The sequence below is a fragment of the Crotalus tigris genome, unplaced genomic scaffold (assembly GCF_016545835.1).
Source record: "Crotalus tigris isolate CLP2741 ecotype Arizona unplaced genomic scaffold, ASM1654583v1 scf7180000020579.960993, whole genome shotgun sequence".
Lineage (NCBI taxonomy): Eukaryota > Metazoa > Chordata > Lepidosauria > Squamata > Viperidae > Crotalus > Crotalus tigris.
In genome coordinates, this window is record NW_024098088.1 from 616,591 (window position 1) to 760,769 (window position 144,179).

The 144,179-nt window shown below is 38.7% G+C and overlaps 1 protein-coding gene across 6 annotated transcripts; it reads left to right on the forward strand.

Moving 5' to 3' along the window:
* The first annotated feature begins 21,618 nt into the window (after nucleotides 1-21,618).
* BDNF (brain derived neurotrophic factor) lies at nucleotides 21,619-101,840 on the forward strand. 6 transcript variants are annotated; one of them, XM_039367117.1, is made up of 3 exons: nucleotides 54,056-54,089; nucleotides 54,502-54,637; nucleotides 96,863-101,840. In XM_039367117.1, the coding sequence occupies exon 3, from the start codon at nucleotides 96,884-96,886 to the stop codon at nucleotides 97,622-97,624; it is 741 nt and encodes a 246-aa protein (XP_039223051.1). In that variant the 5' UTR covers nucleotides 54,056-54,089; nucleotides 54,502-54,637; nucleotides 96,863-96,883; the 3' UTR covers nucleotides 97,625-101,840. The 6 variants fall into 6 exon arrangements, with proteins under 6 accessions (XP_039223047.1, XP_039223046.1, XP_039223051.1 ...); XM_039367113.1 differs by lacking the exons at nucleotides 54,056-54,089; nucleotides 54,502-54,637 and adding an exon at nucleotides 21,619-21,888; XM_039367112.1 differs by lacking the exons at nucleotides 54,056-54,089; nucleotides 54,502-54,637 and adding an exon at nucleotides 52,775-53,356.
* The last annotated feature ends 42,339 nt before the right edge of the window (nucleotides 101,841-144,179 follow it).

Below are 144,179 nucleotides of genomic sequence, written 5' to 3' on the forward strand. Positions count from 1 at the left end.
GTTATATCTGGAGGAAACCAGGCACTGCTCATCACCTGTCCAATATCATCCCAGCCAGTGGTGGGATTCAAATATGTGAACAACTGGTTCTCTGTGTGGATGTTGCTTCTGGAAGTCCATTCTGGGCCTGGGCAACAAAAAATTAGCTACCAGTTCTGCGGAAGTGGTGCAAACTGGCTGAATCCCACCACTGATCCCAACAGTGAAGCATGGTGATGGCAGCATCATACTATGGGGTTGTTTTTTAGCAGCAAGGACTGAGAGACTAGTCAGGATTGAGGGAATGCTGAATGGAGCAAAATATAGGGATATCCTCAATGAAAACCTGTTCCATAATGCTCAGGACTTCAGACTGGGCTGAAGGTTCACTTTCCAACATGACAATGATCTTAAGTACACAACCAAGGCAACACATTAATGGCTTAGGGACAACTCTGTGAATGTCCTAGAGTGACCCAGACAGAGCCCTCACTTGAACCCTATTGAACATCTCTGGAGGGACCTGAAAATGGCTGTCCACCAATAGTCGCCATCCAATCTGACTGAGCTTGAGAAGATTTGCAAGGAAGAATGGCAGAAAAATCCCCCAGTCCAGGTGTGCAAAACTTGTCACGTCAAACTCCAAAAGACTCAAGGTTGTAGTTGTTGCCAAAGATGCTTCAACAAAGTACTGAGTGAAGGGTCTGAATATTTATACCATTTATATTTATATAGTATTCAGGGTCTTCACCTTGTCATTATGGCATACCAAGTGTAGATTAATGTGAAAAAAATGAATTTCAACAACTGTAGAATCAGGATGCAGCATAACAATGTTGACAAAAATGAAGGGGGTCTGAATACATTCTGAGTGCACTGTACATATGCAGTGGCAACTAGCCATGGCATTTGGAGGCCCAAACCCCCAATATAATCATAAACAATTTACCACTTCCTATCCTGATAGCCTCCTCCTCTGAAGGCTAACCACCTCCCCATCGTGCTTCCCTTACCTCAGCTTTCCTTAGTAGAATGTTAATACCTCTGCTCAGGAACAATATTAAAAGGATGTAAGGTAAACTTCAGGCTAGTTTCTGCCAGCATATTGCAGTAGCCCATTAGCTAATGTAGTTGAAAGTTAGGACTGATTTCCTTTAATGAGAGAAGCAAAAGGGTCTCTACACAGCTCTTCAGTAGATAGGTGAAAGGTCATAGAGACAGAGCCGGACACATGCCAAATTCTACATCTTCATTCAGATGCTGGACTCCTTCCAGTGCCAAGGCCAGCCCCCTTTAATTTGAATGAGTGTCACCTGAGAAATACAAAGGCAGGCACCAAACTTGTATCAGTCATCAAATCTGTCGGCAAAATCTGCACACTAAAAACTGCAGGGAAGTAGTGTCTCTGTGTGATAAGAAGTGATACAAGACAGGCCACCTTTCCTTCTTACTATCATTTAAAGGTAGTTCTGGAAAAAAAGGTGTTTCCTCTCTGTGCCCTCAAGGTATCAATGTAACAAGAGCAGTGCCTGAGGCTCATTTAAGACAGACTATTTCCTGATAGCTAAAGGAACAGCCTAAAAGGAAAGAGGAGAAGGGGAGGAGAATGCTGTATAAATGCACTAGTGGGAGGGATGTTTATTATCTGAATGGCATTGTGACTCAGTGGTTTTCATCTGCATGCTACAGGATGGAAGGAATATACATAATTAGAATGGCTTTTTAGCACAGAAAGCTGATCAGGAAGAGAAATGGCATCATGGAGCAAAAAAAAGAAGGAAGGAAGGAAGGAAGGAAGGAAGGAAGGAAGGAAGGAAGGAAGGAAGGAAGGAAGGAAGGAAGGAAGGAAGGAAGGAAGGAAGGAAGAGCTCAGATTGCAAACTGAGCTCTTTATAAGGCAGTCGGTGGAAAGATGAACATGATGGGGACATAAAGGTTACGCAGAAAAGATCTAGCACTTCAGCTGATGGTCCAATCAAAGTTAATGTGTTTTTTTTTTTGTAAGCTTGTTATTGTAAAAATGATAAAAGAGGGCACAGATTTTCATTACATTTACATATTCCAATTTATATGCAGAGGTGCCTTTAATTAATTAATCAGCATACTGTAGAAATGCAATTCCACTCACACTAATGGGAAGATGGCAAGTGGGTGATATGAGTGCCTGCTTAATCTGCTCTTCAGGGGCTGTTTTGATGGGCATCTTACAGCTACTATATCATTTCATCTGTTTTTTCTTTAAATGATTAAATCATTTTTCAAATAAAGAAATAAGGACTCTCCTTACTGAGCTTCCAATGAGAGAGAGAGAGAGAGAGAGATCCATTTGCCATCCTGGAGCCCAGCTGGCAGTGATAAACAGATTGTTGCATTTTTCCACAATCACAAATGGACAACAGAAAAATATTCCTGTCAGAAATATAAAAGATATATTACGCCTTTTTGCCCTCTTGCATTCCTTCCTATACACATATTAAGTAATGAAGATTCAAAAAGATGATGTTTTGTGTAAACATCTCAATCTAAAATGTCCCTATGATTCTGTATATGTGAATATATAAATGCATGAAGCTGAGGAGACTGCAAGCCGCATGAAAGAAGGAATAGTGATGATCATTTAGATAAAAATAAGTTTTAATACAATCATGAAATTATCACTTAGAACAGGCATGTCAAACTTGCGACGTCACATGATGTCGTGCGATGTATCGGAGCTTTTTCGCCATTGCTGGCAATGGGGTGGGCATAGCTCCAGTATGATGAAACCGGCCCATGGGTCGGCAGTTTGACACCCCTAACTTAGAAGGAAGAGTTAGAAAAAAAATTAAAAAATTGCTTTTCAGTAGGAAGACGAGGACAATGTCAAAAAAGCAGGGTCTTGAGAATGAAGTTAAATTTAATCATATAACATCTTTAATCATATAACATCATATAACATTAATCATAAACAATTCTTCAGTACATAAGGAGAAAGAGATCATTTATAATTGCAAAATTTATCAACTGACTTAGGACAAACTACTTAAGTAAGTGAAGGATAAATCCCCAAGTTGCAAGTCCTGGACATTAAATTCTCTACCACAAGAAAGGCCGCTGGCTTATATTAGCAAAACAGAAGCATGTTGTTGCTTTTCAAGTTAGCACACAGATATCTGCTAGAATGTGTATCTTATATGATAAAGAGGTAGCTCCCTTCTAAAAATTTACTCTACCAAAAGTAAAACAGCCGCCAGAGTTTCCCAACTTATCTTGACATCTCCTAGTTTCAACAAGATAACCTTGGAGATCAGTTTTAACATCTCCATTGCTATATCATTCTGTTATGTTTGCATTGTTGGGGCATAAAACTCATGTTATAATAAAGTTGTACTGAGGCACAAACATAAGCTGACTTTAAAAATGATTCCTCTCAGTTATCGCTACCCATTTCACTCAGTGTATCACCCCCCACACACACACACACACACTCCAATAAAAAATAAAAATATTTATAAGGATATTTTTCTGGGAAGTGAAAATCCTAGAGTTTTCTAAATACAGAAAATAAAAACCAGCGCATTCTGCAGAAGGTTTAATCAGTGGTAAATTATAATAAAAAAGAGAAAAATTCAAAACTAAAATGTGGGAATTCCAGGATAAAAATAATTTATTTTTAATATTTGAGCTCTAATTTAACAGTGAATAGGAAATCTGAGACACAAAATTCTTTGTATTTTCAAAAATAAAGCAAAAAAGGCATTCTATGAAGCAACATAAAACAATCTATTACATACAACCTGACCATGTTCTGAAGTTAAGATTAAGTACAGTCGAGTGACTTTGGGCCAATTATTCTCTCTCAACCCTAACAAGCAGGCAAAGGCAAACAACTATTGAAAAACGTTGCCAAGAAAACTGTAGGCCTAGTTCAGGCAGTCACCAGGAGTCAACACAAACTTGAAGGCCGATTTTTTTAAAAAAACTTCTTATATATTTCCCAACCATTTCTTGTATGTCCTCGGCCTCTTGTTTCCTTATGTACGACTGTCAATTGCTTATCCCTTGCAATCCACTTTATTGGTTGCCCATCAGACTTTTTTTTTTCCTCCAGCCCCCAGGAAGAGTGAAATGAGAAGAAATAGCAAGTGGAAGGATTTCTTCTTAATGCTAGTTGTTTATCTGATCCTAGCGGGCATTAATGGTGTCAAAATACCATGTGATTCTAAGCAATGTAATAACCACCTCCAATAGCACCTGTACTATATTTGTATAATAAGCAAGCAATGTGAAAAGGACAGAGAGTTATATTCTATAGAACAAACTAATTCATTCTCATCCATGTGAAAGACTGCCAGAGATATTGAAGTCAAGCTCTCAGAATGCAGGCTGGGAATAATGGGAGTTGATATCTGAACACATCTGAGGTCAGGTCACTAAAACTGTAGACAGCTGGAGTAATTTAATCTACTTTGCAATGGTGCTTCAGAATATCACTCAGAGACTGCATCTTCTTCTACTTTATCCCTTTCACTGGGTTGCCAAGAACTGAACCTCACATAGAGCTTCTAGCTGAAAATATTAGAAAGGATATTTCTAATATCCTTTCTAACAGCCCACACCCAAGTGGACAAAACAGGCAGGGAAAAGTTGTACAGATATTTGGTACTTTGCAGTAATGCTGCATCCTAAATTCATTCACTTCTTGGGGAGAACGGATGGCTCATGGATGGTGCAATTGATTAAAAATGGAACACCTATTTGATTCAGAATATTGGAGATATGTAGAACTTTTCAGCTCAGTCTGATGAGTTTTGGGAGCACATGACTGTTCGGAAATGGATTTGATGTAAATTTGGTCTGTTATTCCATTCCTTCACTTCCATTGGCTCCTTACCAACTTACAGTATTTTGTCCAGTATATCAGTTTTGTTGATAGACTATTGACAGATCTTTTAGAATCAGCAAGCAAAAATAAATGTCCATCAACTGAAAACACATCTCTTCATAGTGGTGGCTTGAGTACCACCCTAATCTCTTTCATCAAAGTATCTTTTGAATTCTGCTGTAATTACAAAAAAAGCATGGTTTGATGTATGATTTATAGGTTCCTAATGAAAAATAATTTGCATTTTACAAGTAATTAAATTATGTAGCCAGTTGGAATATAATACTTAGACCTCCCAAGTAAAGGCAAGGAAAGCAAATGATAGCATGTGAAATCTTACATAGTTATATATCATACATCATGTCATTTTTATATTATTGTGGCTTATGACAGATACCATGGCTATAAATGAGACAAAAGATGGAAGTTATGAGAATTGCAAGAAAGATACTCTTTAATATAAACTAAGTGATGAGATAGGATTATTTAATACTTTGGATTGGTTTGTATTTTTAATGGCTTGACTTGGAGGAGCTAAATTATATCAAAGATATCAATTGATGAAAGGTGTTCAAGATTAATTAATGTAATCTTCTTCAGATTAGTAGGGCTGATACTTTATTTTTTTTAAGGTACTATTTTTTTTATCATAATTAATATCCCTATCAAAAAAACTTGCTTCTTGACTAAAACATTTCTTAATTTTATACAGCTCAGATTTAGAAACACCAGAACAGCCTTAAAATAGTACTAAAGCCTCTGCTTCGTATCAGGTTACAATATTATAAAATATGATATCATAAAATTGAAGAGGTCCTAATATGAACCATCATTCACCATTCTGATTTATAGCATCTGTTCAAATTTAAAAAAAAATACAAAAAGCCGCTTTCAAATCATCTTGTCCATTTAAAAAAGGAAGGAATAAAAGTAAGGAGATATTCTGGGTGATCCTGTATAAAGAAATCACAGGCTGTCATAGGGAGACTTAAAACATTCCAGCTTGGGCTTGCTTGCTTGTGGGAAGAAACATCTGAGATCAAACCCTTAGGTCTATGACTGCCATTTCCCAAGAGAAGGCAGACAGTTTGGCAAGGTTCTTGTAAACTGGTGATTAACAATAAAGAAATCTCATTGTTACTTGTCCCTGATATATCTTTTATACAAGCAGTTGTAGCAACGTGAAGCCCATGTTCTAAACATGTTTTGTGAATCAGTCTTCAGGCCCACTGAGTACTCTTTTGCTACCATGAAACAAAACCTAGTGTCATGGTTTCCAACCATTTTAAGGGAGAAAACATACAAACCTATAGTTTGGGTGCTACCGTAGACTTAATATAGTTATAAATTTAGAGACATAATCAAGACAGCTCCAACATTTAAAAGGAAAGCAGATCATTCTGTCCCTTGTTACATGCAGTAAGTGACGTGGACCTTACTACTTCTTTCTTTTTTTATTCATTACGGAATTTATTTCCAGCCCTATTCAAGTATCTCAGGAGGTGCATAATCATGGCAACATACAACATACAATGAAACACCCTAAAGAAGCATACAGCTATTGAAATTTAAAATTGAAGTAGAATTAAAATGGAAAGTAGAAAAATAAATAATAAACAACAACCAAACTTTAACTTCCTCATGAATTCAAAATTACCCAACAACAAGGATGTGTGGGAGGATAGATGTTATCAAAGCTCCACCCTTCTTAACTTTTATCACATGCATATTAAAAGGAGGCAAAGCTTCAACTATGTGATTTCACCTATCATCTTAAAGATCCGCGATGGCTCACTGGCTTAATGATGCTTAATGTCTTTGCTCCAGCGGTTCGAGCCCTAGCACAGCATGATGGAGTGAGCTCCTGTCACTTTCCCCAGCTTCTGCTAACCTAGCAGTTCTAATACATGCTACATACAAGTAGAAAAAATGGCGCTTTAAGCAGCAGTATGACTTCAACTGGTGCTAGACCTGCCCAAATGTGACGCCCAAATGTAGGGTGACATTGGTGGTGTGAAAAGCCCTGGATGATGCTGCAGAACACCATCAAGCCTTGTGGAGTGTGGAGCTAGTTCGTCCTCTGGATAAGGGTGCAAGCATGAAATGAACAAACTAGAAATCATCGGTAGCCAAACAGCTACTTTGTATTAATGCTGTAGTTTCCTGGCTAACGTAACACGGCCATATGCTAAATAAATAAATAACCTATCATTTTGACTACTCCCTACTTCACAGATGCCACTACCATATAAACAAACAACTGAAATTTCCAAAGCCTGGAGAAACAACGAGGAGACTATTTTATAGAGATAGAAAAGTTCCTGGGAAAACCTATCTTGTGGTTCTCATCCTTCCCATTTCTTCTTCTGGGTTAAATAGCCAAGATGAAAAATGGAAACAGTTCCATTCAAAGGAAATGGTCCTGAAGACAATAGTAAACAAAATGATGTATGAAGTTTGTAACAGCCACTTGCAACCAAGAAAGCTAAATTCTATCAGAGTCTATTAATCAGATATACTGAAAGGAAAAGAAGAGACCTAGATTATAGATATTTTGGCCCTGGATGCATTTACTCTCAACATTCATTAGGGTAGATTCCTTGATCCTCTGGCTAATTACTGTTAATAGAGTGGGGAAGTGGCTACCTATTTTCCTGATAATCAAGGAATCTGCAAATATTCCAGTGGTGTAGTGTTCTGTGAACTGACATCTTCTTTCCCAGACATTGAGAAATCTATTACCCTTTGAAGGGCTTTAGAGGACAAACCCAGCCTTTGAATGTCCTCTGGAACCTAATAAAACCCAATAGAGCAAACACAAAATCAGTATCCTGCTACTAAAATGGTTTCTGTTTATCAGCAAGCAGCCTGTTCTGTTCTGCATCAATTCCATATTCTGGGCAATTTTCAAAGGCAACTTAAGTAAAGCACGTTGCACTGTTCCATTTTACATAATATCTAACCACCTATGATCCTTGTGTAACCAGAACTGTTAAGGGTGGCATCTAAGCACCCAAATTATCACCAACATTTATATAAGTGTGTGTGTGTTTGTGTATATACATACACATACATCTGTCTATTTCTGTCTATAACAGTCTAGGATTATATCTCTGTTTATTTCTACGTCTATCTATCCAAAATATATATGGAAAGATATTCTAACCACGTCTTTTAATTTATTTGATTCATTATTATATTACTGGTAAAGTAATATAAGTTTATATAACTGGTTAAGTAATATAGTAGTTAAGACACTGGACTAGAAAGCAAGATATTGTGAGTTCAAGTAATACCTTTGCCATGAAAGCCAGCTGGGTGACCATGGGCCAGTTACACTCTCTCTGTCCAATCCACCTCACAGGGTGAGTAAAATATGAGTTTACTCACAGGGTGAGTAAAATTGTTGTGGGTAAAATATGAGGACGATGATATGTTGGATATAGAATAGAATAGAGCTGGAAGGGACCTTGGAGGCTTTCTAGTCCAGCCCCTTGCTCAAGCAGGAGAATCTATACCATCTCAGACAAGTATCTGTCTAGCCTGTTTTTAAAAATCTCCAGTGATGGAGCACCCACTGTCAGGAAGTTTCTCCTTAATTCCAGGTTGCTTCTCTCTTTGATCAGTTTCCAACCATTGTTTCTTGTCCTGCCCTCTGGTGCTTTGGAGAATAACATGATCCCCTTGTCTTTGTGGCAGCCCCTCAAAAACTGGAATACTGCTATAATGTCACCCCTATTTCTTCTTTTCTTTAGACTAGTCAAACCCAAGTCCTGCAGCCATTCTTTGTATCTTTTAGTCTCCAGGCCTTTAATCATCTTACTTGCTCTTCTCTGAATTTTTTCCAAACTCTCAACATCTTTTTTTCTGATATGGTGACCAAATTTGTATTCCAGGTGTGGTTTTACTAGGATTTTATAAAGCAGTACTAATATTTCATGTGATCTTGATTCTATGCCTCTGTTTATACAACCCATGTATTAGTTTTTTGACTGCTGCTGCCCACTGCTGGCTCATGGTTAAGTGATTGTCCACTAGGACTCCAAGGTCCCTCTCACAGTTACTGTTTTTAAGCCAGGTCTCACCCAATCTGTACTTGTACCTTTAATTTTTCCCACCTAAATGTAACACTTTGCTTTTCTCCACACTGACACTCATTTTGTTTGATAGGGCCCATTGTTCAAGTTTGTTAAGATCTTTTTAGATCCTGAGTTCGTCTTCTGGGGTGTTGGCTACTCCTGCCAGTTTGTTGTCATCTGCAAATTTGATGAATTTCCCTTCAATTCTCCCATCTAAGTCACTGATGAAGATATTGAAGAATACTGGGCGTAAGACGAAACTTTGTGATATCCCACTGCTTACTTTTCTCCATGTGGATATAATGCCATTGAGGACTACTCTTTGAGTACAGTTTGCCAGCCAGCTACAGATCCATCCGGTGGTGATGTTGTCTGTTATGTCCTGGGCCTGCTGAGTGACTCAGCAGGTGCAGGAAGCTGCAGAGAGGCCTGGGCAGACCATGTGGATGTCCAGGACCAGCCAGGCTGTCTCCAGCCTATTGCGCATGCGCAAGGCAGGAGAATCCGTTGCATTGATTGGTTGACACTGTCCCTACAAAGGGGTATAAAAGGAATCTGCACCATTTTTGTGTTATGTTCTGTTGGAGAGTAAATAAAGAGAAGACTGTTGTTACTCCTGCCTCGTTTCAATGCCTTTACATCAGAAACAGAACATTGTCTATTCCACCTTTTTCTAGCTTACCAAGGAGTAGATTGTGGTCTACTTTATCAAATGCCTTACTGAAGTCTAAGTATGCTACATCTACAGTATTTAGCTGATCTATTAGTTTAGTCATTTTGTCGAAGAATGAAATAAGATTGGTTTGGCATGATCTGTTTTTAACAAACCCGTGCTGACTACTGGTTATAAATTTGTTTACTTCTAGTTGTTTGCAGATCTGTTTTTTTATTATCTTTTCTAGGATCTTCCCAGGTATTGATATTAGACTGATTGGTCTGTAGTTTTGTGAGTCTCTTTTTTTTTTTTTCCTTTCTTGAAGATGGGAACCATATCAGCCCTTTTTCAATCCTCAGGTACTTCCCCAGTGCTCCAGGATTTTTTAAAGATGTGGTGCAATGGTTTTAAGATAACATCTGCCAGCTACTTCAGAACTCTGGGATGTAATCTGTCAGGCCCCGGTGATTTATATTCGTCAAGGTCGGATAGGTATTCTCTTACCATTTTCTTGCTAATTTAAATTTTTGTTTATAATTTGTCTTTTGTAGTGGGTTGTTTTTTTTTTTTTTTTGGTATGTTGAGCTATAGTTTCTTTTTGTGTGAAGACTGTTGCAAAGAATGAGTTAAGCAGCTCTGCTTTCTCCCTATTGCCTGTTATTTCCTTGCCATCTTCTCTGTTTAGTGGACTTACAGTTTCCTTGACTTTTTTTTTGTTGTTAATATGTTGGAAGAAACTTTTTTTATTATCCTTGATTTCTGTTGCAAGTCTTTGTTCGTTCTGAGCCTTGCTTTCCTGACTTCATCTTTGCATGTAAAGCTGTCTGCTGATAATTGGCCTTAGTTATGTGCCCCTCTTTCCATTTTTTGTATTTGTCCTTTTTGTCTATCAGTTTGTCAGAGAGATCTTTGTGCAGCCATGTTGGTTTCTTCTTGAATTTCTTGTTTTTAGTTTTAAATACCAGAAAAACCAAAGAGATCACTGTCGATTTCAGAAAAGGCAGGCACAGCCACACTTCTCTATGCATTAATGATTCACCTGTGGAAATGGTTACCAGCATCAAATTCCTGGATGTGCAGTTAACAAGTAGGCTGGCTTGGTTGCTCAACAGCAAGACACTGGTGAAGCAGGCACAACAGCACCTGCATTTTCTGCATCTCATGAAAAAAGCACATCTCCCTTCCCCTATCCTTACCACTTTCTACAGGGGGACAATCGAGAGTACAGCATCACAGTCTGGTTTGGCAGCATCACTGCTTTAGACAGGAAGGTTGGTGCAGGGAGTGGTGAGGATGGCTGAAAAGATCATTGGCAGTTCTCTCCCTCCCATCCAGGACATAGCACAGAAGCATTGCTTGAGCAGGGTCCGTAAAATTGTCTGGGACACTACCCATCCTCTTCACAACCTGTTTTCCTTGTTACCTTCTTGAAGGAAGCTAGTGGTATCCAAAGCAGAACATCCAGATTCAGCTACAGTTTCGTTCCATACAGTATAAACCTTGTGAACTCTCAAGCTTCCTCCTTCAATTATATATTTAAGATGGACAGTGTTTAATATTCATAGGTTATGTATATGTAGGGGTCTAGGTCTATATATATGTTGTATATAGTATGTATATGTTGTAAATAGTATGTTTAGGTGTGTGTCATGTATGTGTTCACTTTGAGAGTGGACAATTAAATTTCATTTTTGATGTGTGTCGTTGTGCGCACCGTAAAAAAAATGACAATAAAGGTTATCTTATCTATTTTATCTTTTTCTTTTTCAGTGGTATTATACTAGTCTGGGCTTTTATGATCACATTTTTCATAGTTTCCCACACTTCTTGGGTTGTTTTCCCCTTTAGGATTTTCATCCATAGTATTTTTCCTAGGTTCTCTCTGAGTTTGTTACAATCAGCTCTTTTGAAGTTCAGACACTGGTTGGATTGTTTTCTGTTGCTAGTGTTTGTGTTATATTAAATTCCAGTATGACATGGTCACTTTCGCCCAAGGTTTCGGCAACTTTAATTCCCTCTATCACTTCTTCTTTATTAGTTAGAATTAAGTCCAGTATGGCTTTATGTCTAGTTCCCTCCTCCACCTTTTGGATAACAAAGTTGTTGGCTAGGTTGGGTAGGAAACTATTTGATCTCCTGCTCGCTGCAGAGTTTGTTTCCGAATTGATATTTGGGTAGTTGAAGTCTCCCATTACTACTGTGGTATGCTTCCTACATACATTTGTTAACTGGCTGGCAAAGAGTTCAGCTATTTCTTCTGATTGGTAGGGTGACCTATGGTAATGTCACTTTTTTTCTCTTTTATATTGACCCATATACATTCTGGAGACATTTTATCTTGGATCATGTGCATTTCTGTAGATGTATAGTGTTCTCTTACATATAGTGCAACTTCCCCTTCTCTTTTTGTAAGCCTGTTTCTTTTGAACAATTTGTATCCATCCATCAGTCCATTCCATTCATGGATTTCATCCCACCAGGTTTCTGTAATGCCAACAATGTCATACCCTCCCTCGTGTACTATAGCTTCTAGTTCGCCCTGTTTGTTCCGTAAGCTTTGAACATTTGTATATAAGCATTTAAGACTTGTATGCCTGTTTGTGGGTCTGTTCCCCGTATCTCCAGATTGCTGTTTGGGTTTTTCTTTTTTCTCATCTCTCATCTCTTGTTTGATATGTTTTCTTGGGATTTATGATTGGTTATGGGTTCTAGAGATTCTAATGATTGGTCACCCTCCCCCCTCAATTTTAGTTTGAAGCCCTCCTGATGAGTTGGGTCAGTCTTTCTCCAAGTACATTTTTCCCCATTTTCGTGAGATGTAGCCCATCCTTTACCAAAAGTCCTTCACATACGAAATGCAGTCCATGATCCAGGAAACCACAGTTTTCTTGGCGATACCAACTCTTCAGCCAATGGTTTATTTCTAGAATTCTTTTTCCCCTCAATGGGTGTTGGCCTTTCATTAGGAGTATGGATGACAACACTAGTTGTGCTCCTATTAACTTTATTGCCTAGTTGTTTGTAATCTCTCACTATTGTACTCAGGTTTTTGCTGTGTCATTTGTCCCAATGTGGAGGAGGAGGAAAGGGTAGCAATCAGTAGGCCTAATTATTTTGGTTAGGTTCTCAGACACATCTTTGATTTTGCTCCAGGGAGACAACATACTTCCCTGGATTGTATGTCTGGTCTGCAGATGGATGATTCTATTCCTTTAACAATAGAATCTCCTATTGCCAACACTCACCTTCCTTTTTTGAAGGCTGCAGTCTGAAGTGCTTTTCTGTTTATCTCTGGTGTGTTTGTTGATATGACTTTTTAAGGGATATTTGAAGTTGTTTCTTTGCTAAGTGTCTGCATGTTTTCTTTGAGGGGGAGGTTGTGGGTCTGCATGTTTTCATCCAAGGGGAGAAATCGATTGCTCAGTTTTAATGGGGCTGTTTCTGGTTGGGTTGGATTGGGCAGAAGAGGTTTGTTAGTTGTATGCTGCTTCTTTCTTTGAGTATTGTGTTTCCTTCTATGTGTGACATACCTCCATATGTCTTCCTCCAAGAGTTTATCAGTAGGGTAAAATCCTCTGGGAATTATTTGTTCATTAATTGGTTTGGTTTGTGTATAACTTTCTTTTGTAGATTGGGGTTTGGCTAGAGTTGCCTCTAAGTTCCTTACTTTTTCTTTTACTATTCTTTTCTTTTTCTTTTACTTTTACTATGTTTGCTGCCTTGAGTTAAAATACTAATAAAAATAAAGGGGGGATATAAATAATACAGTATAATAAGGCTTAGCCTTAGAATGCAACATATTGGGAGGTGTGTTCCAGTCTGGATAGCAGAACTTGTAAGGTGATGAACTTTACTAAGGGTTACTTTTCCTCTCTTAAAGCTTGATTTAGAGTTGCCCACAACTGCACAAAGGTGTTGTCAGATACCTACATTGCAAAGTGGTTGATTGGTAAACATAAGGTACAGATGGCTGCAGATGGGCCAATTAACACCTCTCCCAAATCCTAACTGTGCATTCTGTGACAGTGCACATCTTGTGTGTTGATTGGTAGATACAACTTCCTGTTCTGTGCTTTGCTGTTTGAGTGCCCCTAGCCGGAACTAACATTCCCAGAAGTATAAATGCAACAGCTATGCAACTGTCTCCGAACAAAAGATGCATATTTTCCATAAGGTGCAATGACAGAGGATCTAATCCAGGCTTAAGCTTTGACATCAGAAGATATGGGTCTTTACTAAATCTGACAGGGGCAAAAAAAAAAAAAAGTTTGAACTCACACTTATGAGATCTGTTATTAGAAGACTGACATTTCAAAATGTATTGTCAGAAAGTGAAAGATTACAAATAACTGTCAAAGTTAAATGAAAGTTAAAATTAACAGCCCGGGTGGGGGGGGGGGCAAGTTCATTCTGTGTTGTTCTGAAAAAGTGTTTTCCAACCTTGACAAGTTTCAGAGGTATGGCCTTCGGATCCCAAAGTTCTTAGCCATGGCCTTGTTGGCTGGGATAATCTGAATACTGAAGGCCATGCGTCAGGAAGTTGCCATAGTTGAGAAACAACAATCTAAAATAAGTATCATGTATGTTAAAAGTCTATACAGGTAGTTCTCAACTTACGACTACAATTGAGCCCAAAATTTATGCTGTGAAGCAAGAAATTTGTTAAGTGAGTTTTGCCCCATTTTACAACTTTTCTTGCCACATTTGTTAAGTAAATCACTACAGTTGTTAAATTAGTAACAACTAATTGTGTATCTGGTTTCCTCACTGACTTTGCTTGACAGAAGTTTGCAAAAGGGATCACGTGATCGCAGGATACTGCAACCATTGTAAATGTGAGTCAATTGTCAAGCATCCAAACGTAAATCCCATGACCATGGGGATGCTGCAACAGTCATAAGTGTGAAAAACAGTCATGTCACTTTTTCAGTACCATTGTAATTTCGAATGGTCACTAAGTGAGGTGTTGTAAGTTGAGGACTACCTGAATCATGAGCTCATTATATGTGTATAACATTATTATGCCCTTAGAACCAGATTTTTAGAAACAAATCAAAAGAGATTTGATCAAAATAATTTTTAAAAAGAATTAGGATTTTCTATACTTATATGGAAGTATATGCCTGTGTATTATACAAAGATTATTAATTTTAATGTTCTTATTTATTAACATTCAATATAACAAATTGGCATTGCTAAAAATGGGGACGAACCAGTCTGGTTTAAGTAGTTAAAGCACCAGGCTAGAAACTAGGAGATCCGGAATTCAAGTCCTACCAAGAAAGCTGGATGGATGGCTTTGGGTGAGTCACTCCTTTCAGCTCAACCCACCTCATGGAGTGTTGTTGTGGGGAAAATAGAGGAAGAAGGAGCATTAGGTATGTCCACCACCTTGAGTTATTTATAACAATAATAAAGATGGGATGTTAATAGCAAAATAAACATAATTATATGACAATAAATAATTATTTCTGTAGCACAATAATTCAAGTAGAAATAGCACAATTATTAACAGTTAATGAGATAATTACATTAGGAAATAAAATAAAATACAATACAATAAAATACATGTATTTTACATGTAAAATAGGAGGAAGGGAGGAAAGGATGAAATTATATTAAAGGCTGAAGGAAAGGCTGAAGTTGTATTAAATTACTTTATTTTCCATGCTCTTAACAATTTATATTCTGAATGTAATTGACTGCTAATACTGATCACTAATACTGCATATGTTATTGTCTTATATTCTTGTTATTCTGCTGATTTTTTATATTCTGTTTACAGATGATTCAGGAATCTATTTGAGCAGTAGAATAGGGTACAAACAGATGAAACCAGTAGAGGGTAAGTCTGGTAAAACCTCTACCTTTTTGACACCATAAATAAAGAGTGCAAAGTCTGACGAACTGTTTAAAACTTTTGCTGATTTTCTAAATCAATTTTGTTGATTTTCTAGTGAAAAAACAGGCACCTCTCTTTTAAAGGAAAAAGTGGGCTTCTATAAGGAATGAGGGCGGTGGGATGGCTCAGTGGTTAAGATGCTGGGCTTGTCAGCTGGAAAGCTGGCAGCGCAGGTTCTAGACCAGTGGTTCTCAACCTGTGGGTCGGGACCCCATTTGGGGTCGAACGACCATTTCACGGGGGTTGCCAAACCACGCTGTCTGTCCGCCATTTTTTTCCCTTTTCCCTAGCTGTCCTACTCCCTCTTATTGGTGGCCACACCCACTTGGGGGTCACCACAACATAGGGAACTGTATTATGGGGTCACGGCATTAGAAAGGTTGAGAACCACTGTTCTAGACCCAAGCTTCACACGACAGAGTAAGCTCCCATCCTCACCCCAGGTCCTGACATCCTGGCAGCTCAAAATCTTACAATGCAAGAAGAAAATAGGTACCACTTCATGGCAAGGTGACATTGTTGGCCACATGACTGCAGAAATGTCTTTGGACAGTGCTGTCTCAATAGCCTGGAAACAGAAATGGCCACCGCCCCCTATAGTTGGGAATGACTGGTGGAGTAAAATCTGCAGGGATTCCTTTACTTTTTTTTTATAAGGAATGCAGATGAGATAGAAACATATTGGCAGAAAGTCTGTAGAGAGACTTCTACTGTATTCCCAAGACTGGAGACGTGCCCACTTGCACATATTCAATAAAAAAAAAAAGTACGGTACAATAATGTAAAACCTTTTCTAACTGTATATTTTGGCAGAAAACCTTTTTATTTGCTTGCCTAGACAAAATTCAGACTCTAAGTATGATTTTAGACATAGAATTCAGACATGCTTTCACAAATACTTTTTTTTCTTTTCAGAAAGAGATGCAGGCAAATCTCTTTGATTCAAATACAATAAACAGGTTGGGAAGAAGAGAAGCATGAAGACCTTTGGTTCCCTGAAATCAGCAGATATCCTTTGCCCTTTCTCTTTGAATGAGACACATAAATGCCCATTATTCCTGACTGTAAATGTATCGTATTGATATCTTGGGAAAGATATTAATTTATAAAAAGATTGAAATTAATTTCCTTTAACTCATGCTAAAAAATACAGTATGGAAAGAATACGATCTCTTGTCCTATCCTTCTCCCCATTTTTTGCAGGACCATACATCTTCTCATATAACATGAGCTAGACATTAACTAAAGACTTTTTGTTATTTGTAAATTGAGAACCTGAAATAGTTAATAGACCTTTCAGATAGCCTTGCATTCTTTTCAGGCCAGTTGGCTAAAATATGTACTGTTTTAGGAGGAAAGTGATAAAGTTATCCCAGAAGTCTAGATGAACGAAACATCAGCTTTCATCATTTAAATAACATGTATAGATAGGACAGAGCCACTGATTCATTATACACTAATTACGATGATGTTACCCATTCAGTTGAGTCTGACTCTTGGCAATTCTATGGGCCGGGCCTCTCCACATCTTCTGATCTTGCACTATTTCTTTTGAGTTTTTACATTAATTATACTTTGGTATATAAATTGTTGCTGTGGACTGACTTTCCAAAGGACTGTGGGTAAGTCCAACTTGGTATTGTGGTATAGAGCAATTATGGAAACCCATATAACATATAAACAGCCTAGGATATAGTTAAAATATTAATGAGATGAATTTCATTTGACTTAAGGGTTCTCATATTGGTTTATAACATATTCTAGTTTCATTTGCACATTTTACTCCTTATAAGTACCTTTGTGCAGCTCACATTATGGCAAGTCAAAATTCAGTTATAGATCACAATCTTCTAGTTGATATTTTGGAGAGAGAGAAAAGGAAAAATATTAAAACCTACTTTTTGGACTCATTAACTCTTTCCATCCTCCCCAACTCAGAAGAACATTTAGGGACTGCTCAAACTATAAAGTATTTATGTGGTATATGAAAAAGATGTGTGCTGTTAAAATATTAACTATTTCTGTCTTAGGTGCTTTGTAGAAGAGCAACTTGTCTTAGAATGACAATATTAACCTAATCCACTAAGAAAGAGATCTGGGGAAACAAAGAAATGGCACACTATAAATACCATTATATTAAAAAAGTACAACTAATGGAATATTCTTATATTATTGTTTCTAGTGAAAGAGGATTGAAGAATGTCCAATTGTAAGATGTCACTATTGTAAGAATCATTTTAGAGGCTTGAATGGGGATGACGTCTTCCACAAACCTCCATGTTCTTGCACATAAAAGTGCAAAAAATATTTTTCTGGAAATAATTTTTAACTTATGGTACCTGTATACTTTTATAAATCTATGCATTTAACCTATAAAATGTAAGAGAGCATCTTCAAAAATAGCACCAAAGGTTTTCAGTCATAACTTTTTAGAAAGCAGTAGTCATATGCAATAAACAGAGTTTGACTGATAGTTTTGTTGCTTGACTGATGAAATTTCATATTCTACATTTTACTACACTCAATTCTCTGCCCTTCACATGAGCCCTCTGATAGTGTTGCACATTTTTGAAGAAAGCTTTTATTTCAAGAAATTATTTTTGTTTCTCATCATTTTTTTTAGTTTAAAAGAGAATTTCATAACAAATAATGAAATGAGTGCTACTGAAATAAGACTTTAAAACTAAAGAGTATCTCTTATAAATTATATTTGGGCTTCCTAATATTCTCTCTCTCTCTTCATTTCTATCTTTTTCTCTCTCTTCCCTTCCTCTCTGTTCTTAGTAAGAAATGGCAGTCTCTCAAGCTGTTAGAGAGAATGAATCATAGTTGGATACTTGATTATCTATAGATAGCAAATTTCTGTTTCAAATGTAAATAAATATTTGTTTTATTTGCATGTAGAAAGGGGAATCAAACTATATCATGTATTAATGAACTACTTGACAGCCAAATAGAAAGCAACTACTGTGGTTTATATCTCATTTTTTAAAAAAAAAATCATAGCATGCCCAATGAGTAGACAACTGAAATAGGATATACCAAGGCCTTTTCAACAAATGCTGTAACTGTAGAAATTAAAATGATCTATTACAGGAAGTAATTTGAACGTCAAAGATGTTCCATGATGTATTAATAAAATAAGCTGTAGATTAGCCTAGAATGTGGATATAGAAGATGTTTTCTTTATGGTGCCATTAATATAAAGGCAGATTTCTGGCCCCATTTTTTTTAGAATGAGTAAAATATGACTAAATAAAGCTGGCTTGAAGGGAAAAAAATTAATGTATATAATTCTCTAAAGATCAGCCTTTCACTAAAGCAATCAATCAACAAAGATAGGAGAGATAAGAGCAATAAACCCAACATCTAAAATAATCTACATGCCTTGGAAGATACTAGATTATCTAAGTATGTCTTCAGTCATTTCTCCATGGTTAGCTAAATTATGCCAAATAGGCAATTGTCCAGAAGAGTATCCTTTCTGCCATGAAAAGAAGAATGTCTCCACAGAGAGTGCTTCCTAGCACTCCTAGTCAGCAGAGCTTAGAGATGTTTGTTTTCCTACTAGCCTTACAGCAAAGTGATACTGGAACAATAATAAGGGGACATTTTCTATTACTGAAAATGTCCACTGAATGAAGTCCAGTGACCAAGGGTTCCTACCACTGAAGTTTTCCTTGGTCTCCCTAAAATCCATACCTGGGTCCTTTTCTTCTACTTTCTTTATGTCCAGCTGGGAAGAAGTTCTGTTCAAGTTGTTCAGTAAGGCTAAAGAAGGAAGACCATAAGAAGCCCCCTCCAAAGAGCAGGAGTCCATTTATATTGGAAAACTCAAGTCTGAAATCCTTCTATACTCAAATGGAAAGGTCTCACCAGAAACATGTCTCCATAAAGTTCACATTGAAAGAGCCTCCCACCACCACCTCAGATCCAAAATCTCCCATTACAAGTACAAAGATGAATTATCTCCATTATTGCTGATTAATTGATGGGAAGAGAAGAGCCTGGAAGTGATGGAAAAACATTCCTCTGGAGAACTGAGCACAGCATGCACAAACTTCCCTTCCCATAGCCCCAGATGTAACCCCAGAAGCCAGTTTGATTGAGCAAGTGCAGCCATTAAAGCATCCTGCAGACATCTTCATATAAACTTTAAACAGAGCCTCTGAACAGAATCTTCCTTCCTTCCTTTCTTCCTTCTCTTCCTCCCTCCCTCCCTTCCTCTCTCCCTCCCTCCCTCTCTCCCTCCTTTCTTTCTTTTTTCTTTCTCTGTCTTTTCTTTTGCTCTTTCTCTCTTTTTTCTTTCTCTTTCTCTCATTTATTTATTTATTTATTTCTCTCTGCCTTCCAACTGGGGCATTTCCTTTGTGAAATTATATCAAATTCTTTGGGTTGTAAGAAAGGCAATTCAACTTGTTTCTTTGCTGGGGCCGCAAAACATAATAAGGGACAGACAAACAGGCATACAAACATACCAAGTGTTCAAAAAGAGTTGAAAGTAGCTTTATAGTGTTTTCTTAGTGGAAAACCTGTCATCCAAACACCTTTCCTCAAACTGCTGCCCTCCAAATGTTTGCAGGTGACAATTTCCACCAGTCACAGCCAATAGCTCTGGGTGAGAATGATGGCAATTGCAGTTTCTTTCCCCTCTAGAACTTACAGTAACTTAAGAGAGGCTAGTAAATGATGATAGATCATGTGGGAAGTTGCTACAGAAAAAAATAGGGGACTGCATTACCAAAGTGTGCTAACTGTGCATGTACCATTTCAAGATGCAAAATGCTGTAAGTTCACCCTCTCTTTATCTCAGAGATAGGCATTTGTCAAGCTTTGATGATGTTAGGGAGGGAGGACTGCAGCATAGGGTTGCCATCTCCATACCTGGTGAAATCACAGGAATAAATCCTGTTTAAACATCAACTGATAGGTTGTAGAACCAAGGGGTTCTACACAAGGGGTCCTCAACCTTGGCAAATTTAAGACTTGTGGATTTCAATTCCCAGAATTCCTCAGCTTTGCTGGCTGAGGAATTCTGGGAGTTGAAGTCCACAAGTCTTAAAGTTGCCAAGGTTGGAGACCCCTGCCTGGATTAACAGGCTACAGCTTTTGTCCTTTGCATATTTATTTACGTAGCAGGAAATTCCCTTGAATGCCTTTGGACTCACATTTTGGCAGATGTGTTTGCAACGTGGCCGCCAGGCTTGGCTCTCACGCCTTCTTACTTGAATGGAAGTCTCCCTCGGATTCTTTCCAAGGAAATTACACTTCAGACTGGGCTACAAAGCTGCCGTTCTAAGAACATCTACTTGGAACTAAGTTCCACCGAAGTCAATACTCCTGCCTGCACCCCTTCCCTCAGTAACTAAACTTAAGACCCAGGTGATGAGTCCGCACTAAAAAAAAAATCGCTTTGCTCGTATTACATACACAGGCATATCCGTATTTACATATCCGAGCATGTGCACCTGTCTGGTTCCTTAATCAAAGTCGCTAAAGAACCACATGCGTATTACCCAGAGCTCTGATTTATTTGCATTTATTTAATACACAAGCAGGCGCACGCCGCTCTCCTTCCATGAATGAACCAGCCTTCCGCATGGAGATCAGGCAAAGACAACGTATGTGCCTCACTGTATACAACAAGCCACCTGTTTCTATCCCCCGTCTGTCTGCCTCCCGTTCTTCTGCCGCCAAGTCACCTGCATAGTCCCGCCTGTGAGTTCCGCTCTACTCGGATGCAACAAGTCCCCAGAGAAGGGAGAAAGGGAGGGGGGAGGCGGCTACTTCCTTACCTGCCAGCCCAAATTCAAAGCTCCAGGTGGGTCGGCTGTTCGCTTAGAGGCACCAGAAGGATTAGAGAGAAGGGTGGGGGGGTGGGGCAGAAAGTGAAGGGGACTTTTTGCCACGCCGTCCTCAACAAGAGGTCCTGAGCAAGACTTAAGCGGAAAAGTTTCCAGCCCTCTCCCCGCGCATCAGAAAAGAGACGGTCTGAGAGAGAGAGAGAGATAACTCCCCACCCCACCCCCGCCCGCCCCGCTTGTTCTAGTTGGGTCTGGTTGCCAACCTCTTCTCGTTCATTAAGATCACGTAAGAAGAAGAACCCAAAGGGGAAACGTGTCTGTGAGCTCAGGCGTTTGCGTAAATCTAGATAGGTTTTTAAAGAACTCCCTAGCAGCCCTTTGCTTTCTGTCTTCCCATAGTCACCAAGGTGGTGGAGAGTTGAGGCTTGCGGATATTGCAAAGGGCTGTTATTAGATTCATAAGTCACACCAAGTGGTGGGCGATCCACTGAGCAAAGCAGAACTTCTCACATGATGACTTCAAACGAGACACATTACCTCCCAGCATCTGTTGGAGAGACTGGATTTTAAGGCGCTTGTGTCTCCAGGACAGCCAAGAAACAATGGTGAGTACCCAGAACAGGTATTTTGGGTTTACCTAGTGATGCTTGAAGAGGAGATTTACTTTTGAAAAAAACAAAAACAAAAATTTTAAAAAATCAACCAAATGCAAAAGGTTTGGGGAGAGCTTGATAACATAGTTCTCAGCGCGGCCGTTCCCCCCCCCCCAACATCCCCAGTGTCTCCCCCCCCCAACCAGCCCGAGTGCTACTTTAATTTCATAGGGCATCAGGTGAATCTCAGCCCAGACGAACTGCGTGCCTGCGAGGCGTGCGTGCATTTCTAAAATACTCTTAACTTTATATAGCCAAGCTCTGCCTTTTTTTCTTTCCAATTTTAAGGCTGCTGCGTATGAGAAACTTAGAGCAGGGGGTTTCTCTTCCAGGAATTGCTCTGAGTGCGCTATCGCTTTCTTCATTCACTCTTTTGTGTTGATGGAGCTCGCGAGGTGATGGTGTCGGTGGTCGTGATGGATGATGGGTGCTGTGGTTGTGGCTGCTGTTAACTGGGATCTTCGCCTGGCCCTCGGAACGGGCGTACCAGTCGGGAATGCGGGATGCTTCGGGATGAGGGAAGGGGGACGGAGTGCTAAGAGGAGGAGGAGGAGGAGGAGGAAGAGGAAGCGGAGGAGGGGAAGAAGAAGAACACAGAAAGGGGTGATCCCCCGCTGAAGCCGAGGGGTCTACTCAACATGTGATCTTCTATTTACAGCCCAGCTCTTTTGACAAACGCAGTTTCACGTGACAGAGCCAAGGAAAGGGAAAGGATGGGCTTAAAACTGAATCAAGCGACACAGTTCATATAAGTGTAAATTCTCGGACCCCCGCTACATCCCCACCCTTCCTGGAGGTTCTTGGGAAACGCGAGGAAGGGGAATGGGTAGGTGGGCGCGTGAAAATGGAGGGGCTCGATCAGGACCTTGGAGAGAGGCAAAAGCTTGGACGGCTTGGGTCTCTCCTCCCCTCCGCCAGCAGAGCTCTTCCGAGGCGTCTAACCCAGACCGCGCGTCACACTGATAAGATCTGGTTGGAAAAAGAGAGAAGAAAAGCAAGCAAGAACCAAAAAAAAAAAAAACAAAACCCGCTGTCCCTTCGAGTTGTTGGGTATGCAAGGTCCTAGCAGCGGGGCCTGGGAGTGGGATGGAAAGAGACCCGCAGAAAGCTTCGGTGCGGGGTACGTTTTGTTAGCAATGGGTCGGGCAACTTTGGGGGAAAACCGAGTGTTTCTCGACTAGATCTAGCCACTGATATGGGTTAGCTGACGACTGAGGTAAGCCAAAGGCTGGCACAGATCGACTCCCCCCCCCACTGTACGCGTCTGTGTACGCGTCCCACCCCCCCCCCGTCTCTTGTTATGGGGGGACTGGTTAGCTGCTCTTTGCCGAGTTTATATTATCTTGCTTGCTGATCTGGGTGCGCCGAAGAAGAAAAGCAAGGTAGGGGAGAGAGGCTGCAGGCGCGATTTCACTCCGCGGAGTTGAGGCGACTCGTCGTGGGGGTGCCTTCGGGTTTGCCCTTTGCATGTTCTTGGGCGCCTGCAGATGCCTCTTGGGGCCGGGACGGGTGAATCTCTTCTGGAAGCGCAGAGGCAGGGAACGCCCGAGGCGACCCTTAAGTGACAAACGGCGACCGACTCCCGGAACTGGAGCTTGGAAACGACGCCGGCTCCCAAACTCGGCTCTGACCAGGAGCTTTCCCTTGCCTTTTGGGTGCTTGCCTTCACGTGACGTACGTTCTCCCAAAGAGCCTCCCGTGCGACGAAGTTGCCAGTTATTTTCTAAAAAAGCAAGGGAGTCGCTAAACCCTCCGCTTGCCTCAGAACCAACCCTTGGAAACTCCATTCCCTTCCAGGCTTCCTGCTCCCTTTCTCGCGCTCTCCCTCCGCCCCTTTCGATTCTTCCTACGTAGAAATGTAGCTAAGAATATTTTAGTCCCCGGGCTAAAAATAAGCTCTGGAAAGTCAGCAGTTTGGAGCCGCGCGAGCAGCTGCTGCCGCTGCCGCCGCTCGCAGGTAGAGCTGCTTTGTGTATGCGCGCGCTGTGGTGATGGGGCGTCCCCCTCTGGTTCATCCCGATTTTAATCTACCCGGCAGTTTTGTTTTTGTTTTTTCCCGCCCGAAGAAGCGTTTTGACTCATTGCAGGGATCCCGGTGGGGAGCTGAGGTTGGCTCCTCTCCGAGTCCGATAGCCGCCCGCAAACCCGGGGGCTGCTGAGGGGGCCGGAGGGGCGGGAATCCGCAGCGGCGAGGAAGCAGCTTGACAAGTCAGGGAACCATTTGCCTTGGTCTCGCAGCCGCGCGCTCTTTTCACCCCGACTCGCGAGCCCGTCCGGAGATGCAATTGGCCAGGCGAGACTGACGAGCGAGAGCGACTCCAACGATAGGATCAGCCCCTTCCCCTCAGTTCCCGACCACGCGCGGCGTCCAGGAAAGAAGGTGTTTCCGCCTCGCAGGCCTCCTCCTTTGTTCCTGGTCCAACTCCGCTGGCCTGGCTCGCTGCGTGAGGCCAGAGCTCCCTCCCTCCGGCCTCCCACCTCCTCCTCCTCCATCTCCCACCCTGTTCCTGCCGCAGCTTCTCTGTCGCCGGCGCGTTTGCGAACACGTAGCTAAGGGGAGAAGGGAGAATCCCGAGCAGCCAGGCTTGTGGCGCGAAGGGAGGGGGGGAAACGGCGATTCGCCACAGGGCGTGGCTGGCGGAGGTGGAAGGCTGCCCACGCACTCTCCGCCCCAGGGGACCTAGGGGAGGGTTCCTCTCCCCGCCGAAGGTGCGGGCCCCAGGCCGGCTTCTCGGGCGGCCTGGACAATAGCAGAAGAGGGGAAAGCGTCCGGGGGGGGGGGTTGGGGTAGGATTTCGGTTCTAGCTGATGCAATCTTAAACGTGCTGCGAAGGAACTCCGAAGCAGGAGCGTTATCAGCACCTCCCACCTGCCCAGATGGCGCTCCTTTAAATACGGATCTGCGGGGCTGAGGAAGCTTTCAAGAGAAGATTCGCGGCCCGCAGTTAAAGGCGCCGCACGGAATTCTCCGCCCCTCTCCCCCCCCTCCCCGTTTTTCTCCCGCCTTTCTCCGACGTCTACTTTGCGCTTGTATGAAAGAAAAGTAAATATTGTGACATTCGTCACTGGAATGATTGATGGGGGTTAGAGGGGGGGGTTAGGGGAACGGAGAGTCTCAATAACAAGAGTTCACTTTACAACTGCGTGTGTGCGTGCGCGCCCCCGTTCGCATGTGTGTTGCAAAAACCTGCCTTTAGTTATTCAGGTGCCAGCTTGAGAGTGGTGGTCCTTTCCGACTGCCATGCGGTTTACACGTTGACCTGGGAATAAGTCCGACTGAAGTTACCGGGAACGTAGGCGCCCTGGTAGTGCTGTCGATGGAGTTAGCAAGTTAAGTGACAGCTGGAGTATTGAGGAAATGGTGGGACAGGGAGAAACGGTGGCCTTCAGCTGTTTAGACTAACCCTAGTCATTTCCAGCTTTTCTAGCCCAGCTGTCACATCTCCTTTGCTAAGAAATAAGTGGACTTTATAAATGAAGCAATCAATAAATGGGATTGATTATGTAGTCAAGATGAAACTGGACCATGAGCTGGTGGTTCAACTTTTGAATGCATTAATTCTCATGAATCACAAACCTGGCTCATAATCCTCATAAAAATACCTTGGGAGAAGTCATCAATCCAAACAACTAGGAATGGGAAGGCATGATATACTAAGACTTAAACAAACCTGGCAGACTGGCCCACATAATCTTATATTTCAGATGTATGAGAATGCATTGTGAGAGACGACAGAAATACAGCATGCTTATCCCCAGAGGTATGCAGCTATTACTAGTTCATAATTAGCCTGCAGAGTCTAATATTGAACCCCGGTTTTACAGCTAAGCAATGATGAATCCCTTGTTCCAATTGACTCCCAAAGGTGGGCTGGGATTGCTATTGATGTTACTCATATCTACTTTGTTAAGCAAATGATGATAAGCTGTCTTGTTAGAGCAAGTCCAGTATCTGGTGTCAAGCAATAGAATAACTTTGACAAGTATATGGATAACATAACAGTGATTCTCTTGGATGAACAACTTCCCAACTCCTGCTATAGCCATGAATATTTGAGATGCTGGCTATGATAAATTGTTCAGCTTTGGAAGCCCCTTCCCTCTGAAAAAGGGGAAATAATTTGTATGTATCTATTGTAGTCTGGATTCTGCCCAACTCACAGCACTAAACTTTTTTGTTTCTTTACATGATATTAACTTTGAAATCAGTTTTGGTTGAAATAAGGCCAGCATGAATAAGGATGCAACTTAAAGGAGCGATGGCAATAGCACTTAAATTTACATACTGCTTTAAAAGTGCTTTACAGCACTGTTTAGAGCAGTGTTTCTCAACTTTGACAATTTTAAGGCATGTGGACTTCAACTCCCAGAATTCCACAGCCAGCAATGCTGGCTGTGGAATTCTGGAAGTTGAAGTCCACATGCCTTAAAATTGTCAAGGTTGAGAAACACTGGTTTAGAGATTGTTGCCCCCAACAATCTTGGTCCTCATTTTACCAACCTCGGATAGGAGCCTATTCAACTCTGAGCCAGTGAGGATCAAACTTCTGGCAATAAACTGAATCAGCCTGCAATACTGCATTCTAACCACTGCATGGGCATGGTTCCTACTAAGCCACCATGGCCATTTAGTATCTAGTCTTTCAGAAACCACTTTAGTAGTAGTAGTCTAGTACTGGAAGAGGAACGGCATTAGTCTTCTCTATTTTATTAATTGTAGCATTCCTTAGTTCCACTCACTTAAAGCTTCTCTTCCAATATTCAACTTATAAGTCCATTAGTAGAATGTCCTCCTATTGGACATCCTACCCAATGGGTTCTTGGGTCTAGGACAATTCGTGGCCAACTCGCCATGGCCAACTCACCGCCAGGCAGGACAACTCACTGCAGGACAAGAGTTGCATTAATATCGAAGAAATGGTGGAATAGAATCATTAAAGAAAAGATGCCAAAGGAAGGACAAAATGAAATGTGAATGACAAAAATTGACTGTGGCAAGTTGTCCCCTTCTGTTCTGTATAGAGGCAACATATCTCTGAATGCTAGATATTGAAGTTGAAAGACACAAAATACAGTTCAATGTCATGCTATGTTATGTTATTACGAATGTAGGTATGAAGCTCGGTGTAGGCAGTATGCATACATATATGCAAGAGCAGAATAATACCCCATTAATTCAGATCAACAGTCCTTTCAGTACTGTATAGTTCTTTACCTAGAAACAAGTACCATAGAATACATCAGTGCTTAGTCCTGCAAAAGTTCAACTTGTAAAATCTTGAGGATTTTTTTTAAGTATATCCAGGCATTCTTCCAAAGAAATTTCATCATTTAAACAGAGTGAAATAGAAACACCATCTAAGAAAAAGAAAGCACCCAGGCTGTATCCCAAACAACACAGCATTTAATTATATATTATATAACATTATTTCTATCCCTGACTAGAATCTGTAGGATTGGGCAGTCTGCAAATATTGTATTATAAACAAATATTTATTAAATAAATAAATGATGAGATTCACTGCTGCAAAATATAGCACTGGCTATCATAGCACATGACCATTCAAAGAATTAATGGCTAAAAGACCTATAGATAACTATGATAATTATGGATAAAAGCCAATATTCAGAAATAGTATATCTCTAAATTTCAACACTTTAAAAATTTGTAAAGCAACTTGTCCACTGTTGAAACTGGCTGTTGGATAAGACAAATTTGGGATTGGTCCAGTAGGATTATTATGTTTAAATGGACAATTGGGCTTCTGTTGTTTTCTAGTTCCCATCAATCCTGAGTAAAATAGAGGATTGTGAAACCAGGAACCAGCATCTGGAGGTCCATCACTCCCTCATACTTGATCTAATACAACAACACAACCTCAAATTACCCCTTCAGTACTCCATATATAATGAAAATGTTTAGATTCACATAAAGTTAGAAATGATCATTTAGCTCATCAACCACTCATTCAATGCATACATTCAGATTGAAATATTCTAGATACATGTTCATCCTCTGCATACACAACCAATAAAAGGGAGTAGCCACTTGCTTTCTTCCCAGCGACATCACACTATTTGTGTGAATGAGAGAAAAGCCTTTCTGTATCCCTGCCCATTCTCTATTAGCAATCATTCAAAACCATTCTTGGCATGCTGGAATTATCCATGGGGCTAATAATAAAATAAATTGGTTGGTTCTGGACTGTATACTTATAGCAGGTTATCAGTGTTGGAATCATTAGTATGGACAAGACCGTTTACCTGAGCTGTGCACATTTACATAAAATCTATACTCTACCAAGACATAAACAATGCATCTGATTAGGAAATTTTTTAGGATATAAGGAGTGACTGTGCAATAATGGTTATTACACTTTTTAATTAAAAGTTTTTACAAGTAATTATTTGCAGACCTCAGTTATGTGTGCTTTTTCCCTTGAGATTACAACCGGTATAGTGCATTAGTTCATCTGTTTCTTTCTAAAAGCACAGGAAAGAGAATGCTATCTAGCTCAAAAATAAATGATGTGATTTGAACAGTTTATTATCTTTGTGATTGCTTTAAGTATTACTTAGATCTACAATCACTCGATCCCAATTAATTCCCAACCTAGATATATTTGTATTGTCAAATGTTACACACTTTCCTTTATTTTCTTTCTGTATTTTGGTAGGATTTTCAGATGGGCAAAATTAAAATCCATGCAATGTGCTGAAAGAAATTGAATCATTTCAAACTTGAAAGGGGTTGAATTGAGTTGTAAGTTCAACATTGTTAACTTTATTCAATTCCTCTTACAAATAATATGGCTGAGGCACAGATTGGCCACAGATTGAAACAAATATGTAACTATATTTTCCATGCTGAATTTACAACTAGACTATATTATAATGGAATCATTGTAAAATATACTTGTCTCATATGCTGAGAACAGAGACAACCAAGTTTTGTGTCTTAAGTCTTATTCTCTAATCAGTGTTTTTCAAACTTCGTATTTAGAGCAAAACCAATTCAGAAGAATATGTATTGAGGAACTACAGTTGGTCTATCATGGCATCTCTATAAAGGTGTAAATTAATTGCACAGGGAACAAATACTAGGCTTGTTGGACTTCATTATTGTCTCATATATCCTGATAGCATATATAATAGTATTTTCTGTATATTGTAGAGCTTTGATGGTTGGGGGCCATCTGATTTTCAGAAGAGTTAATCCATAAATACTAAACCAGTAGTTTGAGGTTAATATACTTTCCCACACAAGCATATTTATTGGTAGCCATAATAAAATGTAAATACTGCATTCTACATCTTTTCACAGACAGTTATTATGAAATGTATTATAGTTATCACAATGTAATAAGGGCAATATTGAATCAAAGGGGAAAATATATCTTATCCATGCTTCTACAATGGTCAGTGGTTGCTATAAGATGCCTCCAAGGAAAAACTCAGTACAGTATCAGCTGATACCCACCGACCGGCATTCACTGACATACTGCTCTAAAAGTGGAGGAGATATATAGTCATCACAAATAGTAGCTATTCATATTCATGTGAATTTGCCCTTTTCAAATCTTCCAAATTGATGGCTATGAGTACATCCTGCGATTGGCTAATTCTGTGCTGTGTGCGGATGTATTTCCTTCTTCTCACCTTTTAAATTCATTGGATAACCTAGGTTGTAATATACTCTCTTTGATCCATTTTTAACTTATGCATAATTTAGAACACCTCTCAATCATTTTTAAAGCTGAAAGATTGTAATAATTCTGATAGAGGAGTTATTCCATTTCCTGATAGTGGAGTTGTTTCATTAAATGTTTCAATCAAAATGAAAACTCAGTAAAAACTCATGGCACCTTAGTAATAGTAGTAAAGTTGGAAAGGACCTTGGAGGTCATCTAGTCCAACCCCCTGCTCAGGCAGGAAACCCTACACTATTTCGGACAAATGGCTGTCCAGTCTCTTCTTTAAAACTTCCAGTGTTGGAGCATTCACTGCTTCTGGAGGCAGGCTGTTCCACTGATTAATTGTTCTCACTGTCAGGAAGTTTCTCCATAGTTCTAGGTTGCTTCTCTCCTTGATTAGTTTCCACCCATTGCTTCTTGTCCTGCCTTCAAGTGCTTTGGAGAATAGCTTGATTCCCTCTTCTTTGTGGCAGCCCCTGAGATATTGGAATACTGCTATCATGTCCCCCCTTGTCCTTCTCTTCGTTAAACTAGACATACCCAATTCTAGCAACCTCGGGGCATCACTCTCTCACATGTCCACATACTATCCTGCTGGGCTCTAGCCATATCCTAACCCAAAGAGCCTTCTCTTCAAGGCTTTCTGGAAAGCAAAGAGGGTGACAGCTCTCCTCTATCTCTGCAGGAAGGGTGTTTCATTAAATACCTTTCTGTTTATATCTCATGACTGCGTTTATATCTCATGACTACTAAGGTGTTTGATAAACAGAAGAATTGTCCTGACCTGTCTTCTTCTTTTGCTAATCCCTTCACTTTCTATGACATTTTCTCACATGTGATGTAGTTAGGACTTGATCTCAGGCTGTCATCCCCAAACAAGTTACATTCATGTCATCCTACTGGCATCAGCATGCATCAACAAACAGTTTCCAGTGTAATAACTTCAAAATATGCCTTCATGATAACAGATTGCAAATGTGCCTTGAACTATTTTAAGTCTATCTTAAAATAAATGGTTTCTAATGACAAGCCAAAATTTTTTTTTAACATGAAGATAACTGGAGTTGCAATTCCAATGTCATGTCAAAACCCACACAGGATCACAATGTGGTAGGGATGTTACTACAGTGCTATAGAAATGATGGCAGCGAGGTTGGATCTGTGACATATGATGTACAGATGCTCTTGTGACATAGCAATAAACAATAGAAGAAAACCAGCTTTGCAATGCGCTACAAAATGAGGAGAATTGCACTGCGGAAGATCTGCAAAAACTAAGAGGAATTGCAAACTTCTTTTATGTGTCTATAAGGGGTTCCCCTGCTTTATCAAATAGTTAAATGAATATTTTTAGAAGCCACCCCTCAGAAAAAGCTGATCCCTATTTTTTTCACATACTGCATTTAAAAGCAGATTTGCTTATGTGCTACTTTTGGTGCTACCTAGAAAGAAAGCAGAAGTAACTTGCTTTCTTATAGGTTTTCTGGAGAAAAAGAAGCGCCTTCCAAATAAAATCTGTGATGAGTCCATTTCCAGAACAGGCCCTTTATTCATGTTTCTTCTCCCCCATCAACCTCATATTGGAGATCCTATGGCTTTGTTTTTACTGGCATATAACTGTGGCCCAGATGACTTTACCACATTTTTCCTGCCATATCCCTGTGATGTATCCTTCCTCTTGTCACCAGTTCATGAATGAGACATGCTTAAAGTATTCTTAACCATATGCAAGTTTAGGTAACATTATTTGTTCCCTTATTCCAGCTGAATCCAAGGGTAGCCTTGAGGGATATAAAATAAGTTAAGCTTTGTCCCCCAGGAACATGGAAGCAACTCAGATGATTGGCAGTGAATGGGACAAAGCTAATAGAAGCAGAACAGGTATTTTCAATTGAGACAGCACATTTCATATTGGTGTAATTTTCTACGACCTCAAGGATAGAATGATGGATATTATTTTAATCAATAATAAGGAAAGGACCAATATAGTCCTTTTTTCTGAAAGGCTATTCTCCTTTCACCCTTGATATATTTTTTTCTTTTGTCTTTGTTCCTGTTCACTCAAAACCACTCTGAAAACAACAATAATAATAAAGTTTACTGAGTACAGGAGAGAGCACATTGAAAGACCAAATGAAGAATAGAAAAGCGGTATGGTAAGGCAAAGTATTACAGGGCCAGGACATGAAAAAGACAGCAGGCAAAGAAGATAACAAGATCTAGCAATGGCTAAGAGCAAGAAAATTGAAGAAAGAGGCAGAGCGGCTAATTCTGGCTGCACAAGACCAAGCCTTAATAACAAATTCATACAAAATTCATTTGCTGAACTGACATACAGCAAATGTTGGCTCTGCAAAGAAGCTGAAGAAACAGTTAGATAGCTGCTGCAAGAAGATTGCGCAGATTGACTATAAGCAACAGCATGACAAAGTAGTAACAATGTTACATTGGAAGATCTGCAAAAAAAAAAAAACCACCCCCAATTGCCTACAAGCAAGAATTGGTGGGCCAATAAAATAGACAAAGTTATAGAAAATGAAGAAGCTAAGCTTAGCTAAAGTGCTCGGGGACTTTAGAATTCAAACAAGCAAGCATCTGACACGTAATAAATAACAATTGTTGATAAACAAAAAACAAAACAAAAATCCCAAAACAGGCACCTCTTATATCTCCTCAGAAAGAACAAAGCCCTTTGACTAAAAAGGAAGAAACAAAGAATAACTAGAACAAGAAAAAACAGCAAAATAAGACTTGTTCCAAAGAAATAAGTAGCACATGTATTAAAAGATGCTAGCACTGTAATATAAAATATATACACCAACTCACTGCAAGAAACTAACTAAAATACACTACAGCTGCAGTTATAACTGAATACTTTGGATGCAATCAATAAACAAGATAAAAAGCCAATCAGTGCATCACCAAAATGGAAGATCAGGCTGGGAATAAGATCAGCAACTTAAGATCAGATTTAAGCAAGTTAGAAAAGATGAAAGAAAAGAAGCTGAAGGACAGGAATATCTGATCAAAAAATATCCCCCAAAATATGAAAGATTAAGGAAATATTGGAAATAACAAAGCAGCAAATAACAACTATAAGCAAGATCATTGGCAGATATAAAGCACATTATAGGTCGAATCTCCAATTTCAGTCAAATCAGAAAGTTTCTACCAATCCATCAATGGAGAGACTGCAGTGAATTAGTCAACACCTGACAAAGAAGAAACAACGTAGTTCTGGGTTCAGCTATGGGACGATTGGAAGAAATAAAAGAATGCAACTTGGATAAAGGTGGTGGATAAGAATGAAAAAGAAGCTGAAATGAAAGAACTTTCAATAACAGCATAAATGGTGGAGAAAGGGGCAAGGAAAATCAATTATTAGTCAGCACCAGATGAAGATGAACTGTATGGTTTCTGATTCTACACACACACGTTGCCAAGCAATTTAACAACATTCTGCAAGGAGGTGAAGTTGAAGATTTGTTAACATCTCACAAAATCTACTTGGTAATGAAAATCCAACAAAAGAGCTAATGACCTGCCAACCAACAAATTTCTAATTGCTAACTGATGTAGTAACTGATGCAGTCCAACACCATCTAGTTCAGGGATGTCAAACTGCCAGCCCATGGGCCAGATGCATCACATCAAAACTGCACCCACCCCATTGCTGGTAATGGGGGAAAAGTCATGATATGTTGCAACACATCATGTGATGTTGCGAGTTTGACACCCGTGATCTAGTTGAAGACAAGTTCTTTCCACCTGAGCACAAAGGAAACTGATCAAACACCAGAGGAATAAAAGATCAGTTGACAATATGATTTTGGAAAACTTTAAGAAAAGAAAGACCAATATAAATGTAGCATGGATTGTTTACAAGAAGGCACTTGATTCCCTGCTATGTGATTGCGTAGAAATAACGGGTCAGTATAAACATCAGACGCGTTGTGCAAAAATCAATGGCAGAAAAAAAGACACAGTTGCTGGTCAATGCTGAGAGACTGGGAGAGGTTAATATCAAGAGAGAAAGCTTTCAAGGAGACTCACTATCACCACTGCTGTTTGTCATTGCATTGATTCCTCTGTCAACAATACTGAACAAGTCAGGCCATGGCTATCAAACTTCAAAAACATATCTGCCAGGCTATCCCTTCTCTTTTACATTGACAATCTGAAGTTGTATGGAAAAACACCACCTGAAATAGAATTGCTAATAAACACTGTCCATATATACAGCCAAGATATTGCAGTGGAATTTAGACTGCACAAATGTGTCCCCTTCCTCCTCAACTGGAGAAAAATAGTGAAAACTGAAGGAATCAAGATGCCCTGTAGAAATAACATCAAGAGCCCGGATGAAGACAATCACTACAAATACCTGGGCATCCTTCACGCTGATAACATAAGATACACTAGTCAAGAAGGCTAGAAGTGAATACATAGAGTGAAGAAAATATCAAAGTCTACATTCAGTGGAAGAAATACCATCAAGGCAATTAACATCTGGGCAATTTCAGTCCTTAATACACAGCTGGAATACTGGACTGGACTCAAGCAGAATTAAAAGCCCTGGCTAGGAAGACCAGAAAAATAATGACAATGAATTGTGCCCTTCAACTACACAGCAATGTTGATGGACCCTACTTACCAAAGAAAATAGGGGTGTGTGGGATTTTGCAAGTACACCATACAGTCAAAGAAGAAAAAAGAGCATTGGAAGAATATTTGAAGGGCAATGAATAAGATGCACTGAAGCTAGTATATCATGAAGGCTTGCTCAGTACTGGAGAGATCAAACTGGCCTACAGGAAAGACTAATGAAAAACAAAAAACAGACATGACAAGGCAAAGCATTACATAGCCAGTACTTAAAAAAAAATAGCAGGCAAAGCAAATAACAAGAAGACCTGGCAATGGCTAAGAGCAAGAAAATTGAAGAAAGAGATAGAGGGGCTAATTCTGGATACATAAGACCAAGCCTTAAGAACAAATGCACCCAAAGGGAGAACTGAGAAGGCAGCAACAGAAGCAAATACCACTTCTGCAAAGAAGCTGACCACCTAATGGAGTTAGATGCTGCAAGATAGTCACTCAAACTGACTACAAACTATGGCATGACAAAGTGTGGCAACACCAGTTTATTTGAATATGTTCAAGAAATATAAATGGCCTGCAACAAAAACTGATGAGACCACAAAAGTAGTAGAAAATTAAATGTGCTCTGGGAACTTTGAACATTTGAATACCATCAGCATTTACAAAATCACCATTAGTCAATTAAAAGGCAGCTTTACTTGGAACAACTTACATCCTGAGATGATACCTTTAACCCCATCAAACCATAAGAATCCAGTTTTGGTCACCGCGATGTAAAAAAGATGTTGAGATTCTAGAAAGAGTACAGAGAAGAGCAACAAAGATGATTAGGGGACTGGAGGCTAAAGCATATAAGGAACGGTTGCTGGAATTGGGTATGTCTAGTTTAATGAAGAGAAGGACGAGGGGGGACATGATAGCAGTGTTCCAATATCTCAGAGGCTGCCACAAAGAAGAGGGAGTCAAGCTATTTTCCAAAGCACCTGAGGGCAGGACGAGAAGCAACGGATAGAAACTAATCAAGGAGAAAAGCAACCTAGAACTAAGGAGAAACTTCCTGACAGTTAAACAATTAACCAGTGGAACAACCTGCCTACAGAAGCAGTGAATGCTCCAACACTGTAGGTTTTTAAGAAGAGACTGGAAAACCATTTGTCTGAAATGGTATAGGGTTTCCTACCTGAGCAGGGGGTTGGACTAAATGACCTCCAAGGTCCTTTCCAACTTTATTATTATTATTATCTGCCTATTTCAAGTCCTTGGGAAGGATTCAATAGGTGGATAAAAATGTCAGATCCAATCTCAACGTCTAGCTGACTGCAAGCAACCATAATAATAATACCAATTCTCTGTGTCCTGTAAGTTTATTGTTTAAAAGATATTTATTATTATAAAACCATAATGTTCCAAGAAAGGGAAGCGTCCTCATTATTGTAACTAATCAAAATGGTGCTTACCAGAGAGAAAGCAAGAGTAATTACTTTCACCATTCTCCCTCTGGAGAAAAAGAAGTACTTTCCAAAAAAAATACCCCTGATGAATCTTTTTCCAGAACAGTCATTTCATTCATATTTCTCTCCCTCCGCCCCCCCCCCATCAAACCCCACTGATACAAAGACACATATTTGTTTATCTAAGCCTTCTTCAGACATTCTTCTCCTGAGTGGACTGGGCATATGGGTAGAATGAAAAAGTTTTCTCATTATCTGAGCTTACCTATTTTCTCGCACAAGTTATCCTTACATAGATATACATGAATGAAGCCTGATAAACACGTACAAAATATATTTCTAGCAAAGATTTCTATAAAGCTGTTAAAACTTAAATAAATAGAGACTCTGTGATATTTTCCCTTCTGGGACTGCAGCGTTTATATAGAAACACTATTGCTAATGTCAGCACTGAAGTCCATGGATTTAGGAAAAAAAAAACTTCACTATTTTTGTGGTGGGGGTTACCAGCAACTCCATCCTAATTCCCTAAGAGAGGCTCTAACAATAATACAATGTATATGGTATGTGTCTATACATGCATACATATACAAACACCATACATATCTAAATATATATCTATATCTATATATCTATCTAGATAAATAGATATAGATATAGATATATTTGTGTGTGCATATATAATCACATGGACATGTGTCTTCCATGCATGAGCATCAGGTAACCTACTTTGGCTGTTCATCTATCCAGCTGAAAATGTTTCTAAGATAAAAGCAAGATTTAAGGGTGCAAAAAGCATAACTGGCAGTTTGCATTAATGGACACCATTTGGGTGAAAGACAGATCCTACTGATTCCAGGAGCGACTCTCAAAGGATTAGGCATGGAGTATTGTATTGTGCATTGTCTGCTGTGACTTTAAAGGCCTCGTGATGCTTCTGAAAGAGAAATTGGAATGGGTATTAAGAATGGACTTGCACGACTTAGAGTTGTATTGTTAAAGTTAAAATCATCCTAAACGTTTTCAGCGCATGAATGAGAAACTGCATGAAATTACCCTGAGCTTCCTGAAACAAGAATATATGAGGATCACTGCATTCCACTGCAATAAACCTGAATTTGTCCATTGTAGTTAATTCCACATTTCTGAGAAGCATACCAATTTTCAGGTTCCTGCTTCTCTCCCTCAGCTAAGAAACGGACATAAGTATTGTTCCTAGAATTAGACACAACTCGGCAGGGGAATCCTTTACCCTTTTGCTTCTCACTAGCAAAATCCTGGGGGATAGTGGCAAAGAGCAGAATAACAACAGCATCATTTCAGAGTTGTGATATAAGTTCCACCCCTTTTAGATATGCTTTGTGACATCACTTCTACAGACATCTATGTTTCTCAAATGTACACATTAGCTTGCCAGATGTGTACAGTAAAAATCTGAATTAATACAGCAAAGGAAGGTAATTGGCCCTAAGCATTACTAACAAGTACATACAATATGTATATTTAGAAGGCACAGGATAAGGAAATTTTCTACATTTCATAACTATACATATTACTTACTTCTACCTTTGGAGAAGTAACCACATTTGTCTACTTACAACCCTGTGAAGTTGCAAAAGGGAAGTAAGTGCCAAAAGAAATAACTTATAAAATGTTGGCAGCATCAGATGACATATAAAAGAGACACCGTGCCAAATATCTGAAATGAGGTGAAACTTTGCCAATGCTAGGACTGAATAAAGATTTCAGAGGCTGTCAGAAAGTTGCCAGTTCTACTCACTCAGTACAAGGATACAAGTCATTCATGTGTTTTTCTGCCTTATAAAATGGAATAATATTATATATCTACTATTCTGAATACTTTCTAGAATATCTTTAGCTATTACTTATAGGACCACCTATATTATGCAAGATAAGGCAACTCACACTTAATAATAATAATAGTAGTAGTAGTAAAGTTGGGAGGGACCTTGGAGGTCATCTAGTCCAACCCCCTGCTTAGGCAGGAAACCCGACACCATTTCGGACAATTGGCTGTCCAGTCTCTTCTTAAAAACTTCCAGTGTTGGAGCATTTACTGCTTCTGGAGGCAGGCTGTTCCACTGATTAATTGTTAACATTAAACAAAAAATAAACAGAATAAATAAAATAGTCCAAATTGCACAAGAACATCTAATACCCTTATCACAAGGCTACAACATCATATAAATTCTGTAGATTCTTCCAGTTGCTGGGTTCACTTAGATCAGTGGTTCTCAACCTTTCTAATGCTGTGACCCCATAATACAGTTCCCCATGTTGTGGTGACCCCCAGGGGCATGGCCAACTGGGTGTGGCCACCAATAAGAGGGAGTAGGACAGCTAGGGAAAAGGGAAAAAAATGGCAGACAGCGTGGTTTGGCGACCCCCGTGAAATGGTCATTCGACCCCAAATGGGGTCCCGACCCACAGGTTGAGAACCACTGACTTAGATCGTAGTCCAAAGTCTGGGCAAAGAGCCAGATCTTAACAATCCTCCAGAAGTCGAAGAATTTGCCTAAAGATGATCCATAAGGCAGTGCTTCATGCATGGTGTATGGATGAACAAACTTTACAATACCTCGTAGAGTAAAACAATACAGTGGTAATCACACAAGGATGCATCCTTTTGTACCTGCAGAGTATGCAGTAATTTCAATCTGTTGTCAGAAGAATATTTGCTCAACACTTTTTTACTGTTTCTACTCTTCTTCTGTATTATTTCTATTGTACAATCTCTTCAACTTTATATTATGGGATAGTCTAGACTTTTTTGGGGGGAGGAGCTTTTTTAAAAAAAAAATCATTTAAAAGTTTTATATCATGCCTGTCTCTGATATGTTTCCAAAGACTTGAAATTGATCATTTAAGTTCTGCTTGCATTTCTAAACTTACATTGTTGACAAAGACAGCCAAATATCTGCCTTATCACAAGATGGGCTATGCTGGCTTTCTAGAATAGATCATCAGTCCTTCTCAGTTTTCATTCCCAAACCACCATATATGACACTTCTAGGTGCTAATATGTGGTTTGGCTTTTCTCCCACTAGCTCAGTGGTTCTCAACCTGTGGGTTGGGACCCCATTTGGGGTCGAACGACCATTTCACGGGAGTCGCCAAACAATGCAGTCCACCATTTTTTCCCCTTTTCCTTAGCTGTGCTACTCCCTTTTATTCTATTGGCTTTTGAAAGCCAATAGAATAGACTCTCTTGAATAGAGTCTAATTCTATTGGCTTTCAAAAGCCAATAGGAATTGTCCAGGCTGTCTCTGCCCTGCTGAGCCCGCCAAAAGTCCCATTCTGCAAACGGTGCTGCACCAGTTGTGTAATCCTCGACTTACGACCGGTTGGGGGTCGCGGCATTAAAAAGGTTGAGAACCACTGCACTAGCTGCTAGGTGAAGAGTTTGATCACCTGACTGAGCAATTATTTTGCAATTATCTGCCCCTCCCATTGCAAACCCTTGGCAGGGATAACAAGGTCTACAAATCATGATGGGGATTATGGCACTTCTCTTTGAAGCACCACCTTTTGGGGGCATACACCAATGTGATCTGCACACACAAAAGGGTGGGTCTTTAATCATGCTGCCATCTTGACCTTTTTAAGCCACACCAAGGATACCATTGGGCAGTTCCACAATCAAATGCAATTGGAAAAACAGAGAAAGATGGATAGTAGACAATTTATTAGTCCTGATGATGTGTTGAAGGCACAATTCATGTATAGAGTTATACCTGAAGAAAAACATATGGGCAATGTGATGTATGGCAGGAAGAAAAGAAAGACTACATATACACAAACCATCATAAAGCTGCACAAAAATATAGTCAAGGGTTAATTCAAACAATTATATAAATTAAATGATTTTATGCCAGTGGAATACAATTAAGCAATAAACCTCTCAGGAAAAGAAAAGTGAGACTCTCATTCAGGACAGTGCATCTCTAGATTCTACTAAATCATTTCTGCTTCTTCTTTTTCTTTCTTTACATACAAACATGGGAGAGAAACACTGTGTTGTTTTCAGTGCTGCACTAGGACACAATTTCTCCAGCTGGGTGCTTAACCTATATCCTATGGTGTCCAATTTATTCTGACATTCAAGTCAGATGATTAAGTAACCTAGTTCATTAGGCCTCAATCTTTTTCATATGCATGCCATTTTAGATCTTTCCCTGACCGTGTAAGTTGTGGAAAAGAAGAACATAGGTTTTGCCCAGTCCTTGGAATAGTGGGAGACAATTTTATGCCACTAGTATGTGTGGATTGGTTTAGAATTCAGAGCACTTTTTAAAAAAACAACAACAACACACAATTGTTCATTTATCAATAATCAGTCCAAAGGCTGATGAACTTTATTTATCTGTTATCATTATTTATTTATTTGCAACTGGAAAGGAGAGAAATTTATGCAGTGGTAATTAGACACATCTTGCCTTTTAAAGCAGAAGCTATTTACACCTTGAAATTAATGAATAATGCATGATTTACAGGGCTGATAACAGATAATTAGATGGACCAGGAAAAAAGAAATCTGAAAAGGGGCTGAGAACCCAAAGAACACATAGAGTGTGTGGGCATCTAAGAAATGCTTATAAAGTTGACATTGACTATTTCTGGGTCATGAAGATGATTAAGAAAAATGTGGGTGTCATATAGAATACACACATAGAAACAAGTCTAAGCAAGGAACTGTTTCCCTAGATTGGCTAGTTTATTATAGAAGTTCAAAACACAATTAGAAGACGCCCACAGTGGACGTGATTGCCCTTTCATGCATCTGCTATTGATTTTGTTAAGATGCCAGAATTAAAATGGTGTCTTAAGCTCATTGGTTGACAAGTTCCTGTCTGGAAATCTGTCATGACAATGAATGCCAACCTACCTACTGAAGGTCTAAGAATTTGCTGTGGACATGGATAGTCAAAAAAGTACACCAATCCATGGACAGAGGAGTTTTTAGCCAAACTGGGTGGGGATTGAGATTTTATCAAACTGGCCAGACTCAGGCTTTCCAACAGACGGAGTTTGAGAAGAAGTGCAACCATCAACATTCCCAAAGTGTTGTATGACTCAGCCTTTCATCCTTCCAAGGTCAGTAAAATGAGGACCCAGATAGTTGGGGCCAATATGCTGACTCTGTGAACCACTTAGAGACAGCTGTAAAGCACTGCGAAGTGGTATATAAGTCTAAGTTCTATTGCTATTAGCACAAAAGCACAATAGTTCACCTACAGAGTTTCATTAGCACTAGGCATATTTCAAAGAGCTACGGAAAAATATTTAAAGGGAAGTCCATGAGATAGTGGCAAGGATTGCCCATTCTCATCATGGGCAAAAGATTATGAGGAATAACTTTTCACACTAAAGAAAGTGCTTTGAAGACTAGAACAGAAGTGTTTTTTTTAAAAAACAGGATAGATGTACAGTTCTTAGGAAACAAAACTGATAAAGAGAGATATGTTGAGTGACAAAATTGCACTTAACCAAAAAGTTCATTGACACAGAATCCCATGGTTCATATTTAGAGTTGTTAAATTGTTGTCATATGGGGAAAATCTTTCAATCTTTTGAGAACTTTTGCACTGGATGCTAAAAAAAAGCTAGCATGGCAATGAAATGCCACACAAGAAAAGGCTTTCTAGGATTATAAAAGATTCCTCAGATTCTCAAAATCCCTGCTTCATTTTGACTTTAGCAAAGAGTTAACCACATTTCTGCATTCAAACCCTACAGAAAGCACCTCCAGAAAGAAGTTGTACTGTTGGAGTGGAAAACAATCTTACAAAGAAATCAGGATAGGAAGCCAGAGTCTATTCTGACCAAGGATTTGTATAGAATCTTACATGGGTGCTCATAAAAGAATTATGAAGCTGTATACCACATTTTTTTTGTATACAATTTACTGAATCACATGAAGAGGATTTTATATTGTAGGGCATGTGAATGGTGGTCCCTTCTCAAGAGATCAGAAATTCCCACAGCAATTATAGGAAGAATATACTGGAATTTAGAGCAGTCGTATGTAGCAAAACCATGTCTGGAAGGAGACCTGGGCTGGATGGTCAAGTATTCCCCATTGACATGGGGGATGATGATTTAGCTTTTGTTTGACTTACCAGAATATCTAGATGGTTATACATTTAGATAATAGATGCGTTATGCATCAGATAAAATTTCATATTCTTCTCAGCAGGTAGCTAGCACTTTTCTAACTGTTTGTATATAAGAGCTCTAGTGACAATAATATGAGAAAACTGTACAATATTTTAGGAAGACTGTAATAAAGACCAGGGCTTTTTTTCTCATAGAACACCCAGAACGGAGTTCCGGCACCTTTTTTGGATGGAACCTTGTAGGGTAGGCAAGGCGGGTTGTATGACGTGTGTGAGTTCCGGCACCTTTTTTTTTTTTTTTTTAAGAAAAAAAGCACTGATAAAGACTGATAGACTAATCAACCCAAATGTTGAGGCTTGAGGGAACAGAGTATGACTGTTGTTCAAGTTGTACAATCCAGGTTAAGATATTTAGTATTGAGCTACTAAATGGTACAAGCTCTCTGATACCTTTTGATTTGCCGAAAGTCCATTGCTATTTGGCAAGATACCTTGAATCTATAGGCCATGGGGTTTAACTGGGAACAAGGAATGAATTATCTAAAAGTAATAGAGTCAAATGCAGATATTTTCTGCAGTAAGCTTTTCTATATAGGACAGAAATAACCTAAATGTCCAAATCACGAACACCATTCTAATGTTGGAACACACAAAAGCCAGATGAGTTATTTCTACTTTATTGTAAAGCTACATTGAGAGAATCTTTAAAAAAATTACATTTTTCCCACTCCCGTAATAATAGGGCACGTCATAATATATTGTCTGAAGTGAATTAGGCCAACCTGGTGAATGATCTACCTTCATGATGGCTTTTAATTCTGGTTTTAATGTTTCTTCAAATTTAAAAAAAAAATCATTTTGCTATTATAAAAAGATTGCCAATGTTACTTGTTTCATTGATTCTATTGGCATTACTTGGCCAGGATGAACAGGCATGGCTGTACATTTTTTTTCCATTGGGTGCCAAAATTATTTGGTTTATCTTGGATACCATCTCACCATGAGATTACATTAGCTGCTCTAGTTCTCATCCTGTCATTAAGTAAGGCTTGCTGGTGTACTTGATAGGAACAGGATAATGGTTTAGATAACACTTGATTGTGTTCCTGTGTAGACTATTATAAGCCTTACCCCTAATTTAATTGCTGGGAAAATAAAAGGCTACTAATTTAGAAAGAGCAGGAAGGGAAAACATCTTTCACTGATCTGTGGAAGACAGCATTTTTGGCAATCCAATCTCTGGTGATTTATGAGTCTTCAAGGCTTCTGAATATCAAATCATCTGCATTTTTATGAGTCAGAGCCTTTTGCTGGTTTGCAATAAATAACAACAGTTATCCAGCAGCCCATTGGCTCATTTCAAGTAGCAGTGCAGCTGCTGAAACTGAGGTTTTTACTCATATTCTCACACACTTACTTTAAAACACACACACACACACAATCACACCTGTTAAATATTTTCCTTTGCTATCTAATTTCAGAATGTAATAATACAATTATTAAATGCATAATGCAAGAAGTCTAGTAAAATGCAAATTAGGCACTCTTGAACACCGGCTTCAACATTCTGATACAAATGTGGGCTGGTAAATGATAAAGCTCCCACCCCAGAATTCAATGTGTTAAAATTACAAATGCTAATAGAAAAGCATTTTAGAAAACTGAATGCTTCCGGCATCATTCTTCATTGTCTGGCTAGTTTGGAACTGCTGGATGTTATAGTTTGGCAAGTATGTGGAAGTCAAATGTTCCCCTTCCTATCTTAGGCTGTTGGATCCAAGTCTTGTTTTGTCAAGAGATGCGTCTCTTCTGCAATATATGTGGGTATGGTTGAAGCAAAATATAAGGATCCTAAGTAAGCTACTTCTTACGTCTTTCATCCTTCCCCACCTATATTCTGTTTTAAAGCATTCTGTTTGAGCATATGTTCAAACAAATGGTAGTTTAGGAGCTGGTCAGGAATGACACAATAATCTTTGAGGGGCTCCTATGGGTTAGGAGCAGTGGCCATGCAGCCATACTTCAGAGTAGAGATGCACAACATCCATGAGTTTGGGGGACGCCCCAACACAGAGTCCATTTTAGGGTGGTGCTTCAGATGTTTTCAGAGATAATTAGGTGTTTCTAGTAACTGCTTAAGACACCCTTTTGGTGCATATTCCCCAGCAATTAAAATAACTTTCATTGAGCAAATTAACTGCACATGTGCGGTTGACTACTGCTTGCATGGAACCATCCCCTCCCCCGCCCGTCACTCTGCAAAGCCATGGAAACTCTGCCTTGGACCACTGAAAAATTCTGATGACAACATGTTGTATTGCTTGCCATGTAATTTTCTTGTTATGACAATTGTGAGGAGATTTGTGACATAGGGGACACCTAGAAACCTAGAATATATTTACAGGGAAAGGTTAGAGAATTTTTGAGGAAATTGTATGTTTGGACCTATCGTATAGTTCCGTAAAGTTCAGGATTCTTTTTGAAGATACAAAGGAAGTGGGTTGCCTTATAAAATATTCAAGTAATGTTTGTTACATTATTTTCATACTTTTAACTTCATCCAGTGATATTTTGCCTTTAATAAGTGAGGTCCACAGAGGGGCAGAAAGACACCTGAAAGCACCATCAGATAGCCCTAACTGTGTTTCAGAAGGCTGTGAAGAGATAGTTCTTTCCCAGGCACTGGGGCCCAGATGTTCATGGAGCTCTGTGTGCCTTTGTTTGATATTACAGTTGTTTAGCAACTGCCTTGTTTAATGACCACAGTTATGACAATAAATGAAAAAGTAACTTTACAACTATCTTTATATTTACAACCTTTGCAGGCTTGTTAAGCAAACGAAAACTGAAGTATGATCATAAACACAACTGCAGTTCCCTTAGCAATTGCTTCACTTCATTACTGAGTTCCCAGTCCCAATTGTGGACACCAAATGAGGACTACCTGTATTGTTGTTGTAGTAGTAGTTTTATTTTATTTAGGTCAACTTAAGGTAGCAAAAATATCTCAAAACTTTGCCTCCTATTTTGGCCACATCAGACTCTGTGAGTTGAGTTGGACTGAGAGAAAATGATTGCCAAAGGTACCCAGCTGGCTTTCAGTCCTAAGGGAGGCCTACAACTCACAGTTTAAGCCAAGCTAAACTGTTGATAATGTAATTTTTTTAGGGGCTTCAGCCTAGTTCCTTTTGAATTGGATATGATTGTTTGGTCGGGTTTTTATTTCTACTCACCGCCCAGAGCAACCTGGCTAGGGAAGCAGTTGTACAAATTTGTGAAATACAGTAAATGCATGGCACCATGATGACACAAGCTCCACCATGTTTTCACACATATCATAAGGCTGAACACATGCCCCAAAAGAGCACAACTTGTGAAATAATGCCACACTTCCCTTTAACAAAGCTAAAAACAGTTTACATATCAACTAGTGGAATTGTTGGTATGCTATAAAAATGAAATTGGAACTGGGAGTGGTAACAAGATATAATTAAACATATTTGGCAATTATTATTTTTTTTAAAAAAGTTCTTTTTGAGAGCTTGTGTTTTTATTTTGACTGAAAAGGTATTTTATCCCTGATGAATAGAAAATAGACATTTGAAGAGCAAGAAGAATAATCACTGTGGGGAAAAAAATATTCTCCAAAATATGAATTGGCTCAAAAAAGAAATGTGGTTTGGATTAGTTTCCATTTGGGTATTTAATTTTTAGCAGTGCCCTGATACTCATATTCTAAAAACCCAAATATAGTCTCATTGTTCTTCCAACACCCAGAACTACTGAATGAGGGGAATGCAAGGAGAAACTCTAGTCGCAGGGGTTCTCAACCTTGGCAACTTTAAGACTTGTGGACTTCAACTCCCAGAATTCCTCAGCCAGGCATGCCTGGCTGAGGAATTCTGGGAGTTGAAGTCCACAAGTCATAAAAGGGCCAAGTTTGAAAACCCCTGCTCTAGTGTATCTTTCTACTTGCCTATTTGTCTCAAGGCTCTGCAATCCCAATTGAAATGGTCAGGGAGGGAAGTAGTTGCAAACTGGGGAGGATCCACCTGGACCCTCCTAGAGTTATAAACCATTTTGTCCCCAGTTCAGAATGAGATGTTCAGGACTCCAGGCAAAGTTTGTGGAAAATTGACCTGATGTTGGGGGAGAATGGAAATGGAGGTACAGATGGAGCGTTCCACCAGAGGGATGGAAGGAAACTGGCATATGAAAATATTAGGAAGTCAAAACAAATTCATTCCTTGCTCTTTTCATCTCTCAAAGCAGGAACAGTTCTTGATTCAATCAGAGAAGCCCAGGGGAAGATTCACTCTATAACTATATATAATATATTCACTCAATAATTCTATATACTCCTCCAACAACTTTTCCACCAAGCAAATTTTAGATTCAAATTTAGAAAGTGTCTAAAAAGAAAAGGTGGGTTTTTTTCCCTTTGTCAGGCAGCATCTTTAGCTGCATTCGGCTCTTTTCTCCTGATAGTATACTTACTTTCTGCTCCAACTATAATCTATTATTAGAACTGCCCCTTCTACTTGATTGGGAGTATGCAAAAGTGAGAGGATGCAGTCCTGTCAAAGGTTCTGGACACCAAATACTGTGTTGTCTTACTTGCTTTTTAATGTCACCCAAAGCACCTGTAAGTAACCTAGTAACACCAGTGAAATTAATTCCAATTCCTGTGAGGTATGAGTGCAAGAGTGCAAAGGCAGGAGGTGTAACTCTGCCACACATGGATGAAGCTGAGAGGATCCTTAATGTTATGGGAGTCACTATTGCCTGGAGCAAATTAATCTTGTATAAACTTTCCTCTTGGTTCTCGCAGTTGAGAATCTGTATCTATTGCAGCTCTATTTCCTTTAATAGGCCTTTTTAATACCACCCCACATGGTTTAGGAAATCAGAAATTGATAGTATAATTTATTAATTAACTGGCTTTCCCAGAAGCTCTTTTGTTACAATAACAGCTCTGGAGAGAAAAAAATATAAGCGTCAATCTGTTTGCTAATATATTACATTTCAGGAAAGCAAAGCTACATCTCAGGAAAGCAAAGCCTTATAGATTCAAATACATATTTGAAAATGGGTACTCGATGCCAAGAAAAATCTCAAAAATTTGGTTTCACATCTCCTACCAAATCTCAGGAAATCCCAGAATAAACAATTGTGAAATGAAACAAATTGATACATATATGCTAGTTTGCAAAACACGTACATGTGCTGCAGTTATTATTTGGTAGAGGTAACAAAATGCCTGAATGGAAAATTTTAATGATTTTTGTCAGAGACAGCATGCATTTAAATAGCAAAGACTTTACCTTACTGCTTAACTTCTGACCACTAATAAAAAGTTGCTATTAGGTTTTATGCAGAAAAACTATTGATGCAATATATACAGTATAAGATCCATCTCAACCAGTAAAACAGGGCTTTCAATATTTCAGTAATGTTACCACTTTATCCTACTGAGGTTTGCTTAGAAATCCCACTGAGCTAAAAATATTTTAATTAATATAACAAATTGTGTGCAATCTGCTAAAATCTATCCAGTTCTAATTTAATTTTATACATTCTAGCAATGCAACCAAGTAACTTTCTGCAAGGAAGACATACCTGACTAAGTAAGCATTGTTATTTTGGTAACATCTTGAATATCAATTGTTGGAAATAACTGATGATACCAAGGACTGTGGTGTTTAACCGTTTTAACTTTCAGCTTTCTGGATTTTACCAGTATGAAGCATTTCATGAATTGCTTTGATATACATCCAGATTTTAATTCACTAATGAACTCCCAAAGTATTTAGAAAAGGAGATTGAGTCAGGATCTTGGGCATTAGATTTGGCCTTATGTCATGTATTTCGTAAGGACAAAATCTCAAATGCCAAAGTTAGAACAGGTACAAGTTTATGTAAATGATGAGTCAAGTTTATTAACCTAGCATTAAACTTGAGCAATTACCACTGCTTGCTTAACAACTACAAAGTAAAAAGGTTTACTTTGGGTATAGGGCAATGGTGGCAAAACTATGGCATGTGTGCCAGAGGGGGCACTCAGAGCCCGCTCTGTGGGCATGTGCGCCATCACCCCAGCCCCATCTCCCCCCATGGCGACCTTAGCAGCAGCCCCCTGAAGGAGAGTCGCCCTGGGCGCGGCCTGTGTAGAGCAGTGCAGCCAAGGACATGGCAGTCGGGCAGTGGGGACAAGACTCCACCCTCGTGCCCCATCGCAATGATGCTGTGGGGTACAGGCGGAGGGTGTGGCCCTGCTGGGCCACCTGGGCGATCTGCGGTGGGCCGTGGAGGCAGTGGATGGCCATGGAGGAAACTTGGTCTCTAAAAGGTTCGCCATCACTGGTATAGGATATCAAAAATTATAGAGATAGTTTTCATTTAGTGACTACTTTGTTTACCGACTGTTCGCTATTATGAAAAAGTGACTTTACAACCAATCCATTTACAATCTTCATAGGCCTGTAAAGCAAAGGAAAACTGAAGAAAGCTCATAAGCACAGTTTCAGTTTCATTTGTGACCGCTTTGCTTAACAACCAAGTTGCTGGTTTGAAATATCATTGCTAAATGAGAATTGCCTATATGTTTTGTTTTTATCCACTTTGTAAACCAGTGGCACATTAATTCCATGAGGAAAGTATGAATCATAATTTTGGTTGATGTGAAAGTCTTTGCAGGTAATCCTGTTAATATTTGCTGAAAGGTAAAGTCCAGTTCAGTAGGATTTATCCTGAAGTAAGCAAATATGATAGAAAGTCTAGCAGAAGCTGGGAACAAAGAGGCAAAAACACTCCAGCCCAGGGCAGAGGAGAAGCAGCAGAAAGAGGCTTAGAGTAACTCTGTTTAATTACTCTAGATATAAACTGACCTGGAGAATTGGTTTAGCATCCTTTAGAATCCCACTGGCAATAAAATTCCAGAAATCCAAGAGGTTTTTCTATCCTGAATTGCCTACCTTGCAGGACTTGACAATGTGTAGAGCTCCAGTTTCATGTTTTGAGGTGGAAGTGAGTGACTCTAAAATGAAAGTCATTACACATTATCTAGAGAGGGATGATGCCATTGTGACAGATGAGAATGCAGTAGCTCACATTGTTAGGACACTGGGTTGGAGGTTAGAAGCTTGCGTTTGAGACCTGAGTGCTGCTGCAGAGCAGGGTGAGCTCCTGTCATTCACTCCAGCTCCTTGATGGGGACATGAAAGGAGTCCCTGTGGGAATCCCCTGGACAACAATGTCATCAGCTAATCCTTTCAGCCCAGAAGCAGCTTAAACAGTGCCTCCAACATAAATGGGACAGGATTGTGACAGAAGCTTTCCTCCTTTTTATAAGTGCATGCAATGTCATGTAGTATGTACAAAAAGGGTGGAGCTTGTATTATAATATATGTGATATTAAATTTTGCCATTTCTCACCCCCTTGTGGACACCTCTGATTCTAAATGAGATAAAATTCTTGTCATGAGTCAAAGGTATTATAATTAAGAACTGATGAATATAACAAACTCATATATAATCCTGTATAAATGTATAGTTTTTCCCCATTCAAACGTTTGTTAATAAGAGTAAATATGGTTTTTTTGAAAGTTTAGGGTAGAGAAAGTTTGAAGAAGCATTATCATGTTGAGATTTACCTACAGTTGTCAAAAGCTTGAGAGACTTTGAAAGTCGGAAAATAAAATAACCAACATTTGTTACGTTCGCACATAAACCTATGGGACATTCATAAATGAATATTGTGTACACTTCTGTTTGCCTCATTTGAAAAAGAATACAATTAGAGCTGGAAAAAGCATACAAAAAGGCAACCAAACTATTCAGGAGAAATTATATAGAAATGAATGTTATTATCATCTCCTGCTTGTGTTTACCCTTAAAACATCTGTAAGAAAGATGCTGGAGTAAGTTAAGTCTTGACTTGATCCAAGTAGCCCATTATTAAGATCTAATGACAATTTTTGAAATATCTTCACTCATATTTTTTCCATTTTGGTTGACTGATTAGAGTTTAATTACATCTCTACTGAATCTAATTATTCTTGTATTATTCCTTGTTCTGTGACCTTTTCCACTTTGTTCTTACTAGGAATAAGCTCAGTTATTCAAACTGGAGGCAGTTTCTGTTGTATTCCTCAGAAAATAAGACTTATTATAACTCATGGAATTTATCTTAATGAAAAACAGGGTAGAAGCTGAATTAATCAGTATCTTCTTTCTGTAGGACAAATAACAGCTTGAAAACAAGGCAGATATGGATTTCAAACAGCACAGAGGAGTGAGTTAAAACACAACTATTGCTTAAATTCCTTTCCCCAAGATTTAGGACCATACAATGCTTTCTTTTAATTATGGTTCATGGAAAAAAATCCCTGTGACTGAGTTCACAAAATCACACTACTCAGAAACCATGGTTTACACAAGTTTCAAAGAATTTATTATCCCAGAATCAAAGGAATTGACTTTGACATTAGATTCCAAATGGTAGCCTAATACAAACCAAAGTTATTTGTTCTTCTATTCACATTAAACCCAATGGGCATCACACTTCTATACTTTTCCAGCTGTATTGTTTTACTGAATTGTAATGGCAAGTGAACTGATTTGGCTGTACACAACCCAACAGTAAATGAGAGGATTGGTTTACTCTATTATAAAATTATATTGCATATTTTCAAAAGTGTGGATTGCACCCAGAACATATGCACTATATTTTCACTATTAGCCAATTGTCATTTAAAAAGGCAGAATAGATTTTTGTTTTTTAAAAAATGTGCTATTTGTTTTTGCACTTGACTGAATTAGTAATTTCCTATAGCTTTTATTGGGGATGGGGGGATGACAGGAAAAACATTAGCTGAATGCATGTAACTAGGAAACATATACATGTGCAATTACATGTAAAATGTGGCAAATAATATTAGAATTGACCTCAGCCAATTAAAAATATTAATAGCATAAAATATTCTTGCAAAAAATCCAAGTTCATTGACATCATTCCCATTTGTATAATCAAGATTAATTTAGATTTCCTGACAATAAGAAGAAATGGAAATACAGCCTTTTTTTTTTTTCCTTGACCTTTTCTTCTCAGAAAATCAGGCTGGGATCAAATCACATTAACCAAACAAATGGTTAGAAAGCTAGTGAGAAAAAGTTTATCATTCTGTCTTTTCTTTTTTCTAAAAAAAATAATAATTCCAGATAGCATTCTCTATGTACATAAAAAGTTAATGGTGGGTGGGGGGTTAATTTCAATTCATAGTAGCTTTTTCTTGAAATCTCCCTTTAAAATTACTGCAAGTAGACAAAAACTAAAAAAGGGAACATTTACAGTGATGGACTGTGCAAGAGAAGATTATCACTCAAAGTATAATACATTTAACATGTATCAAATAACCCCATATCTGTTCCCTCTGCTTTCCAATTAAAATGAGTACTGAAAGAAGAATTCTGGTATAAAGACTCTAGAATTCTCTGTCCAGATTCTTGGCTGGCCTGGAAGAAAAATATAGCTCCATCAATCTAGAAGCAGTCAAGGTGGAGAAGGATGTGAATTAAGCTGGATGGACTACAGTCATACACACGGAAAGCAAATAGATGATATTTTAATATACCATTTCATCTCAAAGGAAAAGTCATATGACTCCTTGTGTCAATCTATACACATACACACACACAGAGGGAGATTTTGATATAAGTGCGTAGCAGACTTTCATTTTTTATTTAGCCAGGGAGCTTCGAGCATCAGGAAGGATCAGCTGCAATGTCTGATGGTTGACTCTCTTTAACTCCTATCAAGATGTCTAAGCTTGAAGTCAATCTGTTCAGTCAATAGTTGGTAATGACATACTCATCATTAACATACTAGCTAATCCAGTATTATCGGTTTGGCACAATGCTGATCGATTTTGTTTGCTCCCTCATCTCATTTTCTGTTTCTGCAGAACTCATTAGCTTAGGAACAAACCTCTGTAGGAACAAACCCCTGCACTTGGGTATGCTAAGCTAATAAACTAGCTAGCTTGTAATTCAACATGCCGTGCAAATATTAGCCATGTACTAATGAGCTGGCCAATAGTTCCTGACTTTCCTTATGGTGGAAAAGAATTAAGAAAAGTCAAGTCATGTGGTGCTTGCTTGTTCAGACCTTCCCACATAAATCAATCCAGGTCCCATTCTATTTTCTAGGGGAGCCTTCTCTTGTTGTTCCAGATACCCTGTGATTTCAGCTGTGAATCTGCTACTCAGCCTCCAACCACCTTTTCATTTTCCCAGACATTGCCACAAAAAGTGTGAGGAAGTGAAGGGGAGAAACCTGTCAGGCGCTGATAGTTGTCTTTCATTCTCCTTAAATCTAAGACACCCTTTTGTCCTCATTTCTAGGAAGGTTTGAGGAATTGCTGGACCAAAGGATCTTAAAGGAGTTAAGGAAGAGCCTATATCCAGCACCTTCTTAGCCCGAACTAATTAACATCTTTCAGTACAACAGGCAAAAGGGGCTGGAAGCTCTGTCCAAGGCAGCGTTTCCCAATCTTGACAGCTTGAAAAAAATGTGTGGACCAACCCCCAGAATTCTCTAGCCAGCATGCAGGTTGGGAAATTCTGGGAATTGAAGCCGATGATCCGATTCCCCCCCCCCCACACACCATCCAAATTTAAAGTTTTCACAGTCTAAAATAAATCTTTTAGCAACTTTTTTTTAAAAAATCAAGCAAAAGCCTCTCAAATCAAATTCAGGCCTGGAAGTTCTTTGAAAAATGAAAACTTCTGCGAGAAAGGGAAACCCTCTTCAATCCCGGCGTTTTGGGGGAAGCCCAAACAAGCGAAGCGGGAACCGCGGTAGAAAAACACGTGCAAGGGCGGACACCCACGCTGCTGCTACTGCTGCTGCTGCCGCCGCCTCGGTTTTTTTGCTACGCGAGGAAGAGATCAGTGGCGGGGGGGGGGAAATCTGATTGCTCGTGAGTACGCAGAGGTGTCTCGTTTATAGGCAGGCGGGGGAATCATCTGACATCCACGTCAAAGCCGAGCACTCGTGTGTGGATTCCCATACAGCCTCCATTCACGGCTGGAGAGGGGTTGATCTAAGCGTAGCTCACTCTAGCGAGCGAGCCTGAAACCTCTCCCACCTCGAGCGTGTGATCAAATGGAGCTACTCAATCGGGGGATGCCACTATTGACTTCCACCACCGCCGCGCAGTTTCCACTATCAATAATTTAATCGGCATTTGCGGCAGAAACGGAACGGGGGGGGGGGCGGAGAGGAAAAGGGATGAGGACGCCTCGCGAAAGAGGTTTGGGCAAGAAGGTGGGGAGTTTTGATTTTAAAGCCGCCCTTCGGTGTTTTAAATGCTATTTTTCTTTTCCGACCAACTCCACCGTCAGAGCCGGAGGTTGCCATCCAGGCATCTCCCATGCCAGCTCTCAGCGCCGTCTTTCGCGGCTAGGCGCCTAAAAGAGAGAGAGAGAAAGAGAGAGAGAGAGAAAAGGGCGAGCGAGCGAGCGAGCGAGCGCAAGGTGAGTTTGGGGTTGATTCTCCGACTGTTTTGTTGTCTGCGAGAAAATCCGCCGAGTGGCGGGACTGGGCACGTTTGCCCGCTGCGTGTTCTCTTCGAAAGTGGCTCGTAACGTTATCCGGATCCTTCATCAATAAACCATGCTTGTTATTATCTTGATTGCATTCTTAATAGGTAGACTATGAAGAGGTCAGTCAGGGAACTATATTTAAATGGATCTGGTTTGTTTAACGTACTAACAAGTAGAAAACTAATCTGCTCCGGTTTTAACAGATTGGTAGCGGTTCAAGTCGCCACCAAGTCTTCTCTCTCCCCCCCCTTCCCCCCCGTTCCGGATCCAGAGTCCGCAACTTAGGAAGACAGGAGCGCGCAAAAACAAAACAAAACAAAACAAAAACTTTCTTTCGGGCTTCCTTGTTTTTTCCCTGCTCCGATTTATACGCCGGCACCCAACCTGTTCCGCGAAAACGACGCGTTTGTCAGCTCGGCAGGACCTGCACTAACTCTCGCTGCCTTCTTACCATGCTGAAATCTGGGGGGAAGGGGGGGGGGCGAGAACGCAAACAGAACTTAGTGCGGGTGTCTTGCTGCTTACCCACCCACCCGGGTCCCCGCGGCCAATTTAATTTCCTGCTTCCTGACCGTCGGTTAAGGCGCACCGAGGATGGAGGAAAGTGGATCTGGACACAGTCCAAGCTGTTTGCCGGCGTCTTGGGAGGCCTCCCTTGGGAGAGGTTGGGCCGATCTAGAGAGAGAGAGAGCTAAGCGAAAAACCAAGTTTCCAAGAAGCGAAAGGGGTTGCTGCAAACGCCGGAGTTTTCCGTGCAGTTGCGGCGGACTGGGGAGGGGACGGGGGGGGGGGCGGACGGAGCAGGCAGCGTGCGGTTCCTTTAAACCGGGCGACCGGGTGCTGGTGCCCGTTTGGAAGCCGCTTGACCAATAGTAACCCAAATGGAGATCTAAATAATTCCTGAGTGAAGCCAAACACACAGAGGGAGGGAGGGAGGGAGGGAGGGGGCGGTGGTGTGGGGGCACAGCCAGGCTCCTACGACAGCCGGCGGGGGTGGGGGGGGCAGAGAGAAAGGAAGGGAGAGAAAGAGATCAGAGGCTCCCAACAACTCTGTTGCCTTCCCACCCTTCATAAAGCTTTGATGAGACATTTGAGCCGCTTGCCTCCTCCGGTGTTCCTGGAGCTGCAGGAGGCGGCGGGAGGGGACTGGACGGCTGGGAGACGATGTGACTCTCCGGAGGGGACCCCAGCAGGCTTTGTGTGGACGGCAAGGTAAGGGGCGAACGAGAGGCGAGACGCGGCCGCGGAGAAGTTGACTCCAACAAGCAGCCCTGCCCGGAGCCTCCCGGGGGAAGCCAGCCCAACAGCCTTGGGAGGGCTGGGACGGCGCGCTGCCCCAGCCAGAGAGGCCCCAGGAGCGGGGGGGGGGGCGGGAAGGAGGAGAAAGGCAGGTCGGCCTACCGCCGCCCAGCCGGGAAGAAAGAACTTCTCGGTCGGTTGCAGGCGAGCCCCAGCACGGGGGTTGGCACAGGCTGCCCAGGCGCGGCGGGGCGATTTCCTCCCGGCAGCTGGATCGGGCCCCGGCCCGGAGGAAGCCTTCCTCGCAAGGAAGGCTCGTTGGGTTTAGGGAGCTCTACTTCCAGGTAAGGGCACTCGAGCGGACAGAAAAGGAAGCCCCCAGCCCGCTCCCCGGAGACGGACAGCGGGCTGGGTGGGCGACTCGATCGCCGCCTTTTCTTTTTTTTCCTAACCCGCCGGACACTCGTGTCTGGGCACCAGGCACCTGCTCGGCTCGTGCCTTGGCGGGCGCCCCTGCACTTGGCCGCCTTTGCCCAGCCTGTTGTGCTCTCCCCCTCTGGCTCCGCTCGTCCTCTGCAACTTTCTCAGCCAGAGAGCTCTCGCTTCCTTCCCGCGCTTCCCCCCCCCACCTCTCCCGGCGCCCAGAGGCGGGCTCCCCTGAAACCTCGGTGCCGGGCAAAGGAAAGGGAGGGGGGCACCTTTGCGAGGAATGCTCCCTGGCGAGGAGAAAAGCGCAGCGTGGGAAGAGCTTTCGGGGAAGCGGGTTCGTGGGTGGCTGGCGACTACCTGGCTGGGCTTTCCTGCTCTTGACTGGGAGTTGCCGCAAGCGGGAGGCTTCGGGGCGCGACGGTCCCTGGTGCTGTTTGGGGCGGCCCAGCAGAGGCTGCGAGCCCCCAACGTACGAATCCCGCCGCCGGCCAAGACCGTACGCGCCGGATCCGTAGCCAGAGTTTTGTGATGCGACTTTTGTTTTCGGTGGGAAAGGAGGCCCTCTGCTGGCCCAGAGTGGAGGCGCAAGGAAGTCCCTTCTGCCCCTTATTTCGTTTAACTCCCTTGTGCCCTGACGCCTTTGCTTTCGGCCATTAAGGATCCCGAATAGAAACCCTTGCTTCATCTTTGTGTGATCTGCTGGATTTTACGTTCGATGAAAAGAAAAAGAAAAAAGGATTTCCGGGCTGTGAAATATCAGCCTGGACCCCAGTTCACACTTTATGGTGACCCCAAAAACAAAACTCCAGACACATCAGCACCAGGTGAAACAAAGCAGGGGGCCTCTTATAAGAGACTATTTTTTCAGAAAGGAATTAGACAATCGCTTTGCATTAATAGAAGACACTTCCATTTATCTGAACAACGGATGCAGATTCAAACTTCTCTGATGCTGAAATGCATGTTTTTACACATTACACAGATAGAATAGAAATTGGGCTTAAAGTGAGCAAGAAATGAATTTCAGATGTTTAGGGCATTCAATCTTCACCCAATGATAAATTAGGGTGGGAAGATGTGCTGATGAAGCCTTAGATGTACTGTGGTCCTGAACCCCAAGCCATCCCTACCCTGGAGCCTTTGGTATGTTTGGGTAGGAAATCCTGCCATTCCCAATTAACAAGATCAATTGGAGAGCATTGTGGAGAAAGTGAGTTGAAGGAGTCTGCCTGTACACTTTCACATGGTGATAGATTTTCCTTAACGATATTTGGGGAAGAAGAGTAGACTTACACTGCTAAACTTTTTTAAAGTATAGGTTATATTCCGTTTATGATAACTACTTAAGGAAGCCTCCGTGCTTAGAAGCACTTTATTCTTGAGCACCAGCTGTTTGCAAAGATCCCTGGGAAGTTTGCAGCCAATTATGGCTTGCTTCTGAATTTCCAAAGGCTTTGGGTAAATTGGGCACTTTTGGATAGCACAGAACTGTATAGATTTTAATCAACTACAGTAAGATACTTTGTGTATTTAAATCCAATGGGAGTTGGTGAACTTTGTTTGAAAACAAAGCCATTTCCAGAGATGATTTATCTTTTCTTCAGAGCTGGCTATGAGACTTCAGATGCCTTCCAATAGGGATTCAGAACCTGAAATACGGACATAAAGTACAAACACAGAAACCGTGAAAAAGTTTCCTTCATTTTTCTCTGTGCTTTTTTTTTTTTTTAAGGACTTGGACAATGTGAAATCCTTAGAGCTGTATGGAGTGAGAAGAGGGCTGTTTAGTAGCAGCAATAGGCATGGCTAACCACATAGGTATGATACACTGCCAAAGGTTATAAATGGAATGCAATAGGAAACAACTTTTTGGCTACAGCGTAGAATTATGCATCTACTCTACGCAGTGAGGCTCAGTAAGTAAATGGAAAGATACACTTGTTGAAACGTAAGCTTTCCTGGAATTTCAGGCACGCCAGTTACCATAGCTGAAATTCCAGGGCCATAAAGTTATTTGTCATTTTTGTCCACTTTGCTAGATGGAAGAGTATGTGAAAATGCTTTTAGCAAATTATTAAGTGCTTATGGAGGGTGTGATAATAAAAAAATCCACCGCCTTATTTTTGACATTTTTTAGCTGTTTACTGCTTACATTCAAAATAAGAGGGAATATTCACTGTGTTTTGTTAGATAATCCTCTTTGTGTACAGGGTCTTCATCATCAACAGTCCCCTTCTCTTCAGGAACTGTGAATGAAAAAAAAAGAGGCTGACCATAGATAACTCTCTGTTTGTTATGGGAAAGCAAACTTCAAAGCCCTCAGTGTGGACATAGTCCTTTCAATCCTTTTTTGGATGCGTGCATATGATTCATTCCATTTGTGGGCTCTTACTAATCGGTACTTACTGTCACAAGTTAGTTCTGCCTTCCTTTTTCCCATAAGTATAATTTTAATCCCATTGGAGGATTGTGCCATTCTAGCTACTTAAGAATCAGATTGCTCAACCAGGCTATCCTGAAAACATAATATACAAACATCCATTGGCTGAAGTCAAGCTTTATCATATAGAGTAAATTGCTTGTTGCGTAACCAATTTCTTAATCACAGCCCTGTGCTTCTTGAACCTTGATACTAAAACTCTCTATGTAAAAGTGAATCTCAACATTTGTAAATGCAGCTTAGATTCATGTTTGTTTGATTAAGGGCTGGTAGCAGTGAATTTTCAGAATCTGATTACTTATTGCTCTATAACTAAGGAAGCATAAGCAAGATGCTAGAGAAAAAAACATTGAACTGTGGTCTCAGTAAGACTTTCAAAATACAATTATGTGGTGTCAATTCAGAATATTTGGGAGGAGGGCAATGGGGCAGAACATGTGTGACCCTCAGTGCCCTTACTGTAGGTGAACGTCCAAGCAAATGTACTAAAGATAGTTCTCAACTTACAACAGTTTGTTTAGCAACCATTCAAAGTTACAGTGGCACTGAAAAAAAAGTTATGCCCGCTTTTCACACTTACGGTTGTTGCGGTGTCATGTGATCACCTTACATGACCTTCTGATAAGCAAAGTCAATGGGGAAGCCCGATTAATTTAACAACCGTATTTCTAACTTAATAACTGCAGTGATTCACTTAACAACTGTGGCAAGAAAGCTTGTAAATTGGGGCAACTGAACAACTGTCTTGCTTAGCAACAGAAATTTTGGGCTCCATTGTGATCATAAGTTGAGGACTACCTGTACTTTATGTATGCCCAAAATAAATAAATAAAAGATTAGAGATTGTGCATTGTTTTAAGCTGATAGTTTTCCTTGCTTTATAAATATGGTGTGTTTTTTTCTAATTGTGGTGTCACAAGCCATAGGACAATCATATATTGGCCATATCTCAGGAATGTTTACAACTGCAGTGTAAGATCCCTTGGCATTGTTTTCCTCATTTGCCAGTGTTTCAGTAGAGGCTTCTAACTGTGGTTTGTTTAGCTTTTGTTAAATTAATGGTTGACATTAATTTAACAAGGTTAAAGGTTGACACCTTTAACAAGGTGGTGATACTAATGCTAAGGACTTTTATTCAGAAGTAAATCTCATCTTACATGGAGATTACTTCTCCAGTAACAAAATGTCTTAGGACTATCATTGTACATATTGTTCATAATTGGTCTATTTGAATTTTGATCTAAGTCGTTGGATCTTACCTCCAAGTAGATTTATTTTGGAATCTTGTATAAATAACCTAGATGCAGAGCTTTTGAAAACATTACTTAGTGATTGTTTCTGGATGTCCAAATTACGAATGAAATGTTTGGCAGCTTTGTTGTACACTATTGATTGCTCTATTTCTTCAATTTTTTATAAGATTAAAAGAGCAATGTGTTACAACCATGTATATTCTTTTTTCCCAGAATTGCCATTAGCATCTTGCCTTGAACATTAACAGGTTTTTTTCCGAAAGTCTTTTTAAAAATTTGTTTGATATACATTTTTTTGAGGTTATTGCCATTTTGGGATCAATAACTATTACTTATTTATACTTCTAGTAACTGAGTTTTAATGTATGCAAAGAAACTATCCTGATAGATAGCAAGTAGCAAGCACCTGTATTATCTTTAATTTATGGGTTGATAAAAAAATTTTTAGAAATTGAACTAGTGTGATATTTATAAATCCATGCACACATCAAGGCAGTAGCTCAGCTATATGGCCTAAAAACAGAGAAGAAGATGAAGCACCCAGATGAAGTGAAGCTAAGTGAAGCTCATGGAGTTACTGTATGGGAACTAAATGAAGCTCATTGAAGTTACTGTATGGTAGCATTACTGAGAACCTTTTAATGCATCCTCTCTGTAAATTCATGGGAGCAAACGTTTGCCTTAAGCTCTTTCACTATGGTAATTATGTCAAAGTCTTTTTAAAAAGCCCAATTGACGAATCTGAAATGTTATTTATTTTTAATGTGATGTTTGTTTTTAAATGTAGCTCATTTCCTGAAAAAAAAATGATTATCTTTCCAGACTTCAGATACTAAGGGTGCTAATATATTTACTGTATCTTAGATTTAATGTTGATTTCCACTTTTTTTTTTAGACTAAGATGTTTGATTGGCAGTTTTACCAATTCAAATTTAAATTTCGGCTGCTATCAAGTTTGCATTTGAATAATTCTGCTTAGCCTTGACAACAAGAGACCATTAACCACCCTTGGTTTATTCCATTTAGGACATATATCTACATAGAGATGTATATATACATATATATGTGTATGTATATGTATATACAGTATATACTTGCCATACGCTAACTAAATAAATAAATTATATATACTGTATATTGTGTGTGTGTGTGTGTGTGTGTGTGTGTGTGTTTATCTCCAGAATCACTTTTTCATGGGATGGACAATTATATAAAATGGATGGATGGATGGATGAATGGATGGATGGATGGATGGATGGGTACACACACACATACCTAAACTCAAGTCTATCCCAAATCCCATATGTATGCATTATGGTAAAAGGAATGATAGGGGGATAATTGAACAGATACTAGATTATACTAGCAAGGATTGCACTAGCAATCCTTACCATGTTATGGTATCTAATGCAATGTAATATAAATATTTTATTTGCCTTAGCTGCTTTATACCTCCTTTACCTATCACTCAGTTTTAACCACAAATCATCACTGATCTTGTTTAGTCTTCTAAAAGCCCTCACCACTCCTGCAAAATTGGGGAGGAGGTCTTCCACAGGTGAAATCTGATTCCAGAGGTCTGCCCTGTAGTTGTTCCCTCCTTGGGGAGACTGCCTGACACACCATAACTTCCAAATCAGTTTCAATTACTTCTCTAACTCAAGGAAAAGCCTTAAGATGTACTTCTCATCTTGTGCTATGAAAAGAAAGCTTTGTAGGCTTCTCATTGTATAGGCATTTGTTAATTTAAAAAAAAATCAGTCTTTTTGCATACATTCAATTCTGATTCATGAGAAGGAATGTTTTACAAGCCATCAAGCAATGCACACAAACACTTGTGGTGCACACATAAGTCTGTGAAGAATTGAGAAGAGAGAAAGTTGATTTCTATTTCTGTGAAGCAAATCTTCTAATTCATAAAATACTGGGAATTCTTGAAAGTACATTAAACTCACAGATTTGCAAGTCTGAAGCAAAAATGATACGCTTTGACAGGCTGGCTTAGGTTAAACAATGTTTGTCTTAAGGTGCCTTCTGTGTGTTCCAGCGTTTACAGAGCATATGGATGAAAATATGGTGGGGAAAACATGTGATGCCTTTAAACCATTCTGGGAATAATTTACAGATGGAGTGACTTGTGGTGTGGTAGAGTTCATCATCTGGATCATCTACAACAACCAAGGAAAGAACTTATATTCTGGAGAAAATTGTAGAAGCATCTGGCACTTGTTCACTCATTGTTTCAATTATGAAGTGTTCTTTGATTCGTTGTTGCACTCCAGCAACAACATATTGATGGCCAGGGGACCACTTTTCATCCATTCCCTTATCCCAGAGGTTTCCAACCTTTCTCAGTTGGCAGACCAGGGAGAAAGGGAAGGGGAAGCATTTAAGCATGTGTGTGCACGTGCACACAAACAGGGCTGCAACCCACATGTGATGCAGACAGGGTGATGCTAGTGCCCACATGACACTTGCTAACACCGCCCTGTTTTTGCTACATGGGTGTTAGCACTGGCCCATTTTTGCCGTGCAGTGCCCCATTTTTGCCATGCGGTGCCCCGTTTTTGTAGCAGTACTAGCATGAGTGAGGGTGAGTGCGCACACACATGCATGCACTGGCCAGCCTGTTCTGTGGCCCAGTGGCCAGTAGTTTGGGGACCCCTGCCTTATCTAACAAATGAAGTCTGTCAGTATGGTTGTCATAATTTGTTTTGTTTTTCCTCTTACATGTGTGTGTTTGTTTGTGTGTGTGTATATATTCAGTACATGGAGAATAGAAAATATTGATATGTTAGGATGTCATGCCTTAGAAAAAGCATTAAAGATACTTTAAGCTTGAGATGATAAAATTAATATATAAGAAATGTGCATTTAGGATTTTCACCATTTGTTTCCATTTACAAAACACTGGTCACAGGCACTGGAGTATATTAGCTACCTACTATAGTAGCGCTTAGAAAACTATTCTACTTCAGAGCAGAGCACAATCATGTGACAGTAACTGAGTGCATTTACTATTGTACCTGTAATGTGTCTCTATCCGTGTATGACATAAAAAGAGAGGGAATTACATGAGAAGCAGCTGCATTATGAATCTCTTCACATTATCCATATATTCTGATTTAAATGATCAAGGATGAAGTCAAAGGGAGAGGAGCAAACACCTAAATCTGTGACATGAATAATCCTGAATTACTCTTTACTTATCTTACCCTACTTTGTGTTTCAGGAATTGTGTTTCAGGAATTTTTGTAAATTCAGTGCAGTTTCCAGAAGGGAAGTAACTGCTTGTATCCTTTCTCCATATATGGAGAACCAATTATGAAAATTGATATCGATCAGTCATAAAACAAGCATATTGACCCCTAAAGGAAACCTTGAAAAGTGTATAGAAGATTGGTCCACTCTCATCTATTCCTACTGACTGTTGCTGAGACAACTGTTGTCTGTATGTTGAAGGATGTCTAGTCACTTACTCCTCCTCATGTGTATGAAGAATGGAATTTCAGTGCTTGGAATGTAATAACAGCTTTATCTACATAAACATAATTCTCTCACTTTTCATCACGCACAGAGGCATTTTCTGTTTCAATGAGAATAACTTCCAAGGTAGATTTGGGCAGAGGAAGATGAATAGAGCATTACTCAGTGAATTTTGTAGTGGAGTGGGAATTTTAAGGACTGTAGTGATTCCATATGAAATATAGTTTTGTTATGTATGTCTAATATATGGCCAGTCTAATGCTGGCTGTGGAATTCTGGGAGTTGAAGTCCACATGCCTTAAAATTGTCAAGGTTGAGAAACACTGATATATATATATATATATATATATATATATATATATATATATATATATATATATATATATATATATATTTGTTTAAGAGTCCCCTCCCATTTTCCAAAAAATAGCAAAATGTACAGAACACTTATTCTGTTTTTATTTGCCCGTTTTCTTTGCCTTAAACCTACCTGCCTCTTACATTATAGCTGTTCCTGATAAGAAAGATTAGAGGCCTAATCCAGAAAACAGGAGAAAATACAAGCATTCTGTTTTACTCAGGATTGCAGATAAAACCTACTACTTAACTTCCAATTTGAGGCAATTGAAAAAGAGCTGTTCGCTATTGTTTATTTAATGAAACAAGATAAAAAGAAAGACCTTTCTTTGAAACTCAACAACATGGAACAATTTTCCCTCTGTAGTACTGCCACTTAGTGTTCAACTTCACTGAATCACAGCTGGAAAGCCCATTTAAAAAAATTGCAGTCGCTGTTAGAGCCCTATTTTTCTTGTTAACTAGGAGGATGTCATCATTCAGAAGCTGTAAATTGTGGATGGCATAACAAGTCAAAAGGCTTAAACGTTTTATTCTACGCCGGATTACGGGATAGAAGACAAAAGGCGGGTGGAATGGGACAAGTCCAGTTGTTATATATTTAACGTTGTATATGTTAAATATATGTTTAATGGTAGTTTGATATGATGGTTTTTTTAAAAAAAAGTCTGAAAATGAGATCGCTTTACTAGTCGTATATGAAAGGAAGACTCAGAAAACAGTAGTGTTTAGTGTTTGCCTAGAGGTTGGAATATTAGGATCATGTTGTGGATCTTTATTGTTCTGCTCATTTGTGTTTGCTATCAAAACCAGTATCTTACAAAGAAAAAAGTAAAACAGTAGTTGAAAAGTAGTTGAAAAGGGACAATTTGCTGATGATTGTTTCCCATAACTACACATACAATTAGCTCCATGACTAGAAGAAACCTTTTTGTTTCAGTTCCAGGAACTAAAATTGGAGCAAGGAAACCAGTGGTGGGATTCAGCCAGTTTGCACCAGTTCGGCAGAACCAGTAGCTAATTTTTTGTTGCCCAGGCCCAGAATGGACTACCAGAAATGGCATCAACACAGAGAACTGGTTGTTCGCATATTTGAATCCCACCACTGAAGAAAACTATACCTTAGAACAATTATCATTATTCAGTCAAGCTCCTTTCCTGGAACCGGGGCTGAACCAGATATTACTAGAACAGAAAGTAAAAAACTATTTTTAGTAATTGTAAAGCCAATTGTTGTTTAAAGTGAATGCTTCTTTAATATCTACAGATGTTGTTTCTATCCTTTGATTTATGGTTGAATTGAAAATGTGCTTTGTGTACCATGCAGTATGATGATTGCTATTCAAGCGGATATATCCTTTTTAATAGGTTAATTTACTAACCTGCATTGACTTGTTTTCATATAACTGTTACGAGTACTCAACCTCATTCCCCACTGCAGAGCTAAAGTTTAATGGAACAACTTTCATTGCTAAGAGAGGTTTATATGCTGGCATGCTCTGCCTTTCTCAAGACTGAACTCTTTCTTGGATTGTTTTGTTCTGAATAGCTGAGCTCTGGCTTAGGAAGAACAAATTCTCTTTGTATATGGCTGAGACAAGGGGTACTGAAATAATATGCCCTTTGCGTTTTGCCCTTGGGATAAACTATACAATACTCACTAATGCAATAAGGCAAAGTAGTATGCCAGTTTTAGCATTATTTTTTATGAAAGGTAGCTTTTGAACGGTGGAACAACATGTAATGTGTAGTTTGCCCTTTATTAATAAGTCTTTGAAAATCTTTTTAAAATGCTTCCAAAAGAGAGGTTTTTTTATGCTAAAGAGTCTGAATGATAAAACAGTTAAGTTTTAACTCCTGGTGTTAAAGCCAGTTCACCCAAGGTGAAGGCTGAGAGTCTTTGTCAATTCACACTAGTGGACATGGCCTTCTGCTTCTTTTGCTGATGAATTGTGGTACAGTACAGACACTCCTCGACTTAAAACCATTTGTTTGTGAACATTTGAAGTTACAACGGCACTGGAAAAAGTGACTTGGGACCGTTTTTCACACTTATGACCATTGCAGCATCCATGATCACATGATCAAAATTCCGATGCTTGGCAACATGTTACTAACAACAGCTGCTGAGATTCACTTAACAATTGTGGCATAAAATGAAGCAAAATTCATGTAACTCTTGCTTAGCAATAGAAATTTCAGGCTCAGTTGTGGTCGTAAGTTGAGGACTACATATATAGTGATATGTTGTTGTGACAAGTGAGACACACCAAAACAATTTAGTACTCATCTGTCTTCTATAAATTTTTTTTGGTCAAGATTCACAGCAAAGATGTTGGAAAAATTAAGTCAGCATTAAGGCCTTTGCAATATTAGCTGCTTATCCTGTATCTTGGCACATTGATAATATGCAACCTTGATCTAGTAGAGAGCATCTGACATTTATGGTTGCCCTGTTGTGAGGAGTGAATCAAATTAGCAGGAAGAAAAGGGTGTATCTAATTGCAACGAAGGGACTTTGAAAAATCCCATCGTTCGAAAAATGAACTGCAGCTTTTCCCCCTACGGAACTATGCTCAGATTCTCAATGGCCAATCGACCATGCTTTTGATATTATATATAACAAGCACCTTACTTTATCATAACTATTAACAATGACTGTTTCATGTCACCAAAGGAGTTGGTGGATTCTCTAATGGAATACTATGCACTAAATCAGGAGCATTCCTACGCAAGCATATAAAGTTTATGATCTAGTTTGAGTGTTGCCAAGATGTATCTTTGGCCATATAAAGAACTAACAAAAAGAAAGCAAGAAAAATCATTATAATGGCTATGATTTCTTATAAAAACAGTAGTGACAACAATGAAGTACTGTTATTGCTAAAACAGCCTTGTTTTTCCATTGTTTACATATTTAATACAGGACTATATGGCAGAAAAGGATGATCTCTTGTTTAGAAGCAGAGCTAGTTGTTGTCATCAAGAGGAGCTTAATTCAGCTATGAATTAAGTACCAACAGTTATCTAACTGATAATTTATATATTTCTTTTTAAAAAAGTGTAGAAGCTAAGTCACAAATCATTTAAAGTTTAAATTTTAAACTTTAATGTTGCGTGTTCTCCTAAGCAGCTAAAACAACATATATAAGTTGTTAAACAGTACTATAAAAGCAGTCTTTGGAACTATTTGATTTTCTTAAATTCAATGCTTCAGTAAACTTTAATTACTGAAAATTACTCAGTTGGGATCAGAGGAAGTTAGTCATAGTTTTGTCACTTTTAATATTAGTCATGGCTAATTTGACTACTAATTTCAGTAGAACTAAAGAGGTTTATTATGATCAGTAGGACTGTACCCAAGATTTATTACATTGGGTTTTATATTTAATCCTATAAGGAACTGGAGAAAGCATTAGATACAGATAGTACATAACTAATTTCCACTAAAATAGTTATAAAAATGGGATTTCCAAACCTACTTTAGCAAAAAGTAATATTTGCCTCATTTAAAGCTGAAGCTTTTTTCTGATCATTTGTTTATCCCAAAAGTGCTTTTACAGAGGCAACTGGATTTTCTTTGTTTTTCATTGAGGACATTTTGCTTCTTATCCAAGAAGCTTCAGCAGTTCTTCTTGGATGAGAAGCAAAATATCTTCAAGGAAAAACAGAAAATCCAGTTGCCTCTTGAAAAAAGCACCTTTGGGACAACCATAACTTAGATGTCTGAGAACCTCCATAGATCATTTGTTTAGTTTTGTTAGGCAGTATACTGCAGTGTTTCCCAAACTTGACAATTTTAAGGCATGAGGACTTCAACTCCCAGAATTCCACAGCCAGCAATGCTGGCTGTGGAATTCTGGGAGTTGAAGTCCACATGCCTTAAAATTGTCAAGTTTGGGAAACACTGGTATACCGTAATACTCAATGCCTTATTGGTTTAGTATTTAATTACCATAATGTAAAGATCCAAGTGGTTTGTAGTTTGTTTATTTGTTTATTTTTTATCAAGCCTGTGTTTTTGTGATGCTGAATGTAATAATTTATTGTAAACCATCTGTTATAAGAAAATAACAAGAAAATGTAAGAACCCACAGTCAAAGAAAAAATAATATCCAAAACAAAAACTACCAGTCAGGTTTCACCTGAAGCTAAGCCAAATATGTCTGTTTTTGAATTATTTCCCCCAAATAGTAAAGAGTGCCAGAGCAAAAAATTCCATATCTTTATCCTTCCTATCTTTTAATGTTGGGGAAAGGAGATCTTTTTATGTATGTAAAGTTATATTGGACTAAATGTCCTATTCAAAGCCAATTTGTAGGCCAAATCTGATATATCTAGTAAAGTATATTTTGTTGACTCTGGGTGAGTCAAAGAGATAAATATGATTGCAAACTAGTTTTATCTATCAGAATTGTGTTTGAAAATGGAATAATAGATAGCCCAAATCTTTAAGACATAAAGCATCCATGCTAAAAAAAAAATCAATTACAATACATTATATGTCCATGCTAAGAGACAAGATTACAAATTCAACATAATGACCCATAACAATGCCTCAACAGTTCATGCATTCATTCAGACTAGATACTGCAAATCAGTCTACAGATGCTATGTGGAAGAGCACCATTCTGAGTATTTGTCTAAAGGAAATAAAGATGGCTATCAGCCTGATCTCCACCAGAAGGCTATTTTAAAGAGCAGTCATTGCTAATGAAAAGCAGTGTCTTGCAAATCCATGAAGATGGATTACATGTACTGGAGTACCTTAGTACCAGTAATACAGAAGAAGGTGGATCTGCTAATATTCAGTTGCTAAGCCATGTAGTGTTGTGGAGGTCAAATGCAGTACATTGAATTACACCCAGAAGCTTATTGGAACCCAATGCATTGCTCGAAGCAGAGGTGTAACATATTATCAGTGCCAAGTTTCAGTTCATAGGTGGCTTGTTGCATTTAGTATCAGCTTCCACAAGGTCTTCCTTGTGTAGCGTATATTGCACTAGTCCAAGGTAATAGTGATAAAAGTTATGAGTTACTGTTGCAAGGTCTGCTCATCTAGATAATGCTGCAACTGGTACACTAGCTAAAGTTAGGCAAATGGTTTCCTCACCTAGCAGTTCAGCTAGAAGTAGTTTTGAGTCTAGGAATCAGGTCATAGATTTGTTCCTTCGTGGGTAGTGTTTTCCCATCAAGAGAAAGAATGGCTCTGACAGAGAACATTGATACACAAACAGCAAATCCGTCTTTGATTCAGCTTCAGCCTGTTTTCCCCCATTTGACTGAACAGTTTTCATGCACTGGATCAAGACATTAACAGCATGCTCTGTGTGGTTTAGATTTAGAATACAACTGTACAATTGGTACCACCAGGGTACTGATCATACAGTATCTAACTAATAGTTGACCTTTCCCAAAAACTCCATGGAGACATTTCTTAAAAAATATCTGGGAAAGCCCTGAAGGAACTAGGGCAATTATTTTCATCTATGACTATTAACAGCCCCTTAGGAAGGAGTGGAATCAACGGCAATCCAGTGCTCCCAACCCTCAACTCATAAGCAGAAATACCTCAACTGTCCACATTGAAGGACAAAAAGTGTACTCCCCCACACTTGGGTCCCACAAAACATCTAGAACATGGGTGTCCAACCTTTTGGCTTGCTTGGGCCATACTGAATGAAGAGAAATAGTCTTGAGCTGCAAATAAAATATATAATATAGTTTTATAATATAAAATCCCATTAATAATGTTAATAATTTATGATATTGTGGGGCCATGTTACTACCTGTCCATGGCAGCATGTGACCCTGGGCCACAAGTTGAACATGCCTTATATAGAGCAACCAATGCTGCTTCCATCTCAGGCCCAAGTCTTCTATTTTGTTAGCCACTAACTACAGAAATTAGCACTTTTATATTGTTTTGTGTTATCTTCTACATACGATTTCTTAACACATCTCTAGACAATTTGCCATTAGTGTTACATTGGGATTTGCTTGTGATACTACTTTAGTAGCGCATCTTTTCCCTCCAGGTTTATCTTCATGCTTGCTACTAGTAATACATTTAGAACTAGCATCTGTTCTAATCTTTCAAGCTGCCTCATAAAGAAGCGCTTTAGACAAGCCCATCAAAAATAATATGTCAGAGTAATTATATCACAAAGCACAACATGGCTATGTTTTTCTATTGTTGCTTGGTAATACAAGGATCTTTCTACATTTTCAGTGGAAGCTAACATTCAAACTTCAAAGACTAATATTGCTCATGAGGCACTTATTTACATTTTTTTTTTACTTTCATCAAAGGGGATAGCATTTATAAATCAAATTTTCTGGGTTTCAAAGACCTAGATTTCATCGTGAAAGCACTAGCTGCACAAAAGCTTTTAAAGACTTTGCTTCTTATTCAAACAATTAAAAAGAAGTATGTGAAAGGAAGCTCAGGAGGATGTTAAAGCAGAATTGCTCCTGCTGTATTTATGGTTTTTTTTCAGTATGGTTTTTACTTCTAGGCACCACACCTCGTTCTCTCTCATATTTTACATTCTCCAGAACTTCTGCTCAGTAGAAAATACAGAGTTTGCATTCTAAGTCTTCTCAAATGCTTGATTTGTCATTCTGCTTTTTGTTCTGTACTCTCTACACCAAATTTTATTGCCCCAAAATTCATTTTCTCACTTACATAAAAAACATAAAAAGTAAGCTTAGTAAGTTAATCAACAAGGTGAGAAAAGAGCTAAGGTTCATGTGCCTTCATAAATCAATTCCCAGAGCCTTTCTTCATGGTTACAACAGGGCATTTCAAGACCAATAATACCAAACCCATTTTTTCCTATTTTTATTACTACAATTTAGTCTATAAATATGTTTACTAGGGTTTTTTTTTTCAAACTCCTGGGGGTATGACAAGAGAAGGATGGGGGTGTAGTGCCCATTTTTCATGAAGCATCTTAAGTATGGCTCCCCCTCTGCCTGGCCCCAAGTGGAAATCTTTTATTTTGGAAACATATTTTCTCCAAATGGACAAATGCTTATTATGTGGAACAGCAGTATAAAGACCTTTTACAGTCACAAAGTCTAAGCAACCCCAAACAAATATAGTTGTGCTCATCCCATCCCCTTTGATATTCCCAGGCTCTGCCATTGCTAAGTCTAAGCCTTGTCAGTGAAACAATCCCATATTGTTTCTTTATTTACTCTGTTTCTGCTTCTTCTCTCTTTTCTTGTTGTTTCCACTGAATGCTGCTGGCACATCAATATGAGTTCCAGATTTAGTTTGTATCTTCTTGGGTTAGTCTTGAATTTTCTATCATGAAAAATAAAGGTCTAACATAATAGAAAGAAAGAAAGAAAAATCTTCACAATGAGGTCCGAAATTTTTGTGATATGTTTAGAGCCTAGTAAATAAGGTTAATATTCCAGTTGATGGTGATAGTCTTGATACACAAAGATGTATTATACATCCTACCCTCAACTATACATTGTAATCCCATTGAATAGATAAACAACATATGTCAACATACCAATTATTGATTTTTTAAAAAATCATGGTTTGTTAGTAAACCACAGGTTTTTGGTGCAAAGCTTTTAAAAGTAAACCTCTTGCCTAAAACAGCTAAAGCTAAGAATATAACTACTACCCTTACAGAAAAGAAAAAGCTTGTAATATAAATTGATGGATAACCTTACTACAATTTCTGAAAGAATTTTTCAGGTTGTGCAGTGCACCTAAGCAACCTCTTCTCTAGCTGTCAGGGGTCTTTGAAATTGCATGGTTAGAATACAGTCTGAACTACCAATGAATAGAGGCATAATTTTCCACCAATTTTGAGCTAAGACAAATAAGAAAGAAGCTTAGTTACAGGAGAGGCTTATTTACAATTTTTGAAAACAGATTCAACTTCCCATTCAACCCTGGAGTTCTGTGGGTGAGTTTAGGCATCTCACTGTTTAAATCATAAGTTTAACAAACAATTTCATATTTTCAACTCAACCTTCTCAATCGGTTGTTGTTATGAGGATTATATGAGAGATGATCCTCATGTACTGTAGGTTGTTTGGCGTTCACAAATAAAAAGGTGGACCAGAAATGTGGTATTTAGTAAACATCTCTCCAAACTGAAGCCCCTTTATGTCATTGCCCATGGCTGCTGAAAAGATTCTGTATTACTAAAATAGAAAGACTGCCTAAATCACAGAAGCTTCTTTATTATCTCTGTCTCTTACAAATGGAATAATTATTATGGGTCTCTTGAAGACTGTGTATATTATGCAATGTATAATGCACAAATAACACTTCTCTCAGGAGCAGCATCAAGTGATAATTTGGAAATAGCTTTAAAAGTCTGTTTACAATCTGGAATCAGAAATATGTAGAGTCCTTATCTTTCCAAGAATTCTCTACTCCACACCCACTATCTCCTCTCCTGCATCAGCTGTTTGCCTATTTAGTTACAAAAGAAATTGAGTGAAACTATCACTATTATATATATGATCTCCATAAGGGAAACCAAGGGTATAAATATCCTACCTCCTGGAATGATATAAGTAGCATTAACAGGAGAAATATGGCCACACAAAGAGCTTGAGTTTATTGCCAAATCAAAGTTTGATTTTGGACTCTGGTCATTGATGTGATGCAGCAACTACCTGTTAAATGGATACAAGTTTAGATGTTTAGGATTATGTGCCCACCTATTTCCTAATACACACTTGCCATAACTTGTCCTCATTCTCATTCCAACAGAATGACTGGAAATAAGATAATATCTTTCAGACCTTGCTAACACCAGGGAATAATCTGGTTCACTAGAATTGATTCTCAGGTGTATTCAAGTTATGGGATCTTTTGCTAAATTACTATCCTACTTCACTCTACCTGACTAGCTTTGCTTGCAGGATGCTTGCAAATAATATCGACAGAAGACCTAAAGAACTAAACCTGAAGTGCAGAAATTTGGGGGGGGGATTGCTTTTGGGGTGCACAAGTTTATAGGATTCAAAGGAAAGCAAAAGCAAATTCTGTGTCTTAGAGGTAGCTTAGCATATCCTCAGTCCAAGTGTTGAACTCTACGTCTATCTTTTTTAGGCAGAACATTTTTTTTCCTTTCTCAAATCTCCTTTTTTTCTAGTATAATAGTACATGTACTATGTGGTGTGTTACATCCTATTAAAATTCCCAGGTTTCCTGGGTTTTTTCCCCCTTGTTATCATTATTAGATTTGTCTTTCATCTATCTTAATCCTGAAAAAAAATTCATTCCACAGGATCATAATTCTAGAAAATTGAATTAATGCATGCTCTTCTGAAGGCAACAGCTGGATTCTTGAACTACCTTTTTAACTCTTTCAATATATCACTCATAAACAGAAGTTTACATGCTGAGTGTTGCACTAGACTAAAAAATATAATCACCAGAATTTTAGAGGGGAGATATCTAATATTTCTAATACTATGCTTTTTGTAATAGTGAAGAGTGTCATATAATGAAAGAATGTCTCTTACTACTACCTTTTTAAGTTTAAAGAAAGAATGCCATCTTCTACATTCTATATAAGGTATCTCCATTTCCTTGTTCTCCATCAGTAATTTTATGCATTCTTCTTTTTTCTTTTGTTTGTTTGATTTTATTTTTGTTTTTGACCATTCCTCTCTGTCACCTATCTCTTTTCTGTTCATTTAGTTTATGCCCTGTCTCTTGCTTTCTGTTACAAAAAGTTCTAGGTGGACACTGTAGTATGTTGGAGTTTTATGCAATAGGGGAAAAAAAAATTAATACATCTTTAATAAATAGTAGACGATATCCAAGAAAAATGAAAGAGGGGCAGACACAAGATTATCTAATGACTATTTAATTATTATTGAAGTAATTGGTTCTAAGAAATTGGAACAGCTGAATCAGTACTTTCTGGATCAAAAATGGAACATTCTGGAGAATATCAGAATATTATTTTACCAGAACATACTGCAGTAAGAATCATGTTACAGAGGGTGTAATGTGGTTTGTTATCCAGTTCCTGTGGGTTCCAAATTGTATGAGAATTCATTCACTTTAGAGTTCTGGAATTGATTGTGCCACCTACCAGTGGATACAGGTGGGAAAGAATCAGTGAATGTTTTTTTCTGTTCCTGTGGGACTTTAGCTTGGTAAATTGATTGAAAAGAGAATCCTAATTGTTACTTGATTCAACTTGCCATAATTTATTTCAAAAACAAGATAAACAGAACTGCTCTGAAACAAATTCCAGAGGTTTGAACCCAATTATTAAACAGTACTGTAAAATGTAACAGAAGTTGTTACCATAACTGTCCTATCCCATTCTTGTGTTCATTTGCAAATTATTTCTGCCTACATTTCTGACTTTATTGGGGGGAAAAATATAATTGTCTTTTTATCAACCTGTAGTTATGTATTTTGTGATAGTGCAATTTTGCTCTTTAAATAGGCAATTAGATTTAATTACAATGATTTGTATTATTTCAGTTACATAAAGTTACATAAATGTGCATAATCTAACTTTCAAAGACCAAATATGTCATTCTTGGCATTCTTAGTCAAGCCTTTTTGTTAATGTCCTAATGTTGATCATGCTTCATATCACTATCAGAAGAAAAAAAATGAAGTAAGGATGTAAGAGTGGACTTTGAAGCTTTGAAGTTTTGAAGCTAAGGTCCATTTCCTGCCACAAAATTCTACCAGAAGGTCAAGCCAGAACAAATTCAATAAGGGATTTCTGTATAAATTAAACGCCCATTGTGAAGGATGCTACAATCTTTGCAAAGGAGTTGAAATTTGCTTTTATTAATCTAGAAAGCAAAGCCTATGTATCTAACAAGAATCAAATCCATTTGTGGTGAAGAATAAGGCTTAAAATGTGCAAATCAACTTTTTTCAAAAATATATGCATTGCCTTATATCAGAATGACATAGTGTACAGTAAAGCAAAAATACATGCTGGATTTCATAGCCAAGCAATATAAACTGTTTGCATATATTCATTCCAAAGTGCCAGTAAGTTGCTTAGACTTTTTTTCCCCCTTATGAGTAACTTAGGCTTGCAATGTAAAACTTTTTAAAATACAGTGTTGGAACTCATTTTATATAATAGTTCATATTATATCAAAAAATATTTAAGCAAATCTAACCCCCTGTTTCTTTCCTGTAAATTGACTTTAATGTGGAATGAGAAATCACAGGGGATTTGTTAAATTGTTTCCTGGCCCACCATATGATGGCATTAAATACCCAATCATCTGTCTTATATGTAAAACATATTCAGTTATAGAATTGGTAGAAGACAAACCTACCATTTCTCGCATAAGGATTTGAAGTTGTTTGGAATGACCAATACTCCGTATATTTCTCCATAACACAATTATTGTTTTGTGGGCATTATCACAAGCACAGACACCTCTTCATTTTAAGCTGAGTGTGACCCTCGAACTCTTGTCAAGCTGCTGGCGCAATTATCAGAAAAATGTTTTATGTCCTCTAGAAACGTTTATGTGTACAATAGTTTGTCCTTATGCACATAGTAATTTCCTGTCCTTAATAATGATTTTGCAGTGTATGATGTAACTAGGAGAAAAGCAAGGAGTGGGGAAGGGAAATCCGCATCTTAAATCAAGTGTGTGTGTGTGTGTGTGTGTGTGTGTGTGTGTGTAGCAGGAAACCTGCATCTAGAAAGACTATGTATCCCTTTAGCAGTGAAAATGAAACTGAACAAACATCCCTCCTTCTGTTCCAAAGCTAACATAGTGGTTTTGCTTGCCTGCCTATAAATTATAAACTTGAATAAGAAGGGAAGAGTTAAAAATGGGCCATATTGCAATAGCAGGAGGTCTGGCCAGTCCACCTTAGGCTCCTGACAACATGTCCTACATTTAACCTACAGTCAGGAACTAATTAACAGCACAGATGGGAATGAGCTAGCATATGTATAAAGAAAAACAATACCTCTAAGGTGTTAAATCAGCAGCCTTGCCTACTTCTAGGTTAGAAGCCCAAGTACAACCATTAAAGAAAAGCTGATGTGCAAAATATCAATATGATACCTGTGGGAAATCAATGCCTTGTAATGGTTAAAGCATAAGGCTCTTTTTCAGGAGTGTGGCTGGTGTGTTGCTGCACGGTTATAGGTAAGTCACAAAAATCCATCTATGTTTCACTTGGCTACAGGGAAAAATGGGATGTCTAAAGAAACCAGCTATTGCTTCCAATACCCGCTATGGGTCTGAAAGTTTATAAAAGGAGATTATGCACTACACATCTAGTCGGCCACTACAGTGCAAAGGATTGTAATCATCTTTTTAATTTGAATTTTTGAATAGATGGCTGCATAGGTTATTTATATATCACTAGCTGCTTTTTTTTTGTTATCTGCTTTTTCCTGCATGGCTGAATAACAAGTAAGTCTTAACCTTGAAGATGTAACATTTACCTGGTGTTTCATGCCTTACTTGATCTTTTGGGTTCAGCTTTCTTACAGGTGCCCTTTTTTGTTAATATGTTTTCTGAAATTAACACTACTACTACTTTGAAACTGCTGCAGTAATAAAACTTTTCTTCTTTTGAAGTCTCAGCTGAATGATCTATTAAAAAGATCAGGTCCTTCCCTTCCTCCCTGTTGGACATAACAGTTTTTTTTAAAAAAATATTTGTTTCATGCATATATACTTATATGTTTTGCTGAATAACGAGATATATTTAGGACAGACATGACAGTATGTCAGCCTTGAAACTGCAAGTGAAGAAGTCTGCTGGATTAGAGGATTGCATGTGCCTCAACACATACTCCCACTCCCCCAAAAATAAGCATAAGACAAATTTAGTAACTTTGTGAGGAAGACAATGTTATATGTTAGGTCAAACATTTGCTAAAGAAGAAGAAAACCAATAGCATTGCTTGTATGAAAATAGAAAGCCAGAAGAGCTTTGCCTGTTTGCCCACTGGGTGCAACCTATGAGCTTATGCCTGGATATAGTGAACTCCTGACTCTCAGAGAGAAAGTCTGGTCTCTTGAAAGCAAGGTGATGTAGTTAGAGATATTCCCAGATGGGAGAATATTATTTGAAAGATGGGGAAGATTATGATGTACGAGGAATCCATTCCGTAGAAGTTAAGAGGGGATAAGGAAGAAGACTTTGGATTGTGAGCAATTAAAAGATTAGAAACACAAAGAGATGTGGCTGATATGTAGACTTCATAATGATTTGCCTGTATGGTGGAAAGGTTGCAGACATAGTAGGGCTATAGAGATAAACTGAAATATTGTGCTGGAGATGAAACAATCATTGTGCTACATCTTGGAGCCAACAACAGTGGAAATGTAGCTGGCTACATCTGAAAGCCAATGTAGGCTGCTACTTAATAAACTGAAATCCAGAACCACCATGGTAGCATTCTGGAAAAGGCTACCTGCCTGCTCTATGTTCATGACCAGCTAGACAGACATAGTTCAATAGTCTCAATGTGTGGATAAGACAATAGTGTCAGAAGAAGTGAAGTCAGACTTGGGATCTGTCTAAATCTCTGCCCAAGAAATAAACTCCAATTGAACCAAAATAAAGTAGCAAATTGATTCTTGGGGACGCCTGGGGGGTGGGAGACTGAACAGTATCCAATTTGGAATTCAGAAAATATTGTCAAGATTAGGGCCAGTATTAGAAGTGGATTAATAAGAAGGTGTGAGGTTTTTTTAAATGCCAAGCAAAATGGTTCAGGCAAACAACATGAAATAAGACAGAGCACATCAATTCTTCTGTGGTAACAAACTGTGGGAAGGTATTGTATGATATATCAAAGAGGTATAAGTTTATACACTAGAAAACATTAGAAGACTATATCCCTTCACAACAGGCAATCGACATCTGATCACAAATATAAATTAAGTCAAAGAATATAACCTACCCGATTTAAAAAAAATATGGTGATTTTGAGGTACAGAAAGGAGGGGGGAACTGTAATAAGGGAAGGGATAGAACAGTTCAGTTATCCTCAAAGGATTCAGTTTTTGAGATACATAATGACAATATCTTAGAACACTTGGTCTTGGAATGACCAGGAGACAGGTGCCCCAAGATTTAATCCTAGGTAGTCACTGTGATCTAGTGCAAGATGTTAAAAATTGTGACTACAAAAGGAAAACTCAAAAATGGGGATTTCAGTGGAAAAAAAGACTGAAAAGAAAAGGCAATAAAGAGGTATCTCTCCATGATGCTTCAGAGCATAATAATCGAGGCTTAGGCAAAATGTATATTTCACAATATAAGAAAGAAATAACCAAGCCTAAGAAAAGACCAGCATGACTTTCTAGCAATGTCAAGGCAATTGTGAAAGTGAAGAAGGTTCCAGTGATGACAACAAAGCAGCACAAATTTTGACAGAAAAAAATAAGAAATTATCATCCTGCCCTCAGGTTAATAAAAGGGAGACAATAAGAAATTATTTAAGTACTTATATTTGAAGCAGAAAACAGCCAGGAAAGAGTAAAAGTGATTGTCAAGGAGGATATGAAGATTGCTCAGGAGCTGACTGAATTATTTACATCTGTCTTTCTTAGAGAAGATATAGCTGAGAGATTTTCTTAGAGAGACAGATAATAACAACAATACCCTAGGACACGGGTATCAAACTTGATCGTGTCACATATCATGACATTTTTGCCTTTGTGGAACTGGGGTGGGTGTGGCCTGCCCATGATGTATCTGGCCCACGGGCCGCCAGTTTGACACCCCTGCTCTAGAACATCTTGACAGGATATATCAATAGTTCCTGATGTCGGAGTAGGAAGGGAGGAGAGAAAGAGGAGGGAAGTGGGAGAGGGGAAGAGAGTAGGAAGGGAGGAGAGAAAGGAGGGAAGTAGGGAAGGTTTTAAGAAAGGGTGGACGCAGCCTGGGGAGAATGGGTAGGCGGTACCAATGGTTATGAATTTATTTTATTCTAAAATTGTATTTTTTATGATGTATAAATGGAAAAAATAAAAAACTTTTAATTAAAAAAAAATAGTTCCTGATGTCACCACTCAGCTCAAGACTTCAGATGTAAAACTAGTAACTTGCTCTTTATATCAGATTCAGTGCCAAAGGGGTGGAAGGTAACCAACATGATACCATTTTTTTAAAAAGTGAATTTAGGGGAAATCTAGGAAAGTATAGGGTGCTCAGTTTAACATTTGCTTGGGGGGAAATTGTACATTCAATTGTAAAAAAAATACTAAGCATATAGAGGAATATATGTGTGGATTTCACAATGATAAATCCTGCCTTACCAATCTTCTGGAGTTTTTCTTTAACAATATAAGCAAGCACATGGATAGAGATGACCCTGTCAACACTGTATACTTGGACTTTGAAAGTACTTAGACAACAAAGGTTCTTGAGATTATGGGATAAGAGGATCAGGTTTTTTTATGGATTGCTGACTAGTTTTGAAAAAGCAGAAAGCAAAGAATTGGAATAAAGAATATCAACGAGGGTCTTTCAAGGATATTTCTAAAAATTGATGCTTTTTAATTTGTTCATAAATTATCTTGATTTACGAGTAAGTATTCAGCTGTCTAAATCTGCAGATTACACCAAACTACTCAAAAGTGGTGAAAACTAGAAGGGGGAGGGGGGACATTAAATTGGAAGAATGATCAACCAAATGCAAATAAAGTTCACTTTAAGTACATCTAAAGTGACATGCATCAGGGCAAAAAACATATACAATAGTGAGTAAAAATAACACTTTCTGTAACTAGCCAGGACAAAAATATATTGGGCTCATTATGGATAGCTGAATGATAGTTATGAAAAAGGGATATTCCATCCTAGGTACCATTGAGAAAGAGATTGAAAACAAACCTGCCAACATTGAAATGTTGTCATTAAAAAATCCATGATATGTCCAAACCTAATATTGTGTACTTGTGAAAATATAATAGTACTGGAAAAAATACAATGAAAATTGTCAGGGATCTTGAAAACCTCCTTTATAAGAAAAGAGGGACAAAACTGAGATCTATAAATTCAAGTATGGCATGAATAAAATAGTAAGGAACTTTCACTGGCCTCACAATACAATAGGGCCAGAAGTCATCCAATGGAATTGAAAGGAGATTTAAGAGAAATGAAATGTCCTTCATATATATACACTGCTCAAAAAAATAAAGGGAACACAAACGTATAGGATCCTATACATTTGTGTTCCCTTTATTTTTTTGAGTTGATCACCAAGTTGATGATAGCATGCCTCCCATACCAGCTGCAAAAAACAAGTGTATGTTTCTATTTCTTGCTTGCAAGTATGTCCAAGACATCTGGTGGGTCCTTCAAGTAACAAATACTGGACTACGATCACCTTGATTACCTACCTTTTGCCTAGGACTTCTAGTGCTATGTTACGTGGTTGTAAAAATTCAGACCATATCAAAGAGCTGTTTGCATGTATTTGTTGCTATCTAAAGGTCATCCAGATTTTGGTAGGACAGACAGGGTAGCCCCAATGACTTCTTGTCTATTGAAGAGTTGCAGAGAAGGGAGCATTTCATTCCAAGGCTTACCACATCAGACAGCAATCACTGCAATTTACACATTTCTTCTCTGTCAACTAATTCCAGTGCTGTGTTGTCCCCGGTTGCCTTAATGGTAGCAGACACCTTCCAGAGGAAACTGTCAAATTGTACTTTGATAGGAAGTCCTGGGAATGTTTAAATTCATCTTTGAAGTTTCCAGATGAGATTGACAATCCAGAAAGAATATGAATGTCTATTTTCTTACTATGAGTAATATATTTGGTTTAACTTAAATAATGCTTCAGGAAAACTGGCTGATCCAAACACTTGAATTTTGCAGTGAAAAATAAAGTATCTATGTGGTACCCTTTCAATATTATCCTAGCCAGGTAAAAGCTGCTTTGATGTATCTCTTTCCTGTCATTTAGTGCTAATTTGGATTTTTGCAGCCCAGATTAGGTATACTTAAGGTGGATTACAATCAGAAAAGTTTTCAGCATTTCCTATGGTCCTACAGAAAATGCCAATCAAGTTAGAGAAAACTAAAATAAATTGGACTTTGCCAACCTGAATGGATTGTCGCAGAAGTGATTTAGTGAATAATAAAGGGTTCCAGTATTTACATTCAACGTGGAAAAACATTTATGGCCAGTGTCATTGATTTATTGTGTGCAAGTTTAGACTAGAAAACTGATTTATGGTATTTTAAAATACTGATTGTTCCACCCAATGTAGCATTCTTTAAGACTTCAGCATAAAGGCACTTACCTATTTACATTTTGGGGAAAAATAAATATTTATGGCCAGTGTCATATATTTCTACAGTAAACATTTGTTACAGATATCTGATATATGGTCTTTGAAAATACTTATTATTTTCTTCCAAAACAGCTTTGCAAAAAGATATAGCATGAGAGAATCCTGCATAAAAGAAGATAACATAACATACATCCTTTTTTATTTATGGTCTTCATTCAGTCCATCAGTCCATTTTAGACACATTCTACATTTTATGTACATTTTATCCTGCAGAAAGTGGAAAAAATGGTAACATCACCCTCATACAAATCCAGATTAGTTATGCATAGGAAACTTCTGTAGATTAACCTTCCTTCCTTCCTTCCTTCCTTCCTTCCTTCCTTCCTTCCTTCCTTCCTTCCTTCCTTCCTTCCTTCCCTCCCTCCCTCCCTCCCCTCACTCTCTTTCCACTTGCTATTGATATGTTTAAAATATAACTATTGTATGTGTTTCATGTTGATCAGTGATTATGACCCATAATAAGTTGTAAGATTTCTGAATTCAAAAGCTATGAAGTAGTTTTACCTTTTATATTAGCTGAATTTTTGTCACACAGTACCTTTCTAAGATTCATAACATTAATGAGGTATTACTTTTAATGGAAGGAATGTCAGAAATGACCATAACCTGCTCTAAATCAAGAGACAAGCCTGAAATAAACCAGGTTTTTCCTTGTGTCAGATGGTTTAAAATGGAAAGCTGAAAATACATAAATTAAGAGTGAAAGGTTCAGTTTCTCTAGCAAGGGGGCAAAATCCTTTCCTATCCGTGGAAAGAGAAACATAGTCTAAAGGCCCATTTAACTTTGTATAAATAATTTATATAAATGCATATGTGTGTATACAGTTACAAATCTGATAAATGTATAAATCACTTTATATTATTTTTGTCAGGGTGTATTTATATACATTTGGGGGGCATGAAGAGGTTGTAGTAAATCCTTCAGCAGAGTTCCTACCCAATGATTATATACTACTAGTGCATTGTGTTCTGTTATTAATTACAATGTTTGAACACTTGTTACTCACTTAAATAACAGTCAGTGCATAAGTGTTTGTGTAAATATTCATAATTGGGGAACAAAACCATTCATTTCAAGTGTATCCCACAGCCAAAGGTTTTCAGGGTATTGTGGCAACAAACCATGTAATTAAACAGAGATAGCAGGGAATGTTCAAAATGTACTAGTCAGGACAGGAATCAAGCCATGACTGCCTGCACAGTTTTCATTAAAGCATTACACAGATGCATAAGCTTTGCCTGCTATTCTTGTTACAAACATTTTCCTGCTGCCTGAGCTTCAGTGTAATGACTGAGAAGAAGGTCTCCTTGAACCCAGCTGTTAACTAAATGGCTCATTATGGCAAGTCAGACATATTGCCCTTTTATGTTGCGGTGGGATTTTAGCCTTCTGCTTCTAACTTTCTTCTGAGGCCACCCAGCTGAGAACCAGTATGCAAGCTTGATTGAGTAAGTAGACTGGGCATGTGCTAGGAGGAGTAAACCACAGAGATTGTGGAATGGCTAGCTCAAAAATGATTGACACATTCATCAACAAATACAAATAGTTATAAGCAAAATAACAAAGCTTGCTGTTGCTAATGCCCATTGGAGCTATGCTAAGTGGCATTTCTAGTTCAGCAGTGCATGCTCTCAGACCTTTCCATTCCAACAACCAGCTATGGCTAACAGCACATTGACTTGTCTACTCTTTGCTACTTTAACCAGGGCCACCCAGCATCAGAAGTTCAGCAAAGGTAGGTAGTGTATTTAGAAAATAAAACTGAGTGGCCACTGATCCTCCTGATTCTATCACTCTTCTTTTATCAAAAGTTTGGCCAGATGTTCCCCATCAGAACTGTCTACTGTATCCTGGAATGTGGGATTTCTTATAAACATTTCTTTCCTGCACAAGACTTTTCAGGCATGTACTAACAGAACTCTAGAAATATTAGTTCTGCACGCCTCTTTGGATGGTTGGCAATGAATGGTCATGGTGGCAGAGGAAGGGTGGCCTGGCTTGTTGCTTGCACATGCCATGATATTCCTAGACAATACAAAACAGAATGAATATAATTTGTTGCCATGAGACATCCGTCTTAGCAGTATGTTAGATTGCCTTTTATTCACATTCTCATATTTCTTCAGATCATGTGCTTTGGCATTTGGTGTGGCAATTGAGAAAATAGGGCTACATCTGAGAGGCCAGATCTAATCCAGGATCTTCCCCTACTTTCACTGCTCCAAATATGAAGTGCAAAAAGATAATTGCAAGTTCCTTAATAATTTAGGTTCCTTAAGGGTTGTGGTTTTGTTTTGGTTTTTTGGCCAAATTGGCCATATCATTCTAAAACCAGTAGTGATCCAGTTAGGCTTCACTCACCCATCCCCACTTGTTAAAAAAATGAACATGGGTGGATCTGGAGGCACGGACAGCATATTTAAAACTATGCAAACCTGGAACTGGAGCTGTGCTTTTCAACAAGGCATTATGCTACATAGCAACATGACAGAAGCACCCAAACAAAGGAGACATGGAATAAGACATGAATAGAGATGGGCTAAACTATCTCTCTGAAGCTGTCTAAAGTGGTAATTGAAGGGAATCCTTGCAAATGGTAGAAAGACTGGATCTTTCCTTCTTAAATCCTAGCAATTAAGAACTTATCTACATCTCATCTGCTTAATTTGGATCTTTCAATATGTTGCTGAATGCTTTTTCCTGTTTTCATAGCATAACTTGTGTTTTTAATCCAAAAAATGAACTCTAAAAATAAGATCTGTCCACTTTAGTATCATTGTCCACCTTTATGAATTCAAAATTCAGAGAATGTGCATCACATTTTTCACAGTGCATCTTATTGATCCTTCAGCATCTGATAAATGTCCACATTTAGCTACAGACTGATCATAATCAAAAAATTTTTTTCATAATAGTCCATCATAGAAAAAAACTGTAAATTTCTGAATTGGCTGTCAAGACATCACCCGGTTTAATTTCTTCCTGATGGAAGTTTTTATTTTAAAGAAACATCATTCAATAGTGGTACTCATAGACTATATAGCTATCTTTCTTTTTGATAATCAAGTAAGACTAATGAGAACATTGTAGAAAAAGGAAAAATAAGATTTTGGTAAAATTAATATAATTATTGCATCTTCGCTGAATAACGCTGGGTTGGTTAGCTTTGACTGTTTAGCCATTTGAATTTTGTAAACATTTTTTTCTGGGCTACTTACTCCCAAATCAATCTTGGCCTCTGTGAAAAAAAGAACTTTTGTATACATCTATGCATTATAATAAATGCATTTATTCATTTATTTATGTTTTAAATATATACTCACATGCTCCTGGCAAAGCCAGTTTACATGAAACAATAATATGCTACTTAAAAACAAATGCACCTACCAATAAATAATAAAAACCAATCACATCACAATTAAAAATAGCATTTGTGTAAACATAAATGAGCTTCTGTAAGGAAATGCCAGTTTCTAAAATCAGGTTTTCAGGTGACTTAAAAAGAAGTTAAAACTATGAGAAGGGAAATTCACAGCATTAGAGCCACTGCAGAGAAGTTCTTGCCTGAATATGTTCCAACTAGGCTTCCTTCCTTAGTGGGTCTTTCAAAGGATGGTCAATTGTTGAGTGAAATTGCCAGTTAGTAATATAAAAGGAAAATTTTTCCTTTAGACAGGCAGGTCCTGAATTGTGAAGGGATTTATATGTTAGAACAAGCGCGCTGAATTTGACTCAGAAAAATTATGACAAAGTGGGTGGTATATGTTTAAAAACAAAACGAAGCTCAATTAGATCCCATTGTTTGCGTAATCTGTTTAATGGTTGCTTATAATTACCAAACAGCATTTTCATCACCGTGAAGGTATGAGAGCTCTCAAAAGTCTTCTAGGTTGCTTGAGCACTCTTCAGATGACATCAATTACACCAAACCACATTTCATCTAACCTCATCCTGAGGGTCGTAAGTCCGTAAGTCAACAATTTAAACTGACATTAGCACAGAAAAAGTCTGTCACAATGATGAAGATATTGTATTTCTACCAATATGAATCAGGTCTTGAGTGCGAAGTACTTCAAATAACACTGATTAGCGGCACTGTATATTGGAAGATACCTACCACAAAGTTTGAATCAGATTAAAGTGAAGATCACTTTCAAGATATTTACTTCAAGGTGCACACCGCTTTAACCATCTCCCTTTCTTCTCCAGAAATCTGTAATTCTGAGAAAGTTCAAAGATTTCTAATAAAAAAAAGCCTCAACATTCTCTTCAAATTACAGCTTGTAGAATTTGATTCTGGCAGAAACCATGACATTTAAAATAATAAAAAAAACCAAAAATAAAACAAATAAAAGAGATTTCAAACAGGAATTGGACAGCCATTTGTCTGCGATAGTCTGATGTTTCCTGCCCTGAACATGAGAACGAGAAGTCCCCTCCTCCACCAACTATATTTCTAGGATGAAACACACTGGGATCTAATTCAGGCTGTAGAAACAATGGTCTGACAGTGAGCAATGACTAACACATAGTGAAGCAACAGAAGGAATTTCTCTGTCAATCAAAGTTTCATAGTTAATAGAGGACATGATGAAAGTGATTTCTGCATAAAATGGAAAAAGTGGTCAGAAAAAAGTTTTCCTCCTCTCTCAAAATATTTGACCCAAAAGTACCTTACACTTCTCACTGCTAAACTATGGAACTCATTTCATAGCAAAATTTTAAAATGGATTTAGATAAGATAGGTGATTTAGGCCTGAGCTACAAAACCCTGAATGAACACTGGATGGCAGAAGACACAATTTTCTGAATCATTTTGCTGACATCTATTGATCATCCAGATTTTTACAGTCCAGATCTGATAACTATAATGTAGGTTTAACTACCAAACCTGGAGAAACTCTCAAACTATCATAATGCTAGGTTTATAATAGCCATAATATGAGAGGTAGAATATTTGTTGGAATATACTTTTTCACTTATTTACTTTTTGTGGTTATTTCACATAGTTTGCCATCATGGTTACACAATGCATGATTAAAATGGTTTTCTGTGATACAAAATAGTGTTTCCTACCTCAAGATGGATGGTAGATTAAAAAAAAAAAATTCTCAGAATATCAAAGGAAAAAAATCTAGAATATGGAGAAAGATAAAGAACAAGCATTCCATTTCTACATGAATATTGGATCATCTCCACCTTTATGAATTATTGGCCAATAGAGTTATTAAATCAATGTCTTATCTAATGTTCAAATAGTTTCATGATTGATGCAAAAGCTATTACATTCTTAAACAGAACAAAATATCTTTTCATGTTGCAACTGTATAGCTTGGTTTCCACATAATCTCTTGTTTATTTTGAAGTCTCAATCACTGTATTTAATACTGATTGCCATTATCTGTTGTACTATAATATAGTTGGCTCGCTGTGTTATCTGGGCAAATTATAAACCACTAAACAGGCAAACAAGGGGAGTACTTCTAACGTCGCTATTTTAGAAGCACTTGAAGTCATTAGTATGTGGTTAGGGTGCGTGTATGGGGTGTTTTCAGTAATTAAAAAAATAATTATACAGTTGGGTGAATATGTATCCTCAAGGATAACTTGTGTGCGCTGAACAGCCAGTGGCACTTGCATCTGACTCTAATTCTTCTTGCTCTTCGTAGATTCAGTTCTTGCAAATCATGTGCTAACATGCAATCCATTTCAGTATCTGTTTACACACCTTTGAAAAGATAAAAAAGTAGGAAATGAAGCAATGAAATCATACATGCAGAGGCACAAAAATAAAATTCTAGTTTTCTAAACTTATTTCCCCCTGCTGATCAGTGATTGATCTATCAATAAATATATTTGTATATTATTCTTTCTTTCTCAGAAATAATCAGTGTGCATCAGATGGCCATTTCCTTTTGATAAATTTAAAAGAAATGTTATTTTATGATAGCATGGATTAATAATTTTATTTTCTTTATACTTTAGAAATACTAGAGTTATGAGTTCTCATATATGTACCTTTCATAAGTGTGAAGCGGTATATAGAGCTAAGTGCTATTGCTATTAAAAGTGTGAGGAGAAAGAATAGGGCCAAAAAGGGCAGTGCAAAGGATACCTGCTTATGGACTGAAGAAAAATATGTTAATATAGTGATGAAGAATTTTACCTTTATGGGTAAATTTCAGATATTCCAGGCTATAAAGAAGCTATTTACACAATCTATTTAAAACTAGAATTGCTAGATAGGTACTGTAAAAATCCAGATGACCTCTAGATGGCAGCAAGAATTAATTTTCTGTATCTCTTTTCCTCCAGCTAGAAGTCATTTGAGTTTTTTAATAAGTTATGGTTAAGCTATATTTTAGACACCTCATTCCCAATATCATCTGGAGTACACAATCTTCATATTTAGATAGGGCTACTAGATCTAGGCTGCAAAAACTAGATCACTAGATAACAGGAAAGGAATATTGAAATTTATTTTAAACTAATTCTGCATTTGATGATCATTCTGATTTTTGCAGCCAGATATAGTAACCCTAGGTTTACCTGTTTTAGGGACACAATATTTTCTGGTATCATATTGTTCCCATCTAGAACAGGGGTCCCCAATCCCCGGTCCGTGGGCCAGTACCACAGCGCAGCATGCCAACAACCGGTCCACACAAACAAGTAAAGCCCCATCTGCGAGATGCAGGCAGCACACAAAACCACACATCCTCCGGTCTGAGAAAAACCTCTCTCTGTGGAACTGGTCCCTGGTGCCCCAAAGGTTGGGGACCTCTAATCTAGAACTCATTCGAATTTATACAGCAAAAATCTAGTACCCTTTGCAAATTAAATTGCTCCCAATCACTTGATTTATGCCATATATAGGAACATTTTGTATGGGATTATTGTTTCAGTATATTTGGGTTCACAACCTACAGTTTGATCATTCTAAACTATTCTGGGTGGCACAGTACCTTAAGCAGTAGATCAGGGGTTCTCAACCTTGGCAACTTTAAGACTTGTGGACTTCAACTCCCAGAATTCCTCAGCCAGCTAAGCTTTGCTGGCTGAGGAATTCTGGGAGTTGAAGTCCACAAGTCTTAAAGTTGCCAAGGTTGAGAACCCCTGCAGTAGATCCTTCTTCTATATTCCTTGGTCAAATTTTATTGATAAAAATAGGGAAGGCATATCCAGATGATAGCTCTAAACATTTGTATTATGTGACTCAGCCAATGTAGTCTTGGATGTCTGAGCGTTTTATTACTGTTATTGACAAATGCGTCCTTCCTCATCTTTGAACTTAAATATTTTAACAATATAGTTGATAGACAAGGCTGAAAATATATATTTGATCTGGAAGGGAATGGATTTCTAAAAAGGGAGCACAGGCCTGAGGATAGATATTGCTCTCACCCTTCTCAACCATAAAAATGAATGAAATTGCAGTCATGTCAATCAGCACAAATGGCTATAATCCAGCATTTGTGTGGATCGTTTGCTTTTCCTCCAAAAATTTTTAAATGAGGGCAGGGAGACCATTATGAATGTTATCAGATTTGGAATTTGCATACCCATTATAAACATATGGTGGATTTTAAACAGAAATACTGTAGGCTTGGTGTATAGAATATGCATATTAATATTTGGAATACGGTGCATAATGAATCAAGCTACTACTTAACCCTACTACATGATTTGGATTATGCATTTAAAATTCAGGAGCTGAAATTTCCAAACTAAACTTTACATATGCCCAAGGGTTTTGACATGCTTGAAAGATTTTTAAAACATTTCCTTTTCTTAGATCAGCAAACTGCCATCTGTTTTTGAAAATACCTTCAGCTTGCTGTGTCAAATTGATGGGTGAGGGACTGCTGTTTGACAAACACAAGCCCATATTCCGAGCACAGAATACTTCATACAGTTGTCTGGATTTCAGCATGGCTAGGGAAGCAGTACTACGGGTAGTAAATGCCTTCCTCTGGGGCAACATCCAAGATCTTCAATAAAGGTCAACAGTCAAGCAAGCACAAACATTTGCCCCTTAGCCCAGACTTCTTTCAGATTGCTGGCCAGTCAATCAGGTTTGATGTTTATAATTGACTCCAAAGGAACCTGTATAGATAAATCTGCATCATTATGCTGGAACCAGATCCCACTGGCTTGAAACAGCCAATAGTATATTTTCTGGAATTTTTTAGGCCTGTTGAAAGTAGAGCTAAGCCACTATGCCTAGGGAGCTCTTCCATAGCTAGCTAGCTAGATGACAGCAACGAAGCTGGCAGAGACAGCTCTTAATATTTACCAGCACATCATTGCAATCTATATTAGGAGACTCAGACCATACTTATACTTACTTACAGATAAATGCATCTCAAAGACTCTTTTCCATCTCTTCAGGTCAGCACTGATTCCTGGTAACTGTCTGGACTAGTCCTTGCAGTTTTCCTGGCAAGGTTTTTGGGAAGTGGTTTGCCACTATCACCATCTTCCTAAGAGAGATGGAATTTACTCAGTTGGCTTCCTGCCTAAGGTGGGACTCTAGTTTCTAAGCTAGTGCCTTAATCAGAAGCTGGATGTTGAAGAAAAATGCTACTACTTAAAATAATAATAAACGATTGCTTACTAAATATTAACAGCAGACAACTTATTCAGAACAGAATTGTTGGAAGCTATCACTGCATCTTACATTATAGTCTAAAGCAGGGGTAGGCAACCTTGGCTCTTTTATGAGTCATGGACTTCAACTCCCAGAATTCCTGAGCCAGCCATGCTGGGTCAGTAATTCTGGGAGTTGAAGTCCATGAGTCATAAAAGAGCCAAGGTTGCCTACCCCTGGTCTAAAGGGTTCTCCTGTGTTATAGAACTCAACAGTAATATTTATTAGATGAATGTTTGCCTCTGTTTGAAGAAAGAGGGAGAGATAACCAACAGATAAGCAATTGAGCTGGCCTTAATTGCATTTTTCTTATTGTCATCTGACTTTAGTTTGATTATTGGTATACTGTATACTGAAAAATGTGAAATGACAGCTTTAGTTCTTTAGTTGGTGTTAGCCTCCATCTGCATCAAGTGCTTCTCAAGAACCTTGGATGTCATAAAGTATCATCATATTATTATTAATTTTAGGGTGCTTTCATTTATTGCTTACGTGGAGTAAAGCAACTGCCTTATCCACTCCAGTAAGAGAAAAAATATGGGATCGATAGAATAAGTAATAAGCAAAGAAATGGTCTGAATACTATTACATTACTTAATCCAACATGATAGTATTAAAATGTGTACTGCTGATAGATGACTTTTAGTTCTGTGTAGCTATCCTGTACCACCACTTCTTTTTTGCAAAAAAAAAAAAAAAGCTCTCACATTCTTTTTTGGTATAATGTGGTATAAGATCTGAGAATTGTTTAAGTGCATTCTCTCTGTGTTGCCTCCCTTCCCCCATGCTTTTCAGCACAATTAGTAAAGTGCAAATACTAATAAATATTTGCAAAACAAGATGGGTGGGTATTAAACATCTGACAGCCATTATATATGTCATGCTTGACTTATAGTAGTATGGTATGTGATAAAAAATACAAAGGGGGTGCAAATTGGGGGCCTTAATTGATAGCATAGACAAAATAATGAAAGAGCCTGTTGAAACATAGTATATTCTCACTCCAGAAAAACAAATATTAAGTATTTACAAATGTTGTTAATGCATGTCTTTGCAACATGAAGATACTTGCAGATATCTATGTTCTTGCATGTAAGGAATGACAGACCTAAGTGCTGGCAATAGTATAGAAAGGCATGAGGTCTTGGGTATCTATGGAAGAAATGTTCCTTGGCAACAGCCCAACCTACTTCATCAGATGAATAATATGATCTCACACATAGTAACACACTTGTTATTAAAGTGTTCCTAAAGCACTTTAGACAAAGTGTGGACTGTTACAGTGGGAGCTAAAACACATGAGTAAGCTAGATGAGAACTAAATCAATACTAATTGCATGCATTTCTTGATTACATGGAATTAAACAGTAGTGTGCTTTATATTCATTGTTTCAGGACAAAAAATGTCCTACATTTTTAATTGTCTGTTCTAGGACAATACCTCAACCGAACGTTCAACAGAATACAGCATCCATTCTACAACACAAATGTTTAGGTCAAATTTATTCCCAACTTAGAGCATTAGCTGTTCCCTATGCTGTCTGAAGAACCATCCCATTTTCCATAATGCCAGAGGATTAGTCAGCAGCTCAGTAGCAGACATGGCAATTTTGATCAAAGGTTTTCAGGCAGGTCCCAAGAGGATGCATGAACATTCAACATGCTCCCTCATTGCCAGAGAAAACAGCCAAGTCAGACACTCCATACAACGTGGAACCCTCTTTCTCTGGAGTTCCATTAACAACTACTAATAAAATTCAGATCGACTTTAAAATGTTTTTCTTTGGGTTTGACTAACTATATTCAAAGCTACTTTGGGAAGAAGAGTTTTAGCATATTAATAATATTTTAAAACAATATACTTTTTGGATTTCAAATCGCTCATAGTTGATAACTGCAAGGGATAAAAATAAATAATTTGAAGGTCTGAGGTTCTAACTAAGACCCCTAGATTGTGCTCAGCATTTTTGCTTCCCAACTATTCTCTGAAGGAATATTTCTCTTCCCTCTTAATTCAGAAGTGTAGGCCACTACTGGTAATGAACTAACTCCAGAACTCATTCTGCAGTCTCCCTTTGCCAATTATCTGCTATGAAAATTCATTAAATAGAGGGCAAGATGGGAATCCAGGTGGTGGGTGGGTGGTGAAGAAGGTATTGGGGTGGGGGAAAATGTACTTTACCATTCTCCATTTGCTCACTTGCTGTGTTGCCACACATTTATTGAATCCACATGCCAATATCTGGCATTGGACACTGCCATATTAGATCAATTCAAATTAATTTTATGAAAAGTTTAAACGATCTTTTAAAAGTCTCATATGCCTCGCTGACATAAGCAATTGGAATTTGCCAAATAATTCGGCAATGTATTGTAGTTTATTGTGTTTTATCTTCATCTGAAAATTTGGAATCATTTGAAATTCTGGCATCGTTGTTTTAAAAACATTATAGAAGAGGGCTCACAGCAGTATATGTACTTGTTTGTCTCTTTGCTTGGAGAAGAGGGCAAGGAAAGGCAGGAATGATCAGGGACAGAGACATGCAGTACAAGTTTAGGGAAGTCCAAGTACATGGACTTGTGAATAAGATGTTTACAGTTTGCTTGAGTGTATTTTTTTCCCTAAGTCTAGTTAGCTGAGCAAGAAACCCAGAGAATTAAGTGAGCATTTTCATTCTGTATATTTTGACAAATCATATTGTCCTAGTCAGGCTATCTGGTATGAAATCAAAAAGTTAATTCCTACTGAGTTAGTGGTCTTACACTCCACAGTTATTTTTCCAAAGAAATGAGGTGAAGGTGTAGAGTGGCTGAAAAGTATAAGGTGCTCTAATACAAAGGGTGTGTTTGTGTGTCAATCTATTCTTCAAAGAACCCGAAGGCAGAACAAAAAGCAATGAATTGAAAGTAATCGAGAAGAGAAGCAACCTAGAACTAAGGAAAAATTTCCTGACAGTTAGAACAATTAATCAGTGGAACAACTTGCCTCCAGAAGTTGTGGGTGCTCCAACACTGGAGGTTTTTAAGAAGAGATTGGACAGCCATTTGTCTGAAATGGTATAGGGTTTTCTTCTTGAGCAGGGGATTGGACTAGAAGACCTCCAAGGTGCATTCCCAACTCTATTATTCTGTTAAAGCTCACTACCAAGCTGACAAGTCACAGAATGTGCCTTCCATACACTAATTGATTACAGCATTCAACCATGCCCTCTATTGTCTATGTGGTTGATGAGAAAAATGTTTGATGTTATTCATGGATTAGTACAGTACTTTCTTGTGAAAGAGTTCACTGAGATGTTAGGCAGGGTGGTGGTAGAGTTTCACTGAGCATGTAAGTAAACAGAACCTGACACAATCTCTGTGAGGTTCAAAATTAAGCTTTATAAATTTAGACTGATACTTATGTTTGTGGGTTTATCTGCATAATCACTTTGCCATGCTTTCTTCCCATTCCAGAGCTGAAAAATCACATGGAGATAGGCCAAGCTTTACCCACAATATGTCTTTAATAAGCCACTCCAGATCATTTGTTTAAGATGAGAGACCATACACATTTCATAAATAAATAGGCATCAGGAATGGGGCCATGCTCATATAGATCTTTCACACACACTGTAATGGCAACGATTGGCAATTGTCCTTGACTAAAATTTGAAAATCACCAACCATAAGAAAACCTTCCTCCAGTCACCAGACAGAATGTACCAGGGTGGTGTTTTCAAGGTTCAGCCACCACACCCAATATATTTTTTTTTATTTGTGTTTCCCCCAAATAACAGTCAACCTATCAGCCAGACCACCACTAGATGGCTGCAAAGAATTTATTTGTCATAATTGCTGTGTAGTAATTCCCTGGATTTATGCGGGTGCTGTATAAATGATCTTGGTGGTAGAGTTCAAGAAAATGATTTTGGTCTGTGCAAGATGTGTTTTTCGCATTGAGTACACTTGGATATTTCTGCATCATTTTTCCGATGATTATTGACTAGTTGGCCTGTCAACCACTAGTAAATAGGAAAATGTTGAACTTTTTGTTCCTCTTGACTGCCAAATAGTGGTCATCCAGATCTTGCAGCCAAAATGCAGACATTGGATAAGTGTTGTAGAAAAGCTGAAGTCTAAGAAATCTCTTTGCTGATTCTTGTGTCAAATCAGTGTGCATAAAGCTCTGCATATCCAAAAGGATAGGAGAAGAGGAATAAATGACGATATATTGAAGCCAGATCTATACTAGATGATATTCTAAATGGAGTGAAGAGAGGAAGCAAAGATTTGGGAATTCCCCAAGAAGGGTAACCTAGAACAAGAATTCCCCACTGCACAGGCTACAGTAGTAGAAGGTTGAGTCCTTTCAATTACATATATTAAACTGGGAATGGGCAAGCCAATTTCAGAGTTGACAATGAATCAACTACTCCAGGGGAGCCAGAGCTCCATTCTGTTCATCAACTAAAACAATATTGTAGAACAGGCATTGAACCCAGAAACCAGATAGCTGATTTTCAAGGCCAACTGGAGCTGGTCATCATCTTTTACCATGTCTTCTCTTCAATGCACCATGGATTTTCCAGATGGGAGATCTTCCATTTTTCTAGATCAAACATGATTTCATGCTGGATCATGCTGGACTGGCTTCTGCCACTTTGGCAGTAGACTATATATGAGAACAAAGCTCTGTTGGAGGACAGGTCTTCAGAAAATATTAAATGGCGTATTTTTATCTACATGTACCCTCCTAGGCTGTGTAGCTAAGCCCTATGTGCTGTTGTTTATCAAAATAAGAAAACAGTGGCTATGGCAGCTATCAAAGTTTGTAAACTCTTTCCAGAATTTTATAAGATCTTTTTGGGGAGAATTAATAGCTTCCAAGTGTTTTCTGTAATCAGATAAAAGTCTTTCTACATTTGTTCTGGATTCTATGTCTACCTTTCTTTACTAAACTCATCAGAGGAAGATTTGGTTGTCCCACAACACCAAAGCATAATACAGCCATCCCCTATCCTTAATGATTGGCAAAATATTATTTTCTTTAGTACTTAGGCCTTGTTTCTCCAGATGTATCCTATGTAGTTGTGGCCCAACAGTTTAATTTTTGTTTCATTTTTCCAAAGTAGTTTGATCCCAAATAGTTCAGGTATCTTGTGGTTTTCTTTTGCACAATTTAGAGAATGGTTTTTGTGGTGAGGTTTCCTTCTGACAACTCTCCCATGCAGATCATTGTATAAGCAACACTATTGTGTGGAGCTGTGGATACCTACTCCAGTGTCAGGTAAAGTTTTCAGGACATTGCTTATAGTAATGTGTAGGTTCTGTTTTGCAAGTATTTTCAGCTTGGGGTAATTTTACCAGTGATTTTTCTTGATTCTCAAGCTGTTCCATAATTAATGAAAAAAATAAACCTAGAAAGAGGTTGGTTATTTCAACAAGACAGTAATCTTTCAAATCCGCTTCTAGAAAAAATGGAAAAGGTTTTGGAACAGCTTCCATAGTTTATAGACTTGAAAATCACATGGGGGGATTCAATGCATATAAGAATATTTCTGAGCTAGAATTGTTCTGCAAGGAACAGTAGGGAAAATGCCAAAAGTAAAAATATTTTGGCCGGCTATGGAAAATATTGGAAGTTGTTATTTCTGCCAAAAGAAGTGTTACAAAGTATTGACTGAAAGAATATCCAAACATCTGCATCTGTCATATCCATTTATTTAGAATCTGTAAACAACTGTTCAGAAGTAGTGAGCATGCATTCAAATTAGTTGAAAGCAGTTGTGCTTAATTTTGTATAATATAAAAGTAGTATCAGCTTCTATTCACCCAGGGTACCCTGGAACACACAGTCTGAGTAGAGTAGACATGTCAAACACAAGGCCCGGGGGGCAGATGCGGCCCGCAAAGTGGTTTCATGTGGCCCGTGAAGCCATCCTGTAAACAGTGAGGGAACGGCCCCCACTGCCTTGGCCCTAGCCCAGATCGGCCGGGAGCCAATGTACAATTTTGTGGTGGCCATCTATGCTGAAATGCATTCAGTCTTAGCTCCACAAGGCCATCTGGAAACAGCGAGGAACCCCTCCTGCATAGGCCCCGCCCCCTGGGTGCATGCTGGGGAGGTGCATGCTTAATTCCTTTGTGAGGAATTAAGAAATGCACCATCGCCTGGAAGTTGCCAGCAAATGGCCCTTGCCTACTTCACATATCCGGATTGATGGGCTCCGGCGGAGGGGTTTCAGAAGGCAGTGAGGCTACCCCAGTGGACCACGTCTTGGCACTTGCCCCGGTCCCACCCCCTTCTGCCAGAGACCCTCAGATCTCTCCCACTCCTGTCCAGGCCCCCACAGGCATCCTTGAATCGAATGATGTAAAGCTGGCCATGCCCACCCAATAGGCCACACCTACCCAGTAGGCCACACCCACTCTGGCCACACCCACCTGCCTCCCTGAGGGCAACCGCAATGCTGATACGGCCCTCAATGAAATTGAGTTTGACACTCCTGGAGTAGAGGTATCTCAACTTTGGTATATAACTAGAGATTATTAGCTACTTTGAATGTTCTATAATTAGAAAGGAAAATTAAACAAAGAATGATTTTTTAAAAAATTAAAAAATAACAAAAACATTGTGTCATTGCACTGTAATTCCACGAACAACAAACAACGAGATTCATTATGCTCAGCCTTGATTTGTTTCAGGCATAGTTGGCTAAACAAGTCTCAATGGCTTGATTTGCGCACATAATGCTTAGCTCAAATCACGGTTTATACAGGCTGTGGTTTATTTACATGTTAAACTGAGTTCTACCTAAGTATACTGTATCTGCAGGGCTGTTTTCTCACCCAGTATAAATTCAACTTATGCAAAACTAAGAGGAATCTATTAATAGATTTTTTTTGCCATGAATTAAGAGGGATAAAGACCTATATGATGGAACTTCTTGCCCTCTAAAATTTGAACAGTTTCAACTTTATTAGATTCCTAGAAATTACTAAAATGCGGAGTTGTTTAACATAACTTTTGACTTATAATGACACTGTCTACTTTTGTTTATTATTGGGATTGGTGTAAAAGTGGTCATTGTAAAAAAGAGTCTTGTCTGAAGATAATGCTTGAAAATTTTATAAAATCTGATTGACCTATAGGTAGAATCTGTATGCAGCTAATGTCCCTCAATGTTTTTGTTTGTTTGCAGATCAGGTGTAATATAGCATTATTGGCTCTTCTCTTTATAATATCTTTTTTCCATTTAAAATGATGTAATATTACTTTTATTTCTGCAGAATTAGTTCATATAATTTCAAACTCCAAACTGAGATTTTCCTGCAAAAGACAATAATTTTCTGGTTTTTTTCCAATTACTCCAAGTGTATCACAGATGCTTGGTAACCTTTCCAAACATACTGTTAACACTTGTCATACAAATAGAGAATAATTAATTATCATGCCTAAAGTGTGACATTTTCTCCACAAAGGCCTTGGGACTTCTAGGCAAACATTTTTAACTTGTTCCTAGCAGGATACTCCAATCAAGAGCATCTGCTGTAGATAGCTATTTTAAATGACAGCATTTGATACATGATATTAAAAAATAAAACTGGGAAACACTGTTGTATAGTGATTAGAATACAGTAGTATTTCAGCTGATTTCAAACACTGCAAGAAGCCATGATGCAATTTGTTTGGTTTTGGATCCTGCCTTTGGGGTTTGTGAACTGTGGCTTATGTCTTAAGTATGTTGAGTGAATCCAACTAACTCTGATTTATTCAACACACCACTATTAAACAAATCATGGGTCAATCTAATTTCTAAACCAGGCTGTAGTTCATTATCTGTGATAATCCAGAGTTTCCAACCTTTGTGACCAAATATGAATTCCTAGTGCTGACAGTCCCTCCGCATCCTCCATGCTAGTATAGTCCTATGGGAACCAGATCCTAAATAAAACTTCAGGTTGGGTTATCCATGTTCTAATAGTGGATGGGTTTATTATGTATCCTCCCCAATGCAATGCCTTCCTAATGTGTTTGATTGCAACTCATGGAAATTTTGCCAGTGAACATTCTGTGCTGAGTTGCAATTCAGGGAGTTGCTGTCCCAATCCATCTTGAAAGTATCAGATCATAGAAAGATGAATAAATGTCTAGCTTTTTCCAACTGTTTTGAAAAGTAAACAACTGATACTATATCTTTGTCATTCATGCTTTTTTTTAAAAAAAATGTATTTGTTTTCAATTTATTTTCCATTTCTTTTTTCTTCTCTTGAACAGTTCCACCAAGTGAAAAGAGTGATGACCATCCTTTTCCTTACTATGGTTATTTCATACTTGAGTTGCATGAAAGCTGCCCCCATGAAGGAAGTTAGTATCAGAGGACAAGGCAGCTTGGCTTATCCTGGTCTTCGGACACAGGGAAATCTGGAGGGCCTCAGTGGGCCCAATGATGCCACCAGAGGATTAACATCTTTGGCAGACACTTTTGAACATGTCATTGAGGAGCTCCTGGATGAACAGCAGGTCATTCAGCCCAGCAAGGAAAACAAGGATGCAGACTTGTACTCATCACGAGTGATGCTAAGCAGTCAAGTGCCTTTGGAGCCTCCTCTGCTTTTCCTGCTTGAGGAGTATAAAAACTACTTGGATGCTGCAAACATGTCCATGAGGGTCCGGCGCCATTCTGACCCTGCTCGCCGTGGGGAGCTGAGCGTGTGTGACAGTACTAGTGAGTGGGTGACAGCAGCTGAAAAAAAGACTGCAGTAGACATGTCCGGAGCAACGGTTACAGTCCTGGAAAAAGTCCCAGTGCCCAAAGGCCAACTGAAGCAATATTTTTATGAGACCAAGTGCAGCGCGAAGGGTTATGCAAAAGAAGGCTGTAGGGGCATAGACAAAAGGTACTGGAATTCCCAGTGCCGAACTACTCAGTCTTACGTCCGCGCTCTCACCATGGATAACAAAAAGAGAGTTGGATGGCGCTTTATAAGAATAGACACTTCCTGTGTTTGTACACTGACCATAAAAAGGGGAAGATAGTGGATTCATGTTGGATAGATTATATTGAGACAAAAATTATCTATTTGTATATATACATAACAGGGTAAATTATTCAGTAAGAAAGAAAATAATTTTATGGACTGCATGTATAAAGGAAGTTTATACAGTACCGTGGTTCCACAATCTATTTATTGAACATGTCCATTACCTAAAAGGGAACAAAAGGAAAAAAAATCCATTTGTGCACAACTTTAAAAACAAACAAAATTGCATTACATTCCTCTAACATTGTGATTTGTTGCCGTTGCCAAGAATTGAAAACTTAAAAAAAAATTAAAAAAATAAAATTGCATGCTGCTTCAATTGTGAATTGATGATAAACTGTCCTCTTTCTGAAAAAAAAATTGAACCAAAACATTCCGTTTACATTTTAGACAGTAAGTATCTTTTTTCCTGTTAGTATTATATCTGTTAACTGCTTTTAAATTCTGGTAGCGTTGGAATTAAAATAATGTCAAGGTGCTGTTGTCATAGTTTTCCTGTTGACGTTTTTTTTTTTTTTTAAGTTTAAAATTCCCACATGGTTTGAAAATAGGAGAGACCCTTCTCCCTGCCATTGACATATATATTCTGGAGAAACAAATTCGGGGTTTTTTTTTGTTTGTTTGTTTGTTTCTTTTTTGTATGTTGTGAAGGTGTTTGCAATATCAAATCAGACTACTGAAAAAAAAAAATAAAGAAGAGGCAACTAAAAAAAGTCAATGCTGATCTTCTGCCCAGTGCTCTTTTCTAATCTACACTACAAGCTACCCTTCCATTTTGGTTACAGACCATGGGGATTCCTTGAATTTTGCTTGTAACAGCCTTTTCCATCCTTCAGCTATGTGGAGAGTGCATGTCTCAGAATCCCCACTTAAAGCTGCATACCCAGCACATACGGAGGTCACTAGGTTGACAAGTGCTGGCTTCTAAAACATTGTTTCATGTTCGGGTTGCGTATGGGGTCTTCTTATCTTGGGAAGCAAAAGCATCATAGTCTCTTTCAGATGTAATTCTTTTCCCTCTCCCAAGGTGTTGAAAACAAACATTATATTTCAATCAAACATGGAAGAACCACACATTGATACGCATCCATTATACTTGATGCTAGATATTCTCAAGCTTTAATAGATACATCTATTGATGGGGATGGAGAATCATATCCCCATAGGAGAGTCACTGGCCATACAGCCAGGTTATATCAAGACAACTAATTTATTGTGATTGGAAAACCAATATTGTTAAATAACATTATTAAATCCCAAGGAAAAATAATCTGAACATCTGATCATATTGGTGCAAAAATGGCTAACATGCCATTATTATTGTAATTATAGCACTGTACAGCACTTACTGAGGGTTTATAGCTAATTGGCTTCTGTTCGCAATGGCAGGTGTAGTAATCTCAACCGAATAGCACCCATGGAAACTCAGTGAAACTGTAAAGGAGATCCATGAAATATAATATACATAGTAAAGCCTGATCTTCTTAAAATAAAAGTAATGTCTAGAATATTTTCATTTTCAAGTATCGGCTTTCTGTACTATGAAACAATTCAGGCTGCAAGGAGTGGCTCTGGAATCAGAAAGTCAGAGCCTTCTACCTCAAAACCTAACTACCTGTTGCTTTTAAATATGGCTATATGCATCTATGTCTTTCTAAAGGGTAGCACAAAATAGCCTTAACTCCTATAGGGAGCTTTGATTTAAAATCCCTAAACGATGGGATACAAACCTGGCATCGGTTGTATGCACTTTAATTATAGCTGATTTCAGTGGGATGCACATGCAAGAAGCTGACCACAGAATTAAAGCCTTAGGCCATGGATAATGATAAACAAATCCAACACAACCCAGAACACAAATAGTCAATTAGTCTAATATATACAAGTATTTTTATTCTTGCAAGAAGTTTGAAGAAGTGCATTTTTTCCTAAGAGCATTTCTCATATGATCCATGTAATAACAATGTTATTTAGTATCTAGCATTATTTCATAGCAACAAGGCACGCTTTCCAGGATTATTTGTTTTGCTACAAATAAATATTTGTAACATATAAATAGGTGAAGAAAGTTTGGACTGTACCACTTCAGACTGCAGATAGAATACCTCCCTCTCCATTTCTGAAGGACAACCTGCTTAGAAAGTCAACAAGAAGGCTAAACAAAAGCCCTACTCTTTGATTAGTAGTTTCCTGGGAGGAGGAGCTAGAGAAGCCTAATTCAGTCTTTAATACAGTTTAGGCATAGATTGGGGGGGGGGTAAGTGTTTGAGTGAATGAGGCTAGCAAAAACTAAGAAAATATTTCTTGACCAAAATCTGTGTTTTTTAAAGATTAAGATCTCAGAATATGTCTTACTTAAAGTATCTGTAACTTAGGTAGCAGCTACTGTAATTCCACTATTGGAATTGTTACTTTAATCATGGAAACTAGTCATCCCATATCATTAATATGCAAGTGTAGAGTTATCAAGAAGAAAATGTGGACATAGAAAAAATCTAAATATATATTCTTAAAAAAAACTAAAATAGCGAAGCTTTTTACTGGCTTCTAATATTTGAAAAATAGGATTGATTCTGATTAAACTGTACATGCTGTCCTTAGACATGAGTTTAGTATTAAAGTAAACCAATGCTGTTGATCAATGACACTAAGCAGTAAATACCATTTCATTATTCAACAATATCTGCCTAAAGTCAGGCAACCAAATGGTTGTTAAAGCAAAACAGATAGAAAATTATCCTTTGTAAGGAAAGATGTAGCTGGAGCTAACTCACATTGTCCAGCCTATGACCATCCCTTTCTTTAACCTGTTCCTTTAGACCTATAATAATAATACCATCTTCTTATTATGAAATGGAAAAGAATATCTGTTGTAAAAATCCCTATTAAATAAATAAAAAGATTGCATAAAACCATTCCATATAAGAAGGTCTTTTTTGTTCACACAATTGAGAGCAGAAATAGAAAGGAAGCCTTGTAATCTCTGAGATATTTCCATATCCTGATTTTCTTAATCTATTAGCTTAAATTTTCTTTCTCTGTGTCACTCTTACATAACTTTCTTAACTACAGTACACAGATTCAACAATCATCATATTCATAAAAAAACAATTTGTTTCCCTCCAACCCTGCCACCTGAATAGGGATTTCTGAAATAAGCCATCCAAATTCCCTTAAATGATGAGCAACAACTGTAGTCTGCAGTCTAAAAGAGTTAAACATAATCAAAATTGCATATAAAATATGCTCTATTAGTGTGACCTGTGAAAGGGGGAATATAGAACATATTTATTTATTAGTTAAATTTATATGCTACCCATCTTGCTATCCACAGTGGTTTTGGATAGGCATAATCTTACTCTGAACTGAAAATGTTGCTATTTCATTTTAATTTTTAACAGTAAAAAGAAATGAATTAACCAAGATGCAATTAGAAATACCGGTATCTAGAATTAGTTAGTATTAAAGAAATATCTCCCTGATGGCTATGAAATAATAATAGAAACAATAGCAGCAACTTTTCTGAGTATAAGATGCCAACCAAGACATTGGGGATAGACAATGAGACACATAATGGTATAAGCTTATAAACTTTCCAGTTAAAGTCTAACCTCCTCTAGTTGCTGTAGGGTTCCCATTTTATCCAACAAGAAGGATGAGGCTTGAGGATCACAGAATGGGAATGTAATATGAAGGTGCATTTCATATAACTAACAGTAGTAAACATAGACTGATAACTGCATTTGAAATGTGCAAATAGTCACAGATCTTTACTAGGATACAGAAACATTAAAGAAATTTGCTATGCAACAAATTGCCATTTCATGAATTATTTTCCTAAACATTGCAATTATTTTTAAGCTCTCCCCCCCCCTCTGCATGCCCGGCCCCATCACTATTTTTAACACCCATTAGTTAGTCTAGGCCAGACCTACTATTGCAAAATACACTACAACAGACTTGGCAGTTTTAGTGGAACTGAGATTTCAAAAATGTCAGTCAGTTGACGTTTTGCTGTGTTTTGTCTGTGGCGGAAATATTTCATTGTCATTGGCCCTATTGTTTTGTTTTGAAAAAAATTGGAAATGTAAGTTAATGTTTGTGGCCTTGTTCTCTCTTATTCTCCATGTATAACAGATATTTATTGTATATTTATATAATTTTATGGGACTTTTTTGGAAAAAATGAATCTGGCATTAAACCTTACAAGATCTGCATCACATTGTAAATATAATTAAGCTATATTTAAATGTACTGATTAACATATAATATATGTTTAAATATAGATGTTTATGTTTTTAAATATCATATATATATATATATATATATATATATATATATATATATATATATATATATACACATATACATACATATATATGTAGAAAAAATACCCTTGGCTTTTTGGGGACCATGTGACTTTTCTCTAATTGTAAACCAAACATGAGTTTTACAAAGAATATGTGTGTTCTTTTTTCCCGAAACAAAATCTACTTTTATTTTAACAATAAAATCTTTTTGGTAAGGCAGCTAGGCAGCTGTTTCATATTTGGACAAATTGGCAATGGGAGGGTATTTCAAGAGGTTGAAAGGAAAGGAAATAAAAGAATAATTCCCAGAATTAAGCCTTTTTATTTAGCTGAAAACAATAAAGACTAAGCAAGTTTGAATCGGACCCAGTAGCTTTTATTCACCTTTAAAATACATTAATGGCTAAACGTACATTTATAACTTTCAAGTCAAATAATTAAATCACAGAACAAATGAATTTTGTGCAGATGCCATAATTCAATGTGTGCAGCACACATGCAATGTCTTGAAGGTGCACATGCTACTTTGTACAATTAAGGATGATTCTATTTCTTTCAGAAATGATACTGCATGTGTAATCTATTCTTTATTGTACAAAGCAGTGCCTAGAACTTAGGCAAAAGGAACAATAATTAGCAGACAAATCAGAAACTTATTTTATCAAAATAGAACATTACAGAAAAATATATAGATTTCTTCTGGAGCTCTATCATTTCAAAATGCAGAATCATCTCTTTAAAAGTTTCTCCTACATCTAAAACTGTCTATAAAAAGTAACATGATAGAAACAATGACATGGACCTAGATTTAGGCCATATCCCCACTAGCATTTTACCGTATTTTCATGGTATCATTTCATCATCTTTAAAATGATATAAAGTCCGTCCTCATTATTGTTAGTTGAGCAATACAAAAGGAAGCTATGATAATCTCGGATAAACGTGCAGAGGTCTAAAATTGATCTATTGAACCCAAGGGAGTTAAATCATTAATGAGTCCCATTTATTTTAGATAGATTACTCTATGACAGTATTTCTCAGCTTTGGCAAACAGTAAGATGTTTGGAGTTCAACTCCCAAAATTCCCCAGCCAATATTGATCAAGCCCAATAGTTCCAAATTTCCCTCTGCCAGATGTGAGGCTGGTGATTTGCACACAAGCAACTTGCCAGCCAACAGTCTGAAGTGGTACAATCCTAATATAAAGTATCCATAATTTGGCTCTGCAGTCTTATGTTTCCTGTTTTTTAAAAAAAAGTAGGATGAGAGATATATATATAAATGTTATACTTAGGCTGTACTCGAATGGTAATATAATAATCATATGCTTCATTAAGAACTACTGAAAAATACTGAAAATATTAAATCAGTTTATTATTCAGTCATTACTGCTACTATGTAAAAAAAACATGGTTGTATAAGGACATCCTATTAGAGCAGGGGTAGGCAACCTTGGCTCTTTTATGACTCGTGGACTTCAACCCCCATGCTGGCTCAGGAATTCTGGGAGTTGAAGTCCACGAGTCATAAAAGAGCCAAGGTTGCCTACCCCTGTCTTAGTGGATTTCACTATATCTGATATAGTGAAACAAATTTGCCTCTCCTATAACTGCCAAGCCTTTGTACACTTGTGAATACCACTGTCTTATAGCCATTTTGATGAAAACAGTTTCATGAAATGGAAGTTCTCTCTACTAAAAGTGAACTATTTACTTAAAAAGACATTTGAGGGGATTCACTTTTTTAAAAAAAGAAAACAATATGTTCTACGCGTCTAAGTGGGCAACTCAATATTTAAAAAGACGGCACTCACACTCAACACTTTTATCCAGACCCATGTAAGACATCTTATTTTCATTCTAATTAAGTTGATTTAAGGTACTCCACATTATTAAATAAAAGCTTTCAGATGTATAACAAAACACATCTCCAAAGCATACAATTAATTTTGTTCAGCAGAATAAACTTGATGTGTGTACTTTATCAATTTAATTGAGACTGAGTATACACAGCACATCAACTAAAGTTGCAAGGGCTGGTTCAGAATGGTGGGACCTTGCATCTACCTCACTCTGCAGTGGCCCCCTTCTGTTCTATGGCAGAACATCCTATTATTTTTAAAGAGACATGGTCCTATTCAAGCTTCAGAAAAAAAGTAGGAAATCACACATTTCTACAACCCCACAAACAAAAGTTCTCTCTTGTCCCTTTCAGGCTTCCTAGGTTGAGTGGAAAATTCAACTCACAAAGAGTAGCTTTCCATGACCAAAACCTCTAATTACGGAGAAGATTCTTAGATTGGCCTCATATGTTGTATTATGCTAAATGACACTAAATTGTTGGGTTTGAATCTAATTTGCTGTGCAAAACTCCCACAATTATATAATTTGTAAATTTTATATTCACTTGGCTTAATCAACAAAAAAAAATGGCTAGGAATATCATGGCTACATCAAGTAGTATGCTTAGATTCTCCTTCAGAACTCCATAATTGAATGAAACTTTATAAATGAATAGAGGGGAGGGGGGAAGGATAGGACTGGTACACGCTAAAGCACTAATGGTGGCTGATGAGTACAGCTGGGACTATATATCTTGAACAGACAGCATGTAATAGGGCTGGGCAAAGCTTTACAGAAATGCTTCCATTTAACAAAGGTTTGGCTAAAGCGCCCCATTAAAAATAGAATCTCAGTAGCAGGAGGTTCTGAAGTGCTCCATGGCTTTTCAAAGGATTTCATAGATTCATTAGCTTTTCTATTGCTTCTGGTTATTATATACAATAAACATTGTGGTCAATTCAGTTCTGTGTAAGGAGAAGCTAAAGGGAAAGTGAATGGTGTGAAGGAGTCATGGACAGGGATATAAATAGCCAGGCAATCAATTAAGAGCATCATTAACTCTGCCTAGAGCCAGATCTGTGTAGGGGTCAGGGTAGAAACTGAGAGATTGTGAATTCTAGTCCTGCCTTATGCATAAAGCTAGTTGGGTGATCTTAGGCCAGATACTTTCTCCCAGTCCTAGGAAAGATGCAATAGCAAACCACTTGTGGGGGGAAAAAAACCTTACCAAGAAAACTACAGGGACTTGTCCAGGCACCTTCCAAGAGTTAAACATGATTGAACAGAAAAAAAAACCTATCTCCTACAGTACTGAGAACTCTTTGGGATAATGGCAAGACTAACTTTACTTCAGGATTTACTACCTTTTTCAATTTTGTAGTGTGGTCACAAATCTCCACTTGGGTTTCTCTTGGTTTCATAAAATATGACACTTCTCTGTGGGGTTCCCAGTGATGAATATTTTCTTTCTTTTCCTTCTATCTCTTTCTTTACATCATATTAGTTTTGTTATTTTTTATCTTCTTCTAAAACTTTTAATAAAATATCACACATACACACACACACACACACACACACACATACAAAGAATTTTACATTTCTCTGCATTTATTCTGCCTCTCTTTCCAACTCTTGGCACTCTGAATGTTGGCTCAAGATTGCTCTTCCATATAAATATAGAACAGTTGGAGGAGGACTATAAGTGAATGGGTCCTAGGCATTGCCCCAACCTTTTACTGCTCTAAAAATAGATACACGATGACAAGACTCGAAAACATTTTGTTTTTTCTGAGCCGGGTTTTTTTTTTATTATTCTATGGGTTGATTATCTCTGTGACACCGAGCCTCACTTAGCCATTCTGCTCTAGCTGCGACTAAATCCTACCAATGATGAAGACAGTCCTTCCCAAAAGGGACCAAGTTTGCCAGATATCCAGGTCAGCCCTTCTAGTAGTCAAAAAAACTTTGATTAGAGGCAAGAAAATTTCCTTTCCCTATACAATTTGCGAAAATGCCAACCATTCTTCAGTCTATGCCATGCCTGGAATCCTAGAAAAGAAAGTAGGAAACACTTCTTTTTTTAAAAGGTTGTGTGGAATTCTGTAGTTTTAAATTTCTGTAGGCCCTTTATAGTGTGTATTAATTCAGCCAAAGTCATCATAAAATTTTTTCTAACTGTTTAGTGACTTTTTTTTTTTTTTGGCTTATGGGAAGCTAGGAGGAAATGTCAGCAATCACAACTGAGTTTACACTTCCTGCTTGCTTCCCAACTGATTTGTGGGAAAGTGTCAGGGAGCACTGGAAATGACAATCATATGCCCACAACAGTGTGGTGATACTGAAGCAGCAGCAGTATGGCAGCTCTGAATTGGCAATAACTTTCCCAAATTTCATTTCCACAGGAATAATGGGTCTCATCATTCAGTAACTTAGCCTATTTGTGGTTTCTTGATTCAAAAATTCTTGCCCTATGATACACATTTACTCAATTGAAACTTACAAACAAACACACAATAGTACATACTGTAGATTGCGCTCCCTTAGAATCGCCAGTCTCCAATTTGAATCTAATCAGGCTGTTTCATATGGTTTAAATTGTAGGGGCATTTATTCATTTCTGCCTATTTTGAAATTTTGGGCAGAAATTAGGCAGAAATTTCTGAAAATTCATTAAATCCATGAAAAATTATCAATATATGACAATTTGATTAGATGGACTACAAGTTCTGATTAATAAATCATTTAGTTCAGGTTATTTTTAGAAAATGCAAAATTCTTTATATTCAGATTTGATTCTTGCATATTTATTTTTCTGGACAGTGATATGGAAATATTTTGCCATTACCTTTTTCCAGGATGTTTTTCTATCCTTTTATACCTCTGATATTTCCAGTATATTTTTTTAAATTGAGAATTGGTCTTTATAGCCATTAAAAATAGATGTGATAATCATCACTTTTCACGGAGATAGAAATGTCACATGATGGAAAAATACTGAATCACATACATATTTAGTCCACAGGCAGAAATTTCTCAGTAATTACTAAAATGGCAAAGTGTTGGTCAACCCATATTACTAAAGTGAATTGCCTTATACAATTTTAAAGGAGCAATTGAATACAGCAGTTCATCTCCTCCTGTTGTCTTATAAAGGGCAATTCCCATCAAAGTGGAGTCATTTTCTCCCAGAGATTGGTATGTCTGAGTGATCTTGTTCCTCTTTCAGTTCTGCAGAGAGGAAATTCCCAATTCAGTGATCCAAGCAAAGGTTTGTCATTCCTGAGATTTTCATAATACAGAACTATAAAACAGCATCACACTGAGTGATAACTGGATATCAGCACTAAGACTTAATCCAACAGTAACTGGCTATCTGAATGCATGTCTGTATTAGCAAAGAGAAGAGTGGTTTTTGTGGCATATTCTAAGCCCTCAAATTCTTAAACTAAAGGACAGTTAGTTTGGCTGAAATCTGTAGCTTCTGTTACTGTCTTGCTTTTGGAAAATTACAGACACCAAATAGAGAGGGCTGTTATTTTTAGAAGTAGCTCTTTTATTTAAGCACCCAAGGGTTTTTAGCTTCGTTGCAGCTATAAATAGTGAATCCAGATATTTCCTCACAGCTCTAGAAATAAAAATCCCTTGTCTTTGTATTATATTATGGTGGAGTTCACAGCAACATTTCATTTCTTACAGCAGTCAGTTAGTGAGTGTAGTTTTTCAGTTAAGTACTGCCAAATGGAAGTTAACAATTATAAATTAGCTTAGCCATCTAATTAAGTGCCAGTTCTTCTGAGTAACAGATTACAGTTTTCCCTAAATTAATGCCAGGATATAAATTCTATCAAAGACAAGAATAGGGGAGGTTTTCAATAGCAAGTTATAATGGATGGCCCTCTCAAAATTAATTCCTACTAACTAGACAACCCATGACCTACTAGATCATCATTTCAGAAGTATTTTATTACCTAAACAGAAACAGAATGACCATGGGTGGGCAAAAAAGCAGTGCCAGTGGGAGCAATGTCAACTTCCTGCCAGTTTTCCCAATGAATTTCCCTGTGGAAAGATGGTAATGAACATCAGAAACTGTTCCTTCCTTCCTTCCTTCCTTCCTTCCTTCCTTCCTTCCTTCCTTCCTTCCTTGCTTTCTTCCTTCCTTCCTTCCTTCCTTCCTTCCTTCCTTCCTTCCTTCCTTCCCTCCCTCCCTCCCCTTTCAGCAAGCAGATAGTGGCTCCCTCCCTCCCCCCTCTCCCTTTCTTTCTCTTCTTCCTTTCTCATCCCCCCTTACTTCCTTATTTCCCTCCCTCTTCACCCCTTTATTTCTTCCCCACTCCCTATGTTCCATCCCTTCTCCCATCCTTCCCTTCCTCCTTTTGCCTTTTGTAACTGGTGGACAGTTACAGCTTGTAGTCTGAGGTTCACTTCCCATCTGACCACCCAAGGGCCTCCTAAAGTCTCCCCCTGCTTCTCAGGATTCCCCAGGCCTCTGCGTTTTTCCAAGCCAGCTATTCAGCAAGGAAGCCTAAAGTCGGTGAGCAGAAGCAACCGGCACACAGAGGACAGTCACAGCCTGTAGGCCAAGGCCTACTTCCCATTCAGCCACCCAAGGGACTTGCAGGACTCAACCTGCTCCTCAACCAGCTTCAGGGCCTAGCAGCATCCAGCAAAACCCTTTTTGTTTTTTTGGAGAGGAGCCCATTTTTTTTTATTATTTTTTGCAATGGAGCCTCCTACAGTCTTGCAAGAATACTGCTTGCTAGGAGAATAATACGAGGTTGCCATAAGGCCAGCAGCCTCTGCAAGAAATCTGAGCCTCAGTGTTGGGTCCCATTAGCCGGGCTCCTCTGGAAAGAACAAATGGCTGGATGGAAAGTAGGCCTCGGTCTCTACAGGCTGTAACTGTCATCTGTGTGCCAGATGCTTCTGCTGACTGGCTTCAGCCTCCCTTGCCTAGCTGAAGAGGCCAAGGCCTGGAGAATCCTAGGGAACAGGGTGCAGAGCACCAAGTGCTTCAGGGATGGGTGAGGCCTTGGGAGGCCCGAGGCAGGTGCACATGGGTCTATGCTAGGCCTCCAAGGGCCTCTCCTCACCCCTAAGGCACCCCATGCTCCACTTAACAACCTGCATGTTTAACAAATTAATTGGGAAGAGCAGGGATGGGGGGAGTCATTAAGAGCCGAGGTGGCGCAGCAGTTAGAGTGCAGTACTGCAGGCCACTTTAGCTGACTGTGTTCAGCAGGTCAGCGGTTCAAATCTCACCGGCTCAAGGTTGACTCAGCCTTCCATCCTTCCGGGGTAGGTAAAATGAGGACCCAGATTGTTGGGGGCAATGTAAATCTATATATACATTGCTTACTGGTGTACACCGCTTAGAGAGTGCTTGCACTTAAAGCGGTATATAAGTTTCATAAATAAATAAATAAATAAGTGAGATACAACACTTAAGGATCATTGCAACATATGACCATAATGGGCAGGCTCTATTATGGTCATAAGTCAAGGACTACCTGTCCAGTGTTTTTGAAGTATTTGGTGGGAAGGCTGTAATTTGAAATGAACATTCTTTCACCTTTGGGGAATGCAACAGAACAGTGGTGGCAAACCTATGGCACGTGTGCCAGAGGCGGCACTCAGAGCCCTCTCTGTGGGCATGCATGCTGTCACTCCAGCCCCATCACCCCCCGTGGCCCTCTCCTCACCAGCAGCCCCCCCAGAGGAGAGTCACCCCGGGAGCAGTCTGCGCAGAGCAGCGCAGCCAAGGACATGGCAGCCAGGCAGCGAGGACAAGACTCCGCCCTCACACCCCATTGTGTGCAGATGATGCTACAGGGCATAGACAGAGGACGTGGCCACCATGACGCTACTGGGCCACCTGGGTGATCTGCTGTGGCAGGCCGTGGAGGAGAGGAGAGGCAGGGCAGGAGTGAGGCAGTTTTGGGGCACTCGGTCTCTAAAAGGTTCGCCACCACTGCAATAGAAGTATCAGATTTTTGGAAGAATGGGTTTCACGAAAGGATTGAATTTTTCCCAAGTTAGATTTGCTACACCTATTTGATGGCCAGAAAAAGGAATTACAAAGTAAAAAATAAAACTCATTAAATTTTTACTTTACCCAGCCAACTTAGTCATTACTAAACAATGGAAATATCTAGATAATATCTCAATAAATAGATGGTATAAAACCTGGCCTATGGCTTAGCATGAAAAGGACTCTAATAAATACACTGCATGACAAGCCAAAGTAATGAATTTACTTGTTTTACAAGAAATGGTGGGGTTTCACTGTTTATGTAAGAGATAAGCACCCTGGCAATAGCTTATATCAAAAATTATGGGAATATTAAAATGTACCAGCACTTTGGGAGTGAGATTCAGCTTAGGGACAGGGAGAGGGAAAGACAGAAGGAGGAGAATGAGAAGGAGGGAGGAAGGGGGGGAGAGAGGGAGAGGAAGTGTGTTTGTGTGTGTCTGTCTGTGTGTGTGTGTGTGTGTGAGAGAGAGAGAGAGAGAGAGAGAGACAGACAGACAGACAGACAGACAGACAGAGACACAGAGAAAGAGAATGAATCCTATTCTGATTAGATGTTCAAACATTGTTCAGAAATACTCTCAACAGTATCATCCATGCACTGGGTTTGAACTCTGATGGAATGTAAAGAGGATTTCTTGCTAGATCCTCTCTATTTATACAACTAACCTCACCTTGGAGGAGCATAAGTTCCTAGTAATTATTATTTTAGAAAGTCATTGCTAAGGAAGCATCACTACTAAATTTATTAATTGTTATTTATGTTTAATAGCACCTCATGATTTTTCTTGAAATTCTGAGATATAATCTGATTCATTCCAAATTCTCAGTGCCGACATTGGAGTCTGGCTGTCAATCTCTGAAAAACGTGGAGAAATAACACCAAGTGATATTAAGTACATGTAATATTAACAGCACTAATTTTTTAACATTCAAAAAACATACATTTAAAACTTGTCCTTCTTCAAAGAGTTGCCTTGTATTACAATTGCAACACAGAAAGAACATTGACAATGGTGAGAAAATCTGAAAGAATAGAGGATTAAGCTCTTTATTGTGGCTAGAAATATGTCGGAAATGAGTATATTTAAACTCCACTGATTTGAAAGAAACATGGGTATAATTAAAAACAGTCATATTTGCACATGTTTATGATGGCTGGACTGTGCTCATTGATCTTTTTTCTAGTAAACCTACAGGTTCCTTTCTTAAGTTTATTTCAAGTCAAGATGGCACTCAGTGTGTACAGGCCACCAGTTTCTCATTATGCTCTCACAAACTATAGGACAGAGGAATAAGAGCTTTATTATCACTGTTATAGTGTATACAGTTCCCATCATTCATGAACACCATATCATAGTGAACCAGATAGGCAAGTTTTAACACCAGACAAACAATCAAGAAGAAAAGAATACCCTAATCAAGAAGCTACCAAGGAAAACCACACCTCCACCACCACTGGCAAGCAAGCTACTGTATACAATAGCAAACCCCACACTTAGAATGATAATGTTACGTAGCTGGGTAATGAAATGTATGCAAGCAAACAATCAAACTCAGAGAACATCAAGGACTCCATAGTTCAGCCTGAGCTATCTTTATTTCTTCAATCAAACATAAGACTCTGGACAGCTTACATTATCAAAAACAGAGGTCATGTGCATCATGAAGAAAATGAACAGATGATACCAACTGCTTGGTATCCATCTTAATCCAAAGTCTGAGGGGACAGCCAGGTTTTCAGTGTTAATATCACCAGGGTACATGAATCTCCAGGGGAATGTGGGGTTCCCATCAAAACACAAAAAAGCATGTTTCTTAGATGCTGATAGATTATACTAATAATTAAAGGAACTTAAAGGAACTTGAAGTGTCCCCATTCTTACAGGATGGGCAGAAAATCAAAACCTACAACTGATCTAGAAAATGTGAGTGACTTCAAGGGCAGTTCCATATAGAGCATATTGTAGTGGTCCACTCATGACTAGGGTACAAGTGACAGTCCAGAAGGCTTCTGCTCCAGAAATGGGCAGAAGTTGTGTAGTAAATGAAAAGGCCTTTTTGGCTTCAATTGTCACTTGATATTTGATCAGGAATTGTGAATCCAAAAAGTTCTGAGGGGGGATGGGCAGTTAAGAAATATGAAGTATAAATAAATTATATATCTCCCTCAGATTGCATCCCAGTCTTGAATAGGGAAGTGCCACCTCATTCACACATATTTTTAAGAATGTTACTTAATCTTCCTACTGCAGTTAACAGCGCTATGGTATTTTTGCTTCTTCTTACATGTCCAACTCATTTTCATTTTCCCATTTTCATTTTTAATAACTGTTGTATCAGAATTTACAAAGTACACAAATCTGTCTCCTCAAATTCATCATTTTTTTTCAACTTACAATTATTTGCTCCACATTTCCTGTCCAATATAATTGTTTTGATATTTGATAAATTAATGTCTAGTTGATACTTCTTGCATTATACATTGCATTATACATTCTATCCTAGCCTTAAATGTTATTTGAGATGATTTCAATACCACTTTAAAATAGTTGCACTGATAATACATATTATTATAGCTTGTGTATAATGGAATTCTGATAGAACTCTCAGTGAACCCATATACCCAAAGATACTTTTCGCCCAGAATATTTTCCTACTCTATATTCATTTATTTTCAACAAAACATAGTGTCTGCCAAACATTGGCCTGGCATTGTAATCCAGAAATGAATAGTTTTTTTAATTGATTACAATAAAGATCCTTTTGAATTCCCACCCCAAAATTGAATTAGTATTATATTTTGGTATATTTTGCAGATGACCAATCTGAAAATAAAGAAGAATACAGAAAAGTTTAATGTCCAAGTTCTAGTCAAGCAGAGTGGAAATTCTGCTGAAAACCAATACAGTGTTATTGGTTCAGATATTAACTTGGATTGGGAAGGTCTAATTCATATCCCCAGTTGATACAGAATTCACAGGATTTAAGACTAATCACACTGTTCTTACTTCCTCACAGGCTTGTCATAGGGATAAAGTTAGGGGAGACCCTTGTCTATCTGTCTGTCTATCATCTAATCTAATCTAATCTAATCTATCACCTTGAGCTCTAAGAGCAATATCAAAATAAAAATACAATAAACAAACAATTGTTTAACATATCTTTTTTATTAGATCCCTTTACTAGGGAAATATACAGTCAAGGAAACATTTGATAAATTGAGAAACCAGCAAAGAAAGAATTTTCAGTCTAGGGCTAAGCAGTTAATTTCAGTCTACCAGGTATTTCCAAGGAGGCAAGTATCCTTCAAAATGCCTCTTGGTCTAAATATAATTTTATTTACATATTTATTTTACAATATTGATCACCTGCTTTAATCCTTATGTTCTGAGTGGGGAATAAACAAGATCCAAAAATGCATTAAATGCAAATAACAAAAAATAACAATAAAACTCAATGCATTAAAGGCCCATTCACTTATTTTAATAGTCAAATGCTTGTGGGAACAGCACTGCTTTGACTTAGAATAGGGACCATCTGTGCATCTAGGGTCATGGAATAGGGACCATCTATGCATCTAGGGTCAATGTATTCCATAAAATGGGGGCAACCACTGAGAAGACTATTGCCTGGCCAAGATGCTTGATTTAAAAATGCCATGTTCCTTTAAAAAAAAAAAATCCTGTAGGTAGATGGAAGGGATTTGCTACTCCAGACCCAAAGCCATTCAGTACTAATATCTTCCCTAGTTGGGCAACTTGGTGATAGTGACCAACCTTATGTTCCTTTAGTGCTGTCACAGGGGTAGTAGCAATCTGGCAGATGAGTCATTCTTGATATAAGAAAGCCCCTGATCCCAAATCTCCCAGGTCAGGTTCAAGAATCCATTTGGCAAAAGTGCCAGCACAGAGTCCCTCTTTAAGTAGATAGCAATTTTACTAAGCCTCTTATTTCAAGCCCAAATTCAAACCTGAAATCTGCTCTAAACATCCCTTAAAAGTCTATTTAAGAAATGGTAGCTTCTCACCTTTGTACAGAAGCAGCAGCAACTATCAAACAGCTTGACTTTTCCTCCCCCCGGCCCCAATTTGCCTCCTGCCTTCCATTCATTCTTCTCATAGCAATTCTGCTCTATGCTTATCATTTCGTCTGTACCAAAAGTTGTTGACTGACATTCTTCCTTCTACCAAGATAACAGACATCGACTTACAGAGTTGGAGGATGCGATGGCTACCGTTGGCCAAAGCTTTAATCTCACTTGGTCAGTCTCCCATTCCCGAAGACCCTAATGTGCTAATCCCACTGTTCAGCTGTTTCAGCTGCAGGCTGACAAACCTCTGATCTCATCCATTTGCCTTGCAATGAAGAGCCATATAAAGCAGGGATGGCTGGTGCCCGGGTCACAAATAGGTGTAAGAGTGACCCAGGAGCTTAGCAGACAAAATATTTCAGGGTCTAGAGCCTCATTACATAGGAAGGGTTTTGCATAGCATCCACTCCAATCCATTTTGTTGCTTCACACAAAAGAAAAAAGAATCATATACCTGTTATTTAAAAAAAGTATTCTTAAGGGAATTGTAACAGGAATGTTCAAAATGTTGATCACAGATTCAAGAGAAATAGGATCTTCAGTTGGAACTTAGCATGACAAAGGGCTAAATTAATTCACTCCTGTCCCAGGATATCAATTTAGGTTTGGGTTTCTTCAAGCCGGGGTGTCTGCTGGACAGAGTAAAAAAAAAACACCTCAGGATGATGACCACACAATCACGATCCCATCCCTTTTATATCTGAGCCTCCTGTATCCACACAACCCTCTCTGAGGTAGGCTGAGGTAGGCTGGATTGAGAAATATCATTTAACACAGTGGTTCTCAACCTTTTTAATGCTGCGACCCCCCAACCGGTCATAAGTCGAGGACTACTCAACCGGTCGTAAGTCGAGGACTACTCAACTGGTGCAACACCGTCTGAAGAATGGGACTTTTGGCGGGCTCAGCAGGACAGAGACAGCCTGGACAATTCCTATTGGCTTTTGAAAGCCAATAGAATTAGACTCTATTCAAGAGAGTCTATTCTATTGGCTTTCAAAAGCCAATAGAATAAAAGGGAGTAGCACTGCTAAGGAAAAGGGGGAAAAAATGGTGAATGCATTGTTTGGCGACTCCCGTGAAATGGTCGTTCGACCCCAAATGCGGTCCCGACCCACAGGTTGAGAACCACTGATTTAACAGCTTCATAGATAAGTTAGGAAATGAACCTGGAACTTCCCAGTATGCTCCAACACACTAGTCATACATTGCATGGAAGTTTCCAAGCCTGCTACTAAAAACAGAAACTGTAGTGAAATGTGTAATGAAGCTCTTAAAATTTTGTTTTAAAGGCCTGCATTCATTCATTCATTTGGAAATGAAGTAATCGGTTCAGTAACAATGCCAATACAATACAGTCATCGTGATCTTAAATACTCTGGCAGCAAAGAAGAAAGCAAAAGGGAAAAGGAAAAAAGCCACACAAAAAGGCTAACAGAGCAGCACCAAAAGCTGCTGCTACAAATCCCTGGCAACTCTACTATAACCCAACAATAACAATCGTTCTTGCCAAGTACAGGACCCATTCAACATGAGGCAACAGCCTAACTGCTAGAATGAAGCCAGAGAACTCGTCCCACGCAATGCCTCCTCCCCATCAAAGCCACCCAAACCTCCAAGGGCAGGAGGCAAGACCTCTCAATCCCCAAACCATCTTAGTAGTGGTAGTAAGGTCTATGGGGCTGCCATCAAAATGCTTATCATTCTGTAGGAAGGACGGGGCTTATGATTATGTAGGAGAGAGAATAAAATGTAAATTACACTCAACTACAAAGGAACAGAGAACAGAAAGCTCAGAAGGAGCCCAAGCCATTTATAATTATTTCTTCCATCATTCAGGAGATAAAATCCAACAGTACTGTACCAAAAGTATCTTGTGCAAAACAGTAGGCCTGTAAAATGTCAGAAAATGTAGTCCTGGAAAGTGGGTACCCAGAATAAGGGGCTGGAAAGAACTGCAGCGTATAGGCCAGTAAGTTTGTCAAGTCCAAAACCTTTCTCATTTTATTTAGTTCTAATTGGTAGATATATGAGACTACCATAGATGACAGCACTTGGCTGATCTTGACAAAGCTAAACTGCATTGGAACTGGTGAGTACTTGGATAAGTGATTACAATAAACTTTCTGCGCTATATCCTGGTCTGGGAGGTCTAAAAACATCTCTGAAGAAGACGGTGATAAAATATTTCTGTATTGTTACCAAGAAAATTACACTGATGTGTGTATGAAGTTGTCAGGTGTCAAACTCAACTGGAAAAGGATTTTGCTTTTGACTATAACAATCACAAAGTGGGCCAACACTCTCATATTAACGTCTAAGAAGTTTTTTGAAAACTGTCCCTAAACTACATTAAAAAATAATATAAGACAGTACGAGACTTAATTTGGAAGTGAGCCAACTTATCCAGAAAGCAGGCAAAGCTAAGCAGAAGTAATAAAGATATTTCTTCTGGATGCATAGGCGGAAATTAAAAGATGTTGCAAATAGCAATCAAGTAAAGCAATCCTTTGCAAATGATTGTGTTCCCACAACAGCCACGGTATGTAATAATATCTGTAATATGTTTTCAAAATCCCCATCAGCACCAGATGGCTGAAAACTTGTATTTTAAGCAGTAAAACAATTGGTACTAATGTAGTATGGTGGCTTGTATGTGCAGGAGTCCTGTAGTAGAAATGTCCCTCTTGGTTTACACATAATGGTCTCATTTCTTGCTTTGGGTAGTTGTTTGGTAGCTACTGCTGCCACCGCTTACTGTATCTTCCAAGGACATATCACCTTGACCCTGGGGTGTAAAAGAGCTTAATTAGCATCATTCTAATCCAGGTTTTTCTTTTGGCTAGATTTGCTTATCTATTCCTTAGAAACAAATGGTTTCTCGAACTAAAATTCCAATAAATTTTGTATCATCTTCTAGATTCCAACCTTTAATCAGAGGCTTGGGGAAACCAAGTTAGGTGTTTCCTTTTCCTATTTCTGGTATGCAGCTTGTGCCTGGGAAAAATCAGACTTATCCATCTAAGACTAGGCAATTCTCCTTCACAGAGATGTAGAGTCCATATTTGTGCTGAGTGAATACAGTATGTAAGGAGGTTGAGAAAGAAATGGGAGAAATGCTAGACATAAACACTGCACAGATGGGAAATGAGTTTGTTAATAGCCTGGGGAGAAGAGGTTCAAAATGTTCAAAGGAACTCTGTCCTGAAGAAAAAGGCCTAGAGAATCTTAAGGCAGTTTCCAAGTTTCTTTACTTTATTTTATCCCTAACCTTTGCATTAAAACAGCCTACAGTGTAATTCTTGCTTCCTTGACAATGCCCTGCTGTGAGGACTTGATGCTTGTCTGGCATGAGGATTTAACAGTACGTAGTACTGATCATGCAAGATGGCTTCACTAAATTTCCAGTTTCCAAAATCCAAAAATGTTTCCATAGTTCTCTGAATAAAATATGTAATTTTTCATGCATATTTACTTATATTTCTTTCTTAAAACTGGTAACTGTTTTGTTCTATTTTGCAATTAACTCTAGAATCCTATTCCCTGTTAGGGAAATGAAAAAGGAAGAAAGAAAGCTGTTATCTAGCTTATCCCATTTATTTTGTGTTTATAATGTTACATATGACAGTTATCTGAGCAATTAATTAATTCCAATTAACTTTAGATAATTATTATGAGATTTTAAGTAGAGCGTGGATGGCCATCTATCAGGAATGTTGTGATAGCAGATTTCCTGTATTGACAGGGGGTTAGTATAGATTTTTTCCAAGTTTTCTTTTCTTTTAAAACCCTACAATTCTTATACATCCCACTGATAAGACTTGACAGGGAGAAGGGATACCCTAGAACAGGGCATTTCAACCAGTGGTACATTGGCATGTGGCAGGTGGTACATGGCCCTGCCCAGCTTAGCCAAGTGTAGTGGGGGAGGGAACAAGCCAAAGCGGTGCAGCGCAGGACTTGCCATAAGAGAGTCCTCAGGAGCTGCAGGGTGGCTGGGGTGAGGCAAAGGCCCCAGGATCACACTTCTGGCTCACCCGGAAGATAAAGGAAGAGGAGGGGGGCGGAGACAGGAAAGGCTACAAAAGGAGGAAGTTTGGGCGGGAGAGGGAGAGAAAAAAAAAGATGCAGCTTTGGGAAGAGGAGTCAGCTGGAGCTGCACCGAAGGCAAAACAAGGAGGAAGGGGGCAGAGAGAGGAGAGGAGATTAAACAGGCTGGCTGGGAACCGATCTATAACTTCTGTGGCAGCCATCTATGCTGGGCGTGCACACAGCTGGCAGGCAATAAATGCAGTGGGGGAGGGTCGCCCTCCATGAGGAATGAAGAAAGGCAGCATCGGATGGAGGTGAGGCATGGAGGGAGGGAATAAGGAAGGAGATGGAAATGAGTAAGAGAGAGGTAGAGAGCAGGAGGGAGGGAAACGGTAAGGAAGGAAGTGTTGGAAGGAAAACCCGGGGGTTTGCTTTCCAGCAGGTGTTGGAATTATTGGGTTATCTGGCCTGTTAGGCTGAGTCATCAGCTGCAGTAGGCCAAGGTATGAGGAAGTCAGAAGTGAAAAAACAAGATAGTGCCGTGCGGTAATGTGTTTTGGTGTTTGTTGGTGCCGTGTGTAACAGCTGTATAGTAGCGTGTGCAAAACAAAGTTAGCACGTGTAATATGCTAATATGCTGTGTTATAACAAATGTGGTTGGTGTAAGGTGGTCACCAGGTGCCTATAAACCCGCCTTCTGATAACACAATAAAAGGGATGCTTCGGCTTTGTTTGAGGCTCCCATCCCGAGGAAACCACGTGTACGTGTCTGTTCTTCAACACCCATGGGAGATCGCTGGGCGCGTGAAAACCCACAACTGGTGACCCCGACGTGATTCAAGTTTCTGAGCACGTCTCTTGGTACTGCAACTCAGGGCCGGTCGTCAGGATAGACGAAGCACCCTCCCAAAATATTACGTCTCTTGGTACCCTCTTACTCACTCAGCGGAAGAGCTTACTGCAACTCAGGGCCGGTCGTCAGAGCTAGACGAAGCACCCTCCCAAAACATTACCGTGAGTATGGGGACAGGATTCTCTAAGCCTCAGGTTGCGCACCTCTCAGAACTTAGGGAATTGACCAAGTCATCAATAATTGTTTTGAAAAACAATGGGAAAGATTTGCTGCTTCCCACTAAAAGGGATTTGATCCTCCTCTTAAAATATGTATATCAAAATTGCCCTGCATATCCCGAAGGAGGATCCCTAAAAATGTCTGTGTGGGTTAAATTAGGAAAGTATTTTCATGAATCCCCTCGTGCCCCTGCAAAAATTTTGTCTACATGGCGAATTGTAATTGAATGTCTCCAAATCCATGAAGATGCCATGAAAACAGAGAAGGGGAGGGTAGACCCCCCTCCTTCCTATAACTCTGAAAAGCCTGTAGACCCCCCACCTGCTTATGACTCTGAAAAGCCCAATGAGTTAAAAAAGGGACAGAGTGCAAAAGAAAAATCCTCCTTGGCAGTTTATCAAGCCGATGTGTCTTTTGAACCGTTCCTGCCAAAAGAGGAGGGAGGAAAAGAACAAAGAAACACCAACGTGCTACCTTCCCCTGCCAGCGCCATCTCCAGGGCACTGGCCGAAGCTTATGAAAAAGGGGAACTGCAACCTGAAGAATATCAATTTTGCGCGCCTGTTTTTATTAATCCAATCACAGGCCATCGCAGATATGAAACAATCCCTATGAGAACTATTAGGGAGATAGTGCAAGCAGCATCAAATTATGGGATTTCTAGCCATTATACCTTGGGTCTGATAGGTCACATGGCTACTAGTTTTTTTTTTGTTGCCTGAAGATTGGAAAGGGCTATTCAATATGATTTTAACATCTTCTCAATATGTGGTTTGGGAATCAGAATGGAAAAAGGAATGTCAAAAGATCATTTCAGCTTGGCCTGGCCGTAATGCATCCACTGTAGACCAGTTAACTGGAAGTGGAAATTATACTTACCTGGGAAATCAACAAGCAATGAACCCTTTATTCTATTCTCATTCAGCCCTAGCTGCTAAAGCTGCTTTAACTCGGGTTGATGATCCACAAAGGGGAACAAAAGGCTCTTTCGTAAAGATTTTTCAAGGGCCTAATCAGCCTTATGGGGAATTTGTGGATCAGTTACAAAAGGCCATATCTAGGGAAATCACAAATTTAATAGCCCAAGAGGAATTGTTGAAGAAACTTGCCTTTGAAAATGCCAATGAGGACTGTAGACGAGTCCTGCAGCCCTTAATGAGCAAACCTGATGCAGGATTGGCAGATTATATTCAAGCCTGTAGAATTGTGGGGACCAATGCATTTAACATGGAAACTTTGGCTATGGCCTTACAAAAAGCAGGAAGTAATGGGCAAACTGAGGGTAAAGCTGGTAACTGTTTTAATTGTGGGAAGCCTGGTCATTTTAAAAATCAGTGCCGGGCCCCAGGGGGGGGGAGTAGGAGCCAGACCAAAAACTGTTTGCCCGCGCTGTAAAAAGGGGTTTCACTGGGCAAACCAGTGTCGCTCCAACCCCATGCCCGCTGATTCCCAGGAACCGGGAAACTAGAGCTGGGGCATTCAGCTAGCCCCGCCTCAAAGGCTGAACCTTATCATTTTGTCCTGGTGGCCTCTGAGACAATAACCACAGGTTTATCTGGGCTGTCATATTTTTTGCCAATCTGGCCGTCTGTCCCCTTTCCCCCTGATTGTGACACCCCTCTGTTAGTGTTTCCTCACCGTGACTTTATTATGCAGGGAGTAACGGCTATGCCATTTTTGAAAGACCCAGCTGACTTTACATCAGTCGCTTTGGCATTTACCCCTAACACTCCCATGACTGTTCTTGAGGGAACAGTAGTGGCAACTGCCGTCCCTGTGCCCCAACAACCACAAGTTTTGGCCATTGAGCAAGAAATTCAAAAGTTCCGCCCCTCTATGGTCTTTCAAATCAATGGACACTCCTTTTTTGGTATTTTAGATACCGGACCTGATGTATCGGTCATAAGAGAGGAGGAGTGGCCCTCTGAGTGGCAGACCGACAGCGCACCGTCGGTTCGGGGAGTGGGAGGAGTCCAACACGCACGTGTGAGCAAACACTGGCTTTCTGTGACCTCAGAAGAAACATCAGTCACTGCCCACATTAAACCTGTCATTCTTCCACTTCATACTAATCTGTGGGGTCGGGATTTGATGAGTCAGTTCAATGCAAAATTAATTTTGGATTAAGATGTCTCAATTAATAAAGTTAAACCTCTTGACTGACACCCCAGTTTGGGTGGATCAATGGCCTTTAACCAAAGAAAAATTAGCCGCTCTGGTGCAATTGGTAGATCAACAATTAGAGTTAAAACACATTGAACCCTCATTGAGTCCTTATAACACTCCAGTGTTTGTCATAAAGAAAAAATCTGGAAAATGGAGAATTTTAAGTGATCTTAGAAATATCAATAAGATCATTCGCCCCATGGGAGCGCTCCAATGCGGTTTACCTAATCCTAATTTGATACCAAAAGACTATGACCTTATGGTTATAGATCTAAAAGATGCATTTTTCTCTATTCCACTACACCCAGAGGACAAACACTTATTTGCTTTTACTGTGCCTGAAATGAATAACTCCAAGCCCACAGCCAGACATCAATGGACTGTCTTGCCTCAAGGAACGCTAAACAGTCCTACAATATGTCAATATGTTGTCAATCAGGTTTTAAGACCATATCGGGACAAGTTTCCTCATTTTAAAATTTACCATTATATGGATGATATTTTAGTGGCAGCTCCAGGGCCCACAGGTACAGTATCAGCAACCTTGCCTGTTCTAACCTCCATTTTTCAAACAAATGGGTTTTTTATTTCACCTGAAAAAATTCAGCTTAAACACCCCTTTCTGTACTTGGGCCACAAGCTTTTGGCCTCACACGCTGAGCCTCAGCTGTCTAAATTGTGTCTTCCACCATGCCCAACCTTAGTCCAACTTCAACAATATTTAGGATCAATTAATTGGGCCCGTCCCTATATGGGACTAACCACCTCTCAATTGGCTCCATTGTTCTCTGCTCTTACGCAGGGAAAAAATCCAGGAGATAAGATCGTGTTAACTCAACAACAACTTAAAACATGTGACATCATTCAACATGCATTGTCAAAAGTATGGGTTGATCGTGTTCAGCCCAATATACCTTTTTCTATGCTAATTTTTAACACCGTTGACCTTCCTACAGCAGCTTTGGCTCAGATCGTGTCTAACAAAAAAATAATGATTGTAGAATGGATCCACTTATCTCACACCCCGAAGAACACCATTTCACAGAAACATACGCTCTTTGCTCAGCTTATAACAAAATCTTGCTTTAGGGCAAAGGCTTTAGGGGGTGTTGAACCATCCTTTTTATATATCCCTTGTTCGCTAACGGCTTGGGAAAGTTTGTTGGCCAATTATGAATCTTTGCAGCAAGCACTTGCTGATTGGCCAGGAGAAGTGTCTTGTCATTCACCATCAGATCCTCGCATTTTTTTATTAAAAACAGTCCCATTTAAATGGCAATCTCCTTATGTTTCTTTCCCTTTAAAAGAAGCAATAACGGTGTTTGCAGACGGCAGCAAGACTCATGGAGCCTGTGCTTGGAAAGAGGAGGGTAAGTGGCGTACAAAAATCACCCCCCCCCACAGACATCAGCTCAGCGCTCTGAGCTAGTGGCAGCCACAATAGCATTTTTTCATTTTAAAGATCAACCCTTTAATTTGATTCTGGACAGTTTATATGTTACCCAAATTGTCAAAACCATTTTTGATTCTTATTTAGCACCAAATGTCTCTATGGATCTGTTAACATTATTTTTGGATTTGCAACATCTCATAAACGATCGGAAACACCCATTTTTTGTTGCCCATATTCGTAGCCATCAACCTTTTCCAGGTCCACTCCAAGAAGGCAATGATGTTGCCGATGCTGCCGCCTCACAAACACCTCTTAATATGCCACTCACTTTTTTAACCCCTTGGGAAAGTCATTCCTATTTCCATCAGAATAAGAAAGCATTAATCAAACAATTTAATCTTTCAGCTGCTGAAGCTACTGCCATCGTTCAGCAATGTCCAACCTGTAGCAAGCAAGCACACTCAATACCACTAGGAGTAAATCCTCGTGGCTTGGAGAGCTGTCAAATTTGGCAAATGGATATTACTCAATATCCTCCCTTTGCCCCTTGGAAACATATTCATGTTTCTATTGATACATATTCTGGCTTTATTATGGCTTCCCCCCAGAGGGGTGAGGCCACTAAACATGTTATCAATCACTGTATTCGGTCATTTGCACTGTTAGGACGCCCCAAAGAACTTAAGTCAGACAACGGACCTGCTTATATTAGCTCTGCTTTTGCAGAATTCTGTACAAAATGGTCCATTGTTCATAAATTTGGCATTCCGTATAATAGCCAAGGTCAAGCCTTGGTTGAGCGAGCAAATCAAACACTAAAAACAGCTCTCAATCGATATTTAAATGAAAAGGGGAAAATCGCCCCTGGCCTCCCAGCAGTGCAAAACATCCTTAACTTGTGCCTTTATACACTGAACTTCTTAAATCTGACGGGCGATCCACCATCAACAGCTGCCTCTCGTCATTTTTCAACAGTCCCTCCCCCTACTTCAAGACCTCCAGTTTACTATCGACGGCTTCCAGACCCGACGTGGAAAGGTCCTGCAGAGCTTATCACCTGGGGGAGAGGCTACGCTGCAGTAGATGATCATGGCAAAATCATTTGGACTCCAGCTCGCTGTGTTCGCCCTTATTTGGTTCAATCTCCACCATCCTAACCAGACATCAGATGACCATGGACCCTGGGCCCACAACTCTTTTATGAAAGATGTGAAGAATATTTCTCGCCTTTTGAACAAGACTGAGTGTTGGATGTGCATGCATATTCCAACCCTGGAGGAGGGGGGACTTTTTATGCATGCGGTGCCTTTTAATACAACTGGTTGGAAACAATTTCCTTGGTCTAGAGGGACCCTTTCCAATGCTATGGTGAATTATACGGTATACACAATACGAAGCAGAATCCAGGAAAAGGCAGCGTTTTGTTGGGAATATAAGAACACTGCTAAAAACTCTGTTTTAGTAGGCAGATACCCATATTGTAACATCACATTTCAACTTTCAAACAACATGACTAGACCACATCCCTTTAAGAAAATTCCTCTTTTTGAATCCCTCGATGACTTTTCTGATTATATGTGTACCTATCAAACAACTGGATGCTCGCTATCAACAGGATGTCACCCCGGCAACACAGACACGATGTCCACACTCTTCCTTTGCAGTATTGTAAGAGCCATGGCTCGCCAAACTGTGCAAAGCTCCAACACGACTACAAATATATTAAGTAATGTATGGATGCTTTGTGGCCGGCGGGCATATCAACGTATACCTCCACGGTGGTCCGGCCGTTGTACGTTGGGCTTTCTTGCTCCCTCAGTTTTTGTGTCAGATCAGCCACCTTCAGGCTGTTTGCGCAATCGAAGAGATCTAGAAAATGGCCTGGGAGGACCTGGCAGTACAGGAACACAAGTTGCACGATCTATATTTCCATCTATGGGGGTAGCCATGAATTACAGAGACATCTATGCATTAAATAACTGGACTATGCACATGTTCAATGCTACCATTCAGACTACCAAATTGTTAAACAAGGAAGTGGCAGAAATACGAGAGATTGTTCTGCAAAACCGTTATGCTTTAGACATTATCCTTGCCTCGAAAGGAGGAGTATGTGCCTTAATCCATTCTCATTGTTGTGTTTATATCTCTGATTACAAAGCCAATATCACAGGTACCATTGAGCATATGGAAGACATGGTTCATCATGATCCATTACAATCCGACGGATCTGGCGCAATAAACATTTGGGATGCCCTATGGTCTTGGCTACCTGACGGAACCTGGCTGCGATCATTGGTTTCTGGTATTATAACTATTGTGGTTATTTTAGTTTTGATATGTTGTTGTATTCAATGTTTGCCTTCTTTGTTTATGATGCTTAAAAATTTTTCCTCAGGAATTGCCACCCATCAACAGGTCAATTTAGTAACTACACCTATCACTGCAGTTCAGTTACCCTTGCTAACCAAACCGGCCTTCACTTTGCCAAGCGACACTGAGGATGACTTTCTATAAAGCGCAACCTCCTTTTTTTTAAATAAAACAGAAAAGTAGGAGATGTTGGAATTATTGGGTTATCTGGCCTGTTAGGCTGAGTCATCAGCTGCAGTAAGCCAAGGTATGAGGAAGTCAGAAGTGAAAAAACAAGATAGTGCCGTGCGGTAATGTGTTTTGGTGTTTGTTGGTGCCGTGTGTAACAGCTGTATAGTAGCGTGTGCAAAACAAAGTTAGCACGTGTAATATGCTAATATGCTGTGTTATAACAAATGTGGTTGGTGTAAGGTGGTCACCAGGTGCCTATAAACCCGCCTTCTGATAACACAATAAAAGGGATGCTTCGGCTTTGTTTGAGGCTCCCATCCCGAGGAAACCACGTGTACGTGTCTGTTCTTCAACACCCATGGGAGACCGCTGGGCACGTGAAAACCCACAGCAGGGAGGCTATACCTTTAAGAGAAATGAAAAATATATATGAAGTGCTGCCATTTGAAATAGATGAGAGGAAGCTGGCTACTCGAGAGGAGATATTTATTGGCAGAAGCAAAGTGCCATTTCAGCAGATTAGTTCTGGATCAGCTGAACAACAAACTGGGAGAGTGGAAGGATTTGTGACTTTGAAATTCTGGGATTTGTGCAATGTGGGCTTTGGGTTCTAAAGGAGTATTTGGCAATTTCTACTGTGGTAGATGGCTGATGTCCTGTGTTGGATTTTGGGTTCTAATTCTATTGCTCTGCAATTGTTAGCTGTAAGTTTTGCGGCAAGGGATTTTGAAGTATTTTTGTTCTGAATGGATTTTGCCTGTAGCATTACTTTACTTATGAATGGAGCCATTTGGGAAGGCTGCCTTAGCAGGCATCCAGTACTTGCTACATTTGTTTGTTTGCTTTTTTTCTTAAGTGCCGGCTCCTTAACTTTCCATTGTAGCCAGTAGCTAATTCTTAAAGGGGAATGAGCCTTTTTAAGCTAGTTCCCTCAGCAGCTTGTCTTTTCTGTCTCTGGAGGCTTTTCCTTGTTTGATAAATATATGAAAGAGGGAAAATATGGGGGGGGGAGTTCAAATTCTTCAGAAGGAACAAGATGGGAATGAGAAAGAGGGAGGCAGGAAAGGAGGGAGGGAGGAAAACAGGAAGGAAGAGAGGAGAAAATTGGAATGAAGAGAGGGAGGGTCTGAAGGAAGTCCCACCTTAGCATTTGGCCACCAGCAGCCCTGCCATTGACCTTGCCTGTCAAAATGTTGCAAAAGGGGATCACATGACCTTGAGACACTGTGACCATCATAAATATGAATCAGTTGCCAAGCATCCGAATGTAAATCACATGACTTGGGGATATTGCAATGGTCATAAGTGTGAAAATGGTCATAAGTTAGTTCCGTGCCATTATAACTTTGAACAGTCACTAAGCGAATTGTTGTAAGTTGAGGACTACTTGTACTTTATCACTTTTTTCCTTTTGGGGGGGTCATCAAGTTTTTGACATCTTGCTAGGTGGTACTCGAATATTGCCATATCCTAAAAGTGGTACAATCGGTGAAAAACTATCACCCAATTACCCAATTATATTTAATTTTTATGCAAGATACTTTATGTTAGTAAATTGGCTGGATTCAGAACAGATTATCCATGATGAACAGGTCAACTTTAAACTAAGATCTTTAGACTATGTCTTTATTTTACGCATTCTGCCACATACAAGATCTGTATGCAGCATTTGTTGACTTTAAATCTGTGGAATTCATGGAAGAGAAATTTAAAAGAGCCCCTTATAATGACTGTGGATGGGACAGAGGAGAATCCCTAAGTCATTTTTTATTATTACAAAGATATTAAGAACAGATATATTATACCATTTTTAGTCAACTTCCCAGGATAGATGGACCCTTTTTATGTCCAGCTACTAGTGACTAATCCAGTGATGGGCAACCTTTTCGGCGTGGTGTGTCAAAATTCGGCAAAAAATCGAGCATAACTCGCGTGGTGTGTCACTTCGACAAAAAAACATAATTTTGCGCAATTTATAGTTTAAACTACAAAAATGTATAATTGCAATATATAATTGTATTTAATAAACCAAAAACAAATTATTTAACATACCTGCTTAGTAACTTCTTTGTTCATCAATCTGTCGATTTCGTATGTTGCCCTTGATATTATTGAACTTGTTTGGGGTGCCGTGAACTGAGATAAGTGAGGGGGAGGGCGAATTCTTTAACTAACCTGCATATTAGTGACTTTTTTGTTGCTGAATTTCATTGGCTAAATCTTCAATTGAAGGTTGGTATTTTGTACACTTCAGGCCCAAGCAAGCGCTACTAACCTCATCTGTCAATCTGTTTCTTTTGTTGGTTTTGATATTATTTAATGCTGAGAATAAGGTCTCACAAAAGTACGTAGAAGGAAAAATTGTGAGTAAAGCTGTTGCTATATTTTTCAGGGTGCTAAAAGTGTCTGGTAGTCTGTTCCAGGCACTCCAAATTTCCTGTTCGTAGTGGCACTCATCTTGATTCTCCAAGCGGCCCCTTTCCAGATTCTCAAGCTTTGACCTCAAGTCGACAAACACCTGAGCCCAGATGCTGTCTTGAAATTCTGCAAGCTGCATCTCCAAATCATCTATTTGCGTCCATTGGAAACCATTTAATTCCAAACTATTGTAGACTACTACATCAGGATACTTAATTATTCTCATGGTCTGTTCTAGGCTTCTAAATTGACTAAATCTATCAGTAAACTGGTCAAGTAACGAGTCTAACACATGCTGGCACTTCATATGCAAGAGTTCCATTTCATTTCGTACAGCTGCACTGGCCTTCTCAAAATGCTTTTGTACTCGAGGAAAATACTTATACGTTTTAGTTTCTACATCTCGCTTGAAAATTTTTACTTTACTTTCAAAAGCTTTTATGTATCCAAACATAACATCAATACTTTTGCCAAAACCTTGTAACTTTAAGTTCAGTTCATTAACATGAACAGAGAGATCTGTAAAAAACATCAGGGTGTTGACCCACTTATCATCATTGAGCTGAGGAAAGTTTTCCAGATCCTTATCTTCAAGAAATACCTTAATTTCTTCAAAGCACTCCACAAAGCGCTCAAGAACCTTGCCTCGGCTCAGCCATCTTACATTATTGTACATCAGCAGTCCACTGTAGGTGGAATCAACCTCCAGTAAAAGTGCTGAAAATTCTTGCTTGTGAAGGGGGCGAGCAGCTATTAAATTAACTATTTTTGTAACAACTGACATTAAGTCATTTAAGTCAGTGAATCCTGCCTTGGCACATAAAGCCTCCTGATGGATAATACAATGAAAAGGCACAATCGGATGTCCAATAGCTTCTGAAAACAATTTCACAAATCCAACTTTTTTCCCCACCATGTTTGGGGCACCATCTGTTGTCACTGACACAACTTTAGAGATATCAATGCTTAGGTCGCAGAATGTTTGCATAACAACCTTACATATTTTGCTTCCTGATGTACTTGTTGGAACTGATACTAACTTTATCAACTCTTCTCTCATTGTGTGACTATCAGAATATCGACCAATAATGGCCAACTGAGCATGTGACATGACATCAGTAGTTTCATCAAGACAGATGGAAAAATATTTACAATTCCTTATGTCTCCCTTTAATTGATGTTGTACGTTTGTGTTCAGTCTCATTATTCGGTCTTTTATGATATTTCTACTGAGTGGTAACTCAGATATTCTCTTAATAATTGCATCTTTATTCTGCATATCGTGAAATAGAAGTGGCGCACATCTTAGGAGAGTTTCTTTAATAAATTCTCCCTCATTAAGTGCTTTTGCATGCTGAGCTATGGAGTGAGCAATGCTCAAACTTGCAGATGTTAAATTTGTACAGCCTTTTATAAATTTAAGGATGGAGTTAGATTGGCTCTTATAAAGGTGTAGCTTCCTGGAAATGTATTCCTTCCTTTCATCCTCACTTTTTTCCAAGAGCTGGGAATGATTAGTTTCAAAATGTCTATTTATATTCCACGTTCTGCTTACTACCGTTTCAGTACATAGAACGCAAAATGATCTGCCATTTTTTTCTATAATACCATACATCTCGCTCCATGTCTCTTGAAAGGGTCGGCCACTGCTACTACCACTCCCTTTACTTAACCTTTGTTTTTTATTTTTTGGGTGCTCCATCAGTGGGCCAGTGACAGCAGATAGAATTATAGATAGCTTGTTAGCCAATTAGGGGTTAACTAGCCTAACACAGCCTCCCCCTCACTTATCTCAGTTATTGTGGGCAATTACAAGTCCATGGCACCCCAACAGTTGCTGCTAATAGCGCTCACAGGTCCCCCTTACTGTGTGGCACTAATTGCGGCCTGACTGGAGAAAGGCGCGCACTGTTCCTGCGCTCCTCTCCTGGGGGTCCTCCCTAACGTACTCTCAGCCGTGCTGATGAAGTGTGTGCGCACGGCATGCACGCCTTACCAGCAGCCCCTGTGCTGATAAAGGGGCTGTGCCTGTGCTTGCCTGTCAGTCGGCGGCAGCGCAGGCTGAAGTTTGCGGCAGGGACACCGTGAATGAGTGAGTATGGGTGGGGGAGATCACACGTCCTGCCCCCCGTTCCTCCAGCACAGAGCGTATTTTTTTCATCCTTCCTGGATCCAAGGCCGTAGTGGTACGGTTGCTCTAGGGGGGCAGTAGTCATAATGGGAGAGTTTTAGTGGGTTCGAGTCCCACATAACCTGGTGACCCGCCAGGTATCCGTGGGGATTTCTCTTCCGTGGCGAAAAAAAAAAAATTCTTTCATCCTCGGCGTGCAGGAGCCGAGGATGAATTGCATAAAATTGCATGAAATCCTGCGCGTGTCACCCCAAATGGCTACGCGTGTCAGCACTGACACACGTGTCATAGGTTCGCCATCACTGGACTAATCTGTACAATCTTACTTCTCCCATAGAACAACAACAACAAAAAAATACTTTGCTGATTTTAAAATCAGAAGCCAAATTCTGGTCCAGCAAGAGGATCATTTTATCCTTGATTTAAAAAAAGATACTAATTGCTTCCTGACTGTTTACTTTTATTTTGGTCATTGTTATGTTAAACAATAACACAAAAACATTGTTTTTCTTTGTTTTTCTTTTTTTTTTCCTTTCCAAATTTAGGTCTATGACCATGTGTGTTGTACATTTGTTTACCAAGTACCAAGTCAATCCAACCTCCCAGGATATCATTGTCCCAAAATCAGAGTTTAATAAAGAGTTTTATTAAAAGTTTTCTAGCACTTTAGAAGCACAACAGTTATATAAGTCTGCAGTAAAAATGCAGAGAGAGAAGAGACAGTGACTATATTTTAGATAATCTAACTTGAGTAATACAATATGGCTGAAGATAAGAATAGCTAGATAGGTACATAAAAATATGTACACTTTGCAGTTCAAAAGTTAAATTAAGATTTTATCTTCTGTCCATTTGCAAATTAAGACAGTTTTCAACTATTATTTCCAACCTGGGTCATGTAATTGAATATACATGGGAGTGTTCAGTCATTAGCCTTATGAAAAAAACTGATCATTAAAGTCAATAGAATAATAAGGGCTCTTCTGAACCCTCCTGAATTCAAATTCAGTCAATTATGGGCAGTTTCATATCCATTCAGGCATAATAATGTATAGTTATATATCTGCAATTCTGGAGTATGCAGAGAACTGTCTGCTAATCAGCTCTTGCCCTTTTCACTAATAGCTGAGCAGAAGAAACTATCAACATAAAAATGCTATCAGCCAATTATTGCTCATTTCAATGAATAACTGTACCTGCTTAAATATACTATTCTTTCCTGCACTTCACAAAAATACAAAAAGACAATTTGTTAACTCCTCTTCATGCATGTGCTGAGCATGGTGGCAACCTTCACTCTGTCCCACACTCCTAATGTGCTACCAGGTCTGTATTTAGGCTTTTTTTGAGGGGGTGGGGGAAATGTTCCAGCATGCTACTATTACTGGTATATTATCCTGGAAATGGGGGGGTAGTCCCCTCCAATAAGAACACAAATTGCTCCTTCTAATACAAAGTGGCAATATGCTAACATTTCTGAAGCCATATTTACAGGTTTGAAATAGCATTTCACTGTCCATAGATGCCAGTAGGATAAACCTCTGTCTAAAATCAATGATCACAGTACCATTTTTTTTCAGTATTTGCTCATTATCAGGATGCTACTTTCCTGTAGAAGGACCCCCTGGATCCAGTAATGCCCTTTGTTTCAATTTTTCATGTCCCATTTTTTTTTCCAGGCTTCTTCCAGTGTTTTTATTATGGAGAAATTTAAGTCAGGTATGTGTCTTGATGATACAACTCTACCTCACAATGTCTCATATTTTTCATTCTTTCTGCAAATCAAGAAAATAAAGAGAGACCAATAGAACTGAATTAAATCATGAACTGGCAAAATTGCCAGTTAACTTCAAAATTTGAATACATTTTTCAGAAAAAAAGAGCATTTAAGATGGGGTAGATATTTATAACAAAAAATCCATTAAGATTATATTCTTATGTATCTGTGTATCTGGGAATAAATTCCAGCAACTAAAACAGACATATTTACATGTGTAAGTTAAAGTATGGCTTTTATAATTCAAATCAAGCTTTTTTTTTCCAGTGACATTTTCACAAAGCAATTCCAAATTCCATTTGGAAACTAATTTAGTTCAAACTGTCTCTAGTTTTTCCTATTATTCATGCAAAAGTACTTATAATAATTGCTTGCTTAGATTCATAATCTGTAACTATGAATTCTTCTCATTTCAAAGGGAACCATGAAAAATTGAAACAATGATTAATCAATGTGAATCAAGAAGAACTGACATAAACATACAAATCCAGACAAGGGGAAACATTGTTATTTCTAACCCCCAAATTATACAGGGACCAGAAAGGTTAACCTGCCCTAACTCTTCAATCATCAGTGGTGATTTTTAGTTCTCCAGTTTACAATCTGAACTGCCTACTCCCTCACAACTCTCTTGGCTTGTTCCAGAGACACTTGTTAGGCCATTCTTTGTTTTTGTTCAAATTAATAGAGCATAGGAAATATAAGAGGCGTGCCACCCACATATTATGGCACAATCAGATTCGCGTGCCTGAGGACCTTCGCCCTTCACAACCAGGCTCCAGAGTGTAAGAGGGAGGGTGTGGCCAGTCTGTGGATGCATCAGCAAGGCTAATAATTTCAGATTGTCTTGATCAACTGCCCCCCCCCCATTCTTTAACAGAAGAAAGGGGAAATGATACAATAACTTGCAAACATTTTCTCCAAACTAACAGTCTAACCAGTATATTTGCACAACACACTACACTACAAACTAAATAATGTAATATTCTAATCTAAACCAGCCAGTTTTACTAATTTAAGATTTAGTATACTGTGCAAATCCATCAGATTGGATGAGTGGACAAAAAAAAAAGTTAACTAATCCAGGGGTAATTATGCCATACAAACAGAGCTGCTGAGTAGACAACCCTAACAAATCCTATATTCTCCACCTCTAATTACCATAGCACTCAGTGTGCCAATTAATCTTTTACTGATTAGCTCCAAGCATACTCACACTTGTCTATACTGGATTTTATCATGGGTCTGGCCAGCTGCGAGTGTCTGTTATGACTAATTTCAATTATATTGCCAGATGAATCAGTTTCACATTTGTTTGGAATCAGAGTTGAGAAGAGATGGTTTTTTCTTTCTCTCAAGGGCCAAGTTCCTAATTTCTTACCACCCAAGTGATAGCTCACCTGTTAAAGCCAAGAAAACTGATACATAGCGCAGCTATATCATGTAGTATATTATTTGTTGGTTTAAAAGATTATATGCCAGTCCATCCAATTAGTGGGGTTCTGGGCAACAATCAAAACATAAAAACAAACTAGATGAAATTAATTTTAAAAATCCAATTGGGATCCTGTCATCTTACTAACATGGTAAACACACAAATACCATGGCAACATTAATTTCCTAGTCCCAATACCTGGGGGAAAAGACAGGTCTTAAACAGCTTTCTGAAAAACCATCAGAGTTGAGACCATCCAAATCTTGGGGGCAAGACTGTTCCATTGTGTTGTAAAGCAACGTTACCCAACCTTTCCAGCTTTGCGGACTGAGGGGGGGGGTAAGGGAGAGGGAATAGTTACATGCGAGCAGCGGGTACACAAGCGTGCCACTTGCACAAATGAAGCCCTGTGGGCCCTCTGCTCCAGCAAGTGGAGCTGTGTGCGGGGGCTGCTTCCACAGCCCAGTTCCAAATGAGCCAAGGCCAAGGCCAGGTAGTGGGCCACAGCCCGGGGATTGGGGACCCCTGTTGTAAAGAGATGACACAGTTCCTGGGACCCACCAAGTGTCACCGCTTTACCAAGGGAACCTGATAATGCCCGCTCTGCCAGATCTCCCCACTGTACATTTAGGAAAACAGTAAGATATGATTTTTCCCCTTAGTTTTACATGAGAAAAGCATAATATGAAGGTGTGCATAGTAAGTCTTCCCTAAAGCTATTCTTTTAGATCCTTTCCTGGAATAATACAATTACCTAAAATATACAGACATTATTTCTATCCCTGAAGTAGCAGCCATTCTAAAGAGCAATAGTAATCCAACAGTTGAAATCAGTAAAGACTGAAGTAACTGCAGAGTACTATGATGGCAGTTCTGCATGGATGGCCCATTAAGCTATTTTGGAGATAATAACCTAAGCAGCTTGGAGCTGGATAATCTAATAAAGCTGCCTTCATCTGTGTGAGCCTTCTCAGTCCTTCCTTGTTTTCCACTAAGAGATTTTGCTAACTGTGCTTCTGTTTAGTGATGTCATTTAGCAGTGATGTGGAGAAGAACAACTTTGGTTCTGACAGCCATAATGTAGATTAATCTAGGCAGATTCCCAGGATATAATCTCAATTAAAATTTATCTTTGTCCATGCTTTTGCCTGATTTCCTTGACAATCTAATTACTGTATACTCTAATAATTGTTGATGTATTATGTTAACTTTTTAATAGATTTTGTTTTATTTGTTGTATTATGTATGCCCTTGTGATCTTTTTAAATTACAGACGTCATAAAAGAGTGTGATATTTGTGCTAAAATAGAAATTATTGTCAAAAAAGTCAAAAGATAAATAAATAAGATGATGAATAACTCTGCAATAATATTGGGGGGCCCAGATGGTTTAATTATTTTGTTTTAAATGGCACTAGGTTGACGTTAGATAATCATAGTGTTGGAACATGATTTATAGGGAAACTCAAAGGCTTTTTTTTTTTTTGCATGAAGCAACTTATCAAGACACAATCAGTACATTAATGTGGGTTGCTCCAATCAGTTTCACTAGTTCCTCCTAACAATGGCCACAGCTAACAAACCAAAACAACTCCATCCACTGTATGCTTATTATATCACAGTAATGAAGAATCCTAGCCTGTTTTGTTACTCTTTTTTCTGGTTTATACACCATAAGAGAGAAACCCATGGGCAGAATGATACTAATTTGTTCATTCTATTGCCTAGAATGCTTAGTCTTGTTAATGACTGCATATCATCTACCAACATACATACTGCCAAGTAAACATTCTGACCTACTACTCTGGGATAGGGTTGTGAGACCTCCAGCAAAAGGAGGACATGTCCTCCTTTTTGTCCTCATGTCTTTCATCTGGCAGACATAGCCTTATAGTCAAATATAGTCAATGTTTGACTATATGGTTTTTCTCTATACTAGCATTGTGCTTCTCTAATAAGCACTAACTGCAAGTTAACAAGCACCACTCAGTGATTTTAATTAGTTGATTAATACCCTCCCACAAGCTTGTCCTGCTGCCTGAAACTGATAAGACCTTAATCAGTTACATGCTAAAGATTTTTGCCTCCTAACAGGCTCCAACACATTCCTACAACTGAAGAACAGTATCATATTTGCTCTAGGTCTTTTCTTCTCAAGGCTAAACAGGCCCAGTTTCTCCTATCTCTTTTCATAGAATATAATTTCTGATAATTTAATCATCTTCATTGCCCTCCTCTGATCCTATTCCAGCTCCTCTGAAATACTCAAGGTGAGGTCTGCTCACTGTGAAGTAAACAGAACTACTACCATACAAACTTCCCATGATTTGGATACGGCATTTATATAACCTCAAATTACTTCTATCTTTTTTTTGTACCATATTCAATTCATAATCAATTATTACTCCAAGACCTTTGCACGTGTACTGTTGCTAAGTTCTCTTCCTATCCATTTGATTTTTGTTTTTTAAATGAAAATATGTGGATTTCAACTCCCAGAATTCCCCACCAGCAAATCCATGGGTGTTAAAGTTGTCAAAGTGAGGAAACACTGTTCTAGAATATTAGTTAATTTGCCCAGTTCTGTGTTACTTATAAATTTGATAAACATTTTACCCTACTTAAGTCATTAATTTAAAAAAAAGTTCGGGACCAAAGGAGTCATGCCTAAAATTTGTGGCCATTCTGCTTGATACCTACTCTTGTTTGATGAAGACTTCAGATCTGAAAACCATTTAATTCAAGCACCGATATATATGAAGCCTGATAGTCATGGTTTGGTAATGAAATGCAAGATCCTCAGAGTAACGCTGAGACTATCTAAGAATATAATTGCAGAGTTTATTGTCCCCAAAACTAGCATATAAGATTGGAATAAATTGTTTGCAATTTGTTGTTGTTGTTGTTAATTGCAAAGTCGTGTCCGACCCATCACGACCCCATGGACAACATTCCTCCAGGCCTTCCTGTCCTCTACCATCTTCTGGAGTCCATTTAACCTCATGCCTACTGCTTCAGTGACTCCATCCAGCCACCTCATTCTCTGTCGTCCCCTTCTTCTGTTGCCCTCAATCTTTCCCAGCATCAGGCTCTTCTCCAGTGAGTTCTTCCTTCTCATTAGGTGGCCAAAGTATTTGAGTTTCAATTGTCTGCAATGGACTATTCTAATTTTCTGGTGATTCTTTATTAAAAGAAAAAAATATTCTGAACATCTTGTATGTAATGCAATAAACATGTTTCTATATGGCAATATAGCAAACAATATTTTTTCATGCCAAGGGCTATATAAACAATACCCTATTTAAATTAAAAGTTATAATTTATAGCAACTTTTAGACAATTTCTAGAGTCCATACACTAGCTTTTAGGGAGCTGTTTAAGATGCCAGGGCTACAAGCTAAGCACCAAGAAATTCACAAACAGCTTTAACCACAGATCCATTAAAAATAACTTTATTCATTGTGCTATAGTGCAAATGAATGGAATAAACAGCAGTTTTAACCATGTTAAACCTTAATTAGGACTCATGTAAATACATCTATTTTTAGAGTCATGCAATGAAGCAAGGCAGATTTCCCCAATATGGCACCTTCTACATGTATTAGACAACAAGACCCATAAGTCCACCCATAAGTCCAGGCTGATTCCATAATGGGAATGAAGGAAATCAGTGGTGGGGGGATATAATGGGAATCAGTCTAGGGGGGGATCTGGAATTTGGAGAGACTGCTGTGATGGGACATTTTTTTATGTTTAGAGTAGACTTATACAACTAAGTTTCTTATATCAAAGAAAATCCACAGACTATAGACTATGTTTGACTTAATGAGTCATAGATTGAACCAGTCTCATATAGATAATATCGTGTGCCGGACATGTGTTAGCAGATCCCACAATGTCCAATTCTCTAGTGGGCAAAGGTGACATTTGGTTGTGGCTCTTTGTTAGTTCTCACACATGTTGCAACTCTCAGATTACAGCCCAGACAAATGGTGGCATGAAGTCTGCATTCCAGAAGGCTTTTGTATTCATATTTATTTCTGCAAGCTGCATCACAGTTCCAGCAAAGAATGTTCAACAGAGATGATTTTTTTAAAGCATAAAACAAAGCCTGTTTCTGCCTCCATTGCTCTTGACATTGTTTTGCAAGCAACTGAAGATCAAACAAGAAACAAATTGGATTGGAAATCAGGTGGAGGTAGAAGACAGTTCAGAGAAAGGTGTTCATAAACAAATGTTGATTAGTGGAAGTGTGGGACAGAGTTTGCCCATTAGGCTAAAGTTATAGCCTCAACCAAAATGTTTGGAACAAAGGTCTTTGTATATAAATGAAGTGATTACTGTGGCAATCAGCTGTACTCAGTTGCTTTTCACACCTTCTGTTATTTCTAAAGTTACAATTATTTGCAAACTTTATTTTAATTCTAGTAAGAAAAGAAAAAGTTGGGGGTGAGGGTCAGAATATTCATGAAACACCAATGACCCTATAATAAAGACTTCTTGTGGATGAAATTATGAAATTACTATGGTTTATTCATTCATAGTTTGTAATTGTCCACCAATAATATGTAACTCGTCTGAAGAAAATCCTGCATGTATTTTAGAAAGTTCCCACTTTTACTCACACCAAGATATTTGCAAACAGGCAGCCATTCATTGTCAATGAAGCTATTCTGGCAGCTAAGCAATCACCTCAAACAGATTCTTTTTCTCCATTTCTGCATTGGAGGAGAGCATTTTCTGACTCATTTCTCCTCTTTGCTTCATAATAATAACAACAACAACAACAAAATTGGACGGGACCTTGGAGTTCATCCAGTCCAACCCCCTGCTCAGGCAGGAAACCCTATAGTACCATTTCAGACAAATGGCTGTCAGTCTCTTCTTAAAAACTTCCAGTGTTGGAGCATTCACAGCTTCCGGAGGCAGGTTGTTCCACTGATTAATTGTTCTAACTATCAGGAAATCTCTCCTTAGTTCTAGGATGCTTCTCTCTTTGGTTAGTTTCCATTTGTTGCTTCTTGTCCTGTCTTCAGGTGGTTTGGAAAATAGCTTGACTCCCTCTTCTTTGTGGCAACCCCTGAGATATTGGGGCTGATATTGGGATTCTCCTTCAAAGAGGCTAACTCTCCACCACTGAAAGAGGTTTGCAATTCACTTTTGGTGAGAACAATGTGGTATTTGGTGTTGACTTGGCAATCCAACAGAGGGCAGTAGGACTCAATATCATCCATTTGTAGTCTCCTTGTATTATGCCTAATCCCTCCAAACAACCCCCCCCCAAAAAAAACCTTCCACTTTTATTTTACATAATTACTGCTTAAGTATAGAAATCATCTCAGATTGCAAAAATGACCTTACATTATAAGTGTTTCATGTATGGTTCCAGCTGATGAAACCAATATCTGAGAGAGACAAAGACTTATTTCAAATTCAAAGTTTGCCATGCAATGTTCTCTCAAAGTTTAACTTGCTTCATTGGGCTCTTGTGAAGGTAGATGGAAACTTGATTCCCCAGTTCTACATTAAAAAGAATAAGAGAGAGAAAAAGCCCAGGTCTTTTTGATGCTTCTACCAGATTTTTGCAAACATTTTAATTTTGTGGGATTGAATTCTGTATAATAAGAGGGAAACCCTATACTTATTGGAAACTGTCTATTTTAAGAAAAAGAAAGAAAAGCATATAATCAATTCAGCATTCTTCTACCACTGAATTTTGGTAGAAGGATCTTGAGGGGCTCTGACAATGAAATAGTTTCGCTGCAAGGCAGTGCCCCAGATAGTTGGGATATATAAATTTCTTAAATGCCATCATGACCGCCTTGGAATGTGGAAGATGGATGGATGGATGGATGGATGGATGGATGGATGGATGGATGGATGGGCGGGCGGGCGGACGGACGGACGGACAGACAGACAGACAGACAGACAGACAGACAGACAGACAGAACCTCACAAGAGTGAATTTAGATGTCCCGGATATTACATGAAATTACAGTTGCCTTCCTGTTGATTGGACTGACCCCCTAAACATTTACAATTTGCTGAAGCACTTAGGAAATTTTGTTTCAGATCTAGCCTCACATCTGAAAGCTATGCGACTGTTCAGCAATTAGACTCATTTACTGAATACACCAAGTGAACAAGCTAAAGTCCCGGGGGAGGGGGAAGGAGGACCAGCTGCAGGTATATGTCTGCCCTTTTGTCCCTCTTCTTTCAAAGCCATTTTTATTGGGGGCCCTTTCTTCTTTAGGCAAATTCTTTGATCAGGAGCCAAAGCTTTTGAGCCAGAGAAGAATGCCTGCCTACCTCCATATGAGTTGGATCACGCCCTTGAGAAAGCAGTGGCGTTTAGTGGGAGTGAATGGTAACAAATCCAAAACACAGAGCCTCCTGTTACAGGACTCTGGAGAAGCATCTCAGAGGAATTAAGTTCTTCTTCTTTTCTGATTTAAAACAGGGTTTGGGACATATTCATTTGGGAGACCTAGCCTCAGGCTGATACTACGCATGCTTTTAAGGCTAGGGTGTACACGGTACGATTGTGGCAGAAAACACACACAATCTTTGGCAAAGACCCCATTCTTTTCTTCACAGCATGGCCAGGCTTGCCTCAAACATAAGAAGCCTGTTTTGTACATCTTCTAATGACCAGCAGGTGTTCTACTGCTTTTTGCATGTCTAGAAAATATAATGTGCTATGTGAACCACATCCAGCTAAGCCACCTTTCCCAACTAGAGCCCTCCAGGTATATTTGAGACAACTTTCCCAGAATTTCAGACAGCATTGTACTAAAGCAGCATTGCAGAAGCATCTTTTAAATTTGTTAGGACAGTCACTCAGAGAACTAACAGTAATACAGCATAGCACCTGGATGTTCTTTGTGTTAGAGACGGAGATGTTTGGAAACACTAGGCTGGGAAAGTTGCAGAAAAGGATATTCAAGCTATATAAGCCTGGCAAACTAAAGATGGACAAGAAGATTAAGAAGTAATCTCTCTGACAAGAATCCTAATAAAACTTCCTAAAATGTATCTAGTAGTATCTCTCACGTATGCTGTTTTCGAGTTTAAGCAGATTCAGAAAATTCAAATGTACATGTATTCTATGCGGAATATAACAAAAAAAAGGAATATATAAATAAGTGATTTCCAACTTTGATCACAAGTATAAACAAATTTAATAATTCTTTGCCCCTTATAAAGTTAAACAGGGATCTCTTCATCCCATATCTATTTGTTATTTACAAGAAAATTCATAAAGCATTATTTTTTCAGTTTTGGTGTCAACACAAAATCCATAAAATATAGCCAGAAATAATAACATATTTTAACTCTGATCAAATAAACCAACTTTATATTCCTTCCTTTTACTTCTAACAGCCTTAATTTTTAGTTCATCCAAACACAGGATTTTATTTCTCTCCATGCTTTCTTTGTCCCATTACACAGTTATTCAAGGCTCTAAAAAGCCTTATGGGTAAATCTAGTAGGAAAAAAAATATCCATGTCAATCTCTTGGTTTGTTATTTGTATTTCCCTTTTAAATTTTAAAACTTAGCTAGTTTCTTTTGTAGATCCAATGAAACATCCTTTTCTAAATCATTCTCTTGGCCTATCATTTGTAAATCCACTTTCAATACCATCTCTATCTTAGATAAAATTAGTTCTACATCTGACATTTTTCCAGTAACATCTTTTCGACATAGTCTGTCCATAGAAACAAACATCATTACTGAGATGAAATTGATATTGTGGCTATGATTTTCTAATTGCATTCTTCAAAAGTTTCCTCCAGTATTTTTATTGCCATAACATTTTGTACCATCTTACAGGGCCCCCGTATATCTTTCCTCTATCTAAAATCTTTAGTCCCCTCTAGTGTCCAGTTTTTGAAATCATAAAATTATTTATTTATGTTACATCTTATAAAAACCAAAACAGGATCTCTTTTCTATGAAAAGCTATAATTTATAATTAATTCATAAATCTTAATGTAAACGTTTTACTATTCAAATTTTATTTGAACTCTTAGTCCATTTATAATTTTCTGAGATTAAAATCTTATTTAGCCTTCTGCAGTTTATTTCAAATCTTTAAATTCTTAAGTTTATTATTAACATTTTCTTTTGTTCGGGATTGTGGGCAGACTCGCCGGGAGTTTTCAAACTTGCATTCCAAAGAAAAGTAGTTAGTGAGGAATTAAAAAGTGAGATTTGCAAACTGAGTGCCCTCCAGAAGTCACTGCCACAGTTGCAAGCAAGATGGCTAATTCTGCCATCTTCTGGTGCTCCGACCTGTGGAAAGGGGCCATCTGGAGCGCATGTGGGCAATTCCTCATCTTCTCCTTATTAGGAGAGGTTCCTAGGAACCAATCTACTCATCAGTACCTTGTCTTTGCCATGGTCATTGGATCTGCTTTTGCAGAGCAGTATTCAGTTTACCAGACCTCCCCTGAAGCCAAACTATTGTGGAACTACACTCCTGCACCAGATCTAAATCTTTCCTCAGAAACTTGAGCCACAAAGCAACAAATTCTTCCTATTTTCAAGAGAAACCACTGTGCAGATTATTGATTTGCCATCTCTTAGAACAAAGGCCAGTCAGATAATCATGTTTAAAGAGAGAGATTGACTTTCAATAATTAAGAAAAATATGACACTTATTTGGCAAAACAATGTCTCCACAAAAAATTTAACAGTAGTGGATAGGTGAATTCATGCCTACAACTGTTTCACAACTTGCATTAGATTAGAAGGAACTGTTAAATGACATAAATTACCATTCATTATTGGAGGACTATGTTTTGTTTTAGACAAAATAAAGAATAGATATACATACGTAAAATTGCTTAAGTGGTACCAGTCACTTAAAGATGGGAAAAGAATGTAATTTACAATCTCTTACATCCCACTGAGATACAATGCAAATAGCCTATTTGATGGAAACATAAAGGATTGCCAATTACATACTGTTTATGCATTTGTGGTAATTTACAGGTGGGTATTCTGCTATTACTTATTACATTGAAATTATATCAATTTTATTACACCTTTGTTAATCCAACTGAATCAGTTCAGCATAGAAGAAAAAAAAATCTATTTCCTGCTGACTGATGTAGCAAAATGATTTAACAATATAAATTATATTGTTGGACTTCCGGGGAAGCAATGGCAAACTGAAGATGGATCCACTGAGAGCGAAGCTGATGACTGTGTGAAGACGTTAATAATAATAAAGTTGGAAGGGACCTTGGAGGTCTTCTATTCCAACCCCGATTAGGCAGGAAATCCTATACCATTTCAGACAAATGGCTGTCCAGTCTCTTCTTAAAAACTTCCAGTGTTGGAGCATTCACCGCTTCTGGAGGCAGGTTGTTCCACTGGTTAATTGTTCTAACTGTCAGGAAGTTTCTCCTTAGTTCTAGGTTGCTTCTCTCCTTGATTAGTTTCCATCCGTTACTTCTTGTCCTGTCTTCAGGAGCCTTGAAAAATAGCTTGACTCCCTCTTCTTTGTGGCAGCCCTTGATATTGGAACACTGCTATCATGTCCCCCCTCATCCTTCTCTTTGTTAAACTAGACATACCCAATTCCAGCAACCATTCCTTACATGTTTTAACCTCCAGTCCCCTAATCATCTTTGTTGCTCTTCTCTGTACTCTTTCTAGAGTCTCAACATCTTTTTTACATCGTGGTGACCAAAACTGGACGCCGTATTCCAAGTGTGGCCTTATCTGATAAATGGACTGGCTTTTTAGAATTCCTGTGATGGAATGCACACCTGGAGAAGTGGGGAAAAGTTTTAGCAACACAGAGCTTTCCAAGAAAGAGGCCCGGATTAAGAGATTGCAGTCCTGAACTGGATGGGAGAAAGGGGAAGAGGTCAGTATAACAGAGTTGGAAGTAACCTTGGAGGTCTTCTAGTCCAACCCCCTACACAAGTAGGAGACCTTATACTATTCCAGACAAGGGCTGTCCAGTCTCTTCTTAAAAGATTCCAGTGATGGAGAACCCACAACTTCTGAAGGCAAGCTGTTTCATTGGTTAATTGTTCTCACTGTTAGGAAATTTCTTCTTGATTCTAGGTTACTTCTCTCCTTGATTAGTTTCCATCCATTGTTTCTTGACTTGCCTTTGATGCTTTGGAAAATAGGCTGACCCCCTCTTCTGTGTGGCAGCCCCTCAAATATTGGAGCACTGCTATCATGTCACACCTAGTCCTTCTTTTCATTAGACTAGACAAATCCAATCACTGCAAGCTTTCCTCATAAGTTTTAGCCTCCGCCCCCTAATTGTCTTTGTTGCTCTTTTCTGCACTCTTTCCAGAGTCTCTACATCTTTTTTATAATATGGTGACCAAAACTGGATACAGTATTCTAAGTGTGGTGTTACGGAGGCTTTATAAAGCAATACTGATACTTCACATGATCTTGATTCTATTCCTCTGCTAATGCAATCTAGGATTGTGTTGGCTATTTTGGCTGCCACCGCACACTGCTGGCTCATATTTAACTGATTATCCACTAAGACTCCAAGATCCCTCTCACAGTTACTGCTATTGAGCCAGGTTTTGCCTAATCTGTACCAGTACATTTTATTTTTCTTGTCTAAGTGAAAACCTTACATCTCTATACATTGAATTTCATTTTCTTAGATAGGGCCCAGTGTTCATGTCTGTCAAGATCCATCTGGACCTTGAGCCAACAAATACCAACAAATAGTCCAAACTGGCTAGATCCAGAGTAGCCACATCCTAGAATCTTTCAGGATATATCTAGTATGTTTTCGTTTGGCAAGATTCTGTTCATTAGGTGTCAGCAGTAAAGGACTGATCTCAATTGCATTTCACTGTGTTGTCTCTGGTTTCAACCTCACAATTTCTCTCTGGGTTAGGAGAGGACCTGAGATCAACCAGACATGCTCCAGACAGTAGCTTCCTGTGAGAAGACCATAAGGCAGAGGTCTCCAGCAGATTTAGAGCTCTGGGAGTTGAAGGATTGCCCTCTTTGCCTAGGGCCAGATAGATTAAAAGTATTTTATTTAACATGTTTTGAAGATTTAAAAAAAATGAGAAAAAAATTGGCTTAGACCTTAAGTTGTTTCTCCTTTAATATAAAATGAGACTTTACCAATTACCTTACATCTGCAGCTCTCAAAATCACATGAACTATTTTTTTTATTTTATTTTTATTTTTAACCAACAAGACAAAACAGAACAAAGCAAAACATAACACACATACACACACAATATATATACTCCTCCTTTTTTTACAGCAATTACGTAACGGTAATCTAATATTTACATTTC

Excerpts from the sequence above, each read along its gene's own strand:
- BDNF (XM_039367112.1), top strand. The coding sequence starts at position 53,189 with ATGCTATTTTTCTTTTCCGACCAACTCCACCGTCAGAGCCGGAGGTTG. Across the intron at positions 53,357-96,862 it reads AGCGAGCGAGCGAGCGCAAG|TTCCACCAAGTGAAAAGAGT; the intron begins GTGAGTTTGGGG and ends TCTCTTGAACAG.